At 44.3% G+C, this 144,179-nt stretch overlaps 1 protein-coding gene across 1 annotated transcript in view; it reads left to right on the forward strand.

Annotated features, from left to right (window-relative positions):
- Positions 1-874, forward strand: part of PAX1 (paired box 1) — an 8,605-nt gene extending 7,731 nt beyond the window's left edge. Inside the window, exon 5 of the mRNA XM_022594116.1 lies at positions 783-874. Coding sequence (XP_022449824.1) covers positions 783-874 — 92 coding nt within the window. The remainder of the gene's footprint in view (positions 1-782) is intronic.
- Positions 875-144,179: the final 143,305 nt, after the last annotated feature.

The raw sequence follows: 144,179 nt of genomic DNA on the forward strand, positions 1-144,179 counted from the left end.
GGGCCCCTTCCCAAAACCCTAAATAATAGAGCAACTCGCTGAATGCTGCCTAATATGGCAAGTCCACTGTCACTAAATCCGGAGGCCCACAGGCCCCAGGACGTGCTGTGCCCACAGTGATGAGCGCATCTGGATCCCCGGGCCGCGGGGGCAGAACGAAGTCTGCCGCCCGCCTAACGCGCGACCGCCTCCCACGTCGGGGGTGATCCTGGCCACCCTGGGCCCTCTCCGCGGGGCATTTTGGTGACCCACCCCCACTCGATTCCCCCCCGGCCCATCACGGGCCCTGAGCTGCTTTGAGGACCGTGACCTGACGCGCTGGCAGCCTCTTGGGCCGGTGCGCCAGCTGGGTCTGGCGTGGGTGGGGGCTCGGGAGGCGGGGTGCGCGGATCTCAGCTCCCCGCTCCCTCCCCGGTCTGCGATCGGACCACCGCCCCGCCCGTGGCCGCCTGGCTCTGCAGCGCCTCCCTGCGCCCGGCGCCCGCTTTACTGAGCGGCGCGGGGCCCGCGGCGCGGGGCGTCTGCAGGCGGGCCCTGCGCGGAGAGCCGCGACCCAGGCTGGGAGGGCGAGAGGCTTCCGCGGGGCCGCGAAGGGTGGGTGCCGAGGGCTCCGGGGAGCGCGGTCTCGCTGCCTCCTTGCAACCCCGAGATGTGGAGCGCGCGCTGCCCCTTCTCCCCGGGACCCTGCGCTGTCGGCCGTGTTCCCGGGTATCGCGGTCCCCGGGTCTCCCGCTCTGCGCAGCTCCCGGCAGTGACCCCACGCCGTGTGCTTCCTCCCGCAGTGGCCGACCGGAAGCCGCCCAGCCCCGGCGGCAAGGCCCCCGACGGCCTCGGGAGCTTACACGGACTGCCCGTCCCGGCCTCGACCTCCTAGGGCCGCGCGTCTGTGAGCCGAGCCCAAGCCCGAGCCCGGAGGCGGCGGCGGAGCGGCGGGCGCAGTGGGGCGCGGACCCGAGGACTCGCCGCGGCCGAAGTGCCCATCAGCCCCGGCCTCGCCCGGCCCCGCGCCCGGCAGCCGCGCTTCCTCCATCGGCCGGGGTTTTCGGCTTCTCTGAACTTTGGCTTCAGACTGTTGCATCTTCGTCGCCGCGACCTTTGCTCTGACGTGGCCTCCCTCGTCCAGCGGGCCTCCAGCGTCTTTTCCTACTTCTCCCCGGGCTGTTTGGCGCCGCCCCTCCCTCCCTTTCTCTCCCTTCCCCTCTCTCCCTCTTTCCCGCTCTGCCTCGCTTCCCTTCTTCCTCCCTTTCTTCCCTCCTTCCTCCTGAGCCTCCTTTCCTTCCCCACCTTCGGCCTCTTCATTTTCCTCTCTATCTCGCTTCCTTTCCTCCCTCCGTCTCCCCGTCTACGTGGGCTCCCTTTCCTGTGGTCCAGCCGGGTCCGCCGTCTTCTCTCCTTGGCCTTTACAAGTCACGACTCTGCCTCTCCTTATTGGCACTGCCCGGACCCTCACCCCCTTGCCGAGAGCACCAGACCAGTCTCCATGACAGGCCCTCCTCTCTTTAGCCTCCACCCCTCCGGGGGCCCCAGCCCTCACCGAGGGGCTCCAACCTGGGAAATGGAGAAGCCACAGTTTTTATTTCATATTTTTATAACCATGAACCCAGACAAAACCTTGGTGAACTGTCCCTTCTTCTCCCCCCCCCCCAAGGATATTATCAGGAAATATTCTTCTTTGGATGTTTTCTCAGTGCCCAGTGGCTGGGCTTCTCTTTGCTTCCTCTGAGATGATGTCACCCCAAAGAAGACTGGGGTAGGAGTAGGGGCACTGGGGCCACTGTGTTTTCTGTAGTTAGAAAACCATGCGTGCCCTGGGGGTGCCCCCTCCTACCCCTCCACACCCAACAGGAGGGAATCTGGCATATGGCAGACGCATCAGCACTGTTTTTTGGTGCTCAGGGGTCAGCACATGTGTTAATTTAAACGACAAACTGCTTCCGGGTACAAAGGTGCAATCTGGCTTCTGGCTTGCAAAGGGATGGGGGTCAGGAAAATCCAGAAAGTGTCTTCTAGAGCAGGACACAAGCTCCGTTCACTGCTCCCAAGTTCAGGAGCACTGGTGGCAGGACCCTGGACATAAAACTTCAATCTCTGTAGTCAGAAAAATGTCACTGGTGAGAGTCTGACATCACCTGTTAACCATGGCTACCTTTGAATAAAGGAAAGCATCTGTATGTGTGCTTTGTAAGGGTAAGCAAGTCTGTGTCCAGACTGGAGTGTTGTATAGGTATGTCTCAATGACTTAGCCCCTGGGTTTCCAGCATAAACACTATTGAGAGGGAATTGTTCTGGGACTTCCCTGGCAGTCCAGTGGTTAAGATCCCATGCTTCCAACGCAGGGGGCACGGGTTCGATCCCTGGTTGGGGGAACTAAGATCCTGCAAAGAGGGATTTGTTTTATTGGTTTACTCCTTAACACTTTGTAACCCAGGTTGAGGTGGAAGAGAAAATGAGAGGGGAGGAACATTTTCAGGGATGGTCCCTGGAAACTCGAGGTAGAGAGACAGAATGCAGAAACCATCCTAAAATGAAGTTAATTCTTAGAGGGAAAAAATGGGCAGAAGGCAGTGAGGAACAATGGAGGACTTTCCCAGAACATTTTTTAACATTCTAAAGCTAAAGAAAACGATCACAGGCTACCAAATAACCTAGGGATTTCTCACTACAGAGGAGTCTCTGGCTACTTGTTTTGTTTTTCCTCCCACTGTTTGCTTTTCTAAAACTGAGAGCAGAGATTTTCGAATTGAAGGTTTTGCTTGTAAGTGGAGCTGTCGGCTTGGAGGGAACCGGTGGGGGAATTATTCTCATTGCATCTCACTGCAATAGTACCTGCTGGAGGCATTCATCAAAACTAATGAAAAGAATACCTGCTTCTTTTCATATAGAGGCTTTTCTTCCCAGGTCTTCAAAGTCTCTGCTTATACAAAACGTTCCATTTTATAAACAGGAATATTGAGGGTTAGAGACCTAGTTTATTTCTCTGGACCACATACAGCAAGCTTTGGATCACAGGGTTTGGACATGGAAACTGGGTGACACCATCTCATTAGAGAGCCAGGATTGGGGCTCAGACTTTGAGCCTGGGGTCCTCAGCCTTCTGTGCCAGCATTTCCTGCAGAGAGGCTGCCCATAATGATAACAGGAATAAAGTATTTAGATGAGCTTGACGTGCTCAGTCGTCCACAGCATCTCACACATCCATCCTTGCTGCCTGGAGGACTGGCTGGCTTGGGCCAGGAAGAAAGCACCTCACCTTTTCGGAAGAAATGAGAAGAATCCATCTCTCATTGCTGTCATCCTTTTTTTCTCTGCCATTGTCGTGCTCTGTGTATGGGCTGACTGGGATCAGGGGTGAGAAGAGCTGGAAAATGCAGTCCAGGAAGGATGGAGGCTGCCACCTGCAAAGGGAGGCACTTTCCAAGTCTGTCCCCCGCAGCTCCCCGTGTGCTGTGGCTGGAGGAGGGCCTTCCAGGGTCGCCGGCGCTGAGGGCGCATTCACAGAGGATGGACAGCATCTGGTCAGAGGGCCAGCACGCTTTGTCATGTCCTGAGGGATACGCAGGGCTCTCCCTCCTCCCTGGAGGCTGCGGGCCCTGGAAAGTCCCAGTGAGCTTAGGTGAAATCCCTGTTCCATTCAGTGGGGAGGAGGCCTGTGACTTCGCCAAGCCTCGGTGTCCTGTCTGTGAAATGCACCCTCCCATGCGGTGACACCACTGGCCTGCTGGAAGCCCAGCCCTGGTGTTGCTTCACCTGTCTGGAGATGATTCTTTTTTCGCTGTTAACAAAGGGCAGGGGAGTCGTTTTTATGGTTGATGGAAGGACTCAGAATTGAAACACTTTTCAAAAGAGCCCATTAAGGATTGCATTTTTGTTCTCCCTGCATGTTGGTCTATCTGTTCTGGGGACTCATGATAAGGTTACAAAGTACCATGTCGGGTAGAATAATTTGAGAAAGAATCACTCTCTAGAGGCAATTTGCACTAGTACCTGCCTTTTATTATTTTTTAATTTAAGAATAAATTTTTAAAAATAAAGTACCAAAAATAAAATAAACAGAAAATGACATGTAACCACTCAAATAACCCTTGGATTTGTTAAAAGAATGAAAGTAATATATGTACATCGTTAGAAAATTCTAGCAGCACAGAAACATTGAAATGAAAAGTGAAAGTTTCTTCCTGTCCTCATCTCTGTCCTTAAAGGTGGACGCTGTTACAGTTTTTTAATGATTCCTTCCAGGAAAAAAAATGCAGACAGCAGAACTCTGTTTCTGTGTTTGTGCTTTAAAGGTACATACAGCGCTGTGCTCGGTGCACACAGATGGGGTCTGGAGATCTGATCTTTGCACACCGCCAGCTCTAGCATATTCACTTTATTCTCTTGAATGGATGCATATCAACAAGGGTTTATTAGAAACAGAGTATTTGTAAAGAGGGCCAGCTTCGTGCTTTAAATGAATAAAGACTGGGTTTTGTGGCATTCATGATTGGAGAAAGGGCTTAGAATGGATTGTAAAAACTTCCCTAGGAAAGGTGGCAGCTTTGGGGCAAGGAGGAAAGAAAGCAAACCAAAGGACAGGAGACACAGAGGTTTGTCCTTCCTGAAGACATCCTGGCTTGTCCTACAGATCACCCAACGATGCTCAAAGCTGCCAGGGGCTGAAGAATGCAGTTTTCCTTTCTTTGAAAGGACACCATCTCTCTAGGTCAGGAAAGAGAGACGGAGACAAAGTGGTGGGGAAGACCCTCGTTTGAAGAAATACTGGATAGGAATAAAATGTAAACATCCAACAATGGCACGAGCATTCTTTTTACTTATCCCCAATTCACTTGAAAACCATGTGGCGTTAATCTCCTGTTGGGTGGACCCCGCTCATTGACAACTGTGTTTCCCTGTTTGCTTGTTTCTTGACTTCTGTCAAGGAGGACGGGATTTATTTAATGGAGCGATGGTCTGGGTTAAAGCCCACTGGCATCAGTTCCTCTAGGTAGAATTATACTGGCCAGGGTTTCTTTTCAAAAGAAACTCTACCTGCTCCATGTTAGGCCAGGTAATATGAATTTAGAATCTTGCGAAAATGTGCCCGAGGAACTCAGCTCAAAGGGTTGTGCATCCAGGCAGGCTATGTAATGAGAAACATTTGATTCTCTTCTTTTAATGGGCGGGAATTACGTACAAAATGGTATTTGGTCTTCACCTTGACCTTGCTGTTTGAACTATAGCCTCACTCACTGTGGCTGAGATATTTCTAGCCAAACTATTAGATCTCAAACTTAAAAAAGAACAGAGTAAGAAGGAATCACACTGTCTTCTTTTTTCAAGGCAATAACACGGAAACCACACATTTAGTAACAATCCAACTTGGGAATTCTAAACACTTGGAACAATTATACTCAATTTAGTCTAGTCTCTTCTTTGGAGTTGAAACCAGTTGAAACCCCTGTTTCACTCTAAAGAGCTCTTCTCCAGGAGAGCAGTCTGCGATCCTCGTTGGAACACACATCTGTTTCTGGGCTGGCCAAGTCCAAAAGTGGAATTCCAATTACAGTTTTCATGGGTGATGGAATTTCAACTGCATTACAATTTAACCACCTGGGTTGCCTTCACCCTTTTTCTTCTTGAGGATGAAATAAGCTGATCAAGTGTTCACTCAGCTATTAAATTACATTTCCATCCTGTAACATTCTATTTCCTTTTACTCTAGTGAGATATATGGACTGGATGGATTATCTCCAGTGTCTTATATTGACCATACAACTTTCACTTTTGGGACATTCTTCCGGTCACTGGTGGATGTGGTCTTAGCTTTGTAAGATTTAATTTTACCCCAAACAGACAAAAAAAATTCTTTAATTAGATGTTTTTAATTTCACAACAAACCTCTTGGATGAAAAAATGAGAAAGATATTTGAATGAATTGAAGGAAATTGATCTTTTAAAAAGAGTTGAAGTTGGGACTGGAAGCTTGTGAAACATAAACAAAACAAAAACAAAAAAACAAACAAATTCTCCTTTGGCAAACAAGCCGTGATATGATTAACTAGATCTGAGAAGCGACGGTATCATTCTGGCCACCAGGGGGAGCACACATTGTTCCACCAAGATAAAGATGAATACAAAGATAACACTAAATATACAAAAAATTCATCATTCTGTTCAAGTGGTAACCTGTCCAGTTGTGAACAACACCTGTTTACAAGAGGAGTTCTCTTCCTGTTGTGATTATTATTGTATTTGATAATCAGTTGCTTTGATTCTGGAACAAACAGGACAGGCTCGGCATATAGTGAAAAACAGGTTTTCTAGGCTCATCCACGTGGGAATTATTAAATAAGTTAGATGAGAATCAAGATCACTTTAGAAATAAGTTTCATCTCTAAATTTGACTCTAAGAGATACATATATTCAATGCTTTGAATCTAGAACAAATAGGAGTTTTAAAGAGCAACCTGTCAAAACTGATGTCTTCAGGAAATGAATTTTATCTGTATTCGTGCAATTTTGATACTTTTGATTAATTTGGGTTCGACTCTTCCCAATTTTAAGCATTTTTAGCAATCTTTTTGAGGTTCTTAATCATTTAAAATCATGATTCACATTTAAAGTAAGGGGCGACCTTTTGTAGAGAGGTAGAAAATGACTATTTCTTCCCTTTTGTATTTGTTTTAGGATAAAGTCCTTAAAGATCACTTACAGTTGGGGTAAAGAGAATTTCCTCCTTAGCTTAAAAAGCGGGGGAGCTCTCTGATTGTCTTTCACCTGCACTTTTACATGTATTAGACTCAGACTACCAGCTGTGGAACCCCCCTGCCCCCCACCCCACCCGAGGGACGTAACCTGGGAAGAGATGGGTAAGGGGTGACTAAAAGGTGGCACAGTTGTCTGGGTTCAAATCTTGGTTTTACTGTTTAGCAGCTGTGTCACTTTGGTCAAGTTTTGACAAAACTTGACAGCCTTGGTTTTCTTGTCTGTTTAATGGGACTAATAGCTCCCTCCCTGGGCAGTTGTGAGGATTAAACTTGATAATATGTAAGGAGCAGAGACTCGGTTTGGGTTCTGCTCATTTGTTATTAGTATTGTTATTATCATTTTCTCCCTTTTCTCATGCACATCAACATTTTAGGGTGAATTCAATCATGTCCCACCCTGCAGACCATATTTGCTGTCTATCAGATTTGTGAAAGGTACAGAGGCCATCGAGACTGCCAGTGCTAGTCTCTGAATTGACTGGAACTTTCCACAGCATCAGAGGGAGCTGCCACTGTCAGCTACTTATCAAATCTGATAGCCCTGAGACGTTCACCAAGACCTTAGGAGTGCTTGATGAATCTATGGCTAGCCCTGTGGGGACCGGTGATGGCCCAGGAGCCACCATGACTGCACTGAAGTAGATTTTGTGTGGCTAGTCCACTTACATCTATGTTATGTGACCATGTTTCCTGTCATGTCAGGAGGCTGGAAACTGATGTACAGAGACCTCAACCTACTCCGTTGCCCTCAAGGGGGTTAAACAGCTTGTTGCCTCTGCTGCTTACCTTAGCGCGCTGATTATGGGAGCTGCTTGGGCTCCGGCTGTGTCTTCCTGTTCTTTGCTGAGTAAATGAATTTTGAGTCAAAGTCATCTCATTCCTGACTCCATCCCTCTGGCCATGACGTAAAGAGGTAGCTCCGAAAGCCTTCAACTTGGTACCTTCAGGAAGAATTGCACTGATGGTCTCCTCCCTTGGAAGACCGAGTCAGACTTTTAGGAGAGGAAAAGACCTATCCGCTTCAGGTGTCCATTTTGGAGTTGGAAGTGTAGGTGAAATCTTCATCTATTGCTGAAATTTAATTAGAGGAAATCCACAAATGCTCAAAGCTTTAAGAAAACACACACCAAATCCGTGTGACAAAATAACATTTAAAAGGTAGCTGTAGGATCAAGTATTTTAGTGATATGCACCTCCATCCATCCAGATCTTCTTAGCTAACAATGCTTCTTTGCTCTAGAGGGTGACCTCGGATTTATTCTGAATGTTTGTAGCCTTATCAGTTGTGGAAAGTGCATGTTAACTGAATATGGCAGTTGGGTTCTGACATGAATTTGTTTGGAGTTTTTTCTCGCAAACCGGATGTTTTCCAAAGCAAACAAAGACATTAAAAGATTTATAAAAAGACTCTGTCACACATTGTGAAGTGCAAAGTGTAAATGAATTTTTATAAGCATATGGATTTCATTTTTTAAATAATATGCATGAATTTAAAAATTAAAAGAAATTGTGCTGGCTACAATGTGTTTTTAGTTCTCATTTAGACTTGAAAAATAATCAGAGGTGCCTAAAATATTCAAAAGCCAGCAGACTCCTGCGTCTTATGATGTCATTTGAACCATGGGATGATTAATATGGCCGCCCAAGGAATGCTTTTTTGAACGACGCTTCAGAGTGGCACTTGCCATTTGAATTCATTGGACTCATTTCTTCTTGTACCTCCTTCCAGGTTGCTCTGCCCAGCGTACTATCACTCTCTTTTAAATTTGGATAACACCATCGTCAAGTCAAACACCTGAGGCATTTTGATAATATTTACACTGAGGCAGAAGAAGCCTGAGAGAGGAAAAAAGCGCAGGGAAAACAATGTTTGGGTCCTTATGGTCCCACAGAATGGATTCTTTCAAGAATGTAAATAACGCTTATACCTTAGAATCAAAGATCTATCAGTTCCGTCAGGAAGGTAGCCAACAGTTTGTTTTGAACTGTCATGATAACATCGCCTTTGAGAATTATTCAGGTTGTGCTAGGCTCAGCATCAGAAGAAATTTTGGCTGCAAGACTTTCATTCCATTGAGTTAAATGAAAACAAATTAGCATAGGTTTTTTTCTTGCGAGCTCCACTTTTGGTTGTGATGTTATCAGTGGCTGTAACTGCGGTGAGTATTGGTCCCGTAAGAGATTTCTTTCGAAAGTTTAATACACATGAAAACAATAAATGGTCTAGTTAACTTCCATCTGTTTTTGTCAGCGTGGAGCCTTTAAACTCAGGATTCCTTGGATAAAAATAAAATTCCCAGACCCTCACACATGTAAAGTATTCTTGTTTCAAAATAAGTATTATGGCTGAAAAAAAAAGAGGTAGTATTGGGCGAAAAAGTTTTAGTCTTGAAAGAGCCATCATTTTTCTTATGGGGCACCCTGGTATAGGTAGAAATGTTAGTCCCGTGTTTGTCCCAAGCTGTTCTAGCAGAGATAGAAAGACACAGCATCAATGTGACTCCCTCCACCCCCGATAGGAAAAGCTAATATTTATTACGCACTTACTAGGCACCATGTATGCTTTAAAGTACTTTGTGAATATGTTCTAATTCAGTCCTCACTTGGGGGAGGTACTACCTCTGTTATCATCAGCGGATGAAGGAATTGAGGAACAGGACAGAGATGTAACATGACTTGCCTGAGGGTACCCGACTAGTCATGGCAGGTCCAGAACTTGAGTCCATACCCTTTGGCCTCAGAGCCTGCACTTAATCCTTGCAAAACCAGGATATTCTGATAATCCCCTCCTTTCCCTGCCCGAGTGGAGAGTCTCTGCTCTTGATGCCTTACCTGTTTCTGATGTCTGTATGATGTTACACTTGTAGAGTCCCTACCCTTGGGATTGGCTTCAAGGAAAGGCAGATTTATCATACGTACCTGACATTTGCAACATTACAGTATAGATGTATCAGCTATCTATTGCTGTGTAACAAACCATTCCAAAATATAGTGGCTTAAAGCAAAAACAATGTATTATTTCTCATGATTCTGTTGGTTGGCTGGTCTCCCCTGGGCTCACTTACGAAGCTGCATTCAGCTGGAGTTGGCTGGGCTGGCAGGTCCAAGGTGGCTTCATTTCCATGACTGACAGTTGGTGCTAACTGTTGACTGTATCTCCTTAGGTCTGCTCTGCACGGTCCCCTCTCAGGCAGTGAGCTAGACCAGCTTCCCAACCTAGCAATCCCAGGGCAATAGCCCAAGAGGGCAAAAGTGGAAACTGCAAGGTCTCTCAAAGTCTAGCCTTGAAAGTCCCCAGCCTTCTATTGGTCAAAGCAAGTCACAAGGCCAACTCAGACACTAGAGGTGATCAAATAGTCTCCACCTCTTTATTTGAGAACAGCAAAGTCAATTGCAAAGGGGCCTGCATACTCGGTTGGGAGGAATTTATGATCAATTTTTGCAACCTACTACAGTAGACACCATTTATATACATATACTTATGTATGTAGATATTGCACATACAATATACATTACATATATGTTTATGTAATGTATATATTATATATAATGCATATGTTATTGTATGTTATATATAACAGTACATACATGTAATATATATTAAAATAATGTATATAATATATATGTTATATATATTAATATATGTAATATATTAAAAGGATTACCAATTCCTTTTTTTTTTATTACGGTATAGTTGTTTTACAATGTTGTGTTAGTATCTACTGTACAGCAAAGTGGAGTTCCCTGTGCTATACAGCAGATTCTCTTTAGTTATCTACTTTATACATATTAGTGTATATATGTCAACCCCAATCTCCCAATTCATCCCACCTCCCCTCCCCCCTTTGGTGTCCATACGTTTGTTCTCTACATCTGTGTCTCTATTTCTGCCTTGCAAACCTGTTCATCTGTACTATTTTCTAGTTTTCACATATATGCGTTAATATATTTCTACGTAATCATAAAAAAATACAGGTTTTACAATATTGTATTGACAATGTCATCTTTAATCACTTGGAAGTCACCTTGGCGTCTTGTTTCAGGGTTCTTATTAAGAGCATTGACAATCATTGTTTAAAACAAACATGAGGTATGGAATCGGGGGCACACCCGGATTTTTATCAAATTAGATCTGACTGAGAAGAATGAATACATTTTTTTTAAACTTCTATCCAGTTGTCTGTATCCTGAAGGGAACATGGGAAGTATGAAAAGTTATGGTTGTTCGGTGTTTTATTTTAGTATCTATACATAGACGGTAAACTGGAGAGATGAGGAAGTCATATATGTATATGGCTATATACACATATACCTCTCGATTTTGGCTTTAATCACGTAGTCAGTTCAATTCTTGCTTTCAGACTTTGCCCTGGGCCTGGAGGCAGCTGTGAAAGCAGATAAGTAACACACAGTACTATGAACAGGTCATTTTAGCTTTATTTCTAGTAGGATCGAAAGTAGAGGGTTAACTAAATGCCAAGGCCCTTAATTCCAGCCTTGAAACACTGTCGGGAGGAGGCCGGGCTTAAGTACGTACCCGAAATGCTGGCTGTGTCCACGGAGCCTGAACACTTATGTTTTTGAGATTCATGTTGCTGAATCCTTAATGTTCTATGCAAGAATTTCTTTTATTTTTTATTGAGGCCTGGCATTCAGCTAAGAACTAGGAAAACAACCTGCTGTTTATACAGAGAAGGGGAAAAAAATCCTTGTCCTTAGCTGAAAACAGAGTAGTTGTACTTCCCTCAGCCCTGAAGTACGGGCTTTTGCAAGTTCAGTTATATTTGGGAGTTCTGGGTCTTTTACAAGCAGGAGGCCCGTTTTAAGGGCGAGGGAAGTGCCAGACCACCATGTGAGCCTCCGCACGGCCTTCCCAAATCCAGATTTTCTCTCGTAATATCTGTAGAAGGTGAGGCCTGGGATCGCGGTGCTAGAACAATGTGGAGGTCAAGCAGGGGGCTGGGGATTCAGACCTGACTTTAGCCCTCGTTCACTGCTAACAGCCTGTGTTACCTGGAGAATTGACTCCGTCTCTCCCTCAGGACTCTGGTTCCTCATCTGTAAGTTGGGTCTGTACAATGCCTGCCCCATGGGGTTGCCATGAGAGCCACAACTAACCTTCCCTGTAAGTGCCCTTAGCCCAGCATCTTAAGAGGATGGCCATCATTAGTGGTTGGCGGTTAGTATTTAAATTTGGAGCTATGTCTTTGGGATCTTCAAAGACAACAGACTTCAGATATCACCCTCAAGTTGTTTGCAGAACTTTCAGCCTGATAATCTCCTTCCGCCCGCGACCCTCCCCCCATCCCAGTAGATTCAGCAAATTTAGTTAAAAAGAATGCCGTCACGACCATTTAGCAACTCAAGTGAAAAACTCATGAAACATTTTTGGATGGACTTGATTGACCTAACTGGTCAAAGGTATTGATCTGGAAGAACTGGGCTCTATGTTCTGGGTGGGGTGTTCATGGGCTTTTGACCTGTGTAGTCACACAGGGTTCCATGCTTAGAAGGACCCCATACTTGGTTCGGTGCTCTGTTGTTGGTCTCTTGAAATTCTTAATAATGTTTTTCAAGGTAGATGAATGCATTAATTTTTTAAAATTAATTTCGTATTGAAGTATAGATGACTTGCAATGCTGTGTTAGTTTCTGCTCTACAGCAAAGTGAATCAGTTATACATATACAGATATCCACTCTTTTTTAGATTCTATTCCCATTTAAGTCATTACAGAGTATTGAATAGGGTTCCCTGTGCTATACGGTAGGTTCTTATTAGTTATCTATTTTATGTATAGTAGTGTGTATAAGTCAGTCCCAATCTCCCAATTTATCCCTCCCCCACCTTTCCCCCTCGGTAACCGTAAGTTTGTTTTCTACGTCTGTGACTCTATTTCTGTTTTGTACATAGGTTCATTTGTACCATTTTTTTAGATTCCACATATAAGCAATATCATATGACATTTGTCTTTCTCTGTCTGACTTACTTCACTCAGTATGACAATCTCTAGGTCCATCCATGTTGCTGCAAATGGCATTCTGAAAGTCTTAATAATTTTTGAACAAGGGGCCCCAATTTTCTTTTTGTACTGGACCCTGAAATTATGGAACTGGTCCCAGTCCCAGGAAAGACATTTTAAAAGGCAGTGAAGGCTGAGCTAGTCCTGGAGAAGGTTGACCAAGACCTTGACTGGCCCCTGGACATGACTGTGACTTAAGAGCCTGTGGGAGGACAGACTTTTCTGGGTGTCAGAGTGGCTGGCTTTTACTTTCTATCCTGACAAAATAATTTTTTTAAACACTGATGGAACAAATAAGACTCTAACAGAGTTTTCCCAATCTGTAAAGACAATTTCGTACTCTTTGAGATAGTTACAAATACCTCTTTCCCTCTGAGGTAGGACTTTCTATATAAGATATTAAAAACACAAGTCACAAAGGAAAAGCCTGAGAGATTTGACTACATACAAATGAAAACATCAGCTTATTTAAAAGTATTGTAAATCAAGTTCAAAGACAAAGGATAGTTTTGGGAAAATAGCACTCAGTAGGGGAAAGATGATCACTGCCTTAGAAAATGGACCACTGAAAATGACAGGAGTTAGACAGCAGTCACACAGGATAAGAGCAAATGTGCAATAAGCAAGTGAGACAAAATCACACTTCAGTAGGAACCAAAGGAAGGCAAAATAAAACTGGTTATCAGTGTTCCTTTGTTCACTGAATACACAAAGATTCTTTTAAAACACGGAGGGGCTGGGAGCAGGGGGGCTGCTGGGCCGAGGGAGGAGAGATTGCTGCTGCTGTTTGCGGAGCCCAGTCTGATGACAGTCTCTCAGGGTGGGGTCCTCAGAAGTGGACTCCGATGGAGATTAGCATGAGGGGTGCCTATCTGGGAGGGCTGTTGGCATCACAGGCCCGGAAGGGAGGCAAGGATGCAGGACAGGCTGCGGGAGAGCTGCCTGGGTGAGAGCTCTGAGGATGGAATGGCCCTCCAGGGCTGTCCCAGACTGTGGGAGAGGGTCAGGACGTTCCATCCCTGAAGTGGGTCACCTTGGGACAAGGGGGCAGGCTGCTCTCTGCAGCTAAGTCACTCGTAAAGGCTGCACGGACTTTATGCCCGTGGCACTCTTAGCCCGACGTGGTGGGCCCTGCGCTCTGCACACTCCACGCCATCAGGGTCGGAGAACAGAGGAGCTACGAGGTCGAGGACACTTGGGGGTGCCTTCCGAGCTTCTCGAGGGCAAGTCTGTGGTTCAGTGCCTGTGGCAATCGCGAGCTGGGGGCCGGGGCCAGCAAGTGCAGAACTGGGTGCGACACGTCCATCCGTTGTTGGGCAGCAGCTAAGTCCCCCTGCGCCTGCCCAGAGGCCACGCTGGCTGCTCCCGGTTGAGATTTCCCTGATGGATTTCTTGCAGCTTTTCTAGGCCTACCCGCAAATATCAATTCACTGTATGCTTACATTTTTGCAAAATAAGTATTTACAGGGGCTAAGCAAAGAGCTGGAAGTAGATAGAACATAGAGCATTGAAAATGCTGTGCGAAGCGATAGCCTAGGAGTTTTAAAAAACAATCTACTCGTAGTTTGAAAATTTTCCAGTAAAGGTCATGTTCATTTACTAAGACAAAGTATATTTTTTATTTCTACTAAAAGTGGTATAAGAGGGAATAAAGAAAAACTGCCAAAATCAAATAACTTAAGTATAAGATACTTAAAAATTTGGGCTAATGACATTAGGAATAAAGAAGGTTTACAATAAAAAGGAATTAAAAATTCAAGAAACTTAACCATAATAGAAGAGAACAGCAAAAGAATAAAATAGGGAGGATATAAAAAAAAGTGAGAAAGGAAGGTACATAGAGAATCATGTCAAGAAGAATGTAGAAGAATAACTTTATTAATGCAATTTTTCTTCTGTGAAACAGGAAGTTATCTTAGAAGGCTAAAGTTTATTGTGAAAACATTCAGAATGAGAAAAAAAGTGAATTCAAAAGATTTCATCCATCAGTGGTAGTAATAACATTTTAAATCAACACTGGAATTTGAATTTTTAAAAGTGAATTATTGATTTTTTAAAGAAAAATATTTTAGAATTTTTTAAGAAAAATCAAGGCAAAATGTTCTAGTCTTCTACTATTCAAACTTTACCATCAGTGGGACTTAGGACAGTAGCATTTTCTTCATACAGGAGCAGAAAAACAGTGGAATGGAAAATATAATTTAGAAAATAAATTGATCCACTTAATTTTATTAAGAAAACAGAGGGAAGAAAAACATTACCAGTAGGAATGAAATTTACAAATTTAGCTATGTTGAAAAATTTCCCAGCAATCTAAACTTTTGGTTTTCAAATGTTTCAAGTTGGAGAACTGCTTTTGTTTTAGTTTTTCCCCAAAGGGAATCTTTCTGCAGAGGCCCACTGTGTGGAGCAGGTAACAATGAAATGATGGCAGGGGTGGAGACTGGACCATCCACCCTATCAGTTATAGAATCTCCTTTCTCCTTTTCTCTCTTTCCAGCAGCCTCCCTTTCCAATCTAAAGCATATATATTAGTACTTCTGTGATAACAGATCTGAAAGCCCTTGAGATCCCCACATGGCATCCCCCTCAAATGGCCTTTTACAGTCCACATAATTGGGCAAGTATTACATTTAAACTTCCTCCACAGGCCCAGAAATATGCCCCTCAAATCATAAAAAGTCTCATTTATATCATGGAAATCAAACCTAAAAACACACCAATGTTGTCTTCTCTTAGGAAGATTTAAGTTTCTAGAGGAAATGACCAAAGTTGTTTACTGAAACCTGCATGTCATGTGTTGAATTGTGTCATCCCAAGAGATAAGCTGAAATCTTTAGCCCCAGTACTTGTGAAGGTGATCCTATTTGGAGACAGGGTCTTTGCAGATGTAATCAAGTTAAGATGAGGTCGTTTAGGTGGGTCATAATCCAACATGACTGGCATTCTGATAAGGAGAGGAAAAAGCCATATGAAGACAAAGACATGCAAGGAGGATGCTATATGATGAGAGACGCAGAGATTGGATTGATGCAGCTACAAGCCAGGGAGTACCCAGGATGACATCCACCCTCAGAGTTGGGAAGAGGCAAGGAGGGATTCTACCCAAACTCTCAGAGGGAGCCCAGCCCTGCTGATACCTTTCTTTTGAACTTCTAGATTCCAGAACTATGAGAGAATAAATTTCTGTTGTTTGAAGCCACCCAGTTCATGGCTGTTTGTTAGGACAGCTCTAGGATATGAATACAGTACTCAAGATTTTAATCCCCAATAATTCCAGTTTTCATAATAATCTTAAAAAAGAAGGGAAAAGAGATATGGAAGCAACCTAAGTGTCCATCAACAGATGAATAGATCAATAAAAAGAATGAAATTTTGCCATATGCAGCAATATAGATGGACTTGGAGGGCATTACGCTAAGTTAAATAAGTCAGACAGAGAAAGACAAATACTGTATGATGTCACTTATATGTGGAATCCAAAAAATATAACAAACTAGTGAATATAACAAAAAAGAAGCAGACTCACAGATCTAGAGAACAAGTTAGTGGTTACCAGTGTGGAGAGCAGAGAGGAGAGGGACAAAATAGGGGTGGGGGGGGAATAAGTACGAACTATTATGGATAAAATAAGCTACAAGGATGTATTGTACAACATGGGGAATATAGCCAAAATTTTATAATAATTATAAGTGGAATATAACCTTTAAAAATTATGAATCACTATATTGTATACCTGTAACTCATATAATATTGTACTTCAACTATACTTCAATAAAACTTTTTAAATAAAAGAAGGGAAAACACTTATTCGCAACATCTTAAGTAAAGGTGAGCTTGTCAAAGACAAGTACTCTGCCTTATTTATCTTTCCATTCATTCAACTTGTAGCACTGTGCCTGGTACACACTGGGCACTCAATGATAGCTGGGTGACTAAATAAGGAATGAACGAAGAGGAAGATTCCTGAGTAGAGTTCTAATTGGGCGAGGGTCATAACTTGGATCTATGCTGAAATAATTATCTGGGAATGGGACGTTCCTGTCAGTTGTCTAAATTTGGGGGCTTGTGTGATGGTAGCCATGTTTTCAGAGGTGACACCTGGCGAAACAGGGCACAGGAAGCTGACCTGTGTTTTCACCTGGTTTTATGTAAGTTAAATCTATGTGACACCGCTGATGTTCTAATAATGGTTCATGCTCTTTAGAGTTTACTTTTTTTTTAAGATTTTTTTTGATATGGACCATTTTAAAGTCTTTATTGAATTTGTTACAATATTGCTTGTTTTATGTTTTGGTTTTTTGGCTGTGAGGCATGTGGGATCTTAGCTCCCTGACCAGGGATCAGGATGAAGGTGAAGTCTTAACCACTGGCCTGCCAGGGAAGTCCCTAGAGTTTACTTTTAAGCAGAATTTGAGCTGAGCTATATTAACAGTTGAGGAGCCCAAGAGGAAGATCTCTGGGGAAGTCCTCCTCCTTCCCCCACCCCATTTAAATCTGTGAGTTAATCTGATTCCCAGAAGGTGCATGTTCAGGAACACTTTGCCGTTGGTTTCAACTTATTACATCATTCATTCCCATTCATTTGAAAATGCACGAATGTGCCAGTGGAACATCACTGGTCTTCTTAGGCACCTGGATGGGTGCTTGGTGATCATCACACATATCCTGATGTAATTTTTCCAATTGTGGGGTTTTAATTTTTTTGCTTGTTTTCTTCTGTTACTTTTCCTCCCTCCCTCCCTTCCTTCCTTCCTTCCTTCCTTCCTCCCTTCCTTCCTTCCTTCCTCCCTCCCCCGCTTCCTTCCCCCCTTCCTTCCTTTGACCACACCACATGCCTTGTGGGATCTTAGTTCCCCGACCAGGGACTGAACCCTGGTCCTTGGCAGTGAAAGCATGGAGTCCTAACCAGTGGACTGCCAGAGAATTCCCTGTTAACTTCTAAATTTTGAAATAATTCTAGACTTCCAAAACAATTACAAAAATAATATAAGGGATTTCTATAAACTCTTCACCCAGATTCCTCTGATTTTTGTCCAAACACTTCCACGTGTATTTCCTAAAAAATAAGAGCATTTTCTTCTTCTCCCACAGTACGATGATTGAAACCAGGAAATTAGCATTATACTATTAGCTAACTGGTGGACGTTATTCAAGTTTGGCCAGTTATTCCCTTTCTCTGGCCCAAGAACCAAGCTGGCATCAGAGGTTGCATTTAGTTGTGTATATGTTTCATCTCCTTTAATCTTTCATAACCTTTAGACTCCTGAATGTATGTTGGTAATTTTGTAGGATGTCCTTCAATTTGTGTTTTCCTGATGCTTTGTCATGGTGATATTCAGGTTACGGATTTTTGGCAAGAATGTCACAAAAGTGATGCTGTGTTCATTCCAATTTATTGTATCATGAGGCACAAGCTGTCTAATTGTCCCATTATTGGTACATGTTGTTGTAGGCTGAATTGTGTCTCCCTCTCAAATTTACATGTTAAAGTCTTCACTCCCAGTATTTCATAATGTGACTATATTTGAAGACAGGGAATTTACAGAGGAAATAAGTTAAAATGAGGTCATTCGGGTGGTTCCTAATTCAATATGACTGGCATTCTTATAAGAAGAGGAAATTTGGACACAGACACGTACAGAGGAAGATCATGTGAGGACACAGGGAGAGGATGACCATCTACAAGCCAAGGAGGGAGGCTTCAGAAGGAACCCACCCTGCAGACACCTTGATCTTGGACTTCCAGCCTCCAGGACTGACTTTCCCTGTCATGTGTGCCATTGTTGCAATAGTTTTACTTCTACATACATGATAAACCTCACCTTACAATGTTGTATTTTATTTTGTGTAGTCAGTTGTGTTTTAAGGAAATTTTGAGAAGAAAAAACCTTCCATGCTATTTTATACTTACTCATTTACCATTCCTTCCTGTGGATCGAAGTTTCTATCTGCTACCAATTCCTTTCAGCTTGCAGAATATTCTTTAATATTTCTTGCCACACTGGTGTGTTAGAGATAGAGTTTTCTCCGTGTTAATTTTGTCTGAAAATGTCTTTAGTTGACCCTCATTTTTGAAGGGTATTTTTGCTGGATGTTGGATTCTGGGTGGATAGTTTCCTCCGTCCCCTCCACCTAGCATCTTAAATACTGTCGGGCTTCTGCATCCCTGGGTTCCATGTCTGCAAATTCAACCAACCACAGATTGGAAACATTTGGAAAAAAGTTCCAGAAAGTTCCTAAAAGCAAAACTCGAATTTGCTGCTGCTGGCAACTGTTTACATAGCATTTACGTTGTACTTAAAACTATTTACATACACTTACATTTTATTAGGAATTATAAGTAATCTAGAGATGATTTAAAGTATATGGGAGGATGTGCGTCGGTTATATGCAAACACAACACCATTTTATATGAGGAACTTGAGCATCTGCAGATTTTGGTATCCTTGGGGGGTCATGGAACCAATCCTGGGGGACGATGTATATTGTTCTATTGTCTTTGGCCCCTATTGTCTATAAGGTGAGGTCAGCTGTTTGTATTTTTTATTCCTCCATGTAACGTGTCTTTCCCCACTCCTCTTTCCTGATTTTGAGACTTTTTTTCTTTATCTTTGTTTTTTAGAAGCTTATGATATATCTAGGTACGCTTTCTTTGTATTTTCTTCTGTTTTGGGTTTGATGAATTTCTTGGATCTAAGAATTGGTTAAAAAATCATATTTAGGAATACTTTGGCCATTAGTCTTCATATTTTTTTTTCTGACTCATTCTCAGTCTCCAGTTACACACACGTTAGACTGTTTGATAATGTCCTGCAGGTCTCTGAGACTCTATTCATTTTCCTTCAATACTTTTGTTTTCTGCTCTTTGAATTAGATAACTTTTCTTGAAGTGTCTTCAGAAAAAGGAAGTCCAGATGCAGTTGATATCTGGTGTTGTAAATCTTTCAGCTTTTTCCTTAAGATTATCTTGGCTATTTTGGCCCTTTGCATTTACATATAATTTCAAAATTTTCCACAAAAGCCTGCTGGAATGTTAATTGGGATTTTGTTGGATCTAGAGAGTAAATTGGTGATAATTGATGTTATTACAATCTTGAGTCTTTTAATCCCCAAGCATGATATATCCATCCAGTCATTTTTCTCAATGATGTTCTATAGTTTTATGTGTAGAGATCTTGTACATTTTTGTTAGGCTTATTTCTGAGAATTTGATTCTATAATTAGCATCTGTAGTATCAGCAGTATCTGTTTAAAGTTTTTATTTTCTAGATGTTTACTGCTGTATATTAATTTCACACCCATTGACTTGGCTAAATTCATTTATTAATTTTAATAGTTTATAAGTATAGTTTTGCATATTTTATATGTATGCATTCATGTATTCTGTGAATAATGACTTTCTGTTCTTTCTTTTCAGCCTTTATCTTTACATTTCTTTGTCTGCTTCATTGCATTTTAGAATAGGCATCGGATCTCAAGTGAAGATGTTCAGTATTTCAACATTATGAATCATGTTTGTTCTAGATTTTCACATATACTGGTTTTTATATTATATTAAGGAAGTTTTATTATATTTCCAATGTGCAAACCATTTTTGTTTTCTATCACAAGTGTATTGAATTTTTTCTGCATCTATTGTATAGTCATATGATTCTATCTTTATTCTCACAATGTGATGAATTATTTACTAATTTCTGAATGTTAATCAATGTTGCATTTCAGAAATAAATTCAAGTTTGTCATGTTAGTATTTTTACGTGTAACTTGATTCGGTTTTCTAAAATTTTGTTTAAAAATTTGCACCAACATTTACACGTAACATTGGCCTGCAAATTTCATTCTTTGTAATGGATTTTTCAAATTTTGGTATCAAGGTTATGCTGGCCTCATAAAATTATTAGGAACAATGTCTCTTTATCTGTATACTGGAAACGTTTGTGTAAGATTGATATTATCTCTTTATTCAGTACTTGGTAGATTTCACCAGTGAAGCTGTACTTTCCCTGAGGGAATTTGTTTTTACATATTCAGTTTATTTATGTAAAAGAAATTTGTTTTTACATATTCAGTTTATTTAATACTTTCTTTAATTGTTATAAAACTATTCAGATTTTTATTTTCCTCTTGTATGATGTTGGCAAGTTGTTTTTAAATGACTTGTTTACATTATTCTCTCATTTAAAAAGAAGTTCTAAGATCTGCAGTGATGCTCTCCTTTTCATTCCTGATATTGGTACTCTGTGTCCTCCTTCCCTCTTCCTTTCTAGGAACAACTTCTGGATTTCTAGATTTTTGTATTATATGTTAGTTTTCTGTATCACCAATTTCTGTTATCACCTTTATTATTCCCAGCTTTGGGTTTAATTTGCTCTTTTTTTCCCCACCTTCTGGAGTTGCTCATTAATTTTATCCTTCTTTTTTTTTTTTTTCTAAAATATTCTTTTGAGGCTGTACATTTTCCCCCAACTATGACTTTTGCTGTATCCCACAACTTTCAATATGTTATATTTTATGACTATCCGGTTCTACATAATTTCTAATTTCCACTGTGACCTCTTCTTTTGTCTATAAGGAATTTAGGAGTGTATTACTTAATTTGCAAACATTAGGGGATTTTGTGAGTTATCTTTTCTGTACTGATTATTAGCTTAATTCCACTCTTCTTAGAATATACCCCTCTCTGATTTAAAACCTCTGAAGTTCCTTAAAACTTTAAAGACCCCACACTTACTTTAATATTTACATTTACTTTTCTACTTTCCACAAGAGCTCAAAAAGAGTGTATATCCTGCAATGTTCTGTATATACTGAATACGTCAAGTTTGATAATTTTCTCATTTAAAACTTCTATATTCTCTGATACTTTTTCCTGTTTGCTCTGTTAAACAGCACTATGATGGGCCTAAATGTGGTTTTCTTTGTACGATTTTCTGCCTAGGGTGTATAGCCCTTCCTAAATCTAAGATTTGATGTCTTGCATCACTTTTGGAGAGTTTTTGGTCATTATTTTTTTAAAGTAATGTTTCTGCCTCATTCTCTCGTGCCTCTACTTCTGCGATTCCAATTATATGATATGTTACACTTCTTCACCATGTCCCATATGTTCTTTTCTGTATTTTCCATCTTTTTCCTCTCTGTGTTTCAGTTAATTTCTACTAATCTTTCTTCCAACACATCAGTTCTTACCTGCTTTTGAACCTATCTATTTAGCATTTCTTTTCAGTTTATTTTTCAGTATAGAATCTGCATTTAATTCTTCCTTAAATTATTTTAATTATCTACTGAAATTCTCCCTCTTCTGTTTTTCTGGAACATTAAATTTATCCCAGCTGTTTTAAAGTCCTTTGCTGGCAATTCTGTTGCCTGTTTTCTCTGGGTCTGTTTTTTTAAACTTGTGTCCTGTCGTGTTGTCTGGTCTCTTGGTATGCTAAGTAATTTTTCTTAAATACCAGACATTGTTTGATAAACGTCAGAGACACTTTGAGGCTCTGGACAGTCTTATCTTCCTCTCTGTATACTTTACTTGTGCTTCCTGCAGGCTGCTGAAGAAGGGGGAGACCATCCATGTCCAGGCAGCAGCAGAGCCCAGGCTTTGTCCTGGCTGGTCTGTGTCTGGCTTGCCTTTACTTCTGGGCTGTGTCCCTGACATGGTCGATCCCACAGCCCATGCCTTTGTCCAGGGCTTCTCCTCTTTGCTGGGATCTGTTTCCTCCACCCAGCTTCGTGAGACCGTGACACCACTTAAACTTCCACCTAGCATGTCTCAGTGACTTCTGACTGCCACTTTCTGCTGTTTCCCCCCACCCACCCACCCAGTTTCTAGGCTTCCAAGCCCTTAAAGCTGCTGCTTTGGAAACCAGAAATCTCTCAAGGAGAAAGGCTGGACCAAATGCAGGCTCACTTCTGTTCTTCTTCTGTCTTGGATCATGGCCCCTCAAATTCTTGCTGCCTTCTCAACTCTTTGATGCCTCTGAACAGGTATTTTAAATATTCTATCCAACGTTTTTAGTTGTTCTGTATGGGAGGTTTGGTTTGTCATGAGCTAGTCTACCATAGCTGGAATCACATATAAAATTTTTAGAAAAAGTTCTCACTTATCCTCATCTTGTAGGTCATGAATCCAGGACTAAGAGGGTGGAACGATTTCCCAAGGTGAACTGTCTAGTTAAGAGCAGAACCAGAGTCTGGACCAGGTCTTTGTCCAGTCTGCTCTCAAGATGCCACCGCTCCCCATAGCAATCACATCTAAGAGTTGATGCCTCAGCCCAGGCAACAGAGAGAGTGTTTGTACGTGTCAGGAGGGGAGGAGTGAGCTGAGGGATGGCGTGAAGGGGTCAGCCAGCTTGTCTGCTCACCTTGTTTGCCATTGCTCTCATTCTGAGCTTGGCTGAAGCCACACTTCTGCTGAAGCCACATTCACCACTCGTTCATGGACACAACGTAAGACTTGCAGCCATACGTGTGACCAGGCCCACTGGATCCGAAGAGGCACATACAGTAAGAAGGCTTCCCAGGCAATATTAGCCACCTGCGGTCAGTTGATTTAGGAAACTGGTCAAGGATCTTTATTACTTTTAGGACACATATGCCGTGAGGCCAATCACACCTTGGGCCTGAAGGACAATTGGTTTGGCCTCAAAGGAACTGAGCACATAAGAGCTTTAGTCATAACACCAGGAAGTTCTAGCCACAGACTTCCACAGTTACCATTTCTCCTTCTGGAGGAAAAGAGCCAACACATTTCTCCAAGAGGCTTGAAGTCTGACCCTAACTGGAGGCTAAGTAGAGAATGCTGCCCAGGGCTGGTATGGACGGGGAGGGGGCCGAAGGGGAAGCCAGTCTGCTATTCTGTGAAGGAGCTCAAACCGTAAGACTGCTTTTTAGTGGCCCCCCAACAGCTGGGGATGACACAGTAATGGTTATTTTCCTCATTTCTCCCCCAAAGTCATGGAAGTTGACTCATGGTGCCAAAATGGAGGTCAGGGTGAGACTCTTGCCCAAATCCTTTCCCTCTACAGCCTCAAGAATAAGGAGGATTAGCAACGTCCAAAATCAGAACAGTCTCTTCAACGAACCTGTCTTCTGGCCAATGCACGTGAGATGGGCACCTACTTCCTTTCTCACATTTTATCTCCACTTTTCAAGGGGAGTAACATGGAACAGAAACTTTCAGCCTTTCTCTTGCTTCCTTGCCCCAAAGGTAGGAGCTGACACGACTGGTGACAGCTTGCTGGTAGTTTAGGTCTGCATGTCCAAGGGTGGGGTGACTGGGCCTCAAAGGCAAAAACTAAACAAAACAACAAGAAAACAGGGCCCAGTCCCCACCTCCTCCTTTCTTGTGCTGCCTCTCACGAATCAGGAAAATGTGTCTGGACCCCCAGGCTCCCATGCCGTGAGCAGCCCAGGACAAGTGCTTCTCCTCCTTCCACTCTGCTGAAGCCCTGTGCAGGGGACCCAGCTCCCCACCTGGAGCTGATGGCAGAGCCATGGAGCAGTGGGTTTCCCCACTTTAGGGCAGGCCTGGAGCCCGCCATGGCCTCACATCCAAGCTACATCCTCCCATTTGACTACTGCCAAATCTCCTACTAAAGCTATTATTTTGATCCCCCGTGGGTCACATGCCATCCTCTGGGGAGAATCACCTTGAACTTAATCCTTCACAGGAAGAACATCTGTCCCTACTTTTGCAGGCACTTTGCTCCCCGTGGCTGGATGTGCATTTACTGGCACTTTGACAAAAGCAGGACACGCTGTTAATATTTCTTAGCGTGTCAATGCATTTATTCACCATGTAATATATAAAAGCCTGGATCGACATGTTGCGATCGTAAAAACTATTCTATTTTTAAGCATGTCGTTTCGGTATTCTAGATTTCTAAAACAGAAGTCTCAGGTCACTTAAGTAAATGGATAAACCAGAACATTACAACCGTGAGAGGCAATGAGAGAAAGAAAGGAAAAAAAGTAACCACAGCAGAAGCTGGACTGGGCAATCTAAGAAAATGTGTGAACAGAAGCACCATATATAATGTTGACTAGTGTTCAAGCAGCCCCCAGGGCTCCTTGGAGAAAGGGTCTACCTGAAATAGAAATAAAATAGAAAATTTCCCCACATTCCTCATATCCTTTTTCCGGTGTTGGTCACAAAATATATAGCGCTTTATATTACTGTTCAACCAAAATTATATTATGGGAGACCTCAGAATAGTTCCTCTGGGGGAACTCTGGGCTGATCCACTGGTACCTCCTAAGACCACCTTGTTTTTCCATCAGGCCCAATGCCTGAGACTTTGGGGAGTGAGGACTCTGGGATTTTGGAAGAGGAACTTCAAGATGACATGCCAGATTGCATCCTTGTCAAACGGCCTCACTCGGGACAGGGACTTGAACCATTACCTTATTCCAGAACACGCCTCTGCAGCCATGGTGATGGAGACGACTTACCCTTGGAAAACTGGACTGCATTCCTCTAATTTAAATTGTAGATGGTCAAGTGGATTCTGCATTGATGAGGCTAAGAGTTCTGAAGTTCTGCCCACAGATGACACCTGCTACCTGTTCTCCTGAGCACGTGTCTGTCTCAGTGTTAAGTTCTCGGCACCTAGCAGGTAGCGGACACTCGATTCCTCTCGCTGAATGAAGGCATGAGCAATTTACCTGCCAGATACCACCAAGGCTGATACACAGGAGAGGAATTTACAGCCTGAAGGGGAAAAGGGTCAGTGGGCCACAGGGGTGTTTTTCCCTGGGAAGAGGCACTGCCAACTTGGTATCTCCAGGCCTTACACATATATGTGTTTGTTGGATCCACAGCACCACCAGGTCTCCAACATCCTCAAGCAAGGGGAGAATTTGTTCTTCAGTCTCTGAAGGAATGACTCTCCAATGGGTAGCCAAAAATCCAACAGAAGACATTCAGCAACAGTCTCTGGCTTGGTCTTTGGTTCCCCAGTGAAGCCCCAGGAAGCATCTTGGGCAGCTTGCCCTTCCTGAAGACCCAGAAGGGGCTCCACTGACTCTCTGCTCCTGGTGTGGTGTCCATCTCTTCTGTAGCCCTTCCCACCCTGAACAGGGCTGACCTGTGTTACCCACAGGATACGATGGAAATTATGGCACGTGACTTCTGAGGTTGGGTCACAAAAGACACTGCGGCTCCTGCCCTGCTGCTCTCACATCACCTGCCCTGGGGGAAGCCAGCTGCCGTGTCTTGAGGACACTCAAGCAGTTCTATGGAGAGGTCCGAATGGCGAGGAGCTGAGACCCCTGCCAGTAACCATGCTGAGGGGTTTCTTCTCTGTAAAATGTGAGTGAGAAGAGTACACATCCCTTAGGGTTTGATGAGGAGTAGATGGAATAATGCATGACAGGTGCTTCATGCAGTCTTCAAATGCACAAGTTGTATAATGTTCCACCATAGGGACATTACAGTTATTTAATCAGTTTCCTTTAGGTGGACATGTAGCTTGTTTTCCAAATTTTGCTACAAATCACTTTACAACACATTTTCTTGAACAGGACTGTTCATATGAAGTTTATGAAGTACTGTATGTGAGCCAGTGTTTCTCCTCCTTCCTTCTTATCTTTGTCTCCCCAGGTACCATCATCAAACGCTGAAAAGTGGGCAAGAGACCATGCTGTTGTGTGTGAGTCTGTAGGACCCTGTGGGAACTCCACTTCCAGCAAGAGGGTTTGAGAAGAGGATGATTTTGTCACAAAATAGAAAAGGGACAGTAACAGATACACCTCCCTTGAGTAGCCTCTGAACCCATGGGAGAGGAAGACCTGTGGATATTTCAGTACGGGCTTCTGACAACACCACAAATTTGTGTTTCTTTTAACATGTTCCTGGCTAACTCTGTGTTCATGGCCTATATTTATTTCACCTTTTCTGAAAATGCTTATCTTTCCTAGTAATCAGATTTCCTAAGACTTCCAGGCTTTTTGGCCCTTTAGGGAATGCATCTGGTTTCACATTGGGAAGGTAATCCAGGATTTAACCAACTATATCGAATATTTCCTCCCATCCTTATTCACGTTTGCTAACTATTTTATAATATATTAAATTAAATGTGCTAGTTTCTGGGTTGTCTATTTTACTCTCTTAGCTTGCCTACGTATTTTGCACTGTTGCCACAGTGATTGGATTTTTGTGCTTTTCTAGTGTGTTTTGATACATGATCAACGGGCCACTTATTCTACCTCTCCTCCTCCTCCTCCTCCCCCTTCTTCTTCTCCTTCCTCCTCCTCCTCCTCTTCCTCCCCCTCCTCCCCCTCCTCCCCCTCCTCCCCCTCCTCCCCCTCCTCCCCCTCCTCCCCCTCCCCCCCTTCTCCTTCTTCTTTTCATTGCAAAAATTCTAGCTCTTCTTACCAATTTATTCTTCTTGATGAGGAAATAAAAGATTAAAAGGTAGGTGTGAAGAAGCTGTAGATCACACAGGCTCCCGTAGAGTTGTTAAGCACAGAGTTAATTTCTTTCTTGTCCTTCACTCAAAATTAGTGGTTTTTTTTCCTGCTCCCACTCCTTTTCCTTCTTTCCTGTTTTCCTTCTCTCTTCCTCTTTTCTCCATTTATATTCCCAAGTTTTTATTTCCCCGTGAGTGATTTGCTTGTTTCCTGTTGGATCTTTTCTACAGTTACTCTCTTTGATTTCAGAGTTATTTTTTTTATTTACTTTTTTATTTTTTTTGATTTCAGAGTTATTTACAGTTGCTTGACTTTTGCTTTAGGGAGCTTTAAAATTGAGGATCAGCATAGACCAGTAAAGTGTGTATTGTACATTAGTCTTACGTATGCACTTCGGTGAATTTTTCTAAACGTAGAGACCCATGTTAACTACCACCAAGATCAGGAACCCATGGGGTTCTCTCACTCCTTCTCCCAGTCTATCTCCATCTCTACCTGGAATTAACCACCACCCCGACTTCCATCACCATATATTAGTTTGCTTGTCCTTCAACTTCATGTAAATGGATTCATACTGTTAGTACTCTTGTGTCTGGATCAGCATTGTGAGATTCACCCATATTTTAAGGGTACCAGTAGTTTGTTCTTTTTTTATTGTTGTGTAGTATTATACTGTAAAAATAAACCACATTTTATTTATCCATTCTCTTGTTGATGGGACAGGCATATTCTTTATTTTTATTTATTTTTGGCGGTACTGTGTGGCTTGTGGGATCTTAGCAGTGAAGGTGTGTAGTCTTAACCACTGGACCACCAGGGAGTTGGGACAGGCATATTCTTGAATAACGTTTTAGTAAACCTAATTACCTACAAATAGTGTCCCATAATTAAAATAGAGGTCTTTGCACAGTATAAGAAAAGACTTTCTAGATTCTTCCATCATTTTCCAGATCTAGCTCATCAAATTTGGACTATCCTTTGAAATAAACGGTCAAAGAATTTGACCTAAGTATGTGCCTTCTCACTTGTGAGATAAGGATCTTTTTTTTCCTTCTTTTTCTTCTAAGTATTTTCTGAAATACTGAGGCTTAATTATATTATCCTCAAAGTCCCACGGACAACTAGGGAAGGCTTGTCCTCTGAAAAGTCAGAGAAGTCAGTCAAAAGCTGGTTTGAACGTCTTCTACATTTGCTTTTGAATTACACTTCAACGTTCGTCTCCTCTTGTATATAGAGTTTGAGGTGATGTGAAACACTTGAAATGAAGGGGTCTATCTACATTTCAGGACAGTAGGTAATTCATGATCGTTTCCCATGATCACTTGCAACAGGTAGAAAGGAGGCCAAAGGTTTGACAGCCGGCAAAACAGGTTACAGACAGCAGGAGTGGGCAGACTCTGCCGTTTACTTTGGAAGCCGTTTGTCACTGTCAAACACACAGTGGCGTCTCTTTTAGCTCTGTTTAAACAAGGATATAGTTTGCATCCTGACATTTCCCTGAAAACGGCAAGTTTTTTTTTATCACTAGGTTAGTTTTCAAGCTTCATATCCCCAGTTGTAAAGGTGAGCTGAGTTTTTTAGGAGTGGTTCTGTTGAGCACTGTAACTTCCTCGTGAAAACCCATAATTCCACTTTTCAGACTAACATCCCTTCACATCCTCTGGCTGTTTCAATACAACTTGACAGTTATTTATTTTTGTATTATACCCTTATTGAGCTCAACTTCACTCCTTAAGTAATGATATTATATCCATGTATATGGTCGTGGGTCACTGATTCTTAAACTATTACTATTCATGCAACTCTCTTTGTATAAAGGAAGCTAATATATGAGGCAAAGATGAAATTAAGATCTGCCTTTAGAACAAGGATCTAAAACTCAGCTTCAAACAGAAATTATTGTTTAACCATTAAAGAATTGTAGTCTTGCTAAAACTGGGAATAAAACAAGTTGCTTTTCACATGAGATAGGAAAGTATACAATAATTAGAGACTTTTGTGTTAAAGATATGGGAATAAAGTGGTTAATATATAATTGTATGTATACCTCATCTAGCCTCTATTCCCTTGAGATGATTTTTAAAACTATGAAAGATTTGTAAATTTAAAATATCTTTTTTTGCTTTTATGAAGGAAATGTACCCAGATTTAGAAACAGTAGAAAATATGCACAGTTCCACAACAGAAAAAAAAATTATGTAAAAATAGTTATAGAAATCCCTGTATCTGAATCTTAGAATTCTAGAACTTGACAATCTGTAAGCAATATTTAGTTTAGGGGTTGGCAAACCATGGCCTATGGGCTAAATCCAGCCGGCCGTCTGTTTGTAGGTAAGGTTTGATTGGAACAGAACCCATATGTTTACAGACTGTCTCTGGCTGCTTGGGAAATACACTGCAGAGTTGAGTAGCTGTGACAGAGACCACATGGCTTGAAAAGCCTAAAATATTTGCCATCTGGCCTTTTCCAGAAAGCATTTGCTGACTCCTGGTCTGGTTCATCTGGTAAAGACTAGATTATCGGGAGATACACTCTTGAACGTACTGTGATGTGCCTGGGCCTCACCTCAAGGAACTTACCGTCTAATTGAGAAAGAGAAGGCACGAACACTAATATGTTTGAAGTATAAGAAAGTGACTGGAACCATAGAGGGTACAACATGCTTTAGGATTTCCGTGGGGGTACTGGGAGGGCATCACGGAGAAGGTGAAGGTCAAGCTCAGTTTCATGGATGGGTAGCAGATGACGCCCAAAATGTCTGCAGAATATTCCTGTTCAAAGAACAAACGTAAGAAAGGCTTACGGATGCAGCAGCCCCGTGCGTGTGTGAGGACCTGCAAACAGATACTTGGGTTAGCATAAGGAGTATCAAGGAGTGGGCTGGCGGATACAGTTGGGATGACAGGGCTGGGGCATTTGAGTGTGGGTTGAGAATGATGTGTTTGTGTGGTAGGCTTAGAGGGGATGGAAGAGAAACATGGTCATTATGGGAGTTTAAGGAATAGCCACAAAGTCTTTGACGTTCTTTCAAAAGATGGAGCTGAAGTCCTTGTTCCTTGAGTGTGGACTGGACTGGACTTGGTGAGTCACTTGTAAAGAACAGAGGAAGGTGGGAGGGTGGTTTGTGACTTTCAAGACCAGGTTGTAAAGGTACCGTGGATTCTTTTCTGCTCTCTCCTGGGTCACTAGTTCTGGGGGGAGACCAGGTGCCTTGTCCTGAGGCTACTCCAGCTGCCCTATGGAGATGCCCATGTGTGGAAAATCCGAGTCTTCCTGCTGACAGTCAGCTAGGAACTGAGGTCCCCCAGCAGCAGGCCACACAAGGAGCCGTCCTGGATGCAGATGCCCCAGCCTCAGCTGAGCCTTCAGATGACAGCTTGACAGCAACTTCATGAGACACCCTGAGCCAGAACCTCCCGGTTAAGCTGCTCTTGGATTCCCGACCCTCAGAAATCCTGTGAGATGATTAATGTTTGTTGTTTTAAGCCACTAAGTTTTGGGGCAATTTGTTATGCATAATAGATAATGAATACAGTTATCATCTTTATAGTGTTGCTTTAGACAGAATCAACACAGTAGTTGTCATTCATTCATTCATCCATTCACTGACAACATTCATTGGCCTGGGCCTCCTGCAGTGCACTACAGGAGGGCCTGGTCCCCTGGCTTCATGGGATTTGGCAGTGTGTAGGATAGACCTTGCTAAGGTGAGCCTGGAGATGGGCAGACGGTCCCGCAACAGTCCAGGAGGAAGGTAGCAGACGCTACACTTCACTCCAGCCAGAATGGCCATCATCAAAAAATCTACAAACAATAAATGCTGGAGAGGGTGTGGAGAAAAGGGAGCCCTCCTACACCGTTGCTGGGAATGTAAACTGGTGCAGCCACTATGGAGAACAGTATGGAATTTCCTTAAAAAACTAAAAATAAAACTACCATATCATCCAGCAATCCATATCTGGGCATATATCCAGAAAAGACAAAAACTAATTTGAAAAGCTACATGCACCTGAATGTTCATAGCAGCACTGTTTACATGGAAGCAACCTAAATGTCCATCAACAGATGCATGGATAAAGAAGATGTGGTATATATATATATATACAATAGAATATTATTCAGCCATAAAAAAGACTGAAATAACGCCATTTGCAGCAACATTGATGGGCATAGAGATTTTTCATACTTAGTGAAGTAAGTCAGACAGAGAAAGACAAATGTTATATATGATATCACTTATATGTAGAATCTAAAAAATAATACAAATGAACTTATTTACAAAACAGAAACAGACTCACTGACATAGAAAACAAACTTATGGTTACCAAAGTGGAAAGGGTGGGGAAGGGATAAATTGAGAGTTTGGGATTAACAGATACACCATACTATATATAAAACAGATAAACAGCTAGGATTTACTGTATAGCACAGGGAACTCTATTCAATATCCTGGGATAAACCATAATGGAAAAGAATATAAAAAAGAATGTGTGTATATATATGTACAACTGAACCACTTTGCTGTACACCTGAAACTTACACAATATTGTAAATCAAGTATACTTCAATTAAAAAAAAGGTGCAGGGTGAGGACCACACTAGAACAGAGAGTGTTTCACTTGCCTGCTGGGTGAGCCTTTCCCTTGGATACATTTGTTTGGATTTCCTTTGTGGCAGAAAGTGCTCACTGTGGGGGCAGCTGACGTCCCAGCTTAAGGGCTGGTGCTCTGGCCACCACTGGTTACATTATCTTTTGGTCAAGACTCCTCGGCCCCTGGAATGTGACCTTCTGACCACTGGTTGAAGCGGGTCAGTGCGATCGGGCATCCGATGCTCTTTTGATGATCCCAAATGGATGGGACCAGCCCGATATGTGTCCTGTGATCTTCTAGGTCAGCCTTTGATGCTTCAGGTAGATGACTTCACTACAAAGTTCTTTGGAGGAGACAGTGAAAGGCTGGCACAAGGGATATGATCTGGAAAAGATGCGCAATAAGCCCTGCATTTTGTTAGTAATGAAAACTATTACATTTAAAAAGTATTCAAATGCAATATTATTATAAAATGGTCATGTTTAAAACCCAGCTGATGACTTATAAAATCAGATTTAAAAAAATCATGGGTTTATTATTTATATTTCTATTATAATAAGCATTTTTATACATTTGAAAAGTGCTTTAATGAGTTTCTTTGTATTGAGGTGTTTTTTAATTGAGGTCTAATTGACATATACCAACACATTAGTTTCAGGTGGACAACATAATGATTCAATATTTGTGTACATTGCAAAATGATGACTACAAGAAGCCTGGTTACCACCTGTCACCATACATAGATCAAAAGGTTTTTTGTTGTTTTTGTTTTTTCCTTGTGATGAGGGCTTTTTAAGTTCTACTCTCGTAGCAACTTTCAAATTGGCAATACAGTATTATTAACTGTAGTCACCGTGCTGTCCATGACATCCTTAAAATCAACTTTTATCCAATTTTATTTATTCATTTCTTCCAACGGAGAGACTAAAACTCAAGTATTATCACAGTAAACAATCAAGAATTTTGCTAGGAAAATTGTCAAATATGTAGGAGAGGTGAAAAATTTCTACAGTAAACTCATGTCAGTCATGAGCCGATTTTGACTTCCAAGAGTTCTTTTGTGCTACGTTACTGCAAAACTGTCCAGAATAATTTGAGAATATATGATTAACCTTACCCTTAATGATAAAAAAAACTGCATAAATATTTCCAAAGAACAAAATTTAACTATTGCACAATGCCAAACTCATAAGAATTCTGGATCTCAAATAGAGTACAATTAAGTCCTTGAAAATGAAATGAGAAGAATCTGTCTCTTGATCTGGGATCAGGTTCTATGGATGTATTCAGTTTGTGACAATTTGTTAAGCTGTACATTTATTATATATATATATATATATATATATATATATATATATATATATAACTCAATGCATACTTTTCTAAGTAAATGATACAAATGAGACAGTGTAGCAGTTTTATATTGTGGGAACCAGATGCTCCTTTACTCTCTCAAGGGATCCTGGAAGCCTGGCATCTCCCTTTCTCAACAAGGCAGAGCTCTCTTGGAACCTCTTTTGTCTACATGGGGGTCTTCCGGGGATTATGTAAAAGTCTGTACATGGTTCAGGATTTAGGATTTCTATCTGTCCTGGTTTCACCTTGATGGCACCAAGATCGGATCACTTTTGGAGATCCATCGGCCCTTGTCCTGTAAACTGAGCTGGGAAGTCTTATCCGTGAGGAGCCATGAGAATTGGGTGTGAAATTGGGGAGACCTGGTGTAGCATGTGGGTCGCGATACAAATGCTGTCCTCCCTCTCCCATCACCTCCTGCCTTCTCCGGAGCTCCCTAGGCCCAGAGTCACAGAGGTACGCTTGGGTCTTCTCAGTTATTCTGGGAACTGGGAAGGTGTGGCTTAGCTGATGAGGGAGGTGGGGACTAGTAGACCACATCTGGAGGCAGAGAAAGCTGGCCATAGGTGTAGAAGATCAGAAAGGAGTGCGGGGCTTCCCTGGTGGCGCAGTGGTTGAGAGTCCACCTGCCGATGCAGGGGACGCGGGTTCGTGCCCCGGTCCGGGAAGATCCCACGTGCCGCGGAGTGGCTGGGCCCGTGAGCCATAGCCGCTGAGCCTGCGTGTCCGGAGCCTGTGCTCTGCAACGGGAGAGGCCACAGCAGTGAGAGGCCCGTGTACCTCAAAAAAAAAAAAAAAAAAAAAAAGTAACAAAAGGAGTGCGGTAGGAATTGACTGCCTGAGTTGCTGGAGTATCGTCTATTTGACTTTGGGCAGATAGAAGAAATATACTGTGCGTTGCTGCCTTGGCTTGTAAAAATTTTAAAAAAAACCTTATGTAACAGATTTATAAAAGCACAAAGGCTACTCTCTCAATTTGTCCCAGCCTCCCCTTCCCTGCCTGTATCCACAAGTCTGTTCTCTAAGTCTGCATCTCTATTGAGAGAGTAGCACTGACGTATATACACTACCATGTGTAAAATAGATAGCTAGTGGGAAGCTGCAGTATAGCACAGGGAGCTTTGTGATGACCTAGAGGAGTGGGATAGGGAGGGTGGGAGGGAGGCTCAAGAGGGAGGGGATATATGTATACACTTAGTTGACTCCCTTTGTATTACAGCAGAAACTAACACAACATTGTAAAGCAATTATAATCCAATAAAGATGTAAAGAAAAAGTATCAAACAACATGTTGTATGCTTTAACTTACACGTTATATGTAAATTATATCTCAATAAAAATGTCTTAAATAATTAATTAAAAAAATAAAATAAAATGAGAAACTCAAAAAAAATATCAGCACATGTTTAAGAAAAAAAAAAAAAAAAAAAAAGCGCAGGGGCGACCTCAGTCTCCCAGACACAGAGCTGGTAAGTTTCCTCCTCCTGTCCCCCTCTGGACTTTGCCACGGTTGTTCCTGGTGCCCCGAGGTTGGTATCGGTCTCACAGAGGGGTGATATTTCCTCCAGAAAGCCCTTCCTTGCATTTTTTCTGCTTATTCCCTGACTTGAAGTCCACACTTGGCTATTATGCTACTTCTTGGCTTCTGCTGTAACAGAAAGTCCAGGGGGACATCTCTGGGCACTGTCTCCCTTCTCTGTCCTGGGGGGGGCTGTCATCCCTAGCACTCCGTCCACTGTCTCGTCTCTCATCAAGGTCACTGGTGGCCTGGTCTTGGCAAAGCCGATGTCTACCCCTCACCTGACCTCTGGGCAGCGGTTGACTTCATGGACCACCTTCTTCCTAAAACTGCATCCTGATCACTCCTCTGGGTTTCTTCTGTGTCCCTGACCCCTCTTCCACCTCCTGTGCTGGGACCTCATCTGCTGTCAGGTCGTTACCTGTTGGCCTGTCTCAGACTCCTGCCCTTGGTCTTCATCCATACTTTCTCCCTGGATGACATCAGCAAGCACATGACTTTAAGTACGACTCCTGCTTTAAGATTTCTAACTAATTTCTCCAGCCCTGGTCTCTCCCCTGAGCACCAGCCTCAGGTGCGACGCTGCTTTCCTGATGTGTCTGCTGGGAAACTCCAGCCTCACCCAGACTGACAGAGCATTTTCTCATCCCCCAGCCTCCCTCTTTCACCCCAAGATTTCTTCATTACACTGACACTACTGTTTTCTCAGCTGTCCAGGCTTTTTCTTTTTAACCCCCTTAAACCCAGTTTCTCAACTGTCTATGGAGCTACCTTGATAGTACCAGCCTCTCAGCCTCAGTTTCTTAATCTGTAAAATGAGCATAATTATAATACCTCCTTTGCCTACTTTATTGGTTTGTTGTAGAATAAAATAAAAATACTTTGCAAATTGCAGAGGGCTGTCCTGTCAGTGGAGATACCTTATCAAAGGATCTATACAATAGATTCTTCCCAGAGTTTTGTTTTGCTGGCAAACAGACTGTCTTTTTTGACCAGCTGGGACAATTCCTTCTGGCAGCTAACAGGGGCACTGTAACTCAATATGTTTGTTTCTTTGCTTTGACTTACGGGAAGCTCAGAGCAAAATGTCATGTTTAAGCATACTCACCATTTTTGAGTTAGTTTTCAATTATAATTATTCTTTCTTTTTCAAAACATGTTTTATTAATTTTGAATCCCTATTTTAATGTCACCATTGTATATCCACCTTTCACTGCAAACTGGGTTTTCTTGTTTGTTTGTTTTGAAGATTCTATGTATAAATAATAATGGATCAGTAAATGAACCAACAAAGAAATCCCATAACCATGACCCATCTGATCTGGAGGTCATTATCATATTTTTTTAACATTAACATGAAATGAAATTTTCACTCAGGTTAAAAGGAACATTTTCAAAGCCTCTCTTTTGGAGAAATGAAAATAAAATAATTGCTAATTCAGGCTTAAGATCTTTCTTATTTTTACGCATATTTCTTAAAATTGATATTTTTGTTTAGAGTAAGGCATTTTTTCACATTATTACAGAGCCAGTTTACTTTTTTAAAACAATAAACCCTGTTTGTAATATGTGGAACATTGGTAATACAAAGTGCAAACTCAAAGAATTTGTTTACTGTAATAATTAGGGACTACATCCAGTGGTATGAACAGAAAATGCAAATAAGAGCAGGACTTTCTCAAGCAGCAGGAAGGCAGAGGTGGGTGGTCCAGGGCCAGGGTGATCTCCTCAGTGTCAATGCTCAGCCCTCTCCTTTTTTATGCTCTACACCCTAAGTTGGGGACTTTTGCCCTCAGTGTCACAGGATGGGCCCTGCCTCTTTAGGCACTGAGACTGCATTCCAGGCAGGGAGAGAAGGAAGGGGAAATGGTAAAAATCAGCTGAATCTGAACCCAATTATCTGGAAAACTATACTTCCCTGGAAGCTCCAAATGGCTTATTTCTGCTTATGTCTAACTGGACAGAGCTGAGTCACGTGGCCACCCCGAGCTGCAAGAGAGTCTGGGAGGCTGCACGTCTAAGCACAATGCTGTACCAAATCCAACTGGGAGAACTGAGACCGAGGATGCAGCTCACAGGGTCTGCCACCCTCATCAGCCTCTTTTGCTTGCTGGTCAGATTTCTGAATACAGAAGACTTTTCTAACAGTACAAACGGGGGTTCTGAGAATTGAATGAGGTATGTAGGGGAAAGATCTTATACAGGCTTCCTTCACATAATGACTGTACAGATGTCACTTTTTACCATAAGAGCTCTTGAAAAATGATATCACATTCTAGGGTTTTTTTCCCCACTTAAAAAAATATTAAGCTTCTTACTCCAAAATGTACTCAATAAATATACTACAAGATATACTACAAGAAGAAATTTTTTTGACACTACAGTTTCAGGCAAATGCGTACACTCATCAACTTACTCGATACCACAGTCACTAGCCCAAGAACATTATACAGGAAAAATTTGAACTGAGTACCCTATTTGGTGAACCCACAAAGTTTTGGTTCCTGAATTCACCCTGGGGGAGTGGTGAAGCAGCGGCATTTTCATTAAGTGTCGGGTCTCTTGCATGTGTGTGCCATTCTCATGCACTTTGAAGGGCTTTCCTGCTCAGCCTTCATTCTGCCCTGGGTTTCTCTGCACCAAGCATTTACTCTTTAGAGCAGTTTGTGTGAGATAACCATTCTATCCCCAAAGTTGAAAAATTAGTGAAGAAAATGTGCAAGAAAAAATGAAGGAGAATAAGAGTAATAAATCTCTATCATTTTACATTTTATGTATAAACTCAATTTGTCATTTTCACATTGTTGTTTGTTAGTTAGGTAAAGTTATCTTTGTTGTTCAAGTGATATATCTTTCTATTTGTAACTTCTTTTTAACTTGGATTGGGATAGATTGCATTATATTCCTCCCCCCATTTAATATTAAAGAAAAAAGTTAAGAGTTAATGGCTTTTCACTTATGGACAGATCTTTAAAGCTGTTAAGCAGGGTGCTGTCGTGTGTTGTAAATCTCTGTGGAGATGGATATTGTATCGAGGATGATGGGGAACTCAAGTTTGTGCGTTGACTTGAAATCTACAGGGGATGGATGTCATATGCGATATCTTGTTTAATCCTCCCAGCAGCCCCCAGGGGCAGGCACACTGAGCCATTACACAGGGAAGTTATGACGGCTTCCTACCCCGTCAGCGTGACTGACCCAGAACTACGTTTCCCAGGACTCCTTCCCATGCATAGTTTTAGTTTCTGGTTGTGTGAGACCAGAAGGCAGAAGGGCAGTAGCGGGGCTTCCCTGGTGGCGCAGTGGTTGAGAGTCCGCCTGCCGATGCAGGGGACACGGGTTCGTGCCCCGGTCCGGGAAGATCCCACGTGCTGCGGAGCGGCTGGGCCCGTGAGCCATGGCCGCTGAGCCTGCGTGTCTGGAGCCTGTGTTCTGCAACGGGAGAGGCCACAACGGTGAGAGGCCCGTGTACTGAAAAAAAAAAAAAGGAAGGGCAGTAGCAGCCCTTGGACGACTCACAGGTGTGCAGGCTCACCTGGTGGGCTCCCCCAGCTCCCACCCATCTCCTCCTTTAGCTCCTCCGAGTCCTGGACTGCATGGGTGCAGCTCTGTGATGAAGGTACCAGTTTCTTCATAAGGTCGCCTGTGTCCTCAATGCCAGAGTTAGTGAGAAGCAATGTTGGTTCCAGCGTGTCCTCATGGGTTCTTTCTGCATGTCCAGCTTTTCTTCCAGATGGCCGCCTCTGTTAACAGGGTGCCCTCAAGCCCACCGCCAGATGCAGGAGCAATGGCCTCTCTAGACTTTTCCACCAGCTCCCACATTACACTAGATCTAGTCCCTTTAATGTATCCCTTATTCCATGTCACTCATGAGGCTCACGACCCCTCAGTGAACCCTGACTGATACAGAAGTCCTCAATTCAGAGAGAAGGTGTTCCTTACACTGGGGCTTACAGCTCCTTAGGTGACCTGAGAAAAGTGAGTGAAATTTATTCAACTCCTATCCTGCAACAGGCCGTGGAGTCGGTGCTGTTAATATATTTAATCTTTACAACAGGTATTATTACCATTTTATAGGAGAGGCAGCTCCTTTTTTCTTAGGGCTAGTTTTCCAAATAATTTTTTTTTTTTGCCTTAGTGCAAGCTGATGTCCAAAATTTATTTTTTATAGAGAATCTGTAGTTGTAAAAATATTACTCTGGAGACAAATTTTCAGAGAGCAGTAAATACCAGAAGCCAAGCCAAAAACTTCAGCACCCTGTTGAGATTGGGAAAAGGTAACGTTGACTTATTTTCACTTAAATTTTTGACTTGGAATAAACTCAACAAGGGCTGGTTTTCTTCTCGCTGTCTCTGTGGCTGCCCGTTTATTTCACTAAAGCAAATGATAGCCCAAAGGTGCTTGAGATAACACGGGTTACAAGATTCTACAGCTGTATATTCATTTCCCAGAATTCAGAAAAGTGCAGGGTTCTATTTGGTAAACATCACCTCCATGGAAATTAAGTTTACCCAGGTTGTGTATTTGAATATTAAACACACCCTGTCATGAATCAGGCTTGTTGGTCGACCAGCTGGCTGACCGTTTCTTTGTGTTCAGTCTTCCTCAAGCCTTTTTGCTCCTCCAGGCTGGCATTCAAATGCCAGGTCCTGGGCGTGTTTTGGAAGAATATATTTGAATGCAATTACTAAGTCTCCCTTAGAAGTCCAGCAGCCCTGTCCATTATAATAATTGATAGCCCAGAAACTTGTTAGAGAGAAGGGAATTTAATCAAAGCTAAAAGTAATTTATAGGGTAAGTCCGACATACACATACTTTCTCTAAGCCTCGGTTTGATTGGTTTTCATTTTTGGGATGTGTATTTGACATTTGAAACAATTTTGGCCAATCATGCTTTTATTCGAGGCTGAGGGTTCTTTGACCTGTGTATAGAAAATGAGGGTGAGCACAAGAGAAATTTGGTGCCAGTGCTGACTGCTGAACTTGTGGGATCATTAAAATATACTGCTAACTGTATGAAATAAGCACATTTGACTCAGGTTTCTCCTTTGGGATGGTATTGGCCGGCTTCCCAAGAGAGAAACTTCTTTTCCCTTCCCAAAGATTCTATCTCCAGCTGGACAGACTCTTTCTTCTGTTATTAGCGGCTGCAGCTGACGCTGTGGTGCCCTTCCTTTACCTCCCCGGTGCTTGTCTCCGATAACCTTATGAACCAATGTCTTCTTACTGGGAACTCTGCCATTCTTCCTGAACTTTTCTGGGACTTAAGAGCAGGGCTGCCTTTGTGGGCTCAACCCCAAGAGTAAGGTCTCTTGTGCTGAGCAGGTGAGCGGACGATGACTGGAGGGCCCATCTGCAGAGGAGCTAGCCAAGAGCTGCTGGGAGAACTCGTCCCAAGGCCAGCTTCTGCAGAGGTGAGGTAGAGATGGGAGCGGAGAACTGGGCGCTCATCAACAGGGGATGATCAAGAGGAATAGAACTCTGGTGGCTGAAAGCAGAAGTTTAAAGGGTCCCAGGACACTGGCCAGGACACTGTCAAGAGTTTCTTCTTTCTCTACATACTTAATGAGGTCCTTCATCCTCCTCTGTCTTTTCACCCACCACTTGTGAGCTGACAATTCTTAAACGGTTAGCCCAGCTCTACAAAACCGCAAATGGATTTTCCTAGCACTCTTTACAATAATCAACAATAACTGCACCCGGACGCCCTATGGGAACCTCAAACTCAGTGTGCCCTGAACTTAGTTCATTATTTTCTCTCCATAATTCTCCCTTGCATCCCGCCCCAAAGCCCCACACCTTTCCCTTCTTCAGCATCATTTCCTTCAACGAAAAGCAAGCCACACACTTCTGAGCTGCGTGCTGTTCCTTCTCCCCATCTTCCACTTCTGACTCCTCACGCAAATTGCCTAACCCTGTCCTTTGAGTCTTCCCGAAGGAGCCCACCCCCGAATCGCCGCTTCACATCCACATTATCCCTCATTTCAACTTTCCAAAGTCTCATGACTCCTTCCACTCCCCACCCACCACCCCATTCATGCTTCCAGAACAGTCTTTCTAAGTGATGAGTTTGATCATGTCCCCTCCATCCCCCTGTGGCCCGAAACCTTTGAAGCCCCCTCCATCATCTACAAATACAAGTTTCAATGACGTGGGCTGACATGTCCTAGTTTTACTTCTTTTCTAGTCTCTTTTACTACCCTGTCTGTATATCTATGCATATTCCAAAGTGTATTCCAAGGAGTGTGGGCAACCTTGGGATGCTCCTCTGCTTAAGGGTTTCAGGGTGAAAACTTGGACAGCACTGCCCACTTTGTCCCACTCTTGGATATTCTAAAGGTACATCAGCGTCAGCACATTCTAGACTCGGAGAAGTTCTGAAATAAAGAAATCTGTTTAATTTTGCTTCACTCACTGTTCCCCAACGTATTTGGTTATGGGACTTCTTTTTCACCCTTACAGAATGGCAGCTCTTATTCATATTGTGAAGAGCTAGTATTCCTGGGATACATGCCACTTCTTCTAACCACACCAGACTTGACATCTGAAACACACGTCAAATTCCAGGACTAGAGTTTTGTTTGTTTGTTATTTTTTCTCTCAAGCTGTTCTCTTACTCTGGAATGACTCTACCCCAGTGCCTCTCAAAGTCCTGACTCAGCCTTCAGGGTCTAACTCAGATGTCACATGCAACAGGCCGCCTCCCTCATGCCCACCCACGTCCCTGCCCCTCCCTCGGTCCCTCCAAGTACATCTCTGTACCACTGTTACAGGAGTGATTTCTTTCTGCCTTGCAGTACTAACTTACATTCCTGTTCAAATTCAAGATCTTTGAACACAAAAATCTTTCATTTTTCTTTTTTGAAATGTGACCTACAGTACTGTGCAACTACATTGACCCTCAAAGAGTCCATGAGCGAGGTTCTTTTCTGAATCAATTTCACAGTCATTTCATTATTCCTTGTAGAGTCCGTCCAAGCAACAGAGGAGCACGATTTGTTCTCAGTCCGAGCTGGTGCAAATCCCAGCAGGGCGGCCGGGACCATAACATTCTATGGAGCGTCTCTGGGCCCGTAGGAGAATTGGTGAGAAGTCAGTGAACAAGTGTGTGGGCGAGGCTTACCCTGGACCTGGAACCCAGCTGTTCTCTAGACCACAGCAGTGGGTGACATGCTGTCAGTTCATCACGAGCATTGCTTAATTACAACCTCACAGCAGTCTTATGAGGCACATGCTATTATTCTCACATCACAGGGGACAAAACCAAGGCTGGATTCTGAGCTCTGTAGTCTCACCCCATAGCCCGGGGTCTGAGGCTCCGCCACACGACCCTGCAGACTGAGGTGGTGAAAGTACTTACTAGTTGTAATTTTTATTCACAGAGACTCCAAGAGATGGGGAATTCACGTGAAGGGCCAGCCCAGTGTCCAGAGCGGCTTGTGGTAAGTTTAGGGGTTGGGTGGCACTCTTGATATCCTTATTATTATGACCACCTCATCGTCATCATCCATGAGAGGATGAAGGACTTCAGATGGAAAACTGCCACCTTGTGGTTATGCAAATTCGAGACGTTGCACGGGCGTCCTCAGTGATCTTCTCACTAGAGGGAGGGAAGGGCTTCATTCAAGCCTGACGTTTCATTCCGGTTTCCTCCGAAAAACAAAAAGCAAGAACACCTCCCTCTCAAAGACTCTGGGTCTTATGACAAAAAGTACTTGGGAAAAATGAAGCTCCTAACAGTGCAGGACCAGGTGCAACCATGGGTCTTTGCCTATCTGAATGTGGGACCCAAGCTGGTGAGTCATTGTCAACCGCCCGTGGTGGCCTTGGGGGTGGCGTCCCCAGGGCTGGACCCGTCCCACTTCTCCTCCTTACCCGTTCCCAGCAAATCTCTGACTGGTCTCTCTGTGCAGGCCACTCATCCCATCGTGTCCATCCTCACCCACTGCCTGTTTGTGACTCACAGGGCAGAGCGTGGCCGCCTCCTCCTGTAAACTCCCAAGCGTGGACATCTGGGTGTGCCAGCATGTATTCAAGGACCATCCTATTCACCCACCCAGTCCCACTCTCCACCTGCTCACCTTCTGTGTCAGTCACTCAGGCCTCTGCTGGCCATGACTTTAGGGTCCTTGTTCACCCTCAATCTGGACTGTCTTTTATCTCATTTTCCTCTCATTTAAATCTATTGCATCCCAAGATACATCAATTGCCTTCCCTTCCACAAAGGCCTGGCTGGTGAGTCAAGACAAAAGGCTCATTACCCCTGGAAGGCCCCTCTCCACAATCCCTGTCCCCACGGTGGTTTCCTTAACCTTCCACCACAGCTGTGAGGGTGGCCCATGCTTTATCTGATGATTGGACGTTGACAAGTTTGGTTCCCGAGTCTGTTGTAAATTCCTCATCCTATTAAACATCTGTGTCTGCCTGCATCCGAGCAGACCCGGGCTTGCACTTGCTTCTGTGATTCTCTATCAACTTGATGCTGAACAGGGAACCCAGTCTCTCTCATTTACTCATTGTTACTGTGATCACTGAATTACACAGCTGCAGCCAAAGTGTGAGTTGAGGAACAAACCCATGTCTTCTTCTGGGTCACACAGCCGGACCTCACGTCTGAGCCTCCCTCAGGGTTAGGTGGAGTCATGTGCCTAAAGAGTGTGAACAGGAGCGATGCTGGCCGCTTCCGGGCCTGGCCCCTAAAGCCTTCTGAGCCACTCTGCAGGTCTCTTCCATTTCTGTAGCAACCCTGGATGTCACATTTTGAAGGTGGGGGTGTGGTGGCCAAAATCCACTATGGCCTCCAGTGATCTCACCTCCTGGGGTTCACACCTCCCACATACAGTGTGTGTCACCAATAGGATATTACGGAAGTGGCAGTGGGACTTCCGAGGCCAGGTCATAAATGTCATGCAACTTCTGCCTTGCCCTCTCTTGGGTCACTCCCTCTGGTGGGAGCCAGCTGCTGTGTCACCAGGACACTGAGCATTTCCATGGAAGGTCCATGCAGTGGAGAGCTGAGACCTCATGTGGGCCCCCAGCACAAACCCTCAGTCGTGTGATGGAGCCTTCTTATAAGTGGTACTCCAGCCCCAGTCCAGCCTTCAGATGGTACAGCCCTGGCTGACGTGTTAACTGCAGCCTCACAAGAGACTCTGAGCAAAACCACCCAGCTCGGGCTTCCCTGGTGGTGCAGTGGTTGGGAGTCTGCCTGCCAATGCAGGGGACACGGGTTCGTGTCCCGGTCCGGGAAGATCTCACATGCCGCGGAGTGGCTGGGCCCGCGAGCCATGGCCACTGAGCCTGTGCGTCTGGAGTCTGTGCTCCGCAACGGGAGAGGCCACACCGTGAGAGGCCTGCGTACCGCAAAAAAACAAAACAAAACAAAAAACCACCCAGCTAAGCTGCTCTCAAATTTCTTCCCCCACGGAAACAAATAATATTTATTGTTGTTTTAAGCCACTAAATTTGGGGGTAACCTGTTATTCAACAATAAGCAATAGATACCTAATAGGGGGAGCCATAAGATGGAAGGGGCTCGAATCCCTGAGTGACCTGTTGGATGGGAGCTCCCACTGAGATTTGGGGCTTTATCTCTAAGTGGCTTAAACCTTATTAGCTTCATGGTCTTTGTCAGACCTCAGCCCATTTCTCAGTTTATTGAGGTCTTCCTTTTATGACCTTTAGTAAAATTTTATCATTTTCTTCTTGTAGGATTTGAATTTTCTTGTTTATTTCTATTTCTGGACACTTATTAGTTGGTGTTGCCATTGTGGATTGGATTCTCTATTCTATTTCATTTTCTCCCTTTCTGTTTGTTTGTTTGTTTGGCTTGTAGGTAAGAACCTAAATGATTTGGGTATGTTGATCTTCACATTCAGTCACTCTTCTCAACTTTCACTTAGATGCAAAAAATTGCCAATTAATTTTGGATTCTCTATATAATTATACCATGCACAGAAAATAAGTGTTTTCCTATTATTTGCCAGTGTCTTTTTTTTCTTTACTTTTCTTTTTGTGTGTGTGTTGGCAAATACTTCCAACGGGATGCTGAGTGGTTAAGGCGGGGGTAGTCATCCTTGTCCTTTGAATGTGTCACCATTAAGCACGATGCTTGTTGGGGATTGCTAGTGAATGGCAGTTAGCATGTTTTCTTTGATGTCTAATTTGCTAAACATTTTTAAAACAAAAATTATTTTTGAATTTATCAAATCATTTTTGAGCTCTATTGAGATTATCATATTCTTTTTCAAATATAATATATTAATGCAATTGTTAACATACATAGATTTTTATAATTTTGCATTGATCTTGCATTCCTAATATAGTCCTTATTAGGATATATTATTATTATTACTATTATTATTATTTTTTGTGGTACGCGGGCCTCTCACTGCTGTGGCCTCTCCCGTTGCGGAGCACAGGCTCCGGATGCGCAGGCTCAGCGGCCATGGCTCACAGGCCCAGCTGCTCCGCGGCATGTGGGATCTTCCCAGACCGGGGCACGAACCCGTGTCCCCTGCGTCGGCAGGCGGACTCTCAACCACTGCGCCACCAGGGAAGCCCAGGATATATTATTTTTAAATACATATTGTTGAATTCAATTTAATAATATTAAATAAAGATTTTTTTCCCTGTATATTCATAGGAGAGAAGAGTATATTATTTTCTGGAGTTGTCTTTCCCTGAATTGGATAACATTGTTTATTGTAGTAAAATGAACTGGGTCCCTTTTCATTTCTTTCTGTCCTCCTGAACAACTCCTGTACTGTAGGATCTGTTTCTTTAATGTTCTGTGGAACTTCACCCATAAAATCTGGGCCTTGTCTTTTTTTTTTTTTCCTTTTAAAAATAAAGCTTGACTGCCTTTGTGATTTCTTCTAAGGTTTCTCACCTACTTTTTTAACTTTCTCTTAAGCCAATTTTTTTAAACATCTTTATTGGCGTATAATTGCTTTACAATGGTGTGTTAGTTTCTGCTTTACAACAAAATGAATCAGTTATATATATACATATGTTCCCATATCTCTTCCCTCTTGCATCTCCCTCCTCCCACCCTCCCTATCCCACCCCTCCAGGTGATCACAAAGCACCGAGCTGATCTCCCTGTGCTATGCGGCTGCTTCCCACTAGCTACCTACCTTACGTTTGGTAGTGTATATATGTCCATGCCTCTCTCTCACTTTGTCACAGCTTACCCTTTCTTAAGCCAATTTTAATAACTAAAATGTCTCCTTTACTATGTTACATTTCCTTTCTTATTCCTAAACTTAGCTATTTGTTTCTTCACTTCCAATTTCTTAATCAGATTTTCCAAGACTTTGTCTATTTTATTGGTTTTCAAATAAGCGGATTTTGGCTTAATAGATTAATTCTACTTTATTCGGTTTACTGTGTCAAATACCTACTACGTGTAGGTTTATTTTGATGTTTTTCTAGCTTCTTGAGTTAAAGGTTTAGATAATTTATCTTTAGTCTTTCTCCTTGTTATATAAATGCAGTAGCTCTATAAGTTTCCCTTTGAGTACACCTTAGTCATCATCCCATACACCTTGATATCAAATATTTCATGGCTTATTAGTAAAGACTGTATAATTTATAACTTGATTTTGCATTAGCTATTTGGATCAATGTTTTAAATCTTCAAGTAGTTCTTTTTATTTTCATCTGCTTGCCCCTCTTTATCTTTTCTCTTTCTCCTCCTTATTGTAATTTTATACCAATAAGTTCACCATATTGACTGTATAGCAGCTTCAAATTTAATTGCTAAATCTTTAATGGCTTATTTTGTTCAGTTTGCCATATCCATAAGTGAGAGCAGTAACTTGAAATTTTCTACTATTATACTAAGTCAATGTCTCATTTTGGTTTTTATCAAGTTTTGCTTTATAAATTTTGAGGCTACTTTATTAGGTGCATTCAAGTTTAGAATTGTCCTAGCTTTTTGAAGATGTGGACATTTTATTATGATCTGGCTTTCTCTTTCCCTCTTAATGCTTTTTGTATTTAAATCCATTTTTTCTGATTTTAACATAATTTGTCCAGCTTATTTGTAGTTAATATTTACCTGGCTCTTATTTTTCCATCCTTTTCTTTGGCCTTTTCATGTCCTTAGCTTAAGTTGTATGGCTTGTGAAAAGTACAGAGCTGGATTTTGTTTCTTGTTTTATTTCAATCTCACAAGTTCCACTTGATTGATGATACATCCATTCTTGTATATTGTGATTATTGATATGTTTGAACTTGCCTATTCTCATCCTACTTCTGAATTTCTCTTTGACACAATTTTCTATGCTTCTTTTCCCTCCTTTATTGCCACTGATTAGATGGAGTAAAGTTTCATGATTTATTTTTCTCATTACATTTTTCCTCTCTCTGTGGGTTTAGAATTTATGTATTTATATAATTTACATATTTTCTATCTGTTTTATATTATATATTTTATTTCTGTTATGTTAATGGATCTCCAGTGATGTTGAACCATATGTGTAGAATATAAAGATATCTAAAGCCCAGCTCAGATTTTGCGGGGGTAAGGTGGTGGGGTGGAGGAGAATGCAGGGTGTCTATGGTGTGTAGAAACCCCTGAGTGCAGTCCAGGCAGCAGGGACATTCTGGTGTTTTCCCAGGTTTTAAGGAGAAGAAGGAAAAGGAGAAGAAATTAGGTAAGAGAGGCAAAAAGGGCAACCAGGGGGCACAGAGGAGGGCAGGATCTCAGAGGCTTAAATGTGCACTTCCCACTGGGACACAGCCTGTGGGCTTGCCAGTGTGTGTGTGTGTGTGTGTGTGTGTGTGTGTGTGTGTATGTGAATGCGTGTGAGTGTGAATATGTGTATGTGATTGTGAGTTTGTGTGTGAGTGTATGTGTGTGAGTGCATGAGAATGTGTGCATGTGAGTATGTGTGAGTGTATATGTGATTGTGTGTGTATGTGATTGTGTGAGTGTGTATATGTGTGTATGCGTGTGTCTGTGAGCATGGGAGTGTGTATGTGTGTGAATGTGTGTATGTGTGTTATGGATTGTGTGAGTGTGTGTGTGTCTCTGAACACCGAGGACAGGGAGAGGCGGGAGCAGGGAGGAAGGGGGAAAATCCATCAGACAGTGAACGAAGGCAGCTCTTCACTTTCCTTATCACCAAAGACAGCAAAGTCCGAGAGGAGAGAAGGCAGCTGGGACTGGGATAGTGGAGGCCACTCCCATCACAATGGAGGAAAATGTTCTAGGCAGGATCCTGAGTCCTTTTCCAGAAGACACAGGGATTGGGAGACATTGGATTAATTTGGCTCAGAGGTGATAGGGTGACAGCAATAGTGACCTGGACAGGTCAGACCGGTGTGGTTCAAAAATCTCTCCTCTTTCACAGGGAAAGCCCACATGATGTGATTTCTGAGAGTTTCGTCCTAGGCAGTTGGTTCTCTGGCTTGTACGCCAGCTATTGGTACAAGAATCAATTTGTTGACAATGGTTACTAGAGACATTTCAGGTCTCATCTCAGTGTAATCTATACCCAGATTAAATTATAAACAGATTTCTAGAATTCCATGATAGTCCACATGGTGTAGAAAAGTAGAATTCAAACTGAATATTCTCTCGTGTGGTGACGAGAGTGCTAGTGACATGTCAGTTTATGAGAAACAGACACGGTAAAATAGAAGACCCCCAGGTCTAGTTGACGGCTCCCCACAAGTCAGAGTTGGGAAGTCTTTTCCTGAACTGACACACAAAATAGAGTTAATTACTCTGATTTTTTAAAAAATTATGCTTTTTACTTTAAACTGTATTTTTGTTTCTGTTAATGCTAGAATCTCAGCATAAGCATTTCCAGCCCCCAATGCACTGTGACCTTTCACTGTTCACCTTCCTCGTCTATTTCCTATCACAGCCTACATCATAGTGAATGAGAGAAGGGCTGGGGCACGACTTATGCCCTGGAAACACCTTCCACAGGGAATGGAATTGAGAAACGAGGAAATGATACTCACTTTCCTGGTATCATGTGAAGATGGAGGGGATTTTTAAAAATACTATTTTATCATGAAAGTCACCTAAATACTACCAGTAGCCCCACCACACACATGGAGCCAGATATGCAGTAAGTAAGACAAATACTAAAGTACTAAAAGGAGAAGCAGAAAGTTGAAACCAAGGTACCCGTCTGTTTCATTTAAATAGTCTATTTCCTGTGACTATTTAGAAACTGTTTTAAAACTTTTTAAATTATTTAAAAAAATCAGGTCATTTGAAGTCACCTGGAAACGCCGAGTATTCTAATGTAGGTTTTGCCACCACCCATTGAAAGACCCTGGTAGCCCATTTCTCACTGCGTCCTGCAGCTCCCCTATCTCAGAATTCAGTGTTCCTTTACCAAGTTCGAAGCACGCTTCAGCCTCAGCCCTGCTTTATCCTTACCCCTGTCGTCCCTGCTTGTTTATAGTTTCTGGATTAATGCACTTCTCCAAATAGGCTACCAAGGAGAAAGTTCCCCCCAGGATCCTGCCTCAAGCTCTCACCCAGACCCCTGGGAATGCAGACACAGGAGTCCTGGCTACAGGCCCCCGTGGAATGGTGGTTGCCTGTTCTGGATGGGAGAGAATTTGTGTACAAGATTTCTCTGATGGTTGATCCTTCCCAGCTTCTCCTCGGTTGGGATTTGGTGGCATCCCTGCACTGCCCTGTCAGCCCAAGCCCTCACTGGTCTCCACCCCTGCAGTTGGACGCCCAAATGTCCAACACACATAACAATGGCTTCATGCTAAGAAGGGGACAAAACCTTGAAAAATCGTCAGTCCCTCTGTCATATGGTTGGATCAAGGTGGATTTATGAGGAAATCTCATGATTTACCCCAGAGCCCGATCGTCCTGCTCAAGCTATAGAACAGGCTCCCTTTAATCAGGAAAAATAGGGTATCAAGAACATTCTAAACACAAAAGGGTCAGTGACATAATCCACTCCCAGTGGAGTGGGGAGGTTTGTTTCAAAGGCTAGTCCTGGAGCTCCTCAAGTGTGCATGTCCTGGCCATGATGCTCCTTGGTAGGAGAGTCGGTGGGGTTAGACCCAGGAGGCTCTGCAGAGCCTTTTAAATCAGAGGCTGCCGCCCATCAGGGAGATGCACACTGGAGGAGGGTGCTGAACATGGCCTGAGGATTAGCGCCCTATCCTACCCTGTCAGCAGTCCTTCCCTGCTGGAACCATCCCATTGGCCAGCCTGTCCTTCTAGAATCTCAGGTGCATCTATCACAGCCTTTGGACCCCCACTGCATCCTCTCATCCATTTAGGCCACCTGTTTTCAGTAGTATCTCTCTTCTCCAACTTAATCTCAGGTAGCCACCAGCATTGCCTTCCTGAAATACAGGTCATTGCAGTGGCTCCCTACTGCCTACAGAAGAGCGTACCAACTTCTGGATGTCCGACCAGCTTTCTTCACACATCCTTCACCTAACACACTGACTCTATTTATCTATCTATCTCTTCCTTCTTTCCTTCCTTCTTTCCCTTCTTCCTTCCTTCCTTCTTTCCCTCCTTCCTTCCTTCCTCCCTTCCTTCCTTCTTTCCTTCCTTCCCTCCTTTCTTTCTTTCTTTCCTTCTTTTCTATTAGGCAATTTTTTTATTGAAGTATAGTTAATTTACAATATTGTGTTAGTTTCAGGTGTACAGCATAGTGATTCAGTATTTTTTCAGATTATATTCCATTATAGGTTATTACAAGATAATGAGGATAATCCCCTGTGCTATACAATATATCCTTGTTGTTTATCTATTTTGCATATAGTAGTTTATATCTGTTAATCCCATACCCCTAATTTGTCCTTCCCCTCTTCCCTCCCTGCTTTGGTAACCATAAGTTTCTTTTCTATGTCTGTGAGTATGTTTCTGTTTTGTATATACACTCATCTGTATTATTTTTTAGATTCCACATATAAGTGATATCATTACAGTATTTGTCTTTCTCTGACTTATCTCACTAAGCATAATATTCTTCAGGTCTATCCATGTTGCTGTAAATGGCAATATTTCGTTCTTTCTTAAGGCTGAGTGGTATTCCATTGTATATATGTACCACATCTTCTTTATCTATTCATCTGTTGTTGGGCACTTGGGTTGTTTCCATCTCTTGGCTATTGTAAATAGTGCTGCTATGAACATTGGGGTGCATGTATCTTTTTGAATTAGAGTTTTCTCCAGGTATATACCCATGAGTGAGATTGCCAGACCGTATGATAGCTCTATTTTTAGTTTTCTAGGAACCTCCATACTGTTTTCCCTAATGGCTGCACCAATTTACATTCCCACCAAGTGTGGGAGGGTTCCCTAGTCTCCACATCCTCACCAACTAATCTTTATTTTTTGAGGGGTCTCTGCACTCTGATGCTTCTGGACCTTTGTGTAGGCAGTTCCCTGAGCCTGGAAATCTCCCCCTTCCTCATTTCCAATGATCACAATACTTCACCTTTGTCAAGACCTCCCTTTACTGTTCCCTTTTGTGTGATGTCTTCTCTGGGGTCAGCGGCTGGAGATCACTGATGTCCTCGTCTCATTCTCAGGAAATGGGAGCGTTTCCTCCACACCCTTTTGTGTGTCTTATCTGGCCTTGAGTTATTTATTGAAGTTTTATGTTATTTATCTTATTCCTCCAGCCAGATGATATTTTGGTTCCCTGTGCCTCAGTATTCCAAACACAAGCTTGCATTCACATACTTACAAGAAAATCCTAAGCCCTTCCTTTCTTTGTTTCTTCTTTTGATGCCACCTGGAAGCTCCCTTTGGGAGATACTTGCCAGCCCCTGGGTGGTCCCACAGTTGCCTATTTCTGGGCCCAAATTGGACCCAAACATTCCCCTTTTTGGAATTATCATGTCATCCTAATATGAAGAATGTCTGGGGTCTTAGGTTACTTGGCTTGGTGCCTGAGAAGAACTTTCTTGTTGCAGATCCCAATACCATTTGATTTTCTTAGAATTGAGGGAAAATCATATTGTGATTCTGTAATCAAAATTATATGAAACTAGACATTATTTTCAGTTTATCATACAAACAAGTTGTTTCTGAATTGATCAGTTTTTAATTGTCCATTTAAATTGGTTCTATTTTAAAAATATTAACGTGGGCTTCCCTGGTGGCGCAGTGGTTGAGAGTCCTCCTGCCGATGCAGGGGACACGGGTTCGTGCCCCGGTCCGGGAAGATCCCACGTGCCGCGGAGCAGCTGGGCCCGTGAGCCATGGCCGCTGAGCCTGCGCTCCGCAAGGGGAGAGGCCACAACAGTGAGAGGCCCGCGTACGGCAAAAAAAAAAAAAAAATCGTTAAAAATATTAACTTGCTTTTCCTTAATTCAACTCATTTCTAAAGAACCATTAGACCTACTCATGAGATGATAAGATTTTTAGATAATGTTTCCTTGTGGAACTATTAAAACATTTATAAAGATAGAGAGAATAGTGTGACGAGCCCTCATGTATTTGTCATCCCGCTTCATCACTCTTCCCCTGGACTATTTTGAAGCTAATTTCAGATATGTTTTCATCTGTAAATATTTTGCAATGTTCTTCTAACAGATAAGAAAATTAAAAAACCCCACAATATCAAACATAGATCTATTTATAAATTCTATTTTTCAATGGTTTCAGGCATTATATCTAAAATATGACTTTTTTAAACAGTATGATCACATGAATCTTACAAAGTTTCATTTATAACATCAATCTAACACTTTCATACACAGCATTTATTGTACAGAGTACTCTGAAGGAAGAAAAATATGTACAGCCATTTGTTTTCATTAATACGTTTCTATTCTGTCCTGCAATACTGAAAAGACATTCGGTTGTAGGTTGCAACACCAGGTGAAGCTCTCCTGCAGGTGTACCCCATTGGGATGCCAGGAAGGGGTATTATTTCTGCACAGAGAACCCTGAAGCATTACTGTAAGTTGCTCTAACTGTGCTGGTATTTGGGCAGCACTGCCTGTTTATTTATATTTAGATTTGAAACCCTTACTGCTGTTGACAAGTTGGTTTAAGGGACACAAATTTAAGTGTTAAAGCCACCTCAGCAATTGATTGGACTTTGTTTAATTTCTTCTCCATAAACCATAGTTTTTATATTTCTACCAGAAAAGTTAAAATCTTTTTTAAAAGTGTTGTTTTATAATTTGTAACTCCTAGGGGTTATTTTTGTGCTCTTTATAAATTCTTACTATTACATGTAAGTTTCTTGCAGGCTGGGGCTGTGACACCCTTGTTAGGAATGTGCCTACAGTTGCCAGAATCTTTCATACAGAAGTTACTCAGCTCCTTGTTGATTAATAGATAGATTAATGGATTGATTAATGGATTCATCAGTTAATTGACGCTTGGATCATTGGCTTTCTGGGTCACCACCAACACTTGCACAGGGTGGCCTGTCTTGGGTTGGTTTCTTCCTACTCCTCTCGTGATGGATGGGTATTACAGGCCAGCACTCCGCAATTCATGGACACGCTTCTAACTCAAAGCAGCAGTTAAGGGAACCAACCCTGACGTTAGATTGACAAGGACCTTAACATACCAACACCAGCTCCAGCTGTTGAACTTTTCTCAGCCCACTTTTCTTACTGGAAAAATGGAGCTAATATTCGTGTCTACTTCCTTGGTTTTTTTTGTGTGGACTCCATGAGGTATAAAAACACAAGGCAGTGCTGGGTACCTAATAGGTGCTCAAGAAATACCCTCTATTCTCATTTTTCATGTCTGCAAAGTCTTAGTTTCCTCTTTTTTCATTTTAAAAGCTGGAAGAAGATTGAAAATGGCAGCGAGCATATCCTAAAATGACATAGGAGCGTTTAGAAAAGTGGGAGGCATTTATATCTGAAGTCAGCACTACATAAACATCTGTGGGAGCCAACGACATTGTATGGTCTCCAAGTATTTCGCGGAAGCAAAGGCGCTCCTGCTGGGACATGGTCTTGCCAAACCCCCTCGAGCTCCAAAGATGGTCTTTTCTAAAGCTCTTCTTGCCATTGCCCCAGACCATGTTCTGCCAGAAAACTGCCTGCAAGCAATTTCTTTAATCAGGTCACTAAGTGTGACCCCCAGGAAACAACGCTCCGAGAGGTACAGCCAACTCTGCACCTCCAGCTCTGACCAAAGAGGCTTTCATGGCGAACGTGAGACGAGAGAGAGCTTTTCGGAAACCACACTTGAGTCCATGGCAGAGCAGAAGGGCAGGAGCCATCGGGCCCGTTTCCAGATTTCTCTCTGGCCCAGATCATCTAGATTTACATCCAGCCAGTGAGACAATTTATCCAAAAGCTGCTAGGATAACTTGGGTTTCACACAGAGCTATAAAAACACTGTATGAAGCCTAATGTCTCTATTTCCCATGAAGTCTTTTTGGGGGGAAGAGGAGCACATATGAATCCCAAACCCTGGAGCTACAAGGGCCATAGTGGAGAAGTATTCAGCTTTCTCAACCAAGAGAGGATGGTAACCAAGGAGTTACCTTGGTTTGTTTGTTCATCTGTAAGTTTGTTCATCTGTCATCTCCACACCAGTAGGTTCTTAGACATGAGAGGTATGGAGCGATCTCTCTTCAAAGGCTGGCAATGCTCCCGCGCAATCTTCTTGTTCGTAAGAAACGTCAAGTCAGGTAAACTGACAAGGCTGCTGGTGGAGCCGAAAGCACAATTCTCCCTCCATCACAGACCGAGCAGATCCATGTCACTCTTAGCTTCTGGCAGGGTGAGGAGTCAGATACCAGCTGCGTCGCGCTCTGTAATACGCATTATTGACATCTCAGCTACATAAAGCAGAAACGATTAATTTCTTCTTAATCGTGGGACTGCAGATCAGTGAGAAGAACTTAGCTTCAAGCTGTGGGTGGGTTCAGGCTTCCTGCATCTGCCTCCCACCCAGGGCCAGTGATGACCCAGGGCATAGCCTTCTGGTGGTCGTTGAGGAAGTTCAAGAAGGGTGATAAGGAACGTGCGATGTCTTCTAAGACCTGGCTCTGAACTGGCACGCTGTCATTTCTGCACAACTTGGCCAAGCCTGACACCCGTTGGGTGAGAAAGTAAAGTCCACTCACAAATCAAGGGTGGCAAAGAACAAGGATTGTGAGCAGGGAATGCAGCTCCCTACACGGGGTGACTATGCAATGTCAGCACAGGAGGGTCAAAGTGAATCTTGCTTTCCTGGCCACTCAGGTGGCATCGCACCACCCAGCCCAGTGGCCCACAATGCAGGTTGTGTATTAAAATTCCAATTCAAGGGCTTCCCTGGTGGCGCAGTGGTTGAGAGTCTGCCTGCCGATGCAGGGGACACAGGTTCGTGCCCCAGTCCGGGAAGATCCCACATGCCGCGGAGAGGCTGGGTCCGTGAGCCATGGCCGCTGAGCCTGTGCGTCCAGAGCCTGTGCTCCACAACGGGAGAGGCCATAACAGTGAGAGGCATGTGTACCGCAAAAAAAAAAAAAAAAAAATTCCAATTCAAGCAGCCTGGGGTTCAGTCTTAAGAATTCCAAGAAACATCCTCAAGAAATCTTGCAGCTTTGTGTGCCCCCCCATCACAGGGTATAAAAAACGCGCAAGGAAGGCATTTTTATGTCATGCAAATCTACAATGTTTTGTTCATTACAAGAAAATTGGGCACATCAAGAATTTTCCCAGGTGACAATTTGGGAGTTGTAATGTACCTAACAAATAGAGCCTGGCAGTGAGAGGAAATTGCTCTTGGATTCCTTAGAATTATAGGGAAATGGTAATGCCTACATTAAAAAACTTCTTTTTATTGAAGTATAGTTGATTTACAATGATGTGTTAGTTTCAAGTGTACAGCAAAGTGATTCAATGATTCTGTATATATATATATTCTATATATACAGAATATATACATATTTTCAGATTCTTTTCCATTATAAGTTATTACAAGATATTGAATATAGTTCCCTGTGCTATGGAGTAGGTCCTTGTTTACCTATTTTATATATAGTAGTGCATATCTGTTAATCCCAAACCCTTAATTTATCCCTCTCCCCTTCACTTTGGTAAACATAAGTTTGTTTTCTGTGTCTGTGAGATAATGATTGCATTTGAGTAGCTCTGAAGAATTCTTCCTGTGCAGTGGGGATGGGGAAGTTGCAGCTGGGAACATCTTGGAGGGGTCAAGACTAGCGGGTTTCATGAGGGTGTGAGTGTGTGTGTGCGTGCGTGCGTGCGTGCGTGCGTGCGTGTGTGTGTGTGTGTGTGTGTGTGTTGGGGGTTGCTGAGGGAGGAGGGGCAGCCAGGTAGAGTCCCAGGTTCAGGCTTGAGTGGCTGGCAGGCTGGAATAGCAGGCAGGTGTGGTGTGTAGTGACACCAGGACCTGCATAGTGGCTGGGTCGGCCAGGATCAGACACTGAAGGGATGCATGAGAAACGCCGAGAGCCTGGGGTCAGACGGGCGGCAGTAAATGGGCAAGAAGCAGAGGAAATAGGGGTGGAGGGGTGGCTCAAGGCTCTGGCTGTGGGTGTGAGTCCTCTTAAAGATGGGGCCCTTGAAGAACAGCAGGTGAGAAACAAATGCCATGTGGTCTCTGACCCTTGGGTCACTGCTGTAGTAACTAGAGTCCCAGGTCTTCTTTCTGAAAGTAGCGTCTTAAGGGCTGAACATTAAATTCATTTTTTTTTAAACATAGAATTTTCAAATATAGACCGGTTTGCTAACAGGAAAGCGTTGTTCAAGATGACTCTTGAAGCCCCTTTCAACTTTAAAATCTAATGACCAATGCCCAGAGCATTAGCAATGCTAGATATATACATATTTCTTAACCACAAAAACCCATTTCCTAGTTTCACCTAATGTTAATGAATTTGTTTGGAAACCAACCAACATTCATGGCTTTCTGTGAACGTATTACATGTGCCATTGAATTTCTGACAGGTGAAGTCTAGTTTTAAATCTTAGTTAAGGGAAAAAAAAATGTCACTCTTCTGTTGCCAAAAGATAATTGGTATATATAGGAGAGCTTGCCTTTGAATATATTATTTATATATATATATATATATATATATATATATATTCTAGTACTTTAATATACGTATTCATATGTTTTCATGAAATGAATTCTATTTCTTGAATTTAATTTTATGAAATATATATGTGTATGTATATATATATATAATTCCATGAATGGCTCTGTATTTGATTTTTAAAATAATGAGAACATTACAAAAAAGACTTAACCGAATTTTCAGGATCCCAAAAAGGCAAAAGTAATTTGGCTTTTATAGTCTACTACCTGTCTAAACAATTTAGACTCTTCTATATTATTTTCCTGATGTCCCTTTCAGGTATGAAGGTGGAACCTACAACTTCACTTTTTCTATTCAATAAAAAAACTAAACAAAGGGTGCGACACATTGCTTTTGCAGCCCATATTCCACATAGTTATTGCCCCTGACAGAGGAGGGACCTATCCACGCCTGCATCCACTTGAGGATGAGCCAGATGACACAGTACCATCCTACCACCATGTTTGTTGAGCTCTGTTTGGACGCTGTGAAATGCGATTTGACATTTGTTGAGTTTAACCTACAAAGAGAATTTCTTATTGTCCTAGGAACAAAAAAGTAGGTTATTACATTAATTAAAAAACGGTCAGAAAACCTTGCAATGCACTGGCAAGATCCTTTAATCCTGGTTATGGATATTCTACAATGCCAATCTGAAATCTTTTCTTGTGCGAGGTGTGTATGAATAAGTAAATAAATAACGTAAAGAAAATGAATGGCTAGAGAATGGAAAACTCAGGAGATATGGTTATTTGGCATTATCACAGTTTGTCAGCAACACTCAGGTTTTAGATGCAAAAAACAGTTCTTTCACCCAGAACTCAATCCACTGAAACTGATTTGCATGTGGAGTTTAATGCTGTTGACAGTCCATTCCTAATTTGCTCAAATATTTGAAGTGGTAGATGTCTGTTTTAAACAGGCCTAACTTATTTGTAAGTAGTTAAAAATAGCAGAAAACTTGAAGAATGCTCTTTTTTACCTCTGAAGGTGGTTGTTTCATTTTACAGCACCAAGGGTGATTTAGATTTTGGGGAGAACGGAGGAGGCCTGAAGATTTCTGAACTTGCACAAATGCAAACCACGGCTGGGAGGACCAGCTTCAGGACAGCTGTGGTCTATAAGCCAAGTCAGTGCAAGAGACAGTTCTTTTTTTTGAAAAACAATAGCAATAACAAAACCCCTCCAAAGGGAAACTGGGGAAGGACTGGAAACATTGTTTTCTTACTAATGTGAGGTTGGAAACATAGTGGGTTTCAAGTGAATTGGCCATGACCACACTGACACTTGGACGTGATTGGAGCCAGGATGGCAGGCAGATGTGGGTTTGGCATTTGCATGCCCACATTCAAAACATTTTCTCCTTTCTCCTACTAGCACATTGAGGCTGGCCTTTCTGGAGCAGTACAAACTGATTGCAGATAGACATTACCTAGAAACATGCTGTTCGGCTTCCTATGGAGTCTGTGTACTTAGGTTCTGATTGATAAAAATGCAACATTTATCCAGGATATTTGACAAATACTCGGAAATGTACACTTTGCCAGACAGCTGTGGAAGAACCTGCTTCCCCCATGGAGAGTTCACTAACCCCATTTCCACTTACTGAATAAGGAGGTCTGTCTTGCCTGGGAGGGAACAAAATACCAAAATGTATGGCTTCAAGGTGAGGAGGGAGACAGAAGCACGAGAAAATCAAAATTTCTTGCTAGGACCCAAGGACCAGCCCAGGCTTTCCCAAGTATGTGTTTTCAGTGGTCATTATCTATTTTACCTGCCTACACATGTATCTATCTGTTTATTCCATTTCAAAAAGGCGTTGAAGCTGCAAAAATGATATGCTATCTTTCTTTAATATACAAAGAGTTCTTGTAACTCAATAAGAAATGTGTTTCCAAAGGATATGAACAGAAGAAAAATACAAATGGTTTTAAAAGATTTTCACTTATTAATCGGGCAGAGATCAAAACTTTGAAAATAGATTGATGGTGGTCTGTGATAATACATAGTGCTGGTGAGATTGTGGGTAAATAGATATCCCATATACTCCTAAAGCAGAGTGCAAACTAGTACAAGCATTTGGGGAAAACAATTGGGCAATATCTTTCAAAATTTAAAATACATCCTTGTCCCAGAAGTTCCATTGGAATTCTTCCAACAGATAAGATGCTCATGCACACAATTTGTATATGGTACAGTGGCTACTTCTGGAAGCAGGGGGGATTGCATGGGTGGAGATGGGGTAGGAGAAAAACTCACTTATGCTCTGCACGCCAATTGTATAGTTTAAATTTCCTAAATATGTGTCTATTACTTAGTCACAGAAAGAAATTTTAAAAACGTATTTGTTGGATGCATAAATAACTATAAATTCACCAAAAAGAAAAAAAGAGAAAAGAAAATGGCCCACGACAAAAATACAGAGGTAAAACAGAAGGACAAGAAAGTGATACATTAGGCTGAAGGGAAAATAAAGGTAGAAACACTGAGAGGAAGTCCGAGGTAAGCCAGCAACGTGCACAGTTGCTAGAAGTGGGCTGAAAGTTCCCAGCAGCCCGTGCAGAGTGCAGAGTGTCTATAAAATGAAAATAATCCTTTTCCAGAAGTATATCAGAGAGAAATTTCTCCTGTGGTGCTCACAGAGAAGGATGTAGTGAACAATGTCTTCAAGACCAAGCCTAGGATAAATTCAACAACGTGTTTCAACAACAACCCATCCCTGTGGTGGACTGGGTTATCATTCAGGATTCTCCTTTCCTCCTTGTAATAGGGTTTCCATCCATGCTCCAGGCCTGGAGACTTAGCAGTACTTCACTCTAGAGTGGGCAGACGGGACATGCCACCCCACTCCCTGACTCCGTTCCCTTGTGAAACTTCCTTTGCCAATGAAATGAGGGCAGCAATGATGGGAGCTGTGTCTACATTGCATAGTTCTGCTCTGCCTTCTGAGCCTCAGTCTCCACTGTGAGGAGAGCAGGCCCTGTGTAGCCACTGCCCCTTCAGCTTGTCTCCCGGTATGAAGAGCCGTGGAGCAGCCTGGACCATTCACGAAACCTGGAGTCCAACCCAGGTCAGCTGCACCACTGATGAAATGCACATGTGTGTGTGGAATAAATGTTTGCTCTTGTAAGCAATGAGACTTGGGGCTTGTTTGTTACTCAGCAGTATGCAGCAGAACCCTGGCTAATATATCCCTGGAGATGGAGATAAAAGAGTGAAAATAATATCAGAAGGAAGCTTTTGAATTGCTGGAGATAGTGAGAATAAGCAGGTCCTCTAATAAAAGGATATAAACTCCCCCTAAGATCATTGCCCTACTTGGGGACTCTACGACATTACTGATAATTAGTAGAGTATTATACGAGGTAACCCAGTGCTCTGTGAGTGAACTGATCCTGAAGACACTGCATGATGCCTTTGGGCATTCACTGAGAGGATGCATGGAAACTGGGATGATGGGTAATGTGTGTATATGCTGGGCGGGGTACCTAGGACTATGGTGATTCTCTTCACCATCTTTCGAGGACAGTCTGCCAAGAATCTTGGGGCTAAAAGTAAGTGAAGCTCAAGGATCAAAACACAAAACACATCAAAACACAAAACACATCAAAACACAAAACACTCAATCTTCCCAGGCCTCCCTTTCGGGCTTTCTCCTCACCCCCTTCAGTATGACTCAGTTCTCCTGGAATAAAGCTGGTTGTGCTTCTATTCTAGTTCCAGTTCAGGGTGGGTATACCACATTTTCTTTAACCATTCATCTGCTGATGGACGTTTAGGTTGCTTGAGAGAGATTTATTTTAAAGATCGGTTCACACAGTTGTAGAGAACTGCAGGTCTGAAGTTTGCAGGGAAGCCTGGCAGGCTTGGGTCTGAATGGAGGCAGAATTCCTTCATCTTCCAGGAGGACCTCAGTCTTCTCTCATAAGGCCTCCAAACGATTAGATGAGACCCATTCACATTATGGTAGGTAATCTGCTTTGCTCAAAGTGCACTCATGTAAATCCCTATCACAGCAATATCTAGACTGGTGTTTGACCAAGCAGCCGGTTACCAGGGCCTAACCAAGTTGAGACATAAAGTGAGCCATCACAAGGTCAGTCCCCCCATCCCCTATGCCCAGCTTTGGGCCAGTATCCCAGCCTCCTGCTTGTCCAGGTGGGGAGATGGGAGAAAAATTAGGACCCTACACAAAGGCAGACTCTCTTGTTAAATTATGAATACCATCGACATTTTTTCTAGCCTCACTGCTCGCCACTTGATTTGTCAAGTCAATATGATGATGTGTATCATTAGCCTGCACATCCGCTGTTTGGCAGAAGTGTGTCTGTAATGTGGCACACCGTTGTCGGAAATCATTTGACTTCCTGGATCCACGTGGTCATGTGTTCCTTTTGTGATACTAGAATATGAATGTGTTAAATTTTTTGTGTGTGTGGAGGGGAGGCCTATGTGTCACATTTGGACTTTGAAAACTATCAAGGAACCCGATGTATATCCATATGATCATGTATGTATATACAGATATACTACACGCCCCTTTAAAATGAGAACAGCTTTGTTTGTAGCCCTTGGTTTTATTGAAGGATCATGTGAGTGAATAAAACCATAAGAAAACATATGGGAGAACAGCCAAGTCGGTTATAAATACAATCTACATTGTTTTAACAGCATCGCAGAGGGAGGAGGGAGGGGAACAGTGTTTATCGATTGTTTCCAGTCCGTGCCAGGTCCTGTGCGAGGCATTGCCCGGGGATCGTCTCATCTGATGCTGGGAGGGGTCACTTCCCTTAAGCTGGGGAATCAGGCTCTGCAAACAAAGTGCATAAGCAAGATTTGAACGGAAGTTTGCCTTAATCTAAATGCATTGGTTTTCCCGCATGACACCCTCGCTGCATCTCTTGCCATGTAGCACATGCTCTCAGAACACTCGCTAGCAAATTACAAGGTTTTATGGTGATGGTGGCCAGTGCGTACGTAGCAACTGCTTGGGAGGTCTTCAGGCAAAATTATGCTTTACGGCTTAGAATCTGGGGACGCTGGCCCTGTGTGGTGCTCAGAAGGGGATTCTTCCTCCCTTCTCCCTCTTTTTCTACTTCAGGAAACCCCTCTCCCTATCCAGAACTTCTTGGAGGAAACACTCCAAGCCCCTCTGCTAGCTTCTCTGACCAGATTCCTTTGTTTTGGAAAGATCATTCCACAGGTCCCGATGGGAATGGGTCAAGTTGGGAGACTGAGAAGGTGGTTCAAGATTCTTTCGGAAGCAAGATGAGCAGGCGCGGGGTTGGTAGATGGGTGGGAGTGGGGGGGGGAGTGAGATCAAAGATCACTCCTGAATTTCCGGTTTTGGCTAAAGGGCAGATGGAGTCAAGTTGGGGTGGAAAGATAATCAGTTCACTCTGCGTCCGTTGAGCTGGAGGCGCGTGGACCACGTGGGTGGAGCTGTCCAGGGTTCGGTGCTGGGACAGAAAGGAGGGAGAGCCGGCCTGGAGGAGGAGCTGGACATGCCTGTTTCCTAAAAGGCGCTCAGAAGACGCTGTGAAATGCTGGGATGAGAGGGCTGCTGCGGACAGCTGTTGGGACAGGAAGTTGGCAGGTTTGCATCTGAAGGCTCTTTTTCTCTGAAGGGCTTGCTACCTGCTGGGAGAGATGTGGGCGGTGGTGTCCTGGGATTGAGTGGAGAGGAGAACTTCCAAACCAGCCAACTATTTATAGGAAGTGGGTCAAGTAGAGAAACATAAAGGGATCCCTGGGCAGCTTCGAGGGCCGGGTTGAGGCTGGACGCCGTGAATTAATAGTGGTCCCAGCCTGCTGGGTGGTGTCACTTTGTCAGCAGGGCTGCAGCCTGGTTTGGGTCCAGCTGGTGGGAGGTGGATTGATGGACAGCTGAGCACCCACAGTGTAAGGGAGCAGGTGTGGTGGACGGGACGGGCTGTGAGGTTACAGGGGCCAGGGAGGAAGCCCTGCTGGGGTTGGGTATGCTGAAATCTCAGCGAGGAGGGAGAAAAGCCAGGTGGGTGTAGCCCAGTGAAAAAGTGGAGAGGAAAAGGGATCTGGTGAGAGTGTAAGCGTGAAGATGAATTTCATGTCATCTAGGGATGCCAAGATCCCAGGGAAGCCGGGGAAAGCATGTCCAAGGGGGATGGAGAGGGCGGCCCAGGATCTGAGGGTGCAAGGTAGGGCTTGTGGTCCCAGTGATGCAGTGTCACCAAGGGGACGTGGGCCATGGGCAGAAGGAGAGACAGAGGGTTCAGTACAAAGTCCTTCGTGCAGGGGCCTGGGTGGGCAGCGGGAAGACCAGTGTAGGGCTGGGTGAAGTGTGGGAGCTGCCACATCCATTTTGGGGGGTTCCATAGAAGCAGACCCTGAGTCAAGGAGCCGGGTGCAGGTGGCTCATTTGGGGGATGTTCCCAGGGACACCAGGAGGAGCAGGGAGAGAAGTGAAGGGTCCACTAATGAATGGGTTGCACTGAGGCTCGAGCCTGTGCTCACCAAGGGGTGAGGACCCCACTCTCATGGGTCACTGGCTGTGCATTGCTGTGGGGCGTCTACTGCCTGCACCTGTCCTGCGCTGTAAGGTCAAGGTACTCCGCTGGCTGGAGTGCATTCTCAAGAAAGGGGCAGGAAGCCTTCAGCTGGGATGGAAACTGCCCCTGTTGGCTGAAAGCATATAGCTAGGTGCTGCCAGGGTCTTCAACCAGGGAGAGGGAGTCCGGAAGGAGCATTATGGGGGCAAAGTGGGAACAGTCAGGTCTTAGACATGATGCTTGGGAAAGAGATGGCTGCTCTTGCCTCCTGCCTCTCAGTTAGATGAGGCTCATGGAGGCACAGCCCTCGGGAGGGCTCCAGGGAATATTCACCTGTAAGTAGGAGCCAGGTTCCGGAGGACCAGCGGGGGCGATGGGTGAAGGGCTGTGGATAAGAGGGAATGTGTGCCTTAGAGAGGAGCTTCACAGAGCTCAGAAGTTTGGGTGGAAGAAGAGAAGTGACGTGCGGAGTCAGGGAGGAGAAGTTCAGAGCCCAGGGGACACAGGTGCCTGGAGAGGGTCCCACCTGGGCCGTGACGCAGCAGGACAGACACACGGTGCAGGTGGGTTCTGCTGGCCTCGTGGCTTCTCATAAAGTGTGTCCCCGGGGTTCTTGGGAGTATTTAGGGGCTTCTCAGAGGGAATCATCTGGTGATTCCAGGGGTCTTACTGCTTGTTGGAAACAGCCACGTCCAGGTGCTGGGGGGCCGGTCTCTCCGTCAGGTCATGGGGTGAAGTCACCGAGGACACGCCAGGGGAGCGACCAGGGCTGGGTCTCTATGTTCTGAGGTGCTTTCTCCAGGTGCCTCCACAGGGCACAGCCTTAAACTGAGCTGCCTAATTCACCCAAAGCGAGGCTGAGAAGGACGGGGACGCCTCCTGCATATTGGTCATGGTCACGAATTTCTAACTGACACAGTCCTTTCTTCCAACGGGACATGATGTCACACCTAACACACAAACTGATCTAGGCAGAGCTGCTGGCAAAAGAGCTCTGCTGGCTCATGGTATCAGCCACACCATGGCCTCCCCAGGTGGACAAAGGGAACCCAGTTTGAAAACCACCACCACTTGTGTGAGCCTACCATCTCTCCCCAGCTGGGCTTGCATTGGACGGTCACGCGGTGAGACTCCCTGGCTCTGGGTGGTGGGGAGCCAGGGGCCCCGCGTGGCGTTCTGCCTGGGTGATTGAGGGCTGTGGTGGACACAGCCGGCCCTGCGTGCTGGCCAAGGCTTGGGCTCTGTCCACACAGGCTCCCTTTTATGGGGCTCAGCAGGAGAAACTCCTTGTTCCTGGCAGAAAAAAATGTTTTTCTCCAGAGCTGCTAGTTGGTTTTCTTAAAAAAAAATATTTCTGGTGACCGGGAACGTCATAGCAGCATTTGTCTCCTCTAACGCTGAGCTCCGGGCTGTGGTCCACCTTTCGTGGGCATTTGTACAGGTAACCGGTGTTACCCCAGCCTTTACGGAACGACCGCACTCTTTCCTTTACTCTGCTCTCTTTCTATGAGTTTATTGTATTATGGACCACACTGTATTTAGGACCAATAAAAGATTGGCTTTGGAATTGTAATGAACTTGGACAATTTAAGGATGTTTAAGTTTGGGCTCCCAAGGGGCAGACTCAGAGACCAGGATGTGATGTCGGCATTGATTTGGGAAGTGAAGTGGGAAGGGGGAGGGGAGGGAACGTACAACACAGGCGCCAGACGCTGCCCAGCCGGGCATCATGCGCATGCCTCTTTACATCAGCAGCTGCGCCCCCCTGGAAGCCCAGACCCCTTCCACTCCTTTTCCCCGCTCCTTGGAATTGTCCACGCCCAGCCTTCACCAGCTGGGGAGGGGGCAGGAAAGACAGGTAAAGGATGCCGCTCTAGGATGCCTTGGGGTTGAGGCCTGAAGAAGGGATCACCCCTCACCCTCTTCACTACAAGCTCACTTCATCTGTGGGTACCTGGGTTCCCCCACCTTCAACACCTGGTACCTTGAAAGGTTGTATCTCCATACGTGGGGCTAGGTGTGAGCAGATCTCAGTATCCTGAGTAGCTCACTTGCCATCTCTGAATCTTGTAAAATTTAGACCACAAGACTGGCCTTGCACACTTTATAGAAACAGGTGAGACTTAGGATATAAAAGGACAAGGTTTTTTTCCACCCACATGTATTATTTTAATTATTGATGTTAAATTACCAAGGAGAAGAAATGACAATAGCTATTTTGATTAGTTTTACCTTTTACTTTGAATATTTTTTAGCTTTTGCATAGCAAAAAACCTAATAAGCATTCTTTTATGTTTTAAAAATAATCTCTTTTTTTTGAGGTATCATTCACACACGATGCAACGCGCACGTGTTAAGGGCATGCTTCAGTCAACGTGACAGAGGCGGACACCTGTGTAGCCTACACGCCTAACGAGCTACAGAACATCTTCCCAGGGACTTCCCTTCCATCCACACCCAAGGAGCAACCACTCTTGTGATTTCTGCACCGTAGGCTAATTTTGCCTTTTCTAGAGCCTCATAGACATGGGGGCACAGATATGTGTCCTCTGTGCCTGGCTACTTTTGTTCAGTGGAATGGTTTTCAGACCCATCTGTGTTGAGCTGACCAGAAGTTCATTTCTTTTTATCGTTGAGTAGTGTTCTATTGGATAAATATGCTATTTTCCTAATGCATATAAAACCACATAAATAGACATTCTCTTATTGAAGGACATTTGAGTTGCTTCCAGGTTTTGGCTACAGAGGACGTGGAAATTCGTAAAGTTTGCCATAAAAAACAAGCCGTCGTTCATCCCCCTCTCCCTCATCCCCGCCTCCAGTTAATGGGCAAGTCCCACCATCCTGTTGCTGCTTCTCAGACCCGCCTCCTGCCCTCCAACGCTGCCCCAGCTCTCCAGGCCAGGCCTGCCTTTCCCTTGCCTGGTCCACTGCCACCAGCCTGGGATTCCTGCTGGTGTCCTGACCCAGCTTGATCTACTGTCCATCTAAACAACCAGAGTGGGCTTCTAAAAGCACAGATCGGATCATGTCACCCTGTTTGGGATGTATCAGTGGCTGCTTGTTCCCTTACAGTAAAACCCCAATCTCACCCTAAAGCCCTGGTGACTTGTGAACGGGCTCTGGCTGCCCCTGAGACCTCCCCACATCCCCTCTCTGTTTTGTCACTGCTCTCCAACTGCGCCAGGCTTCTTTCTGCCGTTTGAGCACATCCATCTTCTGTGCTGTTTACCAGCTCATGTGCTGTTCCCCTGTCTCCAATGCTGTTCCCTTGTCTCCAATGCTGTTCCCTTCATGCTTGGGTCAGCTGCCTCCTTCTCATCTTCCACCTAAATGTCTCTCCCTTGAGGGGGGCTTCCCTGAACACTCTTTCCGAGGTGCCTTTCCACCCCGTTTTTCCTCTATCCTGGCACACTGGTCCCTCCTCGCCCCCAGCACTTAGCAGAATTTGAAGTTAAATATCATCCTCTGGTCTGTTGCCCACAAGGCCATTGGCTCCATCCTTTAGGGCAGGAGTAGGTCTGTGCAGCTCACTAGTTTTTTTCTTTTCATGTAAATAACTTTATTTAATTTTTCTTTTGTAAAGCAGTGGCCAAGGAATTGCTATCTATATGGCCCCCAAACATCCTGTTAGGCACAGTGTACAATAAACTATACTATTCAAGAATTAAGAAAATAATTTTAAGATAATTTACTATGTAGAAAGAAATAATAAAATATAAAATGATAAACATGTACGTAAATCTAAATAAAAATTCTTTGTAAAAAGTAACAAAAAAACAAACAAACCCCAAAACAACCCAAAACCTCTTTGTAAATTATAAAGACTTATGCAAATGATGACTTTTATTAGTATAGTTTATTGCTCACTAGTTTTACCCAGTACCGAACATGGTGTGTAAGTAGTAGGTGCTCATAAATGTTTGTTGAACAGATCCTTGAGTTTTACGTAAAGTGTTATACAAAACACTAAAATCCCCTTCACTCCTAGGCATAGGGATGACCCATGATTACGGCAGTTCCTGCCTCTCTTTCAGCCGTGGGATGTTACGTTAAATCTGGCAGGTACAATCCAGCACAGTGAAAGGTGTCGAGAAATGACTTTAAACTTTGGAGGGCTAATATAGAAGGCTAATTTACTGAGATATTAATTTGTGTGTGTGTGTGCTTTTTCCTGTTCTGCAAAGGAAGTCAGGCTTTTTCTTACTGCTTGGGCACAAAATGCATATTTCTTGCACACCTGTTGGCATATGAAGATTCATACCCACCGCCCAGACCTCATTGTGATGGGTGGATAAGTTAAATCAAATGCAACTTCTGCTTAGTAAATACCATCATCAAATCTGGAACCAGCTCACTTGATTTATGAGTACTGTTTTAATTTATTCTGTGCTATTTTCACCACTACAAAGATGTGTCTGCATTCGCTTATGAAAATGTTTGCCTTGGCATATTTTTAAAGTTTTAATTTCTCTTAGCTACACCACAAAACCAGTTACTGCTATTTAATTCAACCCATACTTGTTGCTGGGCATAAGCAATGCTTCTAGAGTCATTAGTGATGCACACACAGGCGCCCAGGCAGTGCAGGTGGGTAGCAAATGATATAAGACATTAGCCAGCGTCTGCAGGGAGAAAATCATTCCGATGGAGGAAGGTAAGTTTTTCTGGGAGCAATGCTAAATCTTCAGTTAACAGGAAACCATTTCATAATTTATAATTCATGTGTGACATAATTTACTTGATTTGTAAATTACCAAATAGTTCCCTAGTGTCCCTATATTCATGCATTCATTCATGGTATAATCTTACCTAATTCCTTAAGATTTAAATTTTGTACCTTCATGATTGGGAAACCTTAAGTCTCCCATACCATCAGAATGCAAAGTACTCCCCAGCAGGATTTCTGTAGCTCAGCAAATGTTGGCAAGAGAACGTATCGGAGTTGAACGCACTCAGTTTGCTGCAGCCCAGGGTTTTCTTAGCGGCCAAGCTGGGGTTTGAACCCGTTCTCCCAATCCAATCCAGTGGTTCCACAGAGTCAAGTTGAGAATGGAAGGAGAAACACTGGAGGGAACAGGGGAAGATGGAGAAGGAAGTGGAAGTTGTGGAGAGGGCATGAATCTGCTGGAGCACAAAGGTCAGGGTCCTGGTCTTTCCACCTGGCAGCCTTGTGCACTGCTCTCAGAGGGAGCCATGTTGGTCTTGGAAACATTAGGAAACTATTAATAAATAGTGACTTTTGGATCATTGTATTTCCCCAACGTTTTAGAAAATTAGAAACTAAAACACCATGGATTTCCTCATCAAATGCCGGAATGTCTTAGAAGAAAATTCGGGAAGATCTAAATAATTTTTGTTTGTTTATCACATTAACATCATTAATCCTTTTTTAGTTGGAAGAGATATTTGCCATTAAAAAGCTCATCCGCCAAACCGATTTTTTCCCCTTGGATTTAAAATATTAAATGTATTTGGAAGTGCCTGATTCAAGAGTAATAAATGTTTATTACAGACATCTTGGAAAATGCAAAAAATACAAAGAAGGTAATTACCACCCCCATAACCTGTCTCACCATATAGAGAATGCCAAACTTACTTCTTATTCTGAAAACATCTTTTGTTTTATCTCTACAATGTTTAATAGGAAAGTTTATTTAAATTATTTTTAATGGTCTTGGAAACACACACAAAATTAGATAGTATATTGAACCCACATGTATCCATAATCCATCTTTAAAAATTATCATCATTGGCCAGTTTGTTTCAACTTTTTCCCCCCCCTCCATATTTTATTTTTATTGGAGTATTTTAGAGCAAATCTCACATGTCATATAATTTCACCCATAAATACTTCAGTATATATACATCTTTAATTGATAAGGGCCTTTCAAAAATCTAATTATCACACCAGCATTAAACCTAAAATGTTAACAATAATTTCTAATATCATCTAATATCCATTCATACTAAAATTTAACAATTTGTTACTCAGTTGATTTCTTTGAATCACATATTGCATTATATCTGGTTATAGCCCGTATCTTTTATTAACATCTCCTTCTCTGTTTATCCCTTTCTTTTCTTTCTCTTTTCTTCTTCTTCTCCTTCTTTCTTCTTCTTCTTCTTTATTTTTTTCCTGATGGTTGTTAGATACGCTGGAGCTTTTGAGCTGGAGAATGTCCTACTTCCTGGATTTGGTTGCTTCCTTGTGGTGATGTGTAATTTGTTTCTCTATTCCTGGTATTTCCTGTAAGCTGGGAGGTAAGTCTGGAAGCTTGATTAGATTAAGGGTTGCAGCGGTGGGGCCTGGGGTGGTCCCTGCAAGATGAGGCTTATAACGCTTGTTAGGGGTTGTCAGCCAGATGCTTCAGCAAAAAGTTCTTTATCATATTCTACCAAACACCACCCACTGATGATTGTTACTTAGACCCAGGAGTCTGCCGGCTCAGACCTCTTTACACTGGCTCTTACCAGTTCACAAGAGCCGATTGGCCACAACTCTTCCCAACTGTGGTTGAGAGACATCATGCTAGCAGTTTGAAATCAGCCACCGTGCAGTATTTACACCCCAGAAATTGGCCAATGTGGCAAAGCAAGCCCTTCCTCCCCCCTTTCCAGTGTCAAACATTTACAAACACATCACTGCTTAGATCCGTTATTTCATGCAGGGCTGCAAAACACTGATGTCCTAATTCTGTCTGTCAGCTAGAATTCTCCTATGAAGGAGAACTTTCTCTCGTCAACTATATGGTTACCTTGAAATACAAGAAAGACAGCATAATTCTTGCTTTTTTGCCTTTATCAATTTTCAAAGTAATGAGGTCTTGCCTTAGCAATTTCCAGTCATAACAGTGAGGTTTCTTTTTGGTTTTTGTTTTAACATTATGAGCTCAGTGATTTTTTTGTATTTGATGTGTTTCAATTCAGTGCATCCCTTATTCCTTTTGGTGTCCAAACTGTCCTGCTATAGGCCAGCAAAAGCCTTTTCAGTTTGGCTCCTGTGTCCTCTTGACAAATCTAATCAAGAACCCACATTCGACCACATTTTCCAATACCTAATTCTTAGGTGTAAGGGAAACTTTCATAAATGATCTCTTCTTAATTGAGTCTCTGCATTAATTGGCCATCTCCATCCCCTGTGAAATACATACTGCCCAATGCCAAAGGCCTTGCAAATGCACATGCCCTGTAGACCACTTTCTTGACCTGTGTTGTCTAAAAGAACTTTCTGCGATGGTGGAAATACTCTGTATTTTCGCTGTTCCATGTGGAAGCCATTCGTCTTGTCTGAATATCGAGCACTTGAAGTGTGCCTAGTGAGACTGAGGGGCTGAACTTTACATTCTATGTAATTTTAGTTAGTTGAAATGTATGTAACCCATGTGCCAGTGGCTACGATAATAGACAACATAGTTCTAGAACTTCTAACAGGCCTTCCACCTTCAGTTAAGCTCTGTACCTGTGGGGAGTCCTTGGGTCTGTTTCCAAATCTCTTTAGGCTTTTTGTACTTCTTATTGTACTTGTATGCTTTGATTAAACAGTGTGAAAATCAAAGAAACACAAGTGTGAAAATGAAAGAAAACCACGCTTCACACATTTGAAAAAGAATTTATGAAGGCAAGTCACTTAGAAATTGTTGTTGATTTAGACGTATGCAAGATAACACCCCAAGTTTATCTTGGGGTGTTACAAAAGTTTATCAACTTTTTTGCACTCTGATAATTTAACAAGTGTCTCCAATTTCTCACTGCACTTAAAAAAAAATAAAAGCTTGACTAGAGAATGCATGTGGGCATGGTTTTTGGAAAAAAAGAAAATTTTCAACTCTAGTCAGCTGATCCATTCTCAGGAATAGGCTTTGGCCCTCTTTTTTTTTTTTTTAAGATATATATATATATATATAATATATATAATATATATATTATATATATTATATATAATATATATATATAATATTTGAAAGATTTTATTTATATTTTAACCTACTTTTTCAAGGAACATTAATTCTAATAGCACAGAGGGCTTCAATGTATTTTCATATATCTGCTCCATTCAGAAGGACTATTTTCTTTTCAGTATGTTTCCTAACCATTATTGTGTGTGTTTGCTCATGACTTTGGCAGGAAAGCACGGAACGAATGTTATCAGAGACGTGTGGAGTCCAAATCTTTAACCCCCTGATGTGTTTCATTCCCTGAAATCAGGCAATCTACATCCTGGAACTAAGGACTCATGAAAACAAAATCACTGGTTTTGGCCACTTTTGAGGGATCACGGATAAGAAGAGAGGTGAGGGAAGAATGAAAAAGGCAAATGGGCTGATCTTTGGTCCCTGGGCTCTTAGAAGGCAGTTTTGCAAATTCAAGGAGTCAACACGGGGCCGTTACAAGAAGGTCAGTTTAAACTGGCCTCTCTCCCTTTTGTAAAAGATCAGGAGGCTCTTCCCCAGTCACTACTACACATCAGTCCCTGTTTTAAGTGCTTTATGTGGATTTTATCAGTTAAACCTTATGACATTCTTGGGACTTCCCTGGAGGTCCAGTGGTTAAGGCTCTGTGCTTCACGGCAGGGGGTTGCAGGTTCTATCTCCAGTCGGGGAACTAAGATCCTGCATGCTGCATGGCATAGACAAAAAAAAAAAAACCTAACCAACCAACCAACCAGACAAACAAAAAAACCCCAAAACAAAAACTATTTGTATCCTTACTTTAGTGATGATTAAACTGAGGTACAGAGCGGTTAAGTGTGTTGCCTAAATCACTCCACTAGAAGGAGTAAAGCCAGTGTTTGAACCTACATTTTATTAGTAGGTCAAGAAGGAATTTGAAGACATCGCAAGATACTTTCATAAAAAGTATGGAGAAATGTGGCTGCATGACCATGAAATTACTTGGATGAAAGACTGCACAAAGCCTCATGAGTAGGTTCCAACATTCAGCAGGACATGTTGAAGAGGCTGTGGCTGGAAAGCAGTGCGTGGAATAACTTGGGGGTTCCAGGCACATTGAGATGAATCAGGTTCCTCTTTGGGCTTTGGGGAGAGGCCAGCTCTCTCTTGTTGAAGATGCTGAGCAAGGCGGGACATATTTTAGACATTTTTAGACATATTGCAGAGGAAATAGGTCCTGTTCTAATAAATGTCTAGAATGGGTTCTGTAAAAGTTCTAGAATAGGGATAGTGATTGAATGAAAACCTTGAAAATGCTCTGATTGTCAACATTCTCCAAGGTTAAGGAGGAACAGAAAGGCACATGGGGGCTTCCTGGAGCAAGCAAACTTTTTTCATTGGAGGAGAATAATAATTTTAAGAAATGTAGTCAGAGCATAGAGGTTTCTTAGGGCAGTGAAACTACTCTGTCTGATACTATAATGGTAGATACATGTCATTATCAATTTGTTCAAACCCATAGGATGTACAACGCTAATGTAAACTACGGACTCTGGGCCAGAATGGTGCGTCAGTGTAGGTTCTTTCATTGTCACAAACGTGCCCCCTGGTGGGGGGATATTGTTAATGGGGAAGTGGCTGTGAAGGAGGCGAGGCTGTGTGGGGACGTAGGGAAATCTCCGCACCTTCCTCTCAGTTTTTCTCTGAACCTAAAACTGCTTTTAAAAGAATGAAGCCTTAAGAAACGTAGGTATAATTTACATACAGTTACATTCACTCTTTTAGGGTATAGTTTTGTGAGTTTTGACAAATGCATAAACATGTAACCTTCACCACAATCCACATGTAGAACAACCCCACCATCATCCAACATTCCCCCGTCCGCCTCGTGGTAGACAATACTTCCCTCCACTCCAACCCTGGGCAACTGTTGAGGTGTTCTCTGTGCCTTTAATTTAACCTCTTCCTAAATGGAAAGTGGAAAACTAAACGGAATCGTACAGTACATAGTCTTTTAAGTCTGGCTTCTTTCACCCACCGGAAGTCACTGTGGCTGGCCACGCTATTCTGAGCATCAGCGGTTCATTTTCTTCTACTGCTGAGTAGCATCCTGTGGTATACATGGACCACACCACTTACCCATGTATCCATTGAAGGGCATTTGGGTTGTCTCCAGTTTTTGGCAATTACGAGTAAAGCTGCTATAACTATTGGCTTATAGGTTTTAGTGTGAGTGTAAGTTTTCATTTCCCTTGGGCAAACACTCAGGATTGGGATTTCTGGATTCCATAGCAGGTGTGCATTCAACTTTAAGAGATAATCATGTTTCGAATGCATCGATTTGTATTCCTTATTCGCTCTGTGATCTTGGATCTGAAGTAAGTTCTAGGTCTAAGTTTTCACATAATGCTATTCATTTTTGTCTTCCACAGTAGGAAGTGGGAGGATTCTGACCATCACAGAGTTCTTCAAGGTTTTGAAAGACAAAATTGCTGTATATAGACAGGTAGCAAGTGTCTAGGAATTCCCCTAGATACTTCTTCTGTGATATTTATGTAGAAGAATTACATGGAAGTAAAGTTACCTCTTAAGAAACCGCCATGAACACATGCATGTCAACAGCAAAGCTTCCATCTAAGATCGTTTTTGTTCTTTCTGCTTAACTTTCATTATCCTACAGGGAGTCCCAGAGTAACTTGACACACAGCACATACCATGTTCTAAACAGAATCAGTCCATTGTCATGAAGCCTCCTGCCAGTGGTAGAAAACTAGCACTGAAGCACACTAAATGAATACCGGAATGGGGCAACATTATGCAGGCAACATTGCTGAGGGTAAACGATATTTTTTATTATATCACATTATTAGTTCCATCCGTTTGCATCAGATGAGTGTGTAGGATGACCGTGAGTTTCTTCTGTTTACATAGCTACATAGATTTATAGTTTTGAAACAAAATCTATTTCTCTGTAAATAAGCAAGGACATTGGGGCAACCAAGTATTCTCAGAAAAGGAGTGTTTTTAATTTTTATAAGCATCTTAGGAAAATCAGATACAGGAATGTGGAGCTTATCTGACGAAAAGGAAATTTCTTACCTATATGAGTAATTTCATAAAGTTACAGCACTGGTTTAATATAGATCTAAAACTTTCATTTGGGGAAAACTTATGTTTGGCTTTAAAGAACAGTGAGTCAAATCAAATTAAGCAAATTACCAAACTGCTGTGATTTTTTCCACCTTTTTTTTTTTTTTTTTTGGTACGCGGGCCTCTCACTGTTGTGGCCTCTCCCGTTGCGCAGCACAGGCTCTGGACACGCAGGCTCAGCGGCCATGGCTCACGGGCCCAGCCGCTCCGTGGCATGTGGGATCTTCCCGGACCGGGGCACGAACCCGTATCCCCTGCGTCGGCAGGCGGACTCTCAACCACTGCGCCACCAGGGAAGCCCTTTATCCACCTTTTAAAATGAGAATTCAGGGATTAAAAAACAGCACAGCTTTCAGTTAAGAATGATGTATTTTTGTTCAAATCAACAATAATTAATCTTTTAGGTATAGGATAACGTGCCACAATATTTCTAATAACAATGTGAAGTAATAAAAGTTATTGTCATTGCTAAACTAAGCTCATCTAGTCAAAGGGAAAAAGTCATTTAGTGCCCTTAACTGTCAACAGTCTTAAGTGGCCTTCAAAGAAACCTGCAAGAAAGTCTGAGGATTGAGAGGAAAAATTTCTCTACTTTCTTGAGTATATTTATTGCTGGTATTCGATTTTTAGCAACTGGTAACTTGTGGAATTTCATTTTTAGTAGTAATGCAGAAAAATAATACAGAGGCAATAGAACCCTTCTAATTGGTTTCAAATCTTGAGCAATTGTTTCAAAATGTCCATATAATGAAATAAAATGTTTTGTATTGTGACCTTTTATTCAGGAATGACAGCTTCTTAATTCTGGGTCTTTGGCTGATATCCAAAGCCAAGCAGTAGACAAGTTTGAGAGATGATGTGTCATTAACCAAACCTCATTCCTGAGCCAGGAAGTCAAGTCACCAGGAGCAGCTCTCAGTGACTTATTAAGTTACTAAAACTCGATGGGCTTTTTTAGATTAGTAAAGTGATACCTTGTTGATTCTGGAAATTGGTAATTTAAGATGATTTCTCTGTATAATATTCAGCAAACCATAAGATTTTTTTTTGATAATTTCCAGTCTCATCAAAATATAGATTATGGTTTTACGTGAGTCCTCTGTAATCTTAGCAGAGTCTGCATAAGCCGTGGGCTCAGGGGCTGGTTTCTCAGAAAAGTGGGGCTTTCAGGATCACCTAACATTGGAATGAGTTCTTGATGACTCTTTGCAAGTGAGCAAGCAGTTTACAATTTCTCCTCTAAAAAGGAAAACAAACAACAATCAGTTTTGAAATGCAAACATATCGTTTTACTTAGACATTGAATGATTTCAGGTTCCGTAAGAGATATCTATGAGAACCGAGGGGATTAATGTGTTCCTTGGGGACACAAAAAAAGACGGGTGTCCCCACCGCTGTGTGCCTGACCAAGATCAGCTGGTGGAGGGCGGAGAGATGCCCATTTCTATGATTTAGCTTGAAGTTCCAGGATTAAAGTATGCCTTTGAGTGATTTATAATTTCTTTTTCAAATATTCCCATTACACACACACAAAGACACACAATTTGTAGTGACTTCCTCAGGAGCCTGTGGCAATCCCTCCTGGCTGGGACCAACCAGTGTGTTCCAACCAGCAGTATGCTCCCCTGAAATTTGTTAGAAATGCAAAGTATCAGGTCCCACCCAGACCTATTCAGTCCCAAACTCTGGGGATGGGGCCAGAAATCTGTGTTTTAAGAAGTCTTGAGGATTCCGAGGATTCCAGGGTGAGACTACTGACCTGGATAAGGTTCCTTTGCAAAGAAACAAATTTAGCTTGGAGCTTTTAAAAAAAAAATCTTGAAAATCCGCTTTGCTTTTGGGCAGCTGTCAAGATGTTGGATGTGGTTAAAGGATTAATACCCTCAGGGGCAGCCCTCATTCAATATCTCCCAGGAGTTAGGTTGAAATATGCCAGCTCTCTCTCCCCTTTGGGTGGGATAATTCCCAGAGAGGATTTTGCAGGGTTGCTCCTGCGGGACAGAGTTCCAGCTGCCCACCTTCAGAGCTGGCTTTGCAGCCTGCTTCCCCTTCCCTGTATTTACTGCCTCTTTCCCTGTAGGTGTTCCATGAACAACTTCTCCCCCACCCCACCCCCACCCCCAAGCTGTTCTCAAATCCTGGTCTCCAAGATGCTTCTAGCAGGCTCCAGACTAAGGTACTCATATATGGTAAGTGCTCAGTAAAAACCGATAAACTGAACTTTCCCTTTATTCTAACCTGGGTTAGAGGCCACCATTCTATTTATGCCACACCTGAACAGAAGCAGAAATATACCTGGGAATGCAAGGGCCAAGGTTAAGAACATGGGGTTTAGAGCCAAATTCCTGTGATGGAATCTGGCTTTATCTCTCCCTGGCTGTGTGACCTTGCCCTCATTGCTTAACTTCTCTGTTCCTGTTTCCTCACCTGTAAAACAAACGTAATTAAAGCACATGCCTCAGAGTGTCCTTAGGGGGATTTAATGCGTTCAAGGTGCAAAGTGGTTAGAACAGCATCTGGCACGTGGTAAGCATTTAACAAATGTTCTCTATTAGTAGTAATACTGTTGTTGTTGTTCTTCCAATTTGTTGTTTCTTCCTTGGCAAGTGACTTCAGCACAATTTCCGTTCTGTTCGTTCCTTTTCTGCAAAGAAATTCCCGACATACACCTATTGTTCTTCAACCTGGTTACCGTACTTGTTTGTGATCAGGCCATGAGACTTCACATGGCATGAAATAGTAACAATGTATGCTTACTGACCTTGCATTTAGCAGTAAATGCTTACCGATTCAGAGCTTTATGCAAATTATCCTACTGCATCTTCTCAATAACCTTAGGATAGAGGTATTTTTCATTCTTTTCCATCTTATGGTTGGGAAAATTGAGGCTTGAAGAGATGAAGCTCCTTTTCCGGGCTTCAGAGCTATTAAGTGGTAGACAAGAGATTCCAACACAGGACTCCACGGCAGACCCCTGCTTTTAGCCCTAACACTGTACAAACAGGACTACTTAGTGTTACCTCTAGATGAGTGGTTCTCTTTCGTTCCTAGAAATCTGAATTCCCTGGACAGATGGCTAAAATGCAGCTCACCAGGCCCAGCACTGAGCAGGTCTAAGTCTGGACACCTGGGGGCATTTCTAACAAGTCCCAGGTGATGCCGTGATCTTGGTCCCGGGACCACACTTTGAGAAGCACTGCTCTGTATCATAGCCCAGTTAGAACATTCTAGTAAAACAAATAAGATAAAAATGATTTGGGACTACAGCCTCATTTTCGTGATATGTTCGATACATGTGATGCAAATACCTCCTTTGGCAATCTCTTTTTAATTATACATAATAGAAATTTATTTTTCTATTACATAAAAGAGATCCAGAAGTAGGCCATGCAGGGTTGGCATGGTGCCCTTAATGTCAGAGACTAGGTTTCTCTACACAGACCCTTGATGCTCCACCATCTTCAGCATGTGGTTTCCACTGCATGGTCTAAGATTGCGGCTGGAGCACCAGCTATTGCATCTGCATTCCAGCTGACAGGAAGGAGGAAGGACTGAAGAAGGGCACACGTCTCCTTTTAAATTTTCTTGAAAATTTTAATTGCCAAGAAAACCCCGACATCTGTACAGTTCGATGATGTTAAGTACGGTCACATAGTTTTACAATGGATCTCTAGAGTTTTTCCACCTTCTTCTTTGTCCGACTTTAAGAAATTATTACCAAAAAAAAAAAAAAGGTCCCAAGGCATACTTTCAACAGCTGCATGTGCCAACGACAATGTGGAGATAAGAGCGGTACATTCACATGAAAAGCTTGTCAGTTTCCGGTGTCTCTCTCCTTATTGGCTGGATCTAAATAAATCATGTGGATGCCTAACAAATGACTTTTTAGAAGTGCTGGGTCATTATGGTGATGAAAAAAATGGAGTGGGGGGAAATCATTCTCTCAAAGCTCGAAGTACTTAGACATCTGTTGCATTTCTTGTATCACCCAAATCCCCAAATAAAAGGTTAAAAATTATACAGCATTGGGCTTTTGTGCCAAAAAAAATGACACTAACATTTTTTGTTTTAGCAGTGGAAACTTACATCAATACCTTTTATGTACAACCATTTAACATACAAAATGTTGCAGAAGCAATATTGCTGAGGTCAAAGTGGGGGGCAGGGAAGGATGGAGTCCTCGAACCCCATCATTTCGCCTCCTCCTCAGGGGAGGAACCCTAGGACACAAAGCAGAGTAAATCACTCCCCTCCAAGAACAACAAAAATGTCCCGATCTCTGAGGTCCTTAAATATTCGTATGACATGACTAATAGGACCTAATTTTAAAACTTTCAATTATTTCCAGTTCACATATGTCTTGCTTTTTTTGAGTACTAATGGGTATCCTAGGACTCTATTCAAATAAGCCAGTGTAATGCGATGGAGTGAACGCTGGTTTGGGCGTTGAGACTTTTCAGCTGACCCTGGATTGTCTGCTAACTGACTTTGTCACTTGGGGGGTCGGTGCATCTCTCATTTGTAGAATGAGAGGCTGAACTAACTGATGTCTTAGGGTTTGTTCCTTTAAGCCTTAACCTTCTATGGTTCTTTTTAATGCCTGGATATAATGACCTTGCTGCTGATGGAAAGAGTATCTTGGGAAATGTTGGCCAAAACTAAATATTTTCCCCCAAACATCTGGTCTAATTTCCTTCTGCTGGGCAAATAGACACCCTGGCCAAGTTCCAGCTCAGGTAATTACATTCTTCCCACCACAGTTTTCCTTGTATTGTCAACTGGCTATGGTGTTCCTATCTATTTCTCCTCAGTCACTTGTCCCTTGATATTGTCTGCTGTTTCATAAAGCAAAACTCAAGCTGTGGCTTCATTTGGGGAATTCTCTTGTGTTTTAGAAAACATAACTCCATCACCACCATGGGCCGTAGACGTTTCAGCCTTTGTAAATGTTCTGAAGGGTCTGATTCAAAACTATAAGGTGGGCTGTCTCGTTGGTGTACTTTTTGTCAGCATTTTGGAAACTTACCTTAAAAGTCTAATTGGGAAAGGGTACTGACAATATAGCTAATATTTATCTAAAATTTTTCTAACGAGAAACCACGCTGATAGCTAATAATAGTAATGGCTTACTACGCATCCTACCTCCTTTTAAGTGCTTTCCATGTATCCAGTCATTGTAGAGGAGGACGCTGAGGCGGGGAGTGGCTGACTCCTGCCCACGTTCTTGTAGTTCTTCCCAGCATCTCATTCGGGGGTGGACAAGGCAGTTGTGATGCATCCTTAGAATGGACCATTAAAAAGAGTGAGGTAGGGACTTCCCTGGTGGTCCAGTGGTTAAGACTCTGTGCTTCCACTGCAGGAGGCATGGGTTTGATCCCTGGTTGGGGAACTAGGATCCTGCCTGCAGCGTGGCGCAGCCAAAAAAAAAAAAAAAAAGTCTAAAAAAAAGAAGAAAGAGTGAGGTAGATCCATGGGCAGTAGATGTGGCAAAATCACCCAATTAAGTGAAAAGGGTAAGAATTAAAATAGTGAGAATGTTATATTCTTCATTTTTTTTTTCCTGTGTACATCACGTACGTTTTGATCCTATATGCATTTCTGTTTCCGGTTTGGAAGGAAACCCTAGGCAATGTTAGCAGTGGTTACCTTTGGGGTGAATGTTGATTTTATTTAAAGTTAATTTTACCTTCCATAATATTTGAATTGTCTCACCATTATATATTATTTTAAAAGAGTTTTAATTGTCAACAAGGGTTATTTGGATGGTGAGATTATGAATAACCTTTGCATTCTTCTATGTCCCTATTTCCAAAACATAATAAATGAGATTCTATTAATATAGGGGAATTTGGGCTAAAATCAGCCTGAGAATGTCCAGGCAAAGAGTAGGAGAGTTTTATTCTTTTGGGCTTTTGGGCTGGCTGCTGGTGGTGGTGGTGTTGGAGGGTGGATGCCTGAAACCCTCAAAGTCCTGAGCAGAGCAAGGACATGGGTCAGACGTCGGGTTGGTCATTTCATGGCCTGTCCCATCCCCAAACAGAAATCACAAAATGCATCACAGCCTCAAAATTCCTTCTCTCTCGTCTTTGGGGTTTCTAATATATTTTTCTTTAAAGAAAACATGCTGAGAATTTAAAGTCGAATTCACAGTTGAACAAAGGTATCTGGGAGACGTGAGCGTTGCCTTCACGTGGCCCCTCCACGCGGCCCCTCCACGCAGACTCCCCTGGTGGATCCGGTTGGGACAAGGACATGGGGGCGGGGGTGGGGGTGGAGAGGGGACCCTGGACATCTCCTTCTACAGCCTCACCTCTTTGGTCCAGAACTACCTCACATTCTGCTGCTAAAGCGTTAGTGAAACAAAAGTCCCGGAAAACCACCCCGGTACTTCATGGGAATTTCCAGTTGTGAATGTGAGCACACACACAGCGGTTGGTTATCTCTTTGGGGGTTAAGTTACCCCATTCAGCGTGGGCTTGTGCAGACAATGGTGGGGACCAGCCCCACCAGAGCAATCCTTTTACCTGTGCCGACTCCAGTGACCTTGGAATGAAGGGGCACTTTGGAGGGTATCGGTTTCCTAAGTAAGTTCTACAAACAAGCCCCAGATCCTCAGCTGCCAGCCCCAGCCGAAGGAAGCCAGGCCTCCTTGTCACTCCTGGGGACAGATGAAAGGCTGCTGCCCGACGTCGGGCGGGATTCCATTGTCGTGGTGTTTGCTCGGGTGGCCCAGGGCCTCCACCTAAACCTGGGCTGTAAGGGGACTGGTTTTCGGGCTGAGCACCGCATCCTGAAAGCATCAACAGTGATTACAACTTATTAGAAACAGTGTTGGCCAGGCAGACAGGCTTTTACATCTGTGGCCCTGAATGAATCTGTCTCCCACCTGCCAACACCTTGGGGGACACCACAAGCTGTCTTGTTATTTTTCTTTCAAAGAAGCCACACCTTCCATTTCTTACTGCAAGGGACTGTGGTGACAGACGCTTAAGAATTTTATATCCTCTTTGAAGGAACTTAGATGACAGTGGGGCGGCGGTGACAAAGATGATGCAGGAGAGCCGGCAGGGAGGGAGCAGGAAGCCTGGGATCCGACTCTGCTCTGTCTTCACCTCAGAGAAGCGGGGCTGAGCAGAGTCAGGGGCTGAGATCAGTGCCGGGATAAGGCGTGCTTTTGTCCCTGTGCTCCAGGAACATCAGTCTTACCGTTTAGACTGGTGTCTCACTTTCACCAGTACTTTTAAGCCACTGGAAACTTCCACGAATCAAGGTTCACTGGGTGTGGGTGGGGAGTGAGCCAGGACAGGAAGGTGGGCAGTCCAGTAACGAACAGGTGACCACTGTGGGCACCTGGGGCTCAGTCCCACGGGAGACTTTGTTTTTTTTGCGGTACGCGGGCCTCTCACTGTTGTGGTCTCTCCCGTTGCGGAGCACAGGCTCCGGACGCGCAGGCTCAGCGGCCATGGCTCACGGGCCCAGCCGCTCCGCGGCATGTGGGATCTTCCCGGACCGGGGCACGAACCCGTGTCCCCTGCATCGGCAGGCGGACTCTCAAGCACTGCGCCACCAGGGAAGCCCTGAAGACCTTTTTGGGAGACTGTGTAGGACATACCTGAGATTTGTCCCCAACTGAGGGGCAAGGGCAATGGGGTATTTATCCTCCAATTTCCATCTGTCATCAGGTGAGGATATTCCTGGGGCATTAAGTCCCCAGATGTCCAGTCTACCCTGAACTCTGGTGGCCAGAGAAAGCCCCCATAGGCAGGTGCCATGAGCTTTCAGTGAAAATCAGGTTGCATGCTCGGGACTGTGGATGCTCTTGACATGGTGGCAGCGTCTACGTAGCCTTCCTCTCCTGCTTCCCTTAACAGTCAAAAGAAGAGAATCCTCGCTAAAGAACAGATCATAGATGCCAGGTATCAAATTCTGATCTCATACTAAAAAAGTAAGTTCATATCTAGAAAGATATCTTCCAGAGGGTGCTCCTGGATGAAGTAATAGTAGTAGTAGTAATGATAATGACAGTAATAATAATAATACAGTAATAACACCTGCAGAAATCAGAGAAATATTTCAGTCTATAGAGCTTTCATACACATTATGTCATTTAAAAAATAATTTGAGTTTCACAAGAAAATCACGAGGTATTCAGAGCCTATATTATTCCCATTTTCCAGATGAGAACAAGGCACAAAGGGTTAGCTAATGAGTGGCAGAGTCAGAACCAGTCACCAGATCTCCTGTGTCCAAGACTGGTGTTCTAGAGTTAAGAGATGCTTAGAATTTTTCTAACCCACTCTGGAGTCAGGGTCTGGGGAAGTCAGTTTGCAGCGCAAATGTTCTTTGCCCCATTCCTGGCGATAAAGCCAAACCAAGAACAGGACTGCCAATTCTAAGATACATTCAGTTTTTTTAATTTCTAGACGATTTTGAGAAGTATTGCAGAGTGAGAAAGGGGAATCCAGCAGATTCCAGGACAGCCAGCGAAATTCCCTCTTATGAATTCAGTTTCATATGTTTCCAAAATCAGCCCCAATGTTAAAACAAGCAATAAGATTGTGTACTTTAGAAACTGGCAGAATGATAAACATAGCTGTGTAAGTATTAAGATTAATAACATAAAAACCAAGAACCATGGAGGTTCTTGGAGGTTCTGGAGGTTCTATCTTACACATACGGCATTAAAATGTTTAAATGAAACATGGAGTATTAAAAAAAAAGACATTGCATTTTATCTCAATGTGATAACTGATAGTTTGTGTCTATCCAAAGATTTTTACTAGAAAGGGGAAAAGACCCTGAGAGCACAGGTGGAAAGGCGCTAACGAACTATAAGACGAAGGTGCGGGTGAGTGGCGTGAGAGGGCTGGTGGCCCCTTTGAACATTAATTAAGGTTAGTCGGCATGCTATTGAAAGATCTCAGTTCTCTGCAGTGTTTCCCCAGAATTTAGTATTCTCTTCTTGTTCTTATTAGCTTTTCAAAAGTTCTTTCCCTCCTGTAATTTCTATCAAGAATCCCAAGTATTCCAGTGATTATTTTAAGCTGTATGCTTTTCATTATTCCTGATACCATTTCTGTATTTTTATTCCATCCGTGTTAATCCAACCTGGGAATTCCAACATGGCCATATCTTAGCCTGGGAAGTTTGTATCCAAACGTAAGGAGCCCTCCTAGCTGAGGGGTCACATCTTTCCACATGTGAAAAAAGCACCTCCTGAGTGCAAAGTACTGTTTCAAAATTTAGCAGACATCAGGGTCACCTGGAGAGCTGGTTAAAACGCAGATGCCTGGAGAGCACCCCCAGAAATTCTGATTCCGTAGCACTGGGATGGGACCTAGGAATTTGCGTACCTAACAATGTGCCAGGTGATAATGCATGCTGAGTAGCCCTGGTGCTGGAGCAAGGGTTACTTACACCGGGTCTTCCCATCTGATGGAAGAGGGCAACTCTTTAGTATTAAAGAAATTTTCAGGAGTAACTGACTATAAGGCAGATTAAGTGCATGAGGTGGTGGAGGAAGGGGGAAGTCTGTCCAGCAGATCTCTGTCCATATATCTGGTATCAGTGGTCGCTGAAAACTGTGAATTACTTCTGGGGAAACAGCGCAGTACTGGTTTACATCTTGGAAACCTGTCCATATAGTCTGTAGTTAGTGATTTAGACAGTACAAATACTCCCCTGGACTAATATTCTCAAAGGAAGGAGGCTGACAGTAATGAATGGGTTATCAAACTCTGAACTGGAAGCTCTGGATTCAAGACCTGCCTCCTCCCACACCTTTTCTTTTTCTGCTGTGTGACTTCAAGCAAGTCCCCTAACCTCTCTTAGCTTTAGTATCTTGCCTGATCAAGCGGTGATAACAGGAGCAGGTCCCTATCAATGCCCCGGGGCTGCAGTGACTGTCTAAGTCTGTTCGCCTAAGGGGTTAACCAGAAGCAGCTTGTTTCTGAAGCGGAGATGGGTGTGCCGCCATCTGAGCACAGGCTCGGCCTCACCGCCCCCTGCCTGGTGGATTGCCATCTGGAGCCTCACCTTGTTCCCTTTCAAGATGAACTCTCATTCCCCGGAAAAAATTTCTCAGCCTTAAAGTCACAACTTCAAAAATGCAGCGGGGACCACATTTAAAAGGTCTGGCAAATTTTTGGTTGATTTAATTTTTTTAAACTGCACTTTTAAAACAAACCCAAATATAGAGATGAAAGCCAAGAATTAAAATATACATACAAAATAGAAAACACTAATATTCTCAAGTACAAGGAACTGAATAATCATCGTAAGGAAACAATAAAACGTGAAGTGACTCGGACCAGATGATCACCGTGAGTCTCCACGATGATAGAACACGTGGTCTGTGCACAGATCGGGATCAAGCCAGCCCCGCGCTGGCCTCCACAGTGCCGTCACTCCCCTGATCCCTCCTCTGACAAGTGCCCTGTCACCTAATTAAACAAGCTTTAACCTTAGCTGGCAGAGGGGGGTGGGAAGGAGACGGAAGGAAGCCTGTTAAAGTGACTCGGAGGGTTAAATCCTATAGTCAGGACAGCCTACATTACATTCTCTCCCAGCCCAAGATCCTTTGCTTTTTAGTTTGGTTGTTAACTCATTCTAGCATCCCTTGCCCCTGACAAGACGTCTGAGACATCTGCAGTGTGTCAAGACAGGGCTGGGGGACCGGAGGAATGGAGTGGTCCATGGTGTCCTTTCCTGCCTCATCCTCACCAGCCCAGGGCTCTCTTTTCCCAACCTCCTGCCTCCCTGTTCCCATCAGCCTTCAGTAATTTCACCGATGGAGGCAGATTTTCCACACATCAACCTGGAAGAATCTTTCAAGAGCAAGGAGGGCGTGAGCTCCCTTAGAAGAAGCAGAACTAAGGAGTAACGTTTCTGTAGTGGTGGCCGCTGTTACACCCCACATCATTGACCTTAGACACCAAAACAGAGTGCCCAGGGGTGGGGCTCATCATTTCATGGGCCGTGAGGCCAACTTCAGAAGCCAAATGGACACCCGCGGGCTTGAAGGCAGGAGAGGCCAAGGAGGCCACTGGGTGGATGCCGCTCCCACACGGGGGTTGGTGGAATGCTCCTTGGACCTGGAGGACAGTATAAGTCCCCTGATACCGAGCTGTGGGGCAGTAGGAGTGAGGATTCCTTGTGGCAGGACTTCCAGGAGCTGGGACCATGTCACGAGGCGTCACAGAAGATAGGGTTGGAAGTGACTCAGGGACTCACTCATTTATTCAGTTTTGACTCCAAGATGGAGTTGCCTGAACACTGCCCAGCAATGATGCACACATGCGCGCGCGCGCACACACACACACACACACACACACACACACACAACACTAACTGGAACTCACAACAGCATAGATGTAGCCAGGGAGTGTGTGGAGTGAAAGAGATCAGATACCAAGGAGAATGTGTTGAATAAGCCCCTTTACAGAAATTTCAAGAACAGCCAAGAGTCATCTATGATGACAGACGTCAGAACGGTGGTTATTTCTGGGTGGATTTGGTGTTGACTAGGAAAAGAGGGGTGGGAGCCTATCTGGGTGATGGGAATGTTTGGTATTTTGACCCAAGTAGGAGTTCACTGGAGCTTATGTGGACTAAAGTCGAGCTGGGTATCTAACATTGGGGCTCTTTATCATATGATACCTCAGTTAAGAAAATGAAGAAAAACTATCAAAGCGACCTATACAACGTAACAGACCATAATATTAAAAAGTGAATTGGAATACAAGAAAGAATTTTCCTCATTCACACTGTATTCTTTCAACAAATGTCCCTTGAGGCTGTTGGAGCCTGGTGCATATTCCCTCAGCCGGAGAGCATCCTTCCCGTATGAGAGTGTGTGCTCCTGGGCTCTGCCCTGGTGGCAGGGTGGGCTGGCTGTGCTGGAACCCGTGTCCTGCGGGAGAGGCCTGGGACTAATGATGGAGGGAGGTGTGGCTGAGTACCCCGCTTCCTCGCCCCGCAGGTGGCAGGAGACATGTTCTGCCTTGGCTCCCAGGGGACTGAGCCCTAGTTTGCGACAGTCATAGCTTGAGCTCTTCCTCGCCCTGTATTTCCCTGTATCTCTCCCCTACCCCCAGTTCCTGGGATCACCTCCCAGACAAACTCCTTGCATGCACATTCTTGCCCCAGGGCCTGCTTTCTGGGAGGACCCAAGCCAGGTGAAGCTCCTGCTTTCCTCCTGGACCCACAAAGATGACCGTGCAAATCCAACCTCTCGCTCTCACACACCTCACAGCACATCGGGGTGAATGGACAATTTGACGAACATTAAAAATGAAGTGGGACAAGGGCAGAGGTGGGGGAGCACAGCCTAGCGGGGAGCACAGGGCCTGCAGAGAGAGGACCCTACCTGGCCCAGGAGATGTCCTAGAAGCAGAGCTGGGAGGGAATCACGCCCTCCCCTTCTCTTCCCATTCCCGAATTGCCACCCCTCCCTCCCTCTTTCCTTCCTTCCCTCATGCAACCAGAAATGAAAGGAGACATTCATTTATTTAAGACACATCCTTATGCTCCCATGAATATCAATAAGTATATTGAATTTACCGCCCATGTGGGTTTATTGCGCTGTCTCATCTTATATAACAGAACCAAGTCTTAGCTTTTAGAATTGCCTCTGGATATATGGAAGCCATTTTTCATAGATATATTTTCAATATTGCTTCCCATCTGTGTGACACATAGATCCTAGGAAAACCAGTGCTTATTTCTCGACCTTGGGGGGAGATTCCTTTCAGGGCAGCTCAAAACTACCTACCAGTCGGCAGCTGGTGGATACGTGGACGGAAGGTGATCATCTGGAAACGGGCAGCTGACTTACGCTGCTGGAGCTGTCATCTCCACCCCAGCAGCCTTTCTGGGTGAAAAATTCTTCAAAGCACACACATTCATGGCCAGGGTATTTCTCTTCTGTTTTCTATGCTCTTCACCAAAGTGGACGGGTCACGGACCTCTCTCATTCAGCTTCCGGTAGAACAGTAGATGGAATGCAGGCTGTGGTTTGAACTTCCACTTCCAGACAGACCGGGGTGTCATTTCAACAGGGATTTATACATTTAAAGCACGAGATGCCATACAGTTCTGAACTGGGATGCCTGAAGAAGGAGGGTCCTACAGGAACAGCAGAACCATTCTCATGGGTTGGCCATTTAAACTGTTCTTTACCTTACTCTGGGCGGTATCAGGCAGCTTTATACAAATGTGACCCTTCACTTTACAAGCTTAGAAAATCATGTGCAAAAAAAAAGGCAGAATGTTGACTTTTATTGCTATATTACTTTGGTCAAAATACACATACTTCCAAAGGCCAAAGGACTCTAAAAAGTGAATGTTCATGGTGAAGTCTCTAAAGAAAGCTAAACTCAATTAAGATTGGATTTTTTTTTTTACAGCAATGCCTCTTTTATTTGTTTAGAAAATGATGTGGGAGAGAGGATAACTTTTTATTTTTATTAAAAATTCCTTTTTTATTTTACCATTTTTCCTTTGATCAGAATTAAGACTTTGATGACTATTTTATTGCTACATGACATATTGCCATAAACTTAGAGGCTCAAAATGACACCTGTTACCAGCTCATGGTTCTTTAGGACAGCATCCAGGCCTGGGGTGGCTACATTTTTGGCTTAGGTTCTTACGAGGCTGAAGTGAAGGTGATGGCTTGACTGTGCTCCTTTCTGTAGGCTCCGGGAGACTCTGCTTCCAGGCTCGTTTGGGCAATCTTTTTGATTTTCCTCAAAATTGGGTTCCTTTGGGACCCTACGGAGGGCTCTCCCACAAAGCTTTTCTGCATGTCATCCTTTCAGAAAAATATCCCTATTGAAAGAGAATGGAATCTGTTTTGTTACTTTTTGTCTGCACGGCTTTATTTATTTAGTCCGCATTAGTCCCCATGTCTTTTCCTTATTTCCAGCTATTTAAGTGGCAGATACAAAGCATATTTAGTTCTGCGCTGCATTCCTGTAAAGAAGCCAAATTTTGCATTTTAATGATTATTTATGTTTCTTTTGGGCTCCTGCAAGGATTGTCTGGATTGACTATAAAAAATGTATGTATATTTCAATAAAATATTGTTAAATTCAGTAACACTAAAGAGGTTGGATAATATTTTGAGATATAAATTCATGTTTCTGTCCCCCTTTTTTTTCTCCACCTTTCTAACTGGCAGAGGCTCGTAATTCCAGGGCCTCTAGTTAAGGACCAGCAGAGGCAGCCTTTGGGCCTCCAGGCTATTGTTTTTGTCTTGAAAAACCTCAACCAGCTGAAGAGGGTGGGGTTGACTGGAAAAAGGGTTTTCTCTTTTGCTAAATTGAATCAAGGGATGGAGAGAAGGAGGAGGTCTGTGAGTTTCTAAGGTGGTTCTGGGTTCTCCTTGGGAGATGTGCATAAGGTAGTGAGCTGTCAAATGAGACAGGGACCCAGACACTAAGCCCCATTGTTCTGAGAGTCCTCACACCTTCAGGAACCACAAGCTCAGGGATGATGGTGTGTCAGCCACGCCCTGTTGTGAGAAGATGACCAATTCATCTGGTCCCCTTCTCTTCCCGAAGCCTTGGTATTCACCTGGGTCTGGGGGTTCATGGGGGAAGTCCTAAGAAAGAACGTCTGAGATTAAATGTATTGCTAGTCAGGCGGGATAGGGGACTCAGGGTCAGAAACTAGATGGATTTAAAAGAAATAAAGGAAAGGTATTTCTAGCATATCTGAGTTTATGCATGGAGATTCGTACCTGCCGTGTAATGAAAATATTCTTCCCTCCAAAATCCCCATCAGTGTAATTTAAGGTGATTTTTCTAGTAGCCACAAATTCTCGTGCCCTAAGGGAGAGATCTCATGTCTGAAAGTGTGGTCTTGTAGAATGGGGCCTTGAAAAATACCAGCTCAGATACTTTGGGGCTATGCAGAGGGCTTCCAAGTCAGACGTGAGTGTGGGTGGGTGGTGGTTTGAACGCCACAGGGATGGACAGTGAAGGGCTGTCAGCTGGGAAGAGGTGCTGGGGCAGAGTCCAGGCCTGGACCAGCCAACCAGCGGTCATGGTGGACCACGTAACTTGAGCCCTCAGGACTCTGCATTTCCAGGAGACACAGACCAGAGGTCAGGGAATCATGCAGAATCAGAATATGTCCACAATTAGGTCTTACAGATTTTGACAAGTAGCTATTAAACATATAGAAGAGGAGAAGATACAGAAAAAAGCCCTAAAGACCAGAAAACCAAAATGGTTGATTTAGGTGGTTCTGTTCTACTTCTGATTTGGGCCTGAAACTGGTGACTAGGGTTGGGGGAGGGGAGCTCCAGGCCTAAGGAGCATTCTGGGAAGGGACTGCATCTGGCTGGAAAGTGAGAGGCTAGCAGCTGGGCTTGCTCCCGGCTGGAACTCAAGCAGGAGAGCTGGGGTTATAAGATGGCTGTTACCAGGAATGTAGGGGCCTACATTCCAGCCTTAAGCCAAGAGGGGGCAAGTTAGGAGCTGAAAGCAGAGGCTTTGAGGTATTGTCCTCAGTCGTGGCAGAAGTGACAAGTTCAAGGAAGCTGTTGGAACAGGAGGTGTCAGGGCGAGAATCAACCTGATCAAGGTGTCAGCTTGGAACCCATGTACGTGTGTTCTAAAAGCTTGGTCAAGTCCAACTGGTCCAAAGGATGATCTCTAACTTGCCTTTTTGTATGCTTCCTCTCACTACAGTTAAATTGCTTTTTGCCCTAAAAAGCTCACCAGGAGTTGTTGAGACCATTATCCTTGAAAGAAATGCCATCAAAGAAAACTAAGAGAAAACCCTAAATTTGTGGTCTTTGAAAGTGAAATTCTTCCTAAGTCTTGCCCAGTTCCAAAATTCTGAGACTCGTACATTTTACAATCTACAAAATAATGACAATATCAATAAGCTATACTTTGAAATCTCAGTGGAAAAGATATGCAAGGTATGGCAGAAGCTGGCCAAATGGATTAAAGAGTGAGTAGAATCAAGTAAAAAGATGGTTTGAATAATAACTTATTGATAACAGATAATACAAACTTTTTTGATTAGGCTTCAGAAGAATCTGAATAGAAATGCATTGTTTGGAATATGTATGCTTTGGTCTCAATAAAAATATCCGGTTGCAGAAATATTTCATGTGGTTTGAACTAACAGGCAAAAAATTAAAAATTCATTGGTATGCGCTAATATATGTAATTTTATGTTTTGGAGGTAAGTGTAATGGCCTAGGTTTGCTGTAATGGAACTGATTGGAAAATGATCTCTTGGAGGAAATTTATTGCTGGTCATAAGATTTCTCTGGTTTAGAAAAATGCTGGGTTTAGTCAAATCCGTAGCACCAAATGAAAGTCTGCTTTAATAGAAACGTGGATCCGAGAATTGTGGTTTTTGGTAAATGGGCATCTGATCCATTAAAATTGTATTGGTTTATTCTTCATGTTGCCTTTTTCCTGAAATCCATCCGTTTGAAGCATGAAGTAAGCCCTTGCCAGGTATTACCCCAATAATGAAAAAAGACCCACAGTAAGTGTTAAAATGCATCTATTAATCAGCTGTGATTTGTTCCTTTGTAAGATTCTCATGACGGAAAAAGGAGCAGCTTAGTTTGCTTTTGTTGAAGATGGCAAAACAGTCATTTTATTGTAGAGAATCCACCCAGCATCGTAGAACTGAGTGATGGAAAAATATCTGCAGAATTAGATCATGCAGCCGGCCGGCTCAGGCTACCCCCACTGCATCTTCTGTACCAAATTCCCCAGCGCTTTGTCTGGGCAAAGCTGGGCTGGACCCTGACCGGGACTCTGTCACTCTCCTTGGACAGGATCCCATGGTCTAATTGACCTTATTGTTAGGAAATTGGTCATAAAATTAGGAAACTCAGAGTAAACAGAGAACTCAGACAGAGCTCCTTCTCACAGAGGGCAACATACATATGGAATGAGTTACCCAGGAAAGGGGACTGAGGTGAAATGCACAAATGCGTTCAAGAGGCTCCCAGGATTTTTTCTGCATGTAGGGGAGGAAAGAAGGAGAAGGCAGCCAGCAGGTAGGAGTAAGATGCGTTTTGAAAGGACAGGAATGTGAATAATTTGACCTATTCTTCAAATTTCTCTTGAAGCTTGTGGAATATGCCTTAGGAAAGACTGCTTCGCTAGGCGTTCTCATCTACTTGGGGCTGATGGGTGTGGCAGGGTTGGATTCCCAGCGACCATTCTGCGCCTGCCACTCTCTCTGGGGTAAACGGTTTCCCATGTAGAGGCTGGGGCGTCCCCTCCTGATTCCGAGCAGAACAAATCAGCGGGAAGAGCGAGGGGCTAGTGCTTTCGGAACATCCCAGAAGCCCCTAACTGTCTTTAACTCTGTATTTCCATCTCATTTTAAGCGAGGAAACGGCTCTGAGTGCTGTTTACCAGCCTTGGGATAGGTTGGTTTCGGGGAAACCCATCTCCTCCTCAGCCATCCGATGTCAGGGTTATGAGTGTATGAGTTTGCTCTGGCTGCAGTAACAAAATGCCACAGACTGGGCAGTTTAAACAACAGAAATAGATTCCCTCCCAGTCTGGAGGCTGGAAGTCCAATATCAAGGTGTCAGAAGGGTTGGTTTCTCCAGAGGCCTCTTTCCTTGGCTTGCGGATGGCCGTCTCCTCCCTGTGTCCTCACATGGTTGTCTCTGTGTCTGTGTCCTAATTTCCTCTTCTTATGGCACCAGTCAGATTGGATTAGGGCCCCCCATCTGACCTCATTCTACCTTAATTACCTCTTTAAAGGCTGCATCTCCAGGGACTTCCCTGGTGGCACAGTGGCTAAGAATCTGCCTGCCAATGCAGGGGACACGGGTTCGAGCCCTGGTCTGGGAAGATCCCACATGCCACAGAGCAACTAAGCCCGTGTACCCTCACTACTGAGACTGTGCTCTAGAGCCCGCAAGCCACAACTACTGAGCCCATCACTGCAACTACTGAAGCCCGCGTGCCTAGAGCCCATGCTTCACAACAAGAGAAGCCACCACAGTGAGAAGCCCGTGCACCTCAACGAAGAGTAGCCCCCACTCACCGCAACTAGAGAAAGCCTGCACGAGGCAACGAAGGCCCAACACAGACAAAAAAAAAAGGCTCCATCTCCAAATAAGGTCACATTCTGCGGTACTGGGGGTTAGGACTTCAACATATGGATTTGGGAACACACAACTCAGCCCCTGATGATGAGGTTGAGGAGGAGACCAGGAGGATGGGGAGAGACCTGTTACAGCAGCAAGGGGAAGCCGCAGGGGGCTGGGCTCTGGGGAAGCCTTGGGGTTTCCAGGAGAGAGAAGCCTGGTCTCAACACCCCTCCATCCCTTCTCTTCCACTCATGTCCGGGAGGGGTTTTAAAAGGGACAAAGGGAGGACCGGGCAGCACTGGTCCGGAGCTCCTGGAAGCCGAGGTCCCCCTGCCCTCCCCATACGCACGTCCACCCATGACCCCGTTCCATGCTTTACAGGAAGCAAGGTGAGGGAGGAGAGGAGAACAGAGCAAGAGGGAGACATTCAGTGGTGAGAAAAACTACCTTGGCTGCAATTTTATAAACCAGCTGTTTGAAGTTGAAGAACATTATAGATCGAAGGAGGGCTGCAGCGATTGCTACGTCAGGGAACAGGGAAAAGGGCACCGCTGTTGACTCTCCAGGACATAGAACTGATTACTCTAGCAAACCTCTCCCGACCTGGGGCCGTTTAAGCTTTAATCGCTGGAGCTTTGGTGCAGAGCCTTATGCTGAACGCAGAGCCCTGGCTGGTGTTTGAGCGCGGGGGTGACACCTAGATGCTGGTGCTGTCTCCTGGGCTCTTGCCACGTGTGAGGTCTTGTGTCACAGCCATTTGCCTCTACTTCCCCATGTCCACTGTTTCCCACCAACCCCCAGCGTTTTTCCCGTTCATTTTACAGGTTTGTCCAAGGCCTGATGTGAGTTGGGCTCAAAGACAAGCTCAAGGGCAGGCCAGCTGGATGATGCCAAAGGGCCCAGACAAGCCAGTGAAGGCAGACCCTTTATGCAGTAGACAGGGTCCCCAACGGTCAGTGATCTCTAGGATAAGAAGCGGGTTCTACCCACAAATGCAGCCCAGGGCTGGGTCCTTAGCATGAGCGGCCTCCAGCTGGTTCCAGAAGGATGCAGCTCATTCCCACTGCGCTGGGACCATTTCGTCCAAGGATTCATCCTGGAGCAGGCCACCATGGCCCTTGGAGCTGTTCAACCAAGCTGACCTGAACTCCAGAAGAGCCTTCTCCCTTTCCGGAAGGTTCCAAGTCAGGCCCACTTGAGAGGACCTTGGGAGCACGTGCTGGCAGAACAGAGTCTGGCTTCTTGCAGTGGCCTCTCTGAGTTATCGGCACCGGAACCGAGACCCGGATGTGGATCCTCAGCTGATACTGTTGCATCGAATCATCTGTAGGATGAGGGAAGAGGCACAGTGTGGAAGCTGGTTATTAGGAAGCTGAGGGGTCACTGCCCCTTAAAGTAAACTGAACCCACCGAACCCCCTCCTTCCATTTCCTAGACTAAGAGGTTCTCCTTGTGCTGCTCCACGAAATGGGGAAGTTTCCCGTGGTTTTTCACGGAGGTTTTGTGAGAGCCGTCAGTGCCTGGCAGATATGTAGTCTAAGTGCCTGGCAATGAACTCTTTTGATCGTAACCTCAGCCCCTGACATTAGGCTTTTGGTTGCTAAGGAATCCCCTTGAAAGACATCCATCGCAATAACCACATCGCCAGCTACACAGCTGGATAAGGAGGCATGTGACCCCCCCCCACCAGGAAGCTCCCCTTTCAGGAAGCCTGGGTGACCCAGATAAGTGACCACTTGTAGCCCTGATTTCCCCTTCCTGTGTTTTAATCCCTGCTCTTATTTTTTAAATTCACCAATAGAGTGTACCCACGAAACCCTAGGCACCCCACCCTTGACCCCAATAAAGGCAGGATGCCAGGTCTGTTCTTTCGCTCCCTCTCTCTCTCCTTGTGACCTCACTGAGTGGCCCTGGATGTACCGCGTACCCCCCAAGATCTGTGAGTAATAAACCTTGTCTTTGCAAACTTCCCTCGGACTTGCCTGGCGGTCCAGTGGTTAAGACTCTGTGCTTCCACTGCAGGGGGCACGGGTTCCGTCCCTGGTCGGGGAGCTAGGATCCCACATGCTGTATGGCCAAATAAATAAATAAGTTTCAATCAACTTGGCCCCTGTCTTAGAAAAAAAAGTAAAGTAGACTGCTTTAAATACGCATCCCTATTTAAAACACAAACAAACAAAAAAACTTCCCTGGTGGTTGTTGCAGGTGTGATAGAACCAGGAGGGTGGCTCTTGTTGGGGCGATGTCTGTGAGAGTGGTCCAGCCCAGGTGAGCGTCCCCGGCATTCCAATCACTGTCGACTGGCTGAGAGCAGCACATAACAAGGTAGTTAAGTGTTATATGAGCCTTTCATCAGTACTGTTACTGTTATTATTGTTGTGATTGTCATCGCTTGAACTTAGATAAAAAGGCTTTCGATGCTGGGATTTCTCTTGAAATCAGGGGAGGGCTGAGCTCCCCGTCCAGGGGGGCTGACATCTCCTCCTTCCGAGATCTCCTTAGCAACAGCGAGGCGGTGTTGTCCAGAGAAGACGAGGATCCAGAGCTCAGTTGTGGAGGTTTTTCATCTGTTGGACTCAGGAAGTAGCTGAAGTCCACAAATTCCTGGTCACTTGAGATTTTCTGCTCTTTTATATGAATCACAGTTGAACATATATTAATCTGGGGAACATATTGGAGTTTACTTCTAAGTGTCTCTAGACCATGTTGAAGCCCAAATCTTTTCCTGAAAGACGGCTCTGCCCTTGATTTCCACTTTCCTTAGGCACTCTATAAAAGCTTCTCTAGCTTCTGAAAGGGTCAGGAGAATTTACCTGTCTGAAAGCAGCCATCCCATCGGAGCGAATTTTCTTGAACAGGAACAGTAGTTCCTCAGCTTTGAAGGTGTTGCCAATGTTATACACAGTCCTAGAGAGTCAAATATTTGGCAAGTTCGTTCAAAAGAAAATTTCACTGGGATGAGGGAGCACTAAATATAGTAAGTGAGCTGGAATGGTCTGTCTTCTACCAAATGCATCTTTATGAATTAGGATCAGATGCTTCCTCCTTTTGCATTGTAACATTTTATTTTGTCATCCTAGTACCCAAAAGTGATAGTGATACTAACAAAGTAAGAAACTGAAAAGGGCAATGCCCTTGTTTCTAGAAGCTTGAAGAAGGCCGCGGATTAGTCAGTAAGTGTGGCCATCGAATGCGTTTACTCGATTCATCCAGTTCAGAAATATTTGTCCAGATCCTACCGTGTCTGGCCCCGGGATGAGCATTGGCTCTACAGCAGTGTTCCTGTCACAGCTCTTTCGTTGTAAGGAGCAGAACACAAGCAGAACAAACGCGCTCTTATGTCAAGTGGAGTTTATCGAAGGGACACAGTGACAGCTCAGGGAAAAGGGGAGCCGCAGAGCCAGATGGAGCTAGGAAACTCGCAGGGGCCGTAACAGCTACTCCTTCTCTGTCTCTCTGTCTCTGTCTCCATCTCGGCTCTCTGCCTCTTTTCCTGCAGCCATGTGGCATGTTTTTTCTCTCTGTGTCTGCTCCGGTTCCCTGTGTCTCTCCACGGACCCGCCTTTTCTGCCTGTCGTGAGAGGACACAGCTGGAGTTGGCCACCTCAGTCTGGGTGACCTCTCCATGTAAGTGCTCGCCCCCGTCTGTTACAGCCCCCTTGTCTTTTACTTCTTGTTCTCAGGAGGGAACACCTACTTCCTAACTGGTTGGTGATTAGTGCTTTTTTTTTTTTTTCACATCTTTATTGGAGTATAATTGCTTTACAACGTTGTGTTAATTTCTGCTGTGTAACAAAGTGAATCAGCTATACGTATACATATATCCCCATATCCCCTCCCTCTTGCCTCTCCCTATCCCACCCCTCTAGGTGGTCACAAAGCACCGAGCTGATCTCCCTGTGCTATGCGGCTGCTTCCCACTAGCTAGCTATTTTACATTTGGTAGTGTGTATATGTCCATGCTACTCTCTCACTTCATCCCAGCTTCACTTTCCCCCTCCCTGTGTCCTCAAGTCCATTCTCTATGTCTGCGTCCTTATTCCTGTCCTGCCCCTAGGTTCATCAGAACCATTTTTTTTTTTTTTAGATTCCACACATATGTGTTAGCATACGGTATTTGTTTTTCTTTTTCTGACTTACTTCACTTTGTATGACAGACTCTAAAATATACAAGCAGCTCATGCAGCTCAATATCAAAAAAACAAACAACCTTATCCAAAAATGGGTAGAAGACCTAAATAGACATTTCTCCAAAGAAGATATACAGATTGCCAAGAAACACATGAAAGGATGCTCAACATCACTAATTATTAGAGAAATGCAAATCAAAACAACAGTGAGGTATCACCTCACACCAGTCAGAATGGCCATCATCAAAAAATCTACAAACAATAAATGCTGGAGAGGGTGTGGAGAAAAGGGAACCCTCTTGCACTGTTGGTGGGAATGAAAATTGATACAGCCACTATGGAGAACAGTATGGAGGTTCCTTAAAAAACTAAAAATAGAGCTACCATATGACCCAGCAGTCCCACTACTGGGCATATACTCTGAGAAAACCATAATTCAAAAGGACATATGGACCCCAGTGTTCATTGCAGCACTATTTACAATAGCCAGGACATGGAACAACCTAAGTGTCCATCGACAGATGAATGGATAAAGAAGATGTGGCACATATATATAATGGAATATTACTCAGCCATAAAAAGAAATGAATCTGAGTTATTTGTAGTGAGGTGGATGATTCGTCCTTGAATTGTAAACTTCTTCCTTTAACCCACCATGTTCCAAGGCACAAGATGTAAACGTAGCTCCCTGGACCTGTGCTCTCCCTAGAGGTTGATGCAGTTCCTGGGGAAGTTCTACATGGTACGGGCATCCCCAATGTCTTCTGAAAGGTTCTCTCATGGAGCTGGTGGTGGGATTCTTGTGACTGCTTGACCCCAGGCCCTGCTGCTATGAATCTCATTGCTAAAAGGGCATCCCTGGTCTTCTTGGTCCAAATGACACAGTTAGGAAAACGTTTTCTTGCTACATGCCAGATCCTTTAAGAACTTTTCATGCATTTGCTCATTTAATCCTCATAGCCTCCTAGTGGGAAGATACCATTGTTATCCTCATTTTCATATAAGGAAACTGAAGCGTAGTGAGGCTAAAAAACTTGCCTGAGTACAGATAGTAAGTAAATGCAGAGCTGGGACCCAACCCGAGTGCCTTTCACCATCTGCCGTCGTGTGAGCAGCTTGTCCAGCTGAGTTAGAAGCTGAGCATTCTGAGGCCTGGTCTTCCTCCCACTTTGGAGGACTCCAAACACTAGTGGAGTGCCGAGTAGAGCCTACTACAGGGCCAGACCTGATGAGATAGTAAATAAAAGATCCAAAGGTCAATACTGCCCAAAGAACCATAATATAAAATATTCTTTAGGGTTGTTGGGAGGCTGAAATGAGGTCATCCATGTGGATGTACAGCAAGGCACATAATAAGTGCTCAATAATGTGAGTAAAGATGATTTTGATCAACATTTTCATGCCACATACTTTGGATATTTCCGCAGAAAAGTGTTAGCTGACTGAGCTGGATACAGACTCATACTTTTTCTTGTACACACTTGTTTGTTTCATGGTTTCTCATTTTGGTGCCATTTTCTGACCCTCTCAGATTTAGGGCTGGTCTTAGTTTGGTTACCTGAAAGTAGAGCCTGACACCAGGATTTGGGTACAGAGAGTTATTTGGGCTGTGATCCCAGGAAGCAGGCGGGAGGGCCGGGGAGACTGAGGCAGGACCGAAGGAAGAGCCAATGAGGGTGCCTGAGCAGGGTGGCTGTTGTTAGCGAGCACGGCTCAGCCCCACCAGGGCCTCCGATTTCTGCCTGAAGGACAGGTGGCTGGAGCACTTCTCCATCGACTGAAGGTTGCCCTGGGGACTGTAGTATCCTCTATCACTCTGTATGCTCCTGGGAAGCCCCAGAGCAGAAGGTATACACCGGCTGAGGATCCCCAGAGCTGTGCCCTGCAGTTGCGGCTGGAATCAGTGATGGACCGAGGGGTGTGACCTGACACCAAAGACCTCTGCTCCTGGGAATAAGGATGCAGAGGGAAACATCTGGATTGTGAGGTTGTCAAAATTTAATTTTAGATTCTACACTCCTCTCTCCACCAACCACCCCCGTCCCCCACACCCCGACCTTCCAACCATACACACACACTATAAGTAAGATCATATTGCTCTCTTGGAAAGGATGAGCTTATGGGTAATTTAAGAAATAATTGTTGGATACTATAAATTAGTTTAATAGCTGGACCCATATAAATGCTCTAATGCCTGCTCTGTAGCTACATGCCAGCCTTGCTGCCACTGGGGTTGGGCTCTTCATGGGATCATGGACCTGGCTGGAGGAAAGCAGATGCCCATGATGGAAGCTGGAGACTGACAGGACCTCTCCCACTCACCACTTTGCAAAGATGCCACTTGTCAAAGTGACAAATGCACCACTGGCTTATAGTTTGGAAGCTTCTGCTTGGTAGAAGTTTCTATGCGGGAAAGTTTTAATAGGTTTCATTGGGTCTCTCATAGCTATTGCCATCTTCCTTCCTTTCTTAAACATTAGTTGAGCACTTGCTATGTTCCAGGGCCAGCGTTTGCATCTATGGGGACACAGAGATGGCTGCCATATGAGCATCCCCTCAAGGAGCTTACATTGACGCGTGTGATAAGATATCATATAATAAATACGACGTGATGTAAAAGCTTGATATCCTTCACCTTCCCAGGGGAGAGCGAGAGATGCAGCTAAGCCCCCAGCCTGTGACTTCATTGTGCTCCAAAAGTTCACTTGTAAATAACTCGCTCGTTTCCATAAGGAAGTGTGTTCTGAGTTCCAAGGACACACCAGTGCTTGGGATCCTCTTCAGCTTTTATTATAGAAAACTACTTCCATTTCAAAGCTCCCAGACACTCTATGCCTGACCCCTTGTTCCTGTTCCCCAAACTCAGGGCATCAGGCAATAGGGGCCACGGGAGAACTGGCATCAGACAGAATCCTTGCTGAACAGCTGTGGGGACGCAGGGTTGGGTATGTGTGCTTGTGAGTCAGGGGCACGATGGTGGTGGCGATGGGTACCCCACTGCCTCCCATTGTCTCCTGAGCAGGTGGCTTCCAGGATTCTTCCTGGGCTGTGAGGCAGAGCAGGGACAAAACCCCCATCACAGGTTTATGAAGGATTGACCTTTGCTAAATCAGGGCTATCTGCATAGGAATAGTTTTCTCTTATCCTGCTTATCCTTTTGGTTTGCAACATCTGAGGCTTGAGGAAATACGTTTGGCTTACTGAGAATACCAACCACTCTATTAACAGGAGTTGCCGAGGGGAAGCACATTTTTTTCTAAGGATTCTACCGAGTTTTACGGTGTACGAAGGGCGAATCTAGGACACGCCTAGGGTAAAGCAGTCTTGTGCCACCTGTTCTCCTTTGGTGGGGGTAAGGGGAGCATTAACACAGCCGCCCATAGGTATATTCTAAGTGGAGAAGCAAGCACAGTCAAGAGGTTCAAGAGTTACAAAATCTGTTCCAGTTATTATGGCTGCATAACAAATGACGCACTACTTCGTGGCTTAAAACGACAACACGTTTTGCTCAGGAATTTGCGGTTTGGGCAGTGGTCATTTCTTCTCTGCTCAGGCGGCTTGAAGGCTGGGGCTGGTACCACCTGAAAGCTCGCTCACTCAGGTTGCCTGACTGTTGACGTCGGCTGGTGGCTAGAGTCTCAGGAGGATGTGAATATTTAATACAGCACCAGGCTAGATCCCTTCCCACGAAGTGGACAGGCACCAAGTTTCCAAAACTCCTCACTTTGGAGCACCTCCGTGTGTCTGGGCTTCCTCACAGCATGGTGGCTGGGGCCCAACACTGTTACATCACCTAGGACATCTGTTCATCTTTCCTCTGAGCCAGGCTCTGGGTTGCACATAGCACCACGTGGGGTTACAGAGACAGGAGCCCTATTTACAGGTAGGTCAGTGACTCAGCCTTCCTACTTCCCTTGTGAATTTGCTCTATATTAAAGGTTTATACAGATTCAGAGAATGTCAACTCTACTTATAAAAAACATATTTTGAAAAGATAACAAAGTAACTGATACTGATCTGAAAAAGGATCCTCTCGTGTGTTTCTCTTGAACACTGGATTAAGCAAATAACTCAGAAAGATGACAATACTCCTCCACGTGGTCCGTGCTGCTCGTTTTGGACATGAATATTAATCACAGGAGACACTCCTGTCACCTAAATATTTTCTGTATCCTTCTCTGCATACACATACCTAATTTACATCAAAGTGAAAAAAATGCTAAAACCCAGGAGTTACTATAGTTCATTTAGCACCTAGGGTACGATGCATAAGATGTTTGTGTGTGTGTATGTGTGTTGTGTGTGTGTGTTGTGTGTTGTGTATGTGTGTAGGGGAGAAGCAAGGAGTTTTGGAAACTCAGTGCCTGTCCACTTCATGGGAAGGGATCTAGCCTGGTGCTGTATTAAATATTCACATCCTGCAATGTTTGCCCTTTAATTACCTTTAATTACCTAATTAAACTAATTTTCACCCGTACTCCAAAAGTTGCCCAGTCTTTCCTTTAAAGGGAAGAAATGATGGCTGGCATCTTGGAAGGCTTTTTGAATTATTTGCTTTAAATCCTTTAAGTAAACAGATTAAACCCCTATTTGAAATGAAAGTAGCTGTTTACTCATGTAAATGCATAGTTTTCCCCTGCTGTTTAAGGGCAAATAGATTAAAGGATGCGGAGAGGCTTTCCTAAACAGAGTGTGTTGAAATTCCCATTTTTTTCCCTTCTGCACCCCTCCCCCACCTCATTTAGCCTTGCTATGGCCTTTGAAAGACAGGAGAGGGAAAAATTTTCTTTTCTAATCAATGAGGGTTCTCAAGCAGGCAGTGGTATAGGCTGTTTCCATTTAAAAGGAAAAGATTTCTTTCATCAGCACCTTATAGTTTTCTGCATACAGGTCTTTTGTCTCCTTAGGTAGGTTTATTCCTAGGTGTTTTATTCTTTTTCACGTGATGGTAAATGGGATTGTTTCCTTAATTTCTCTTTCTGGTCTTTTGTTGTTAGTGTATAGGAATGCAAGAGATTTCTGCGCATTAATTTTGTATCCTGCAGCTTTACCAAATTCACTGATGTGTTTTAGTAGTTTTCTGGTATCGTCTTCAGGATTCTCTATGTATAGTATCATGTCATCTGCAAACAGTGCTAGTTTTACTTCTTTTTCCGTTTGGATTCCTTTTATTTCTTTTTCTTCTCTGATTGCCGTGGCTAGAACTTCCAAAACTATGTTGAATAGAAGTGGCGAGAATGGACATCCTTGTCTTGTTCCTGATCTTAGAGGAAATGCTTTCAGCTTTTCACCATTAAGTATGATGTTAGCTGTAGGTTTGTCATATATGGCCTTTATTATGTTTAGGTAGGTTCCTTCATTGCTCACTTTCTAGAGAGTTTTTATCATAAATGAGTGTTGAATTTTGTCAAAAGCTTTTTCTGCATCTATTGAGATGGTCATATGGTTTTTATTTAGTTTGTTAATGTGGTGTATCACACTGATCGATTTGCATATACTGAAAAATCTTTGCATCCCTGGGGATAAATCCCACTTGATCATGGTGTATGACCCTTTTAATGTGTTGTTGGATTCAGTTTGCTAGTATTTTGTTGAATATGATATCGTTTATATGTGGAATCTGAAAAAAAATGGTACAAATGGACTTATTTTCAAAACTGAAATAGAGTCACAAGTGTAGAAAACAATCTTATGGTTACCAGGGAGAAAGGGGGGGGCGGGATAAATTGGGAGATTGGCAATGACATGCACACACTACTATATAGAAAATAGATAACTAATAAGGACCTACTGTATAGCACAGGGAACTCTACTCAGTACTCTGTAATGACCTATATGGGAAAAGAATCTAAGAAAGAGTGGACATATGTATATGTATAACTGGGTCACTTTACTGTACACCTGAACTGACACAACATTGTAAATCAACTGTACTCCAATAGAAATTTAAAAACAAAAAAGAAAAGAAAGTGGCGATCTGTCCCTCAGCCAGCAGATCCTGGCGTGGCTGGAAGGGGCAGTGGGCACCAGGCAGGGAGGGTGGTGCTCACTTCATGACCTGCCAGGATGTGAGATGTATTTAGAAATATTACTTTGTAAGTAGAAGGACAATGCATCCCTGGGTTTTCTATCACCATGTTGATCCCTTGGTGTAAAATAGGGGGATGGGTGATACGAATGAGCTGGCACTGAGGTCTACATGGGGGCAGAGAGAGGGTTCGGGAGAGTCTCGTCTCAGAATTATTATTATTATTATTATTTTTGTGGTAGGCGGGCCCCTCACTGTTGTGGCCTCTCCCGCTGCGGAGCACAGGCTCTGGACGCGCAGGCTCAGCGGCCATGGCTCACGGGCCCAGCAGCTCCGTGGCATGTGGGATCTTCCCGGACCGGGGCACGAACCAGCGTCTCCTGCATCGGCAGGCGGACTCTCAACCACTGCGCCACCAGGGAAGCCCTCGTCTCAGAATTATTAAAGGCCATTTTCATAATTCTCCGTGGAGCAGCAAAGACGTTTCTCCCTTCCCCCACCGCACAGATTTCACAAATGCAAATGTGACTTTTAAAGAGGTCTGTCTGGCTGTTTGAGCTCCGGAGCAGCGCGGTTCATTCTGATAGGAAAACAGAATCCCCACTTCCCACCTCCACGTCCTCCCCTCCCCTCTCCCAGCAGCTGCCTCGCGGTCCCCAGGGAGCTCTATGGACGGGTCAAGGCTTGTCCGGAGGCTGGCCATGGCAGCACTTTGCGGGGCATCCGAAGTTGTCAGTCCCTAGACTTCATAGCCTCCTACCCAGGAGAGAGTCACACTTTCACAGGCATTCTTGGCTCCATCTCCAGGTTAGGTCACTTTATAGTTGCCGACCACTCCTGGGGTCAGGTGACATATTTATCTTCTCAGTCTCCTTAGGGCACAATTGAGGCAGCTGAGTTTTTGGAATTTACAAACCTGGACTTCAGTCCCAGCTTTGCCCCTTGTTCGTTTATTCAGACAACAAACACTGAGAGCCAGCAGTGTCCAGGAGCCCCGTGGGGCATCAGCTTTGTTCCTGATCTTGGGGCCTCCCTCTAAAGCTGTGCTTTCCGGAGGGGAGACACAGGAAGCCATGGGGGAGGACCAGCTGTTAAACAAAAAAATCTATCCTGGAGCAATACTTTGTAAAGTACAGTACAGCAAATTACTAGAAAAATGAAATGAAAAAAGACACGCAAAATACAAGCCCAAATTTGGTTATTATTAGATTCCACAGGCATGAAATGACTCTGTAAAGTGGCTGAAAGCTTCCTCCCGCACCCTGCAGGCAGCACTGGCTAGAGGACCACACTCTGAGTGTCCCTGGTCTAGGGGACGGTGTGTGTGATCCTGAGGAAGTAACATTAGCCCAACACCAGGAAGTGGGCGTAATGGAGCTGCATCGGCAGTGGACATGTTGGCACTGGTCAGCAGGACTCCCTCCTTCCTTCTCTTGGCAAAGCCCGCTATTCAGCTACCCACTCGCCACCCCCCCTGCCTTGGAGCTGCCCCTCCTCCAGGTCTGGGCAAGCCCATCTGTCCTGCGGGGAATGCCATAGCCCATCCCCGATATGGTCCAGGAGGAGGTACCTGATTGGGTCCAGGCTGGTGAGCTGCATGGCAAGCTTTGCTGTGAGCTTCTGGGAAGCTCTTCCGAGAGAGCTTCTGGAAGCCATCCCATGTCTCTGTCCTGCTAGATGGAGCCAGGAAGCATGAGTGCAGATGTCTGGGCCCTGAGGAGAACCGGCCTTAAGGTGGATGTCGGATGCCCAAGTGGAAAGGAGAAAAGTGGTGGCTTCCAGAAAACGCTGTTAATTATCCCCAAAGCCCTCCAGCCACATGAGCTGACCGTTTCCTTTTCATTTAGCCAAACTTCAACTGTCTTTTCTCTTCTCTGTAGCCTGGAGCCTTCCAATGGCTACATCAGTGTATAGGGTGGTCGTTAAGGCCAGACAGAACAACGTATTTTTAATACGTCTGAGGTGGGCGTGATGTTCAAAATCCTTAGCGACCAGTATAGCCTGGCCAGGGACCCGGGCAGCAAACAGCTGGTATGGCTAGACAGGGGGACACGGCAGAGGACCAGCCCTGCCTGCATAGACCATCTGAAGCCACTGTCAACAGCTTTTATCTTTCTTTCTTCTCTCCTTCCTGGAATAGCCACAGCTCATGTGCCTATTCTAACCTGCTTTCTCTTACAAGATGCTAGGATACACCATGCCCTTTTCATGCCTTCTCTTCTTCATTAGGACCTTGTGTTTTCCTTGAGGCCTTAAGGATCCTGGCAAGAGTCTGCGTGATGAAATTCTCAGTTATAGGAGCAAACCACATAGAAGGATGGCTTTTCGCTGCTGCCAGCAAACCTCAGGCCAAAATTGGAGGTGGGCTAGGTTTGTTTCAGCCTTCCTGCCTTTTCTGGCCCTTTACTTGTCTCAGCACACTGCATCTCCAGAAAAATAGTCCATATAAAAGTTTGGGGAACTTTAATTAACTTTAACTTCTCCTCCCTTAGGGGAGAGTGTTTGTGCATTTTAAGAGAGTCCAAGGGGAAGGGCCTGGCTGTCCCCAAAGAATGGGGCGTAGAGGGAGGCAAGAGACGCCAATGCAGCCTTGGTGGATATTTCAGACATGTCTTGCCCACCCAGAATCTGACTCGGAGGCTCCTTCTGGGAACTGGAGACTCAGGAAAGTGGGAGCTGGGAAGAAAGAATGAGAGAAGAAGGGGTGGAGGAGAGCAAGGGATAGACAGAAACACAAAAGAGAGGGATGAGAAGCAGACGGAGAAGGAAACATGGCTGTTGGCAATGGTTTCAAACTGGACTGAACAGCCTTACTTGAGTCTTGCCGCCCACTGGACCATGCTTGGTGAGAGCCATGGGTTCTATTCAAAAGATGCACAGTAAATTTCAGTTGTGCAAAGAGAAATCCGAGCTGAAATCAGTGTCACATACTCTTTGTTTCCAGCCTGAGAAGTCCCATGTCCCGGCTCTGGTCTCCAGTGCTGTCTTGTACATTTGGATTTCCGATTAACCAACAGATGTAGGGGAAAACTGCTGGACTGGCCAGAGAGGTCCCTCATGACCACACGTGTGCAAATACTGAGGCTCACAAATCATTGGGGCCAGCTCACCTGTAGCTCATGTGACCCCCTCTGCTGCCTGCATCACGTGGCAGACGAGAATTTGTGACGGGATGGAGCCGGGTCAGGCAGGAGAGCAGAGATTTTACTGTAGGGATGAGCTCGATCATCTTAATGCCTTCAGTTTCTCTTTCCCACAAACTTTGAGGAGTGGGAACGCAGTCAGGGAGAATGTTGCAGAAAATATTTTCCTACCGGGACTAATAGCAGCTTAATAAATAACTAGTCAAAGATAGGGGTCCTCAGACACAGTTGAAATGTCTCTGGGTAAAAGTGGTTGATCTACATACAAACATGGTTCTCCTCTTGTTGTGTTAGATTTTTTTTTTTTAATGTTTCAAAAGAGCAAGGAAAATATTCGTGAGTCTCTCAGACATCAAATATCTCTCAAAAATGTCAACAACATCAGTGTAAAACTAATAAAAATATGGCACAGATTTAGCACTTGTACTGAAAGGAAATATAAAAACGGGGAAAGAGAAGCATATGGAAAAGCATGTTTGGGGTTTGAGCAGATCAACCCCGCATATTAAAACAAACAAAAACCAGAGCGTTTCTGGTGGGAATGTTGCAAAAGGATGACTTACTTGAGAAAAAAATGATAATGTCTGCCTCCCCCCCCACCCACTACCTCCGGCCCCAACCCTTCCTTTCTCTCCAACAAGAGTGAAGTTGAAAATGGACTTCAACTTCAGCCAGTACCTTTGGCAGTCTGAGCAGGGGAGGGTTTCCGACCTTAATTTCTTTCCCAGCCTCCAGTGTGAGGGAAATTCGGCTTTGGCTTGGAGACACACTATTAGTGCGAGCCCGTCCGAGAGAGACGGACGTGTGGTCAGGACAGATGGCTGGGAGATTTTGAACTTCAATTTCTGCATCTAGAATGTGGGGTCAATAAACCCTTGCTCGCAGGTTTCCTGTGAGAATTAAGTGATGTAACACATGGAAAGTGCCTGCACACAGGCGATACGTAGACCAGCTGTGTCCAACAGAACTTTCTACGACGCTAAAAGTGTGCCATGTTCTGGGCTGCCCAATAGAGCAGCCTCCAGCCGTGTGTGTCCAGCGGGCACTTGAAATGTGACTAGCGCTAATAAGGAAACACGCCTTCCTGTATTTAATTTTAAATAATTTAGATGTAAGGAGGCGCCTGTGGCCAGCGGTGACTGAACTGGATGGTGCAGGTCTGGACAACGTGGCCAATGTTGATGATAATGATGATCATATGGGTTTTGTTTCCTCAAGTTGGAGCCTCAGGTTTCATGCTCAGGGGGCTGTTGGCATATTTGGAACTCTTGGCTCTTGGGTGGGGTCGGAAGCTAAACTTTTCCATGACAAGTGAAGTCCTGGTCAGGTCTCTGTGCATGTGGCCACCTGTGATCAGGTCAGCTTTTAGACTGGCTGTTCTCTGGTTCCACCTGCTCCCACCCAGGTAAGACGAGTGGCCAGGGAGAAATGGGCATTCTATAGATAAGACCTAAACCTTCTTTCCTCTTGGACTGGCCAGCTTCTGTGCTCTGTGACTGTTGTTTCCATTTTGAATGCTCTTATGACCCAGAATTGATGGTCCGAAGACTGAGTGTTTGGAATGGTCCTCTACTTGCAATGGCTGCAAGGTCTCAGAATGATATTACAAATAATAAGTTAGAAATGGATGCGTTTTTTGAGGTTCAAGGATAGTCAGAATTTCTTTGGATTTGAGAAAGTTACCCAGGAAGATAGTCATAAAGAGTATCCCACCTTGTATAAAGGACTTTATTTGAAGGCTGTCAGCCAAGGTCATGGCTGGCTGGTGGATCCCACTGGGCTTAACACATACAATTAACCTCCTCACAAAAGAAATGTGACAGGTTGGTGTCATTGGAGACTGACCTGTGCTTGGAACTATCTTCCTCTTTGCATATCATGCATATCTGAAAATTTCCTTAAATTTTGGCAAAGGGAACGAATAAGGGGAATTATTAGTTCTCTTCTACTCCTTTATTTCTATATTCTAATCTTCTAGATGAATTAAGTGGCACAAACATATTAGCATCTAACTGACCCAATGAGTCCTCCCAAAGTGCACAGGGTGTATACGTGGGGCTCCTGTCTCGAAGTCATTGTAACAGCATCCTTGCTTCATGCAAACTCTACTCTCCAGAATACATAATATACCCAAGGTTGCAGGACACAATGCAGTTGGACATTTAAGTAATTAGATGCTGAGAAGCACTCTTGTTGGCCAATGTTGGTATAATAATCAATCTACTTGGGACAGAGGTCGAACAACTTGGGAGAAGAAGCAGAAATATAGCTGGAAGAGAGAAGAAGGAAGGAAAAGAAAGATGGAGATGCAAGACAAGAACACGGGGGGAGTAGAGACAGTGATGGAGGGGTGAATAACTGGGTGGGCTCCAGCTTCTCCCAACCAGCGAAGAGGGGCCCATCAGCGAACAATGAGTAATCTTTATACAGGAACCAACATTCTTTCTTTTGGCTTGGCCATCCAAAAGAGCAAGAAGGAGGGGGAGGTGACAGGGTGCTACGAAAGCCTCGTAGGACATGGGAAAGTGACCAAGGGCATGGGCAAATCCCCCCAGGGCTCCAACTCTATTGCACTACGTTCCTTAAGTGATGACAAGAGATGCTCAGTGAATGTTTACACTGATAATACTATTTTGGGCTCGTGTTCATTTTCATCCAAGCGTTATTCTTGTCACATCCCTATTTTCTATTTATAAAGATTACCTCAATTATTTATTTTATCTTTTTGATTCATCTCTTCTCTATTTCCCTCCCCCACCCCACCTCTACCCACCAGTGCTTCCTGGGATCACCTCTCAAAATAAACTGCTTGCACCCAAATCTTTGACCTAGAGTATTTATTTTTGAAAACTCTAAAATACAGCATCATATATTTACTTATATTTGAAAGAACTATGATTTAGAGCAAGTATAACCTTTGCCATTTAGAGTTTTCTTCTTTGCAAACTTCCCCTTTTTGCCACTCTTAGCATGTGGGTTTTTAAAAAAAATTAAGATAACTATTTCTCATCACAAAATCAATGCATATTCATTATTAAAAAAATTAGCAAAACTGGGAATTCCCTGGCGGTCCAGTGTTTAGGACTCGTCACTTTCACTGTGGTGGCCCAGGTTCAATCCCTGGTCAGAGAACTAAGATCTCGCAAGCTGCACGGAGAGACTAAAAAAAAAAAAATTTTTTTTTTAGCAAAATAGATAAAGAAGAAATAGACTGCTAATGCTAGAAACCAGGCTGAAATATTTATCTTTCCATTCTTTCTTTCTTTTTTTTTTGTCACGTGATTTTTTAGAAACAATCTCTCCCATCCCACAGGCTCTTATACTTTGCCCTTGACATTCTTCTCATTAAGAGGTGGAGTCAGGTGGGGTCTGTGTCCTTTCCCCTTGAAAGTGGGCAGAACTCCGTGTCTTCCTTGACCAACAGATACAGAGGAAGTTGTGCTACATGACTTTGAGAGGAGGTTATAACAATGTCATGCATTTGTGTCTTGTTTTCTTGGGACACTCATTCAGGAAACCCGGCTGCCATGCTGTGAGGAAGCTCAAGTTAGCCACACAGACAGACCACCTGTGGAGGTGCTTTGACTGGCAGCTCCAGCCAAGGCCCCAACAGGTAGCCAGATGTTAAGATGCTTCTATATGATTCTAGCTCCCAGATGTCAAGACACTCCCAGCCTTTGTGTCTTCTTAGCTAAGGAGCCAGACACTGAGGAGCAGAAAAAAGTCATTTATTACTATATGTTTTTCAGACTTAAGGCCCATAGAATTCATGAGCATAATAAAATGGTGGTTTTATGCCAGTACATTCTGGGTGCATTGCCAGGCAGCCAACATTCTTTCTATTCTTCAGTCTTTGTATTCTGATTGACTGAGGTAGCTACTGTCAACCCTCTTGGTCTGAGCTTTTTGAGCTGGATCGTCTCATTCGTCTTTGCACTAATGCCTTTGGCTCAGGTGACGACTCTGATCCAATCAGTAAACAGCCTTAGACAATTTAGAAGCTGAAAAAAAGTGTGGGTAAGGACATTTCCTCTAGACAAGAACATTGGTAGACTCACACACCCTCATGCACAGGTACTTAAAAATAAAAATATAAACACAATTAGAAATATCCCAATGCATGGAATGAATTGTATCCCATATAGAGAGCAGTAGGTAGTTATCATACAGAGACTATTCTGTTATCATTTAAAAATATGACAGAAATATGTAAACTATGAAAACTTTTATCTACATAAAAAGAAACCCAAAGCACGATGTCATGGATTTCTTCTGTTTATCACAGCACGGCTCACAGTGTTGGAAATGAAATAAGCCCTTCCTGCTTGGTTGGTATTTTCCATCTTCAGAAAACCCAAGGATGGTTTGAGTACCTAACCTCAAATTTGTGGGTGGACTTTTGTCCTTTGTTAATAGGTTTGAATTTATATACAGGGTCATAACTTGTGCTAACTTAAAATGTTTTTACTATGGCAGCAAGGCTATATTACATCATTAAAGAAAATGGGGAATCTAACCAAATCACTGAGGCATTTCCCCCTTTATCTTGGTACTTTTCATAATTTCTCAGCTCAAGAAGATTATATTACTCAAATTCCTCCAGAGATATGTTATATCCTGGAAGAGAACATCCACTTTTCCTGCTTCATAACTGATGTCCGTCCCTAGATCCAGTAACTCCCAGATTTCAGCATCTCAGCATTTCCGACACCACTGTGGCTTTATTCCCGGAGCCCCATCCAACTATCCAGCCCTGTCCTCTCACTCCAGCTGAAGCTCAGTAACTCTGGGTGCTGCTGCCCATCAGTCATAACAAGTGCCTGTGTCCAGGCTTGGGAGAGCACTGGGTTTTCCAACCGCAACGTGAAAAGATGCCTTGGAGACCAGGTGGTGGGAAAAGTGAGCTAATACGCGTTCTGCCTCTGAAGAGGTAGGTTGTAAACCAAATCAGGACTCAGAGCAAAATGAATCGGGTGTCTTCGTCCAAGTAAACACTGGACATTTATCCACAACGTGAAACCACCATACAATTCAAAAACATTGGCCGACCCAGGAGGGTCTCCAAGCCAGTAAGGAGGTGGCAGAGCTGAGCTGTGCAGACGCTTCTCCCACATGGCTGGCACACAGCGTCTCTCCCCGTCTTGTTTGTAGGAGTCCCACATTTGCAAAAACAAAACTGAATCAGAGGCGACAGTCTATCTGGTCCTGCCAGCTCAGATCTGCTCATTAATCACTGACTAGCCCCGTTCCTTAGCTAAAGCATCATCGCTGGCTCCACATTAGCTGACCTTCTCCCCTGCCTCTAAAGAGTGACACATTAATTTTTACTACTAACTCCGTGTTCCAGAACTCTTTGGGGACTGGGAAACCCAGCAGGCAAATCTCAGGCCCTAGAAAGCGGTTAAACTGAATTGCAAATAAAAGGCTTAGAAAGTCCTTAAAATCACAACCTTGGCAAGAATCTCCAGTAGGGAAAATTAACTTTCTTCTCTCATCTGAGTTAACAGAGTTGGGAAAAATCAGTCTTTTCGTTGGACAAACCTGCGCTACCATTTCCATAGGTGAGCTGCATTTCGAAGTTGGAAAATGTTTATTTTTGGCTCCCTCCAATGTTTTTAACTTGATTTGGGCAAACAAACCTCTTGGAATTTTCCTCTTTGTATCTGAAGCTAGCAGTATTCCCGAGAGATGTTTGTCAATCATTTACGTATTAGTGAGAATTTCCGTCAGCCTCCACTTAAATACGTTTACCGAGATAAATATTGAGAACCTACCTTGTGCAAGACACAAAGACGAGTAGGGCACAGCCCTCCTGACCTCTAAGTACAGACAATTAAGAAGGCGAAACAGACACGAGGCAGAAATAAGATGCGATGGAGTCGAAAGGAAGAAGCATCATATAGGGAGTTTTGGAGGATGGAAAAGAGGTGGCATTTGAATTGAGCTTCTAAAGAGGAGAAGGCTTTCAACAGACATGAGTGGGTGAGTGAGGAGATGGGCAGTGCCGGCCAGGGGATGGCACACGCTGTTAAAGTGGGTGAACAGGCAGGGCGTGTGCATGAGAACCTGAAGGGGCTTGGGTGTGGGTGGCATGCATGGCAGACCAAGCGCTGTGATGGACTATGGGTGGGAAGGCATCTAGGCCCAGTCATGGGGGAGTCTCAAAGGCCATAATGAGATGTGAGAGTACAGGCAATTGGAGCCATCACAGATTTGGAGCGGTGAGGTCTCACTTAAAGAAAATATAGCATTGGTGGCCTGCGGGCAGATGACAAGCTGCTTCTAGCAGCTGAAGTGTCAACTAGGCTGAGATGATGGAAATTAAAAGAGAGAAGAAAATTGGGAGGCATTTGGCACTTAGGCTCTATCGAACCATAGCCAGTGTGGGTGCTCAGAACAAGGTGGGCAGAGGAGCTGAAAATGACCTCAAGGTTTTCACCTGGTGGTTTTACTTCTAAGTGTGAGATGACAGTTAAAGAAATTCCAGGCATTGTCTGTAGGTGGGAGTAAAAATATAAGGATTTACAAACAGAAAAAGAAAACAAACGAATCTTAATCCCCTTACTTTCTTTTCTTCTGGTGTTCTTCATTCTTTACACGTAAACTGGAACTATTTTGAATTTTAAATTTTATCTGATAAAAGTTTAACACAGAGCACTTACCAACGGCTACTAATCCAACATACGTTTCTGCCTAGAGAAGATTCGGCAGTTTTCCGGAGGAGGATAGGCCGCCCATCCCTCTGTGTGTGTGAGCACCCCTGTGTTGACTCTGGAGCTCAAGGTGTTGGTGGCCAGGTACCCGCCCTCCTACCGAGGCTGCCAGGAAAGAGAGTGGTGTGGATGCTGGCAAATGAGGCCAGAAACCAGCATCACTCAGCCCAATTTTTGTTAACTTCAGGACCCCCCAAAATAAGTTAAAAGGTTTTAGTGATGAGAGGAAATTGGAACTCAGTCCCTTTTTTATTGTAAAATGAAACAAACACAGCTCTTTATAAGTGAAGTCATCTAATCATTGATTGTGGTTCTGTGTAGTGTGTTATGTGGGCTATAGTGGAAGGAATGTGGATTTCTGAGTATCCCCATTTATTCCATAAACTGGGCTTCTCTGAACCTCAGTCTCTTCATCAGTGCTATGACCTGAATGTTTGTGTCCCTCCAAAATTCATACGTTGCAACCTAATGTCCAAGATGATGGTGTCAGGAGGTAAGCCTTTGGGAGGTGATTAGGTCATGAGGGTGGAGCCCTCATGAATGGGATTAGTGTCCTTATAAATGAGGTCCCAGAAAGCTAGCTCGTCCTTTCCACCATGTGAAGATAAAAGAAGTCTGAAACATGGAAGGCCCCCCCCAACCATGCTGACACCCTGATCTTGGACTTCCAGGCTCCAGAACAAAGAGACATACGTTTCTGCTGTTTCTAAGCCACCCAGTCCCTGGTATTTTGTTGTCGCTGCCCTAGTGGACTAAGACAATCAGGAAACTGTGGCTGATAATGTTCACCTTCACCTTGTCAGGTGGACCCGCTGAGCTAACACAAGAGCAATAAGTCACCCGGCACTTAGTCAACTCTAGTCATTTAATAAGAGTGAAATAGGCCAGTGTCTGGGTCCTTGAACTGTAACTGTGAACTCAGTCTTGCCCTCACAGTCCCAGTGTTAACAAGGAGACAGAGAAGCAACACATGGATTCTTGCAGGAGGGACGTGGCTGCACTTAGACCAGGGCCGGAGGGCCCTGCCTGTGTTCTGAGCTTTAGAAACCCCACCCTGGCCTCCTCCAGCTGCTCCCCTCCCCTCAGCTGGGGGGTTCTGAGGGCCAAAAACCCCTGCCTGGCCTGCTCAGAGCTGATGCCCTATTGTAGACCTGCTCTGGGTCCAGGGTCCGGCAAGTCCCTGCTCAGTGGTCCCTACTTGCGGTCAGGCCTCCTGGGGGTCTTTCCTTCTGGGAGGTTGCACCCCTGGGGTACATACTGTGGACCTGGCTGGGGCCAGGGTGGTGTTTGCAGTCCGTGTGGATGGAGTTGGGGAGTGCAGGCCGGGTGTTCCTGCTTGAGTGTGAGACCCTGGTAGTTCAGGGTGGGGTCAGGGGCGAGAAGGGACGGGGTGGGCAGGGCCTGGCTCTTCCTGCCGGCACTCTTCAGCTGGACTCTGAAGGGACAAGAAGTCCAAGCTCAGTCGTCGTCTCCTGAGCAGTATGCAGTGTAGATGGAGGAGAGACACCTTGCTATGCCGGCTTCCTTCCCTGGTGGCGTCATCGTGGGCACATTTACACCCCTGGGAGGGGGGCCCTGGGCCGCAGCGTGTTTGGGACGAGCTTGCAGACCGTGTCCCTCAGGCACTTTTGCCCAGCTATGCACGTCCTCGTCGTGTCCTTAGCTGCATCCTGGGCTGCGCTTCGCTCTGCCCTTTGCTCCTGGCGCCCCTCACCTGGACCGTGCTTTCTCTCCACTGTCTTTACAGCGTTCACTCACCTATCCCCCATGTCAGAAGTCACTTCTCTGTGAATCCTTCCATATTTCCTCAGGTAGGGTGCCTTCCCTTGGTCCCCTGAGCACGTCCTGCATGCAGAGGGGATTGGCCCTGCGTCAGTGGGGTTCTCCCACGTGGGGGGTTGGCGATGAACCCCAGCTCACGCTGCTCCTTCGGGAGCCTGAGATTCAGCAGCGGGAGCTCTGGAGAGAAGCTCTTCAGGCTGGAACGCTGGTTCTGATTGCTGTGCTTCTCGACCAGGAATAGGAAGGGGCAAAGTGTGTCCTCCAGCTAATGTTCTAGAAGCTCCTGAATGTGCCATCTCCTGGGCTGGAGCTCACCCCTCTGCCCACACCCAGCTGTGTGTGAGGCATCTAATTCCAGGAGCCCATGTGCCCTGCCAGACCCAGGGGTCCCACGGAAGAAGGGGGGATAAATTGGGGATGAGATTAAGAGTCTCTAAGGGATTCAAAATTCAGTATTCAACTTAAAATAGGGACATACATCTGAGTAAGTTTAAAATATGACATAATCTATTGAATGAGACAAAGAAATATGAATGGTATATTATTCAATACATATTAAAGTGAATAGTTTTTAAACATTCAGAAAATAGTGATGTATCTATTGCAACTTCTATTATTCCATGGGTACTTTTCAGGAAGGCATTGGGTCTGTTTCCCTAAACCTGCCCCATGCTTCCAGCTCCCTGTGCCTTTGCTCACATTTACAGATGCCCGGGGTGGTCCTCTCCACCCCCATCCCTCTGGTACAATCCTCCTAAACATAGCTCATAAATACCCATGAGCTCCCACCTTACCAGAAGCTCCCTGTTTGCTCTCTCCCTCCAGCTCTGAGCTCCCACTTGATTTTTTCCCCCTTATGGAGATTTCCTCTGCACTGTAGTGGTTCATGGTCCCACCTGTTCCCTCACCAAACTGTGCAACATTTGAAAGCAGGACCGCCATGTTGCTTTCCTCTGTGTACACTTGGGTAGACGATTTGGTGGTCCCCAGAATGAGGACTGGTGCCTCTGGGGCTTAGAGGGCTGACCAGTCACTGAGTCTCCCGGGCCTGATGCTTCCAAACCCACATTCAGATGGTTAGTGCTCTTCTGGGCTCTGAGGCTGGTCCCCTCCTTCAAGTGGTCACTTCCGTTTCGTGAAGCCTCCAGCCTAGCTGATCCCCCATGGGTCTGGGACCAAGGTCTCCTGAGAGTTTCCTGATCATGGCCACATGTGTGTCTGATGTGTGGGCAGCAGAAGTTGGACTTTACACCTTCCAGACCAAAAGGGAGGTGCTGGTTCTCCTGCAGTGCACCTCGTTACTGAGTGTGGCCGGGGGCTCCCTAGTTTGGTCCATTTCCTTGGTCTTGCTGAAATGAAGCTGAGTGATTTTTTTAATGAGGGGAGGCGGGTTCCCTTTTTATCCTTTCTCACTTTTTTGTGTGTGCCAGTCTCTGTCAGAGAGTCTCATCTGGGTTCTGGGAGGTGGGATTCCATGGCTCCGTAGGTGTCTTGAGACCAAAGGAGAAATTTACATCTGTGTGATCGCGTTTGTTATTCTCGGGAGAGGGCTGGCATCAAATTCCAATGTGACACAGTGACAAGATGTGACAAAGAGAAAAAGAAGACCAGAAAATTTAGTAGAAATCGACATCTAAAAATTATAGATCAAGTCAAGTCAATAAACATAAGTAAACATAATTTTTAGGATGAAGTTGATGCTGTTGGCTCCTTGTGTCTCCTTAGCCCGCACTGAAGAGCACCTAGAGAATGGATTCCCTCATCTCATCTCCTGAAATGTCTGCAGACCAAATGCGGAGCCCACTTGGGCCTCAAACTGGGCAGGTTAGGAGTGTTGATCAGTTAAGGCACCAGGGCGCCCTCCCCACCCACTGAGGTGGGTGCTGATGGCGCATGACTGTCTGGCCTGCTCAGGGGAGGAGGTTCTGGGTGTCCGTGTTGGGACTACACCCCAGGTGCCCAAGAAGGTAAATGGCTCATTTTTTCACCCTGGACTGTTCCCTTCCTATCCTCGCCATCCCGGGATCACTTCCTAAAGCAAGTACCCCCATCCAGGCCTTACCCCAGGGTGTGCTCTGGAAAGGAACCCAAGCCAAGACAAAGGACTTGCTATATATTCAAGACACTAATGGAAACACAAGGCTTGACTTTCTGAATGTAAATCAAAACAATACAATATAAATAGACTAAAAGCCATACGTCCTCCTTAACTGGCCCCGGCCGATTTCAGACTGATGGGTTTTGGGTTAGTTTCCTACAAAGTGCTTATTGCTCTTTAAATTCTTGGTTTTCTGAATGTGGAATATTAACACTCATCTAATAAGTCGAACTACTTATTATTTATTAGAGAACTGGAGGAACTGGACCCATACGTTTATGGCAACTTGACAAAGCCCAGTTAAGAGCTCGCACCTATGAATATCGTGTGGTTTGCCAGAAAGTGGGCATTCCATTTTCTGGCCAAGTTCAGTACACTGAAGCTCTGAGGTGTAGGACCATGTCTCGACCTGCTGGTATGCAAACTTTTCAAAGTTCCTAAATTGAAGACAGTTTGGACATTTTTCTTGCAGAGCTCCTGGACCTGAAGTTATTTTTCATGAAGCAGTTTTGTAAAATTTATGATGTGAGGGTATAATATGCCTTTTGCTTGAGATTCATCCTGTGTACAGGCATCTCTGTAGCAAGCTGTCAGAGGGCAGTGGAAGGGGCTTCTCCAGGCTGGAACGCTGTCATTGTCTGTGGTCTTTTCATGAATCATGTGAACAGGACCTATTCTCCACCCCCTTAGTCTGGCTGGAGAGAAGCACCCTTTTATAGGTGAACTTTCCTGACAAACCCCAGAGATTAGAAATAAGATCTTCAATGAAGAAACCATTTGAAATTTACTCATTAAAAACTCTCATCTTCTGGTTACAGATTCATAACTTAGCCCCTTATATTATGGATGGAGAAGTCAAGGCCCAGAAAAACAAATGGATTTGCCTAAGGAACCCGAACAACTGGCTGTTTCAGAGCCCCTTTTCTGTGTGTGTGTGTGTGTGTGTGTGCGCGTGCGCGCGCGCGCACGTGCCAGTGCCAGGGGGCTTGACTTTCTGAATCTCTGTTTTTTCATTTTCAAAAAAAGATAATACTACAGTTCTTGCAGGTTTGACTCGCAGAGGCAAATTGATATTTCAAAAGGTACTTTCTTAAGGTATAATTGACATGTCTGGGTATAAGTATTTTAGACACAGAGGCAGTGATGTGTGATGTAAGAGAGAAGGAGATGCATCGCAGTGTGGGTTTAGGCGAGGAGTGGGTTAATCTACTTAGCACTGTCAATAATCTTGTTATTATTTTAACACAGGCAGCTGCAGAACCAACCTTGGGAATGCCCTCATTCTTGGGCCATCAAGGAATTTGGACAACACAGGTATGGAGGATACGGGGTCTTGAACTGACACCGGGGCGCTGTCCTCTTCTCTCCTGTGTTGTCTCCGCTCCCCAGCTTTGGTGGGAAAGATGGCTCCAGCAGCTCCAGTGTAACATGGCTTGGTACCCTTCAACCTCAGGACAGGTAGATTCCCAACCAGCATCCCTGAGGAAGGCTTCTGCCTGATCTCTTTAGGGTCACACATTCATCCCTGTAGTAACCACTGTGTCTTGGGAGATGTGCTTGGACTGGATATGCCAAGCCAGATACCCACCTGCTGCCTAGAGGAAAAGTAATCACTGACCTGGAAACACATGGAATGAAGGAGAGGCAGAACTTCAATGGAGGTGCATTGCACTAGCTCTGAGGGGCTCAGAAATAACAATAATAATAACAATATAATAATAATAACAACGATATATTAAAGATATGTTTCTGCTTATTTATTTTCAAGCTGTGAATAGGAACACTAGTGCCTTGAGTTTTTACCCCTCCGCTCCATCTATATCCTTTGTCAAGGGACTTGCAGTCTCCTCACGTCTATGGAAGCAGTCTATTCCTTACCCCTTGGCACTGGGTGTGGGCTTATGATTTTGCTTTGGCCAATGATACCAGGGTGGCAGTGGCAACGCCCCAGCTCTGAGCTTAGGCTTTAAGAAGCCTCACATATTTCTGTTGTTGTTACTGAACCTCTGCCATCTCATGAGAGGGACATGCCCTGCTGGCCTTCTGGTCCTGGGTGGGGAGGGGATGGGGGGTGGAAGACCAGAGACCGATGGAGTGGAGCTGACCGAACTGCTGCAGAGCTGCCCCACAAAACCCACAAAATCATGAGCAAAATAAATTCTTGTGGTTGCGTGCTGCTAAGAATTTGACGTTGTTTGTTATGCAACAAAATCTAACTGTTCAAGGGCCAACAGAGATGGATAAAGTATCCAAGCATTTATGAACAAAGTGTAACCTCCACAAGAGATGAAGTTGTATTGTTAATATAGCTTGATTCCCAGGACCTAGAGGATTGCCTGACAAATGGTAGGTTCTCAACAAACATTCCCCAAATGCATGGCTGCACTCAGCGTACTGGTCCCTGCGCCAGGTACCAAGGGCAAAAACCACATGTGAGGGGTTTGCCTTAAAGGAGCTTGCATTGCGTTTGGAGAGACCACATGGGTATGTCAAGCCTGTAGGACTGGGTGAGAAAAGTACTCGTAAGTACTGGATGTAGTGTTGTGAGCAGAAACAACATGCCCGTTGTTAAAGGTCCTCTCCTAGAGGTGGTCCAGCTCCACCCATATCCCATGACCTGTACCTTTCAGCGCATGCGGACCTGACTCCCAAAGGCCATCACCTGCGTTTCTTTATCTGAAACTTTCTCCTGCCCTCAGAGCTTGCTTTGCTCTCCTGCACAGGCCAGAAGGACCAGGAAATTAGTGTCTCCCTGGGAGCAGCCTTCCTTAGTGACTGACAGGAGCTGGTGTATAAATACCCCAGCTCCCTGCCCTCTCATCTTGAATGGGGTGACAATGAGCTGCATCGACAGTGACTCTCAGAATTCCCCAGTGAGGTCAGGCTCCTGTTACCCTCAGGATAACTTGTCTGATGACGGACCGGGATGTGACTACCTTCTTCCCTGTTTCTCTGTGTCCCTTCCTGGGACTTGCAAATAAACAGTTACCTGTGAATCCTTGTCTCTACTGCTTCTGGGGAAACCCCCCAAAAGACACATGAACACTACATATTTGGTTTCATTCTCATTTTATTTTTTAAATATACACCCCTATCTATAAACCAATTTGGAGCAGGCTCTCCAGCATGTTTTATTTATCAGTGACATAAGTTCTGCTGCTTTAAGCTTCTATGAACGTTAAATGCACAGAAAAATAGGAAGTAAAAAAAGATGAGGAAAGAAAATAAAATTTTGAAAAAGTCTTGCAAATCGCAATGGTTTAACATCCACATGTGATTCAGGGGTGGGGTGGTGCCTGGGGGAGGGACACCCTCTGTTGGGTGGGAGGCGATCTTTCTGTAATTAAACACGGCTGGCTGGTGGCTTGTCCTGGGTCGTCGATTTTACCTTGCGTTTGCGCAGAGGAGGCACGTGGGGAGGAAGAGGGGGATGCCAGCGCTACCTTCATCTGGCTCTTGGTTGGCTGTGCTTTCATCACTAGTATTAACTTTGATCCATGGGTACTTCTCAGGAATTTTTTTTTAAGCCATCTAGCCATTTTTCAAGGGTTAGCGTAGTTAAAACCAGATAATATAATCCATAAATCCACTAAATTGGGCACATGTGAACTGCAATGTCACAAGACCCAGAAAACCAGCCCATGAGGACACCACCTTCCGCCTCTGCCCTTGGGATCCTGCGAGGAAGGGAGGTGACACGTGACTACCAGCCACACCGACCACTAATGCCACAGCTCTCATGTGCATCACAGCTAGAACCAAAGCCTGGTTTCTTACTCAGATAGAGAAAACAAATATAAATAGAAGTTCTCGTCTTTTCTGCCTGTCTCATGATTGATTGCTTCCTGCCCCACCTGGGGTGGAGCTACCAGTTTAGAAGATGGCGGGGATTGATGGTGAGGATGCAGAGCTCTTTGAGGTGTGGGTGAGCTGGGAGACAGGATGGAGATATTGGAAGCCGAGGCACTTTGGGGGAGCCAGGAGTGGGCAAGGCAAGGGTCACTGGGGAGAAAGAGAAGCTTCCTAAGCTTATTAACCCAAGGAACACTGAGGTTGTCTCAGGGACCAAAGTCAGATTTCTCATTGTTAGCTCATCAGGTGAACCATTTTATCGGACACATCAGTGCCAATTTTATATCATTTTCCTTTGTCACAGCTGTCGGAGAAAAGAGTTTCCCCCTCAACGTTTCTCCTTTTAGTGCTAGAAATGAAAACCAAAGGCAGCGCGTGTAGAATTTCAGGCTCGAGACCTAGATATTTGTCAGTCCTAAGGTGTGGATTCTGCTTGCTGCAAGAATGATTTCACTCTGCAATTTCAAAGCAGGTTGCAATTTTCATCATAAGGTAAAGAAAGTGCAGACTGTTTAATATTTTATTTATGGTGATGACAACTGTTAGTTTATAGCCTTGGGGCTGATTTCTTTCCAAAATTGAGAAATGAGCATTGAGACTTTACACAGTCACAGAAATAATGGAAACATGATTTTTATTAAACTTTAGATGAAAAAAAAATTAAGCTCTTTTTTTTTCAGTCTCAGACCAGGAGAGGTCAAACTCACCATCTGAAGTTAGTTTGTGTGTTTTTTCCTTTCTTTTTCATTTTTTTAAAAAAAGATCTCCTCATTTAAAAAACGTGTGGGTCATCAGACCCCACTCAATAAAATTTGCTTCATTGATTCTAAAAAATGGCATACGAAGAAGCAGGAGCTGTACAACGTTATACACATCCCTGGCCTTCGTCGGGGCGTTTTTGCAAATGAAATCTCAGCGGATGCACTGAATAATCTAGAGGCAACTCCCTCAGAAGTGGTCTGCCTTGCTGGTGCCCCAACTGTGCTTTATAAAGTTGTCAGCCCTGAAGGCTTATTACGGAAAAGACGAAAGGACGGTTACTGGCATTCCTTTCCCCGTAAATCATCCTTCGCGGTGGACGTTTCTGCGTTCATTAGGGAAGCCAGGCAGCGCTTGAAGTGTGTTCATGGAGGTTTTTTATAGGCTTCTTGATGAACTGGGGCTGAAGGGTTAGCGCTCGGGCAAGCAAGCCAAGGCCCTCGTTCTGGATTCTGAGCTTCTACTTTGTTGTCTTAGAAACTCATAGTAAAATCAAAGAGTTAATAATAATTTATAGACTCTGCCCTGCTTTCCTACGTCACCCTGAGCTGGTGACCTCAGGAAGGGCACCAGGATGAGGTACAATATTTCAAGGTTGGCCCTGCGGTGATGGCCTAATTGACCAGCCACTGCAAATCTGAACACAGGATTGCGTATTCCTTTTGTGCATTGGAAAGAGTCTCTTCAGGCCCCTCAGTCATCCGGGAGACTTTCAGATACACAGGCGTCAGAGCAGAGACTCCCACCAAGTCCATGTGTAAAGCTGTTAAGTGCCCTGAGCACTAGAACAAATTCATTCTTATAATAAACAGTCTGTTAAAAGGATGGATGCAGACATTTTCTCTCCAGCAAAGATAAGGTGATGGCTTAGAAGATGGAGAGAGGGTGGGTGTGCGAGTTTGGAAGTTGGTGCTAAAATAAATGATATTTTTACCCTTTGGAAAACCAAACAGGCCCGATGTAGTCAGGCAGCAGCTGGCCTCAGAGCCGAGGCCACCCATTCTGCCGCTGGCAGCCGTGCTGACGTGTCCTTGGCCCCATGCCCCTGCCTGGCACACTTGGCGTCTCTGAACCCGTAGGTTAGTAGAGAGGAGTGACGTCAGGGCCCCAAAGCTTTGGTTGCTGATCTAAAAGCATAAACCAAAATCCAACAGAATCAGCTTTTACAGCAACAGGACAAAGAACCACTCTGTCCTCGTCAGAGCTGCTCCAGGACGAAGCACAGAGGTGGGAAAAGTTTGTCATCAGGGCCTCTGCCACTTGTCCTGCCCCCTCCACTCTTCAAAAGACATGCTCAGGGCTCCCCAGGGATCACCTGCTTGGTGCTGCTTCGAGCCTGGCTGCCGGGAAGACAGTAACTAACATGACTCAGCACCAGTCTTTCATCTACATAAATGCTCTAGCAGTGAATGACTGATATTATCCCATTTTACAGGTGAGAAAACCGAGGCCTCGAGATATTTAGCAGTTCGTCTGCCCAGGACCACACAGCCAGTGAAAGTTAAGTCAGGATTTGGGCACAGAGCTGGTTTCACTCCGTACCCGGAGGTCTCCGTCATGATGGCTCACGACATCTAGACGGGTCTGTGTTCTAGAGAGTTCTCTGTCCTTCCTGTGCTCCACTTCTCGGTTCTGTGTGATGTGCAGTGGTGAACAGGTTGGCCCTGGAGTCAGATCACATGAGTTTAAACCGTAAGCTTGTGGAAGACCTTGGGCAAGTGCGCTGTCCTCCATGGGCCTTTGTGGCTGTATAGAAAACATGGATAATAATAGCTCTGGCTCATGGGGGTGTTAGGAGTTAATTATGTGACTTAAATGTTGTAAAAGGTTGAGAGCAGCGCCCGGGCTCACAGTAAGAGCTTAATACTTGTGAACTATTACTGTTTCTATAACCCTATGGTTAACTCTAACGTGTTCTAGATGGCACTGGACGATGTTAACAGCCGGGACTTCTCTCTACTTAAGTAAATCCCACAAGAGGCCAAAGCAAACCACGCAGCACCTTACGGCCTCGGTGTGCATCACTTCTTCCAGTAGCCCAGTGGCCAAATCTAGTTACGTGGCCTATCCCATCCTGGATGGGACCAGGAACACGCTCTGGCCACCAAGTCGCTTGGCAGAGGGAGGGACTGATGGATGAAAACTGGAACCCCACCTGCACAAAAGGTGCATCTTCTCCAAGTCTCACAGCTGCGCTCTGGGGAAGGTGATGCTGGTGAAATACCTTCTCCGAGGAGAAATACGAGGCTCAGGGAAATTCTGTGGTTCCCAACGTGGTTGACGCCGGGGCTGGTCCTTGCATTCAAGTCTGTCCTGCTTTACCCAGATGCTAGGGTGACTCACGTGAAGGAGAAGCTACGTGTTAAGACTATGGCATCCCTACAGCATTATGCCTATGACCTGCAGTCACTGTGTCCTGGCCCCGTATCAGGCCTTCGGGTGGGGGTGGGGGGGCATCTCACTCATTATTTTGCCTCCTTTACAGATGTGCAGACGTGTTTTCTCGCTCCCACGTAGCCACGAGCCGTTATGAAAGCAGCATCCCTTGGTGTGCCTTGGTTTTTCTAGATGTGAGACGAGGAAAACCTGTTTTCCGGCTTTTCCTTCACGTAGCGATTTCCTCACATTTCAAATCCGTTTCAAATCGTGTGATAATAGCGATGGTTTATTTAGAAGCTTTGGCCTCCTTGGAAAGAAGTTCCTGCATAAATTTGAAGTGTTTGGTGAGATGGTATCCTGGAGACCTATGTGTGAATAATAAACATGTCAGCACCTACCACGGAGAAGCACCAAATGAAAGGGAAGGAAAATACCGTACATCAAAGACCTTTAGAGGTTTATTTAGATTCGAAGTCCCTCAGGCTAGGACCACACCTAGTACATTGTCACATCCAATCAACGTTACAAAGCAATTGTCCAGCATGTGATGTGCAGTTGTGGGGACGTCCTCTACCGCCTCTACTATGGAAGCAAAATGTGGTCCAGCCACAACGGAAATCCATGGCTTATGTGCCCTGTGTCCTAAGCGCTTGCATATTAGCTTAAGGATCCGCTCACAGCTCAGGACTCAGGACGGGGAACAGCTTTCCCCAGCAGAGGAAAGATGCTGTGAGGAGCAGCTAGGTGGGTCAGAGAGCTGAATCAGTGGATGGACCTGGATGAACTTAGACCTCGTAACTCTCCAGGCCGGGACTTGGTCCGGACACACGTTCATCACACCCGGCTCTCAGACATCTCTGGTCTTGGTGGCAGAGGCTGTTGGCCTCCTGTTCACACACTCCCTGGGCTTCTTACGGAAAAGACCCATGGCTCATTGTCTGAGGGCTTTCTGGAGACTTGTGGGGTGCAGGCTGGCTCTGTGGGCTTGGCAAAGCCCCCAGGAGTGATCAAAACAGACCTCAGATGCGAATTGGTGCATCAGAGCCCCTGTTTCCTCACCCCTTGGTGGGACATACAGGTTCTAGAAGGTCTCCCGGAAGCTGCCCTGAGTCTGAACCCCAGCTGCCCTCCCCTGTGCTCCTTTCCAAACCCCATCTATCACCTTCCATCTCTTTCCTGTATCAGCCCTCCGACCCCCCTTCCGTTTTTTAGGGAATCACCTCCCTAAAAAAGCCTCTTGTCTTAGGGTCTGCTTCAGGGGGCATGTAATCTAAGACAGCCTTAGCATAAACCTTCTTCCCACAAGTTCTGTGAAGTGAAAGGGTCGCAAACCACATGAAGTCACACAGCACCCTTGGTTAGCAGTGCTGCAGAGGTAGGAAGGGCCATCTCCTCAGAGCGAGGCAGGGGATGGGGGCCAGACAGATCAGGAGGTAGACCAGGTGGAAGGTGGGAAGGGCCGGCCAGGAGGCGCGGAGACCCTCTCAGGTTTAGGAGAACGGGCTGTTGACACATGGAAATAGGTACTGGGACACTTAGATTTATTTTCAGGCAAACTGTTCTCCACACACCCAAAGTTCCCCTGAACAATTCCCAAGAAAAGCTTCCAGAAGTTTTGAGAATCTGGTTACCATATTTTCTAAATCAAAAATTGGGGACCAGTCTTCCAAAGAATGTTGTGTTTATGATTTGTGAATATATCTGCCCAGAAAAAGACAGAGGGTATATTGCGAATTGATCCCACTCCAGAGATTCTGAGATTTGTGGTCACCATACCCAGGGGTCATCTGATTTAGAGTTTCTCAACAGACTGTAGATGTTATCATGGGGAGGGGGGAGTAAGATCAAAAGGAGACATCAGAATATTCAAAATTATTGAGATTTTACGACAAAGCTTATTCACAAGGATGCTATAACTTTATTTCCTTAAATTTTACCATGAATGAAATAATGAAGTGCTTGTCTAAATATAAATGTTTACAACACACACACACAAAACCTAGATGTTTTATTTCTAAGGTGATGGGAACCAGATTCTCTGAGTAACTGACAGGGTGCAGGCTATGAAGAGCTTATTCACTAATTTAACTCATATTTATTTATGGCTTATGAATAGGCAAGCTCCAGAGATATAATGATAAATAGAATTGCAAAGGAGCTGAAAAGAGTGTAACGAGAACCCCTGAGATTTTAAAAAATAGATAGTGATCAAGAGGGCCCCCGGGGGCTTCCCTGGTGGCGCAGTGGTTGAGAGTCCGCCTGCTGATGCAGGGGACACGGGTTCGTGCCCCGTTCGGGGAAGATCCCACATGCCGCGGAGCGGCCGGGCCCGTGAGCCATGGCTGCTGAGCCTGCGCGTCCGGAGCCTGTGCTCCGCAACGGGAGAGGCCACAACAGTGAGGGGCCCGCGTACCGAAAAAAAAAAAAAGAGGGCCCCCGGGACACAACCAAGAAGAAACAGTAAATTAGTGATAACACTGGTGCTTCAATCAGTATGTCTTGACCTCACAATGAGAGGGCATTGAGTACCTAGCACAGTGCTTGTTGCATAGGAGCCATCAGATTTGTTAACTCTCTTTCCCTCCACTCCTAATTTATGGGTTTTTAATATGTAAGGTACTTACATATGTCTGGCATATGATAAATAATCAAAGTGTTAGTGACCACCACTATTATTGTTATTATTATTATTATTTGCGGTACGTGGGCCTCTCACTGTTGTGGCCTCTCCCGCTGCGGAGCACAGGCTCCGGACGCGCAGGGTCAGCAGCCATGGCCCACGGGCCCAGCCACTCCATGGCATGTGGGATCTTCCCGGACCGGGGCACGAACCCGTGTCCCCCACGTTGGCAGGCGGACTCTCAACCACTGCGCCACCAGGGAAGCCCTATTATTATTTTTTAATTGAAGTATAGTTGATTTACAATATTGTGTTAGTTTCAGGTGTACAGCAAAGTGATTCGGTTATATATATATCTATCTTTTTGTGTGCTTATTGGTTATCTGGGTGTCCTGTTTTGTGAAGTGCCAATTTGAGTCTCCTGACCACCTTCCTACTGGGTTGTCTGAATTTTCCCTATTGATTTGTAGGCATTCTTTATATATTATGGCAAATCCTTTGTCAGATAAATGCACCGTAGTAACTTCTGTCACTTTGTGGCTTGCCATTTCATTTGCATAGTGATGTTTTTCAATACCCTGACCTGGGATCAAACCAGTGCCCCCTGCTGTGGAAGCATGGAGTCTTAGCCACTGGACCACCAGGGAAGTCCCAAGAAGTTTTAATTTTAATGTAGTCCAGTTTATACTCTTTTTCCTTTGTGCCTACAGCAATTTGTGTCCTGTTGAGAAATCTTTGCCTATCTCAAGGTCATAACTCTACATTTATAAGTTGTGTATTATTGTTTTTCTCTCTTTCTTTCTCTCTTTTAGTTCAGTAAAAATTTTACGTAAAGTCAGGCTCACATAAGTTCAAATTCTGGCTCCTTATAGTAACCCTGTGAAGTAGGTACTATCCCCATTTTACAGGTGAGAAAACTGAGGCTGAGAGAGATTAAGTAACATGTCCATGGTCTCATAGCTAGTGGGTGGGAGCTGGGGATGAATCCAGTCTGGCTGCAGAGTCCATGCTTCTTGCCTCCACCTTAGCCTGGGCCCCCCCAAAGTCTATTTGTTCTTTTGCTCCTCACGAGGAGAATGAGGTCAATCCACTACACAAGGTTATTATAAGGATTAAAGGCATCATTAAAATTATCTAGAATATTTCCTACAACACAGAAGGCACACGTAAATATTTTTTCCTTTTAATTCGTATTAATACTCCCCATATAAAATAAAAATTGCAGGAGGCCAAAGGCTGATTCTCAGTTTTCTTTTTTTTTTTTTTCTTTTTTTCTTTTTTTGCTGTATGCGGGCCTCTCACTGCTGTGGCCTCTCCCGTTGCGGAGCACAGGCTCCGGACGCGCAGGCACAGCGGCCACAGCTCACGGGCCCAGCTGCTCCACGGCATGTGGGATCCTCCCGGACCAGGGCATGAACATGTGTCCACTTCATCGGCAGGTGGACTCTCAACCACTGCGCCACCAGGGAAGCCCCTTCTTTTTTTTTTCATTTGGAGCAAAGAGTAATTGAGTTTCTGCAATGGCTGAACTAACTTTTAACACGGAGAAAGCCCAGACTTTCAGTCCTCAAAACATTGGTGACCTAGCTCTTTACAGTGAGTGTAATAAAGTCTTCCAGATCTATATCATCTACCTGTGCACGAAGATCAACACTGGTGACTGGAGCAGATTTGAAGATGAACTGGGTTAGACATGTAAAAGCACACCCACCCTAAAGTCCTATCCCTGTGATGATGACCCAGATCATCGTAGAGAATCAATGAGTAGAGCTTTAAAAGGGTGAGATGGTCTGAGAGAGTTCAAAGTTCAGGGCAAAACTCTGGATGACTTTTTGTTACAAGTGGAACCCATTTGGAAAGCTGCTTTTCTTCTGAAATGTAACGTTTGGGGGAAACTGCTAACTTTGAGTCTAGTGCATCCAAGACAATGTCTCTAATTTTTCTCCTATAACTGTTTTTATTAATCAAAAAATGAGGTAGTTGCAGAATACTAGAATTCTTTGCCATAGTTGCATGAATTCTTTCAAGGAGAAAAGAAGCATTGGTGGGGGAGGGGTGTTGTGGGAGCTGGAGAAGAAGAGGGAGCCAAGGAGGATGCCAGGAGTCTGACATCAGATGCCACAGACTAGAATGGCCGGTTCCACCACTTCTGAGAGCTGATTGCTCTTAGCAACTTACACGAAATTTTCTAACTTCTGATTTCTCCATCTGTAAAATGGATATAGCAACACTTGTGTACTTGGTCTTGGTGGAGATTCAGTTAGGTGAGCTACACAGAGGTCCCATCACATTCTGCATGGGGCACTCAATAAACTGCCCTTCGCTAGTTTTACCTCACCCTTCACCTCTTTTTCTTTCTTTATGACCATAGCTCTGGGCACCCAGATCTCCTGGCGAGGGCGAGCAGATACAGAATACAATATGGATAAATGTGTCCCACAAATGCAACTCTGCAGACTTGGATTTATGGGGAGAATTGGGCATGAGAGGCTGCTTTGTAATTTGGGGGTAGGGTGTCTTTCGGCAGTCACTCAGCTGCTCTGAGGGAGACGCCTAGTCTGTGAGATGAGGATGTTCTTTCTTATTCTTCCCACTTCATAAGCTGTGGCAGGAGTTAAAGGCAATACGATGCATTGCCATATATATGCTACCAAATGTAAAATAGATAGCTAGTGGGAAGTAGCTGCATAGCACAGGGAGATCAGCTCAGTGCTTTGTGACCACCTAGAGGGGTGGCATAGGGAAGGTGGGAGGGAGATGCAAGAGGGAGGGGATATGGGGATATATGTATACATATAGCTGATTCACTTTGTTATACAGCAGAAACTAACACAACATTGTAAAGCAATTATACTCCAGTAAAGGTGTTAAAAAATAAATAAATAAAATGCAAAAGTGCTTTGCATGCAGAAATCAGCATGAGGGCTACATTTCTCCTTCCTAATGAGCATTCATCAAATATTCTTACTGATTGAATGCGTCTTCAAAAAAGCATACATACTGATGAGATATTTTTTTCACAGCAAAAAATTTTTAAAAAGCTATTTTTATGTGCATGGTATGTGCATATAAAAACAGCCAAGGGGAAAACAATTGAAATTTTTAAAAAAGACCTTCAAAAATTGGGTCACATTTTTTTAAAAGAACTCCTGGAAGTAATAGAATGGAGAAAAGCAGGTAATTCAATAGGGCATTTCATCCATTCAATGGTGCAGATTTACAGCTTGGAAAATGAATGCAACAACAAAAAGAACACATCAGAGTGCAGGCTCTGCGTTGTGGCGCATGAGCTTCTCTCTAGTTGTGCCACGTGGGCTCCAGGGCACGTGGGCTCTGTAGGTTGCAGCACACCAGCTCTCTACTTGAAGCACGGGGGCTTAGTTGCCCCAAGGCATGTGGGATCTTATTTCCCTGACCAGGGATTGAGCCCCCTTCATTGGAAGGTGGATTCTTTACCACTGGACCACCAGGGAAGTCCTTGTTTAGTGTTTCTGCTCCATTAAGCTTCCCACAGGAAGTTATCCTGGCCGCGTGTTGCAGGCATGAAGATGTGCTGCTCAGACTCCCCTTCGAGGCAGGACTTGCTTGCAGCTGTGGAGGTGTGAGCACGGAGGTCCCTAGCTGTGGGCTCCTGCAGGGTCTGCCTCAGCCACAGAAAGCAGCCTTGCCTGACCTCATGCCCTTCCCAGGCTGGTCTGTGCCTTGTGACTGTGTGAAAAAGAGAGGCAAGTCTGACAGTTTCTGCCTGATGTGTGGCGACTGGAGGTCCCCGTCGTGATGCTCAAGCTTTATCATGACCCAACCTCAATTAAACTTTCTCCTCTGCCCAATCCTGCGTTCTCCCCTTTCCTTTCACAGGGTTTGATCCTCAATAAACTTTTACCTCCAAAACTCTGTCTTCATACTCGCTTTCAGAAACCCAGCCTTCTGGAGGGGAGGGGGAATTCCAGCTCTCACTGAACCTGGATTCCCCACGCTGGGATTCAGACTCAGGTGGTGGTGATGAAAACCAGTTGTTAGACCTACAGGTTTCCAGATGGGAGTGTTCTTCCCCACCACTCATCAGTGTCCCTGTTAGAAATGGTCGCATATGCTCCTCCGAAGAGATGAGCTATGGTGAGAGGCAAGAGAGGAAAATGAGTCCAACATCCACTCCAGGGTCAGAGCCTCACACATGGATGGGTGTGGCTAAAACAACCATTGTTAAAGGCAGCTCACATGCTCTAATCCATGGTTATTTTTTAGCCCTCTGACATCCCACCATACCCACCTTCTTATGTGGAAAAATGAACATTAAGTTGGTTCTCACCAATCAACATGGAACAGGTGGCCTGATATTCAGCTGCAGTTGGGACGGAAAAGCCAGCCCTTCACCAGGTCTTTCCTGCTGTACCATGACATAGTTCAGCTCTTGTTTCTGGGAATGTAGAAGTGTGCAGAATTCTCAAACCCAGGGTTCTTGAAGCATTGCCTTATTTGTTGTTTTTGTTAAAAATAAAAGTTAATAAGTACAGTTTAAGACACAAACCAATGGTGTTATTGGTGTCTATCCAACGACCTTGCCTTCCTTTCCTGCTCTTTGCTAATGTGACTCCAGTACGAGAGGGGGTGAGTTGTGATTTGTCTAAACCTACACTGTCCAATAAGTTGCCACATGAGTCATTTAAATTCATTAAAAGTAAACGGAATCAAAAATTCAGGTTTTCATCACATAGGCCACCTTTGAAGTGTTTAATTGACACACACGGTTAGTGGCCGACGTCCAGCAGGCGGACGTGGATTAAGTCCCATTGTCATAAAAAGTTCCGCTGCACAAGGCTGGTATGAACCAATCATGGTGCCTTATTTTACTTCGTCTATAAAATTTTTCCTAGGATGATGGTAGGGCATCTAATTCTGCCCAATGACATGTAAGAGACAGTCTTCTGGAAGATTCTGGGAAATGCTGCTTTCCTTGAATAGACAGATGTGTAGGAAAAGGACGCCCTTTGTTTCTTCTGTTTTTGCTTCCTGCATGGGAAGCTGTCCTGTGAGTGGGGATGTGGTGCACAGGGCGGGATCCATGCTGACACAGGGAGGGGGTCAGAGGGAAGACAGAGTCTGGACCCTCGTGGCATCATCTGGAGTTGAAGAGCCTGCCTACCTACAGACTTCTCCATAACTAAAGACTCAATGTCTCTGGGATTTAAGCCCAGTTCTTTGGGTTTTCTCTTACTTGAAGCTTTAAGACATTCCTACCTGAAGTAAGAATTTTGGAAAAAGAAAACCAGATGAGAAAGAGATGTATACATAGTCCTCTTGCCCCTTCCCCTCCCCCCAATACATGCTGTTTCTCACCTGCACACACATTTTTACATGGACTCTATGGTATACACATAAATTGTCTTGTTATCTTTTCACTTGTTTTCTTCTCTTAACATTAAAGCAATTGTGTTCATTGAAGAAAAGCTGAAGAATGTAAACAGGGGTAAGGAAGAAAATTAAATCACCCCGCCACTCACCATGAGAAAGAACCAGTCTTAACATATCAAGGTTTATCTTTACAATTTTCCATACATTTGATGTACTTTATACACTGACTTTTAAGAATTATGAATGTAGAGATCGCTACCTATCCTAGACTGAAGAAGATGACAGATAATGCTACCATCATGGGATACGGTTGCCTTATCATTAATTAAAAAACCTATTAAGTGTGCAAAAATCATGACTCAGTTCCTTCATAATGAAAATGAACACTAAATTCTTCATAAAACTCTGTAAAACTAATTAAAATATATCCTCTAGACTCAGAGCACTTTAAGGCATCGCACACGGTTTTGAGTTATGGCAATCCTGAAAAGGGAGTGTTTCTGTTTTTTCTTCTACAGTTGCCTTATGATTAAGTTTCTTTTCCCTAAGGTTTTCTTATTACAGTTTATATGCTTTATCAAAAACATCAGAACCAACCAACACTACAAAAAGTGGACACACTCTCTCCATTTCGGTTTTTCTTTTTAAAAATAAAACAGCAGGGACTGTACCTGTTTTGTTCATCACTGTATCCCCAGTGCTTGCCCAGAACAGAGCCTGGTATACAGCAGGCACTTAACAGTGGCTCAGCTAGCAGTGGGAACACTGAGAATGAGCAGGCAAAGCATCCCTTGATGACCACATTGGTCAAGATCATCAAGGGCGAATTACCTTGATTAAGGAAAGGACTTTGAGGAGAATTTTACTAACTTTCTCCAAAACATTAGAGGAAAGAAGTCAAAACAAAAACTAACAAACAAAATAATATTTGTGGGCATTGTTTTGCGAACATTTCCAAACTGCTGTGGGGTGAGGAGATGAACACACATTTCCACAAAATTCTCATTCAATCTCTGTCTTTCAGTGTGAGAAAAAGGAAACGATTTTCTTTCTAATATTTGCTAATATTTTTTTCTTCACTACCACTTCCCTTAGTGGTCAGAAGTCATTTGAATTTTTCTTTGTTTCCTAGCAATAATTCTTTATTTTGTGCCATGACTTATGTGAATAATAGTGAAACAGGAGGGAAGGAGGCAGGGCACAACCTTTGAAAGAATGACATAACCTGAGGACATGACATAAACTGATTAGAACCAAATGGGTCCAAGATGGCGGACAAGTCGACTTTTTCCACTTGACCTTGAGCCTCAGTATATGCTCACATCAGCAAGCTAAAGGACACACCCACAGGCCCCATGACAGTTCCAAGACCGACCATAAGGATCAAAAAGTGGGCAGTGGTCCAATTCCTGGAAATCCCCGCCCCTTCCTAAAATAGCTGGAATACTCCTCCCACTCATTAGCCTATGAAATTACCCACTCCTATAAAAACTGACAACCCCATACCCTGGTGCCTTTCTCACCTTCTGAGATGGCCCACACTCCGTCTGTGGAGTGTGTTTCTCTCTAAATAAAACCTCTTCTTACCTATCACTTTGTCTCTCACTGAATTCTGTCTGTAATGAGACATCAAGAACATGAACTTCATTAAGTCCTGAAACCAGGTGTGTGATCTCAGTTGGAAGACTGTGGGTTTTGGCCAGGTTCGAGTCCCGGCACGTGGTTTCAAGTCCCAATCTGAGGTACACGGTTTCACCAGTGCACAAGGAAAATGCAGGGCCTCTGGTTTCAAAAGCAGGAAAAAGTGCCTTTGCAGGCACTAAAATATACACCTTTTTCTTTCTTCTGTCGTCTCTCAAATTGTCATGGTGATTTTTATTTTCTGTTTTAAGAAAAGAAAAAAGAAAATGCTAAACCATTAGCATGAATTTTCCCATGTTATGCACTGCCGGTGTAACAGGAAAGAACTAAATCGGACTCCATGTTTCACTTGTTTCTTTGACTCTGACCTTTGCTTTTGTTATTATAATCATACATAATGGCCTGCCTCAGGGAACCCTGCCCTTCTGCCTGAATGTTAAAGTGTCTCTGTTCAGCTCACAGGGAGAAAATCTGACCCCGCCCACCTGTGGATGGCTGCACGGAAGAAGAAATGAACACATCCCCTCCCTGAGATTAAACATTCCAGGGGATATTTGCAAAATTTATGGCCTTTTTACTTTACTTCCTCATATCCTCCCCTCTCTGTGCTATAAAAGAAACTGGCATTCAAACCCCGATAAGATGGCTTTTCAGAGACACTAGTCCGCCATCTTCTCCGTCTGCCGGCTTTCCGAATAAAGTCGTATTCCTTGCCTCAACACCTTCTCTCTGATTCATTGGCCTGTCGTGCGGTGAGCAGAGTGAGCTTGGACTCGGTAACACCGGTTTTAAATGCAGATGTGATACCATTGCCCTTGCATGGAGAATCACCAAAACACACATTTTGTATTTTGTAGCTCATGCATGCACATGTATCAATATTTTATTTTTATCAGAACAGTGGAAATGCACAAAACTAACTCAGCTGATTTTATTTCAGTATTGACATGGGCATATTCTGCTAATACTCTGAAAGGAGAAGTAAGTGTCTAAACATGGCTGGCTAATACAGAGACATAGCAGGAATAACAAAGGGTACGGTGGGATTCGTGTTTCTTAGAACGCTGCTGCCTTCTTTCTGTGTTTGAAGCAAGCTCTGGTTTGAAGGAAACACGTGGCCTCAGCTGTAGATGTGACGCATTTAACTTTAATTTGCTTCGAGTCTTGCTGAACCCCTATGCATCCTGGTCCCTGGAACACCCCTGTGCTCCTGGGGGATTGAGAACACTACATGCAAATCAGGTGACAATTTGCATTGAAGGAGACCATCCATGTTTTGCCTGTCTCCTCTGCTCGAGTGCGTGCTCCATGGTCCAGATGGACTTCACCTACAAAGCACAAACTCAAAAATAAGATTATTAAGAATTTCAAGATGGTAACAGCAGAGCATTAAACCAAGTATGGGGTCCTTCTGAGGTCAGGGCCCACAGCTCATGCAGTTGGTCCTGCCCTGGGGGACTTTGGAGCTCAGATGGCCCTTCAGAGTGGGGCTGGGCTTTGAATCTCCACATCAATCACTCATTGTCATGGGCCAGCCCCTGGGAGGGGCACGGCTTCCTGCAAGGCTGTGCTTCGTGGCCCAGGTAAGGCTAGCGGGAAATGGAGCCACTGTGAGCTGTCGGCCAGTCTGAATCCCTGGAAGCTGGGGGATGGACATGGGCCTGGTGAGAGGGTGAAGGGACCTCACACCACATCGGTCACTACATCAAGGTCCCAGCTGGCCAGGTGCAAAAGAACAGCTCCCTTCACTTTGCACCAAGAAATGATGCGTTGGCCCCATGATTTTAATATTTTCGTTGCAATAGACTTTTTGGTTTGACAGACTACCACGCACATGTGTGCAGCCGGAGGGGTCTTCATCCTATGCAAGATTCTCCACTGTTCTCGATTCTGTCCCCTGAAGCATTTGATCCCAAGGTCCTAAAGTCTTCCCAGGAATTCTAATGGGTGCCCACAAGTGAGCCTCTTATGCCCTACTTGCGTATCTGAATCTCAAACTTGGGCTTTTACTCATTTGTATTAGAATAAACCTGAATGTGATTTTTCATATTTGAAATTCTTGCCATAGAAGCTGGTGGTTCAGTTTCTTGTTGAGCTAAACCTTAAAGATGAAAAAGAACATCTATGTCTGGTATTTTCTATGTTCAGTCACCTTTGTGTTACCAAGAACTTCATGTATGAGATCATGTCTAACTCTGTCTTGGGGTGGAATTTATCCACTCATTGATTCATTGAAAAGGATTGTAATAGAAAATAAGCAGGAGGGAGCTACTTTGATAGCTCTCACCACTTGAATCCCTCCATTACGGAGCAATCTCCCTCTCGGAGACAGAAAGAAAAGACTGGGCAAGCTTTTTGTACTTTAAAATCTTTATCCACCAAATCTTGTTTATTGTTGGTTGAGGGCTGCTCCCAGGGTAACTCCTGCCCATACAAACTGCCCAGTGAGTGGCTGAGTGTTTTCCTGCAGGCAGAGGAAGCCCTGGAGAATGCAGGTGCTGTCAGAAGGGCAGGTTGGCACTCATGGGAACCCAGTGCCACGGGAACTCAGTGCCACGGGAGCACAGCTGGAGCATTGACAGCCAGCCAATGCTACAAACAGCTAACGCATGTAGTGTGGAGCCTGCCTCTTGGGACACACTCAATAATTTGTAGCAATCATGACCTTGCATTTGGTACTTGCCAGTCATGTTTGTAAACACACACACACATGCACACCTTATTTCCCAATCTATACTTAAGCTCCTTTCAAGTACTTGTTTTTTTTTGTTGATTTTTTTTTTTTTTTTTTTGCTGTACGCAGGCCTCTCACTGTTGTGGCCTCTCCTGTTGCAGAGCACAGGCTCCGGACGCGCAGGCTCGGCGGCCATGGCTCACGGGCCCAGCCGCTCCGCGGCATGTGGGGTCTTCCTGGACCAGGGCACGAACCCATGTCCCCTGCATCGGCAGGCGGACTCTCAACCACTGCGCCACCAGGGAAGCCCTCAAGTACTTGTTTTAAAAATTCTTTTCCATTCCCAGAACTGTTCCTTTCCATAGTAGGTGCTCATTGGAGTGACTAAGTCACTTCTTTCTTTTGTTCTAGCTATTTTTAAAGTCAACTTTATTGAAACATTTTTCCACTTTTAGGACTTGACTACCATCCAACAAGTTAACTACTTTATCTTGACAGTACTTTGTTTAGAAAAGATAACTGGGAGAAGATAAGCTTAGAAAAAAAATGTGACATTAGCTTCTCATTTTGGGAAGCAGGACAAAGATATCTTATTTTTTGCTGGCCAACTTTAGTGTTAATGCTACTTTTAAAAGAGGTTTTCCTAGAGTTTAAAAAATCTTGCCCATCACATGTAGGGCCTTCTTTAGAGGGATGGTCTAGAAATTACTGGGGGAGAGTCCCCGCCCCCAGCCATGCAGCATGTTCAGTGTTCTCACCGTGCCTTGAACTTCTTCTTTAAGAACTGACAGATGGGTGTAAATGCCTTCAGAAATTTCAGAGTTTTGGCTGTATTTATTTATTTTTTTAAATTCTTTTTACATAAAATCAGGATGGCTGATTCCACTTTTAGGCCTTGGTTGGCTGCCCAAATATATCCTTCAAAATTAGACCCATTTCTTAAATATGTCTGGAGCAGTGTCAAAAAGGCATCTGAAGCCAAGGCTGGTGTGTTTTTGAAGCTTTACACAGAAAAGATCTCTGAGGATTTCTGCTATGTGGAGGCAATATTTCTGGGCAGGAAACTTGTATCCAGGCTGACATTTTCCATCCTGGGTTTTCTACCTGCTGTGATGTGGGATGGCCAAGATGTGAAACCTCAAACGTTGGAGTTATAACACAACTTTACTAGCCTCCAAGGGCTGGTTCTTCACAGCCATTGTTCACGGGTGCCAGATGATCTCAGAAGATCATGGAAACCTGGCACCTCACTGCTTTTTTGGCTAACACCACTAAAGAAAATTAATTGTTATTGTTTTTGGAAACTCTCATCCAGTGCACAAAACAGTAATATCAGCAATCATTATTATCATTTTTTTGGCAGAGGTTGGGGAGTTGTGGAGATGATGAACACTGTGATTTTATTATAGCTGGCCAGTTTTGGGGCAACAAAAGTGTGTTACATTCCTCTGGCTGAGAATCTTATAAATTCATACAGCAAAAGGGCTCCACTAACTTGCCTGAGTTGATGAGATGCAGTGACCTTGAGCCTCCTGTCTGATTCAAGGGGGCTTGAATTTCTGGTAACTCCTTGCCCCATGGTTGGTTTTTCTATTAGCCTGTTGAGAACACAGTGTTAGGTCACCCTAAGTCCTGCCTTTCTGCCAAACCACTCTTCTTGAAGCCAGGACGCACCCTCAGTCTCATACCTCTGATTAGCCCCAAGCCATGGCCCACTCTCCCTTCACTGTGGCCAACCACGAACTTGAGTCTCTTTCTTCCTTAAAAATTGTAGTGCTAACTCCGCATCCTCCAAGAAGTCCCTGTGGATTGCCCCTCCATTCCTCACAGGCAGTCTAGTCCCTGTCTTGAACCTGTCTCTTAATGCTCTTTGACTTGTTTTCTCTGTTTATTTTGTCTGCTTGCGTCTTCTATTCGATGCATAAGCGTAATCCCAAGTTTCATCTGCCAATATGCCATGCAAGGGGCCATTGCAGTGCTTGTGACCCTGTGGATACCAAAGAAGCTTCTATGGACAGTGTGAGCCAGGGAGAGCAGAACCTCTTATCTCCTAAGACTCCAACTATTGGGGGCTAATGCTTCATAAAGTAGGGTTAACCCTTGATGTGACCTATGTACTAGGGCACCTGGGAATACTAGTGTCCAGTTTTGGAGGACGTACGTCATTTTTGGGTTTGCTTGTCCACCATGTTTTCCCTTCCTAACAACACCCTGAGTTAACTCCTTTTGGGGAATTACCCTTCTTCCATGGTATGTCATCTTGGAATGAGGGAAAATCCTGGTCATCTCCTCCACCATGGAAGCAGGTGGGGCCCCTGAAGTCCCTTCCTCTAGCTCTTTCTTCTCACTGCCTTAGGGCAAATCAAGGAGCCAACCAAGAACCTGACTTGAGCCAGACTCTTACTTCTGTCACGCTGACTCTAGCAGAGAGGCACCCAGGGAAAAAAATGCTGGAATTTACTCATTCCAAAGTCACATGGATGAGGGGATCGATTAATTCCTGCTGTCTCGATGCCTAAGGTTTCTCTATAGCCTATCCTAGGCATTGTTTTGTTTCCATTTAATTCTCTAGTCTTCCGCACAGGCTGCAAGATACATGATATCCCTCCAAATAAATTCCTGCTCTCCGTTTAGACTTAAATTAGACGTGATTGCTTTCTGCTATTTGCAACCAAAGATCCCCAATATACACTTTCCTCTAGAGTTGAATTGCTATGTAACAGTTAGGAATCTCAAAATTAGCCAAGGTTTGAGTTTTTCCCTCAAAAGGAGTTCTGCATAGCAGAGCATTTTGTAGCAGAAGGGTAAGTGTGCTAAAGGCTAATTTTGTTTGAATTCCTCCAAAGATTCTCCACTGAATTTGAGGAGCGGATTACTTTGGAGAAAACCATTCAGGTTGTAAAAGTCAAATTCAGGAAGAATTTTTTGGTCTGCCTTCCTTGTGGATGCAGGTCTAGAACCAAGGCAGCATTGTTACTTGTTGATTTGAATGGATGTGAGAAGAGAGAAATGACACGCTTAAACCGAACGACACGCTTAAACTGAAAGAGTCCAGACATGATCGGAGCCATCACCTCCCCGAGAAGGATGGCTGAAGGGACTCGGGGACTCGTGGGAGAGACTGTGAAGGAACGGGAAAAGTCTGGACCCATCTCTCACACAACAAGCAGCCTGAAGAAACCCTCCAAGAAGTCAAAGAGTCCTTTCATTCTAGATGGGAGCCTCTGGTGGTTCAAGTCTACACAGCCTTCAGAATCGTGCCAGGTATTTTTGTGAGACTGGTTAGGGCAGAAACCCTGTTTCTCCTCTGGTCCTCTTGGCAGAAGGTACAAAAATATACTGAGGAACCTACAAAGCTGCATAGACCTCCATTACCAAAAAGGTACCTGCTTATATAGTTACTGAAAATCCCACATCTGAATGAGAGCCAGGGCTGCCGCAGGCAGGGAGGTGCTGCCAGGAAAAACAGGACAGTGCCTCAGGGCAGACGGGACCCCACTGGTCCACCTGGTGGACGCTGGGCAGCAGTTGACAGGTGGCAATGGACAGATGATCTGATGATAAGACAAATGACGAACCTGGATCGTGACATTATCTGCCACAAATCAACTGGGGAAAGCACTGCCCTCCTCTGATGAAGTTCATCATTCATGGGGGAGTCGGAGAAAGAAAGGGAAGCTGAACTTGATGGCTTTGCTAATTCACTTTAAGAACTAAAATACCTAGGTAACATAAAACAACCACAGTGAAAGTAACCATTTGCTGATTCCCTTTCAACAACCCATTTTCCATTGATCTCTCCCATGTGAAAATTGGGGACAATTCTTTATGGATGAGTTGGCTGTGTTCCTGTTCAAAATAGGGCTTTAAAAGTTTTCCTCAGAAGCTATTTTGAATGGGGTTGGGGAAAGGCGGGGCAGAATTTAAATTTTGAACTATGCAAACAATTGATCAAAACTGGAGATAAACAAAAAAGTGGATTGTAGACAGATAAGGACAATGAAAGTGTGTTGATGAGATTTTGAGTTGATGCTTGAAGAGCCCAAACCATCACAGCACCACACAGCTGGTCATCTTGGTCAATGCCCCGGAGTTTCTTGTAGGAAAGAGGGAAAGAAGTGGCTGGAAGCAGTGGCATCTCCAGGCTCTAGGTTGTTCAAGGGGGTGGGGATGGAGAGAGTGAAGGTCAGGAGGGGCGGGTTTGAGTCATTCATCCAAGGGCGCATTGAAAGGAGAGAGCAGCGAAGGTGTGTTCCTCTGTGCTTCTCAGCTCTCTTCTGGCTTCCTTTGATGGGTTCCATGACAGCGAGGGTTCCTGTTCAGAGATGGGAACCCAGGAGAAAGGGCACATCACTGGGGAAATGTCTGACCTAAGAAAATAGCTCCCTTCTTGGTGCCTTGTGAGCCTTCTTGCCTCAAACTCTGCGTGCTGGGCTGGACACTGGCTCTGTTCCCAGGACTGCTGGGAGGTTTGTTTTGAACACCTTCCCCAAGGTTCCTTCCCTAGATCTCTCTCTTCCATTGTGGAGCGCACACCCCCTCCTATCTCTTTTTTCTGAACCCCGTTTCCTTCCCGGGCTTCCTAGTTCTCCTTCAAGGGGCTGGTCTCAGCTAGAGGTGGGCTGTGCTTTTTGTCATATGCTTGAAGATGTCCCAGTTCAGATTTCCCAGGCAACACAGCTGGATCTGGAATGGCTGTGTCAGAGGTATCTTCCAAAGCTCAGGAGCTGGGGGGTGACAAGGCTGAGAGCTGGCAAAAGGAGAATGTCACTAGATGAAGGATGAGGCGGAAGAAGTACAGGGTGGGGCACTGGTAAACTGCGTCTCGAACGCTGCAACAACAGCACAACACCACAGGGTCCCGATTTGTAGCATTTGCAATTTCCGTGGTGTAAATAAATGCTCCTTCCGCAGCACCGCGGCCCGTTTCATGCTACCAGGGGTTTAGTGCCAGCTCACAAAATTCCCGACTGCTCAGCACCTGGCCCTCTTGGGCCTGCAGGAGCCATGTCCACTGGCTCAGCACCCAAGTACCTGTGGACTCAATTTTGCGCAAAGCACTGCACCAAGAATCCTGGAACGGGAAGGATGTCAGGTCTAAGATGAATGAAACACAAAAAACGAAATTCAAACTCATTCCTCCATGCCATGGAAAAGAGAGGACCGTACCCCTTTTGGGAATGATGGGAAAAGTCTGAGAAATTAGAACTGGACAGAAGGGACAAGATGTCCAGGGAAGGACAGGAAAGCAGAGGGCTGGGGTCAAAGGTACAATCATGCTGGTCATTTACTACGTGTCCTGCACACTTCTAAACACGGCACCTTTATTGATTGATTTGATCCCCAAACAACCACTGACGTTGTCAGTATCCTTATCCCCATTTTAGGAGTGATGGGCTTCTGCTCCATGATAGGGGAATCATTTGGGATGTCTCGAAGGTGCCCCACCTCCATGGTGCAGCCACTCTTCTGGGCTGGACGCGGTCCACTCAGAGTCCAGAACCCAGCTTTGTCCTCCCCCAGAAGTGCCTTAGGCTGGTGTGTGTACCCAACAAATAGCCCTTGAGTGGATAGGACTCGTGAAGGAAAAAGGAAAGGGCCAGAGAAATTGCCTCTATGAGGGTCGGCCTGTAACTCATCGAGATTGAACGTTGCTCCTATTTTGTTCATTTGCGTCCGAAAGGGTCCTGCCTTGGGATATCTCAGTGTGAGTTTCAGATTAAGGGCTCGGGTTGAGCGGTGGGTTTTAAGCGCTGGCAGGTTGTGCGTGGCCACCAATTTTGCAAGTAAGTTCTCAGCAAGGCAGTGCCTTTAGAGAGGCCCAGAAATGGACAATCTTGAGGAAAGTAGATGTAAAAATGTAGCCTAACAAAAACCAAACCAAACAGACAGCAATAGGAAAACAAAATTGAAACCGGAAAACCCCAAATTCCAACAACAAAACCCACTAGCACCACACAAAACACTATATAAAGTAAAAATTTTAAAACTCTTATTTGTATAGGGATGCAAATGCGAATGTTTGTACACAAGCCCGTTTTTCTCCTGCTGATTTCCAATTGAATTTGTTTGAGGCATGTTTTGGAGAGAAAAGGGGCCCGGTAAGTAGGCTATGTAGGATGAGTCTTGGAGGTGTGTATATGGGGGTAGTGAGACCCCCATACACTTTCTCTCAGATGATCAAGAGAGCTCACTGGAGACACGAAATCCTGCGTGCTGAGAGGCAGCAAGATGGAGCTGATGTTTTCTGTTAATAGTTTTGCAAAATGATGCATCACTGAACAAACACGGACGACAGGTTTACCAAAAGAGAAGAGGTGTGAGCGGGTGTGCTTGCATGTGTGTCTAGGTACAGACAATGGCATTTTTAAAAAAAATAATTAATTAATTTATTTTTTGCTGCATTGGGTCTTTGTGGCCGAGCGCCGGCTTTCTCTAGTTGCGGTGAGCGGGGGCTACTCTTCATTGTGGTGCACAGGCTTCTCATCGCGGGGGCTTCTCTTGTTGTGGAGCACGGGCTCTAGGCGCATGGGCTTCAGTAGTTGTATCACGTCGGCTCTAGAGCGCAGGCTTAGTAGTTGTGGTGCACGGCCTTAGCTGCTCCGCGGAATGTGGGATCTTCCCGGACCAGGGCTCCAACCCGTGTCCCCTGTATTTGCAGGCGGATTCTTAACCACTGTGCCACCAGGGAAGTCCCAGACGATGGCTTTTAAATACTTTTTGTGATTTTGTTTATATTCAACTGTCACTTTTCTATTTTCATTGTCTCTCAGTTACTTTTTACTCTTCATGTTAGAGTTGAACCCAACTTCAAAAACGATGTTTACCTAATATTACTATTCTGACCAGTGACAATGAGCTGAAAAAATGATGGAACAAGAGGGTAGAGGACAGACCACTGGTTTCTAACCCTAAATTCAAACTCAACCTGCTTTAAAGTGTCTTTGGCCTGACCACTTTCAAATAACTTTCTCTGCCTGCTTCGGCCTATATATCGTTTCCAAAATAGCATGAAAAAGTTTTCTCATTGTATTTCAAAACGAAAAATGTTCCGTCTACATCTGGAAATACTAAAAAATGTGCTTTCTTACAGTATTTTTTTTTACTAGGTATGGACAAGGTTCTGACCCCTATTATTGGAACTCAAATCCAGATGGAGTTTGGTACGGTTCTAATCATTTGAAGGGTATTCTTTTTTGAAGATTTGTACATCTTTAGGGGAATTTCTACTTTAAAGAAGTTATCATTTGTGGGAGGTCCGTTATGAAGATTTTAAATAGTTTGGGGGAATTTCTCTTTCTTTGAAGATGTCTATAATTCAGTGAAAACATTTGCCAACTGAGATGGTCACATTTCCCTACTACAAAAATCTCTCCTTCAAAAATGAATCAGATCCCTCTTTTAATGTATTGGCTGTAAGTGGGCTTAAGGGTGTTTTTTCTTTCTTTTCTTTCCTAACATTGGAAACACTGAAAAGAACATTCTTGTGTTTGAGTGAAAATAAGATTTAAAGTGGTACAGGGAGACAATGGAAACAGCACAATAATAAATGCATATGTTAATATCATTGAGTCCATGATTAAAATAACAATGATCAAAGACAAGCCTTCTTCAATGTGTGACATTTCTTTCCTGCAACTGATTGTGTCTTTATGGAAGCCTCATTGCCTGGAAAAAAGAAAGGTTCAAAGGCAGTTTTAAAAACGCTTAGTTAAAGGCTAAAGTCAGTATAGTTTAAAAGGTAATTGATCTATAGATGAGCTAACCACTACCAACAGTATGTTTCTTTTTCAATCTGTAGCTGACAGATCCCTCTCCTTGCTGCCCCCAACAAGGATGACATCTACGCAAGTTGCATAGCTTGGGTGAAGGCAGGAGTCAGAACAAGTTCAGCTCCAGAGGTTTTCAACCTCCAAGCCATTGGCTCCCTGGTAACTGGTTCTTTTGAGGCTCTGCCTTTACGCTACTCTAAGGCACCTGGCTCTGGTGACCTGGTACCCTGGCTGACCTACGATATTTTGATACCAGTGTTGGTGCTCTAATCACATGAGTTACAATCGTCCTGGAGTCTATTAAGCATTCACAAATATTTATGAAGCGGCTACAATGTGCTGGACGCGGTTCTGGGCTGCATCCCAGAAAACACAAAATGTCTGCCCTGGGCAATTGCCTCCAAACGGGGGACTTGAGATCCTGAGCAGTTTAGCAAATGCTCCTGGCCTTCCCATTACTCCCCTTGGCTGCAGCTGTCACTGGGTGGACAGTCCAGGCACACACACACCTCCTCCCCCAGGAAGTCCCTCTGACAGGGCTTGCAGACGTCTCCCTGCTCTTCCCAGAGGAGGACTGGTCAAAGGAGAAACAGGTTAGTGGCTCCAGTGGCCTGACCCAGTGCGGGTGCGAGCTGGAGAGAAAGCCCACTGCTCCTCTTCCTGCAGGACACACTTCCGAGTGTGCTCTGTGCTCTGACCACAGAAATCCCATCTTCACCAAACTGTTGTCCTAGCAGCGACCTTGATGGTGCCCATCAAAGGGTGGTTCCTTCTTCCCTGTCTCACTCTCCCTCCTTTTTTTTTAAAGATTATTAATTCATTAATTTATTTTTGGCTGCGTTGGGTCTTCGTTGCTACACGTGGGCTTTCTTTAGTTGCGTCGAGTGGGAGCTACTCTTCGTTCCAGTGTGTG

The sequence above is a fragment of the Delphinapterus leucas genome, chromosome 15 (assembly GCF_059928025.1).
Source record: "Delphinapterus leucas isolate spDelLeu-1000000601 "Yukka" chromosome 15, BTC_Dleu_Yukka2, whole genome shotgun sequence".
NCBI classification, from domain to species: domain Eukaryota; kingdom Metazoa; phylum Chordata; class Mammalia; order Artiodactyla; family Monodontidae; genus Delphinapterus; species Delphinapterus leucas.